Genomic DNA, 121,896 nt, shown 5'->3' with positions numbered 1-121,896 from the left:
AACATTTCCTTACCATCTCTCTATAAATGAGTGTATAGGGAAGTGCCATCCTTACAGTTTAAAAGAAGCATCATTCTGGGACAAGATAGGAGTTATTTCATTGATCTTAAAGCCTACTTTTAGCTTTCTATAAAAATATAAATATTAATTGGCTTTGAATAAAAGACAAATCAAAAGACACGTTATTCTTAAAACACCGCTAAGTTTTAGGTATGTATTCAGCAGCATGAATCTAAAATAATAATTCTTATATAAACTACCCATAATGATTAAAATACATTTCTGAACCTCGCTGCCTTAATCTTCACAGTAGTTTTTAGTGATATGGAGAAATAGCAGAAGTGCTTATGACCCATATCTCATTAAGGACACTCAATTTTTAAGACCTTATGCATTCAAAATTTAGACACTTCTCAGATGCAAGGAGCTGGAGTTTTTATGTCAGCTGGAACTCTGCTATGTACTGACACCAAGTAAAAAAAAAAAAAAATCTTTGGAGAAAATGATATCAAGTTCAAATGAGACCAGTAAGCACTTCACACCTAATCACAAAAATGGTGTTTAGTGGAAAATGTCCCTCTCACAGCAGGACTGATAAAAGTTGTAATCAGCAAAACAGGGCAAGAGTCACATACACAGCTTTAAAAAAAAAAAAAAAAAAAAAAAAAAAACCAAAAAAACAAACAAACAAAAAAAAACAAAAAACAAAAAACATTTTTGACCAAAGTGTTGAGACACTGTGTGGTCAGACCTCTTCTTGGGAGTTTGCATGGGGCTGAGCCTGAAAAGCAGTTATATAGCTCTTGGTCCATGTCTGCATGAGAGGTAGAAATTGAACTGAAGGTGTGAAGACACTGAGGAAAATTCATAGCAGGCCTGGATGCTCTCACTCAGGAGTTTTAAGTGGCTGTAGATCTCTGTAGTTTATGCCTTGGAGAATTAAATTACAGTGAATTAAAGACTCTGCTGCACAAACTCAGGTGATTCATGTTGGGAAGATTTAACCGATTAGCAATCTGTTCCCTCCTCTAGCTGGAGACTTCTAGCAGGGTCATAACTTGGCCCGCCTTCAGCTCTCCGCAGTGCTGCAGTTGTCACTCTGTCTTATTAATTGCTTGCACAATCAATTTCAGTTTGGATTAACTCTCGAGTCGATGAACTGCGGCACCAGGAATTAGACCTTCCCTGTCTCTTGCACTCTTGCTTTGATGATAGGAATAAGTGGGGAGGACAGGCAGGTGGAAAAGACAGTGTCCTCCATCACACCACCTAAATCTTGCAGAACCTATGTGTTAGGACCCTGAAGCCATCTAAACATCTTCTTAAAGATGAATGTGCTCTGAATTATTTGCATCACCTCCTGCCTGCAGCAGGTTTGCCTTGACCTTCCCAAGTATGTCTGTGGGCAAACAGACCCCTACAAAGGGGCTTCTGCCCTACGAAGGTGAACAGGAGAGGGGGGATATGGCTGAGCGTTCCTGCCACCAAGGGTTATACCAGCAATAGTCATGGAGGAATTAAAAGGCACTTTGCTGTTTGCCTTGTCATGTTGCCTTGTTTTCTTGCTGAAGCCATAAGCTTGAGACTGTTTCTGTAGATGGGGATGTTGAGTGACAAAAGATCTGTATTACCCACTTCAAGAAAAAGTATACCAGCATGAGGTAGGTGTAGAAGGAGCTGAACCCCATAGGGATGTAAGTTCACAAGTGGAAGAGCGCTGTGTATTGATGGAAAAGAACTAAAAGGGAACGAGGGCCTGAATAGCCTTGTAGGTGACGATCTTGAGTGGCTCCCCTGTCTGTGATGGCAGGAGAAGGGGATGCTGTGGCTGCATGTCCTGGGTTGAGTGAGTGGTGGAGTTTTTTGGTGGCAGGGGAGGGGGCTATTGGGGTGGCTCCCTGTGAGAAGCTTCTCGAAGCTCACCCAGCTCCAAGTCAGCTCCACTTCTGTTTGGAAACTGAGCCCATCAGCTGCGCCTCTGTGATAACGTATTTAAGAAGGGACGTGGTGAGGAGCAGTGGGACTTGTGAGGAGGAGTTGCTGCAGCTGCGTGAACACCAAGGTCAGTGGAGGAACGGAGGAAGAAAGGAGGGGGGAGGTGTGCCGGAGAAGAGACCCCCCTGTATCCTGTGGTGAGATGGCAGGGCGGCCCCCCCGCCACCCGTGAAGATCTACGGTGGAGCAGACACTGATTTATGGCCTGTGGCTTCTGCTTTGATGATCAAGGTGCTGTGCCCGAAGAAGGCCGGGGTCTCATGGGAAAAGGCAGCCCCGCTGCTGTAATTCAGTGCTGGGAGGGTTGCAGCATGTGGGGGTGTCCCACGCCAGAGCAGCTCGGGAAGGGCTGTAGCTGTGGGAGGGAGAAAGTCAGTGAAGCTTCTCACAGGGGCTGCCCCTATAGCCCCCTCCCCTGCCACCATAAAACTCCACCACTCACTCAACCCAGGACACTGCAGTCCCTTTCTGTGCCTTCTGGGGTTTCCTGTGGAAGGATCCATGCTGGCCATGGCAGGACGGCTGAGTGACAGAAGTCAGGATAACACTCTGCCTCTTCTGCAGGTCAGGCATAGAAAAATATCAGACTGAAAAGCTAAAAGCAACCATCAAGGCCACAAGACTGCCCTGAGTTAGTTCTTATTTGAATTATTAGTGAAACCAAACCAAACCCTCCCCTTTTAATACAACACTTTCCCATGATGGAGAATCCAATTTACCTTCCGTAAATTGGTCCAGTGATTAAGTACAAACATTGTTTAAAAACTTCACTGGGCATCAAGTCTCATTTTTTCTAGCTTCAGGTTCTAGCCATTTGATCTTTGATGCATTTGATTGCTAGGTAACAGACTGAGATCTGCTCAAATTCTTCTTCCCCAGGTAGGAACTTTTAGGACCTATCTAAATAGCCCCTCAGAACTGATGGGATAAATAGCTTGAGCCCCTGGAATTGGTTGCCCTTCAATGTGCTTTCAAATACCCTAGTCATTCTCAGGAAATTTATTGGAATCTTTTCTAAGTTTTCGGAGGCTTTTTGAGTGACAGATGCAGTATTTCCATCACAGATGGGTAAGTCTCATATGCAGAGGAAATCTAAGCTCCCTATGTCTATCAATACTCTTTAATTATGCACCTAATGACTACATTTGTCCAGGGCTACAGTGCTGTACTAAGAACTCACACTGAACTGATTATCTGCAAATCTGTCCTGTTGAAGATAATGTTCGTTTGCTGTAGAGAGCCAAGGGAAGATTTATCCTGCTGCTGCCTTAAAATTCAAATACTTTTTCTAGGTGGCTCTGCTAAAACATGCAAGATGCCGTTCCCCTCAGTCAGAGAGCTAGGCTCTCCAGCCCAGCTTAAAATCAGCAGTGACTTGCTCATGTTTTACCATGTGAAGACAAGGAGGCTGGTGTTTGCAAGTATGATGTGTCCCACACTTGGTCTATGGACACAAGAAAGCATTTAAATAGTCCATAAGTGCCAAGGGAACAAAGGGAGACAAAACACAGCAACTGGCACCACTCTTACTTGATTTCCCACAATGGCTTTGTTATCAGGACTAGATGCACTTGCCAAATTTCCTCCCTCTTGCAGAAAAAAATTTAAAAAGTTGATAACAATACATCTCTGAGTGCTGCACACACAGAGCTGGTGTCTACAGCTCACCCCAAGGCTGTGCAGAACCGTCTGAGGAACACCAGTTTGTGAAAGCAAAATAACCAGCATGCAGTTTGTTTATAACAGCAGCGAGACCCAGAGGAACAGTGCTTGGGGGAGAGTAGAGCTCTCTGTGTGGGTCTGTATATTAGAAAATAAATATCTAGTCTTTCAGGACTCTGTTGATGCTGCAAGTTTGCATCATGATAAGGTGATTCACCCATAACCTGCAGATATTAGAGAAGCAGCAGGTCATATCCTGGTGGTCATAATGCCTAACATCCTAGGGAAATGATGTAATAAATGGGGCTGGGGGCACTTCTTATGTGCTACAGCAGTGAGTTGCACAAATAGTAGTCAGAAACACCAGCATGGTTAATAATTTTGGTATAATAGGTATATGTCACCATGTTATATGCACATACAGAACAGCTTTCTGCAGTGAATGTACACTTCAGAGGAGGAGGGGACCTCTGGGCTTAATCATCATAAGATGTAGACAGGAGACATGAAGATACAGGAAGAAGCACATTTAAGAAGGGTTTTGGTCATGATTCTCCACACCATTACTTTTAAGTGTCTCTTAAGTGAGAGAGGGGGCATTTTATACCTTCCTGTGTTGGCTCTGTAGATGTGTGGGTGACAGCAGACCAGAGAGGATGACAGGGGAATGCATGCAGTGGGAGGGCTGGAAGGTGTGTGAGTTGCTTTGGGTCTAAGACAGACGCCCATCTTCTGGGGAGTTACCTGACTGAAATGACCCCAAAGATTTTAAACGAGCACAGATGTGAGAGTGAATCAAGAGACACTAACACCGCACATTTGCTCTAGTCATACTACTTAAACTCAAGGTTACTGCAATGTAAAGAATGAAAGCATGGAGGCATTTAAAGAAAAACAATTCTTTAACAGCCTTTCTACCAACACAAGAAGCTCAGGCAATAAACAAGAGGAATTACACTTTCCCATTCCTGAAAAGAAATTGGATATCATCAGGAGTAGTGACAGATGGCTGCAAGACCAAGATAACTGGAGTGCCCAGATGCTGGCCATAGCCTCTGCAGGAACAGTAAACTGGGCAGCAGGGATGTATGTGTATTTTGGATGCATGTGGTAGGTTGGGAGTAGCTCTCGGCATCAAAGATACCATTTGTACCCCAGAGTGATTTGTTTCTAAAAGGCTAAGAGCTCTTATAAGCTGATGGTCACAGGGCTACATAAAGAAAGGCTGGAAGGTGGTGGTTGAATGGAGGAGAAAGAGTGAAGGTGAATGACCTTTGTAGGTCGCCAAGAACATCCCCTTATAACATGAGGTTAGCAGAGGGCATAAGCAGAGGAAAGTAAATTTTGGATCACATGTGCATTCTTCCACTCACACCATAACCTTAGAGTTTCTAAAAATGGTAGGTAGTTTTCTAAGAACAAAATAAAAAGCTGTTTTACATATTATTAAGAAAACCTTGTATTAGATATTATTTTTGTTGCATAAGGCAACTTGGTTACTTCAGAAATAAGTAAAAAGCATTGTTGAAATGTGAGTGATCAAATCCAGCATTTGCTGATCCCAGCGAGAAGACAGATATATCCAGCAGTCTTTGTCTCTTGCTTCCTCACTGTTCTAAAAAGGGATAATTCTCAAAAGACAAAATCATAATGAGAAAAATTGAAACACCAGAGTACAAACAATAATAGAAAACTCCTTAAGAAAGGTTTATTAAATTTCAAGCCCCTGCAATTCAGCAGTTGGGGAAAAACAAGATACAACCTGCTGCAGATTAGAAGCAAGAGCAGCGATTATATATGAAAACAAATGCATGTATACACATTCATGCACATTCCCATATAGAAAATTGGAATGTGAGGCTCTTAAACAACAGAAAATTCAGACAATTGAGATGATAAAATAAAAATAAAGAAAATAAAAGAGGCTAAAAGCAGTGTTGAACAACCTAAACCTCTTTGTTTTAAAGGGATTCCTTAAATGTATGAGGACAGATGAAACCTTAGCATTGGTATGTGGAGAGTCATAGACAAGGATGATAAAATTATCAGTCTCAATACTGAATAACTAGAATTCTTCTCATAATGGTGCTTTTGGAGTCATGATAGTTTAAAGATTTAGGTCAAGCAAATTTTGCAGGAAGTGATAAAACCTTTTATTAGACTTGCTATCAGTATGATCAAAACTACCTGTTAGTCTAATAAAGATATTACCTCTCCCTGAAAGCTTTGCCTCAGAATTTTTCAGTAATTATTTGTTCTGTGGTCAGAAAGAAGCAGATGATGTTTTCGTGTCTCAGCGTGGTAGCAAACACTTTCTCTTCTGTTCTTAATTAGTGGGGATGTTAAACAGCAACTGTTGAAGTTAAACATTTTAAAATCTCAGGACTATAGTGCTTGTATCCAGAAGCATTGAAAGGATTGCCTGAGGAGATTTATGAACTGCTTGCACTCATTTCTAGCAAGTCTTGGAGCATGAGGGCTGAGGGATGCAGGAGCTAATATTATGCCACAATTTAAAAGGGTAAATTGAATAACCCAGCAAATTATAGACCAATTAATCTAGCAATTCTCTGGAGGAGACATTGTGTAAAGATAGAAGAGGATCCATAAGCAATGAATTAAAAATAATAGCAGAAGTATTCCTGTAGGTTTATGAAACATCAGTTTGCTCAGTTTAATGATGTCAATGCAGTATATTTTGATTTCTGCAAGACAATTGAAATCTGCCATCTTGATGAAAATGTTGGAAGTCTGCAAATATCATAGTAGACCCTCACCGGGTGGATCATATGCCAATTAATCTGCTAAATTGCAAAATATAAATGTAAATGGAAAACTGGTATCCAAAGGAGGGTATGTCTATCAGCTCTCCACAAGAACTCATTCCAGTACTGGTTTAACACTTTAGCAACTACCAATCTAGTACTATTCAGCAATTATTATTTATTATTTAGCAATTTGATGAATGATTTGGAATAATCATCATCTGTAGAGCTTGCAGTAGTGGAGAAACTGGTGGAGTGGTCAATGACGGTGGAGAGAAGACCAGCAGACATGAAAGGTGATGTATCTAGGGACGAAGCATGATGGGTGTCTTGTTAACAGCATTGTATCTTCCAACGCAATAAAGCCAAGGTCTGCTTGGGGCTTGTCGTGGAATGTGTGCTGAACGTGCGTGCCAGCCGGACTGATGAGTAGTGCTCAGGGGTGCAGGGGAGAGGCTGTCGAGAGGGATGGGGCTGCGGCAGTAGCTCTCCATGGAGCAGCAGCGATGTGGTTAGCATTGCAGTGCACTTCGTCCTGATATCCTGGCTGAGAAGTACTGAAAAATAGGAGAGGGTTCAGAAAAGAGCAATTGGATTATGTGCAAGTCTGAAAACATGCCCTGAAGATAGTAAACCTGCAGTGCGAGTGAGCTTCTAATCAGAAGGGCCCAACTACTCACTGCGCAGACAGCTTCAACTGCCATTAAACTTTTTTTTAAAAGAGGGATTAAAGTTGTTTGTTTGTTTGTTTGTTTTACTAGGATATGTCTAGTTTATCCAAAGTAAAGAGGGGATCTGTTTACAGTATATATCTATAGAAGAGAAGAAGAGGCTGGTATAAGCCAGCTCCATAATGCAGAAGGAAAAAAGAGTAAGAACAGAGATGGGAGATATATTCAGGATGGACAGAAGTATATAAATGCATGCTTTTGTTTCCTTAATTTTTTTTTTTTTTTTTTTCCTAACAGAGAAATGATCACAGAATCAGGCATCTTATGTCATGGTCACTATGCTGCTTAGACTTCTAACCATGCCCAGTTACCTTTCCAGGGGACTCACCACAAGTGCAACGAAGTTGTAAGTTTGCTGTAGGTGATGCTGGGTGAGACTGTGCTGTGCAGACACCACTGTCAGAACTGCCTTCCTGGCCTTAAAAGCTTAGACATGAAGAATGTCTCACTGGCTTAAATGAGCAGGGGCTTCAGCCTGAAGAGGTGAGTAAGCTCAGTTGGCAAAGTAGTGGGAATCTGCTGGAAGGCTTGGGTTTAAGGACAGTTGAGGTTGTCCGTGGAGGGAAGGGTTGGGCTCTTCTGACAAAGCAGTTCAATTGTACTGCTGTATACGCTGACTGTCAATTAATTGTTTTTTTTTCCTCCTCCAGAATCTTAATGAACTTGTGCAGATTTAACTTTGCCATTATGGGAAAGTGATACTTTCTTATGAACACAAGTGCTCAGCTTGGAAATCTCAAACCACCTTTACAATCTCCATTCCCGCAGTAAAAGTCTCTGGATGGCAAAAACTGCAGAACACCCAGCTAGCTTTTATGAAATCAAACCCTTAGGCAAAACTCATAAAAAAAAAGCAGTTGGAAAAGAATGATTTTATTTTGAAGTACTTTGCATTTTGCTGTGTATTAAAATATATTTTACTATAATCTATTCCTGTATTTGCAAGCAGAATCTAAAAGGAGATAATATCATGCAAAGAGCGCAGTGACCCGATACATTTACTATTACCATATACTTGTAGAAGCCAAATGAAACAAGAGTGTTTTCAATTCCTTGTAAATAAATATGTATTTTAATAACAGTTAATGTCAGCTCATAAAGGGAAGCACACTAGGAGAGTTCTTCAAGAGAAGATTACACTCTTGGTGCAAAATCCTTTCCTAGAAAGTGATTGAAAAGAAATATGAACTTACAAAGTATCATCTCCAACACAGGAAAGTCTCGGTTCCATTCTGTTCTTCCTCCCTCGGGAAAGTGGAAATGCATTATTAAGGCATATCTATCAATTTTGGTAGCACCTTTATTGCCTCATATCGCTGTGTACATACTGATAATTTCTCTGCATATTGTTTACATAGTACATCTTACCAGTCCCTCCTTCATCCATGTAAAAGTTACCACAAAGAAGTGCATGTCTTGAATAATGCATGTGCACAAAGTGCTTGGTGATGCTTTGACATTATCCAACACTGGCAAAATCCATGAGAAATGTAAAGAGAAGGTCCCTTTTGCTCAGGTAGCATAACCCTGTAGTATTCGTCATAGTCAGTACTCCTCATTGGCTTTGCCTTCAAATTGTGCAAGCATCTTTCCGGAGAAACATGTTATGCAGTGGTGCACAAAGAATAAACTGTAGGTGTAACTAGAAATTAAAAGACCCTGCACTTTATCACAACTCAGCTCTCAGATGCTCCTTTTGGCCAGAATTCAGTACTGTTTGGATCTTGGGTTTCATCTCCACTCACCACACACATAAAGTCAAGGTCAAAACTATGAGTGGTTGTCCCAGCATCTCCTTCGGCTCTTACATTTATTGCTTGCTTAGCCTGAAATAGTGTGTAGTGAGTCAGTGCTGCCAGATGGGGAGGTGGGACTGCAAGGAACCAGCTGTGTCTTCACAACTGGTCCTTCCCCATCACAGACAACAACGTTTTAGGCACTTTATAATAAAGAACCACTGAACACCTCTTGGATGTGCCATTCATTTCCTCACCAGCTACAAAGCAAACTGAAGAAATGTGGTAAAAGACCAAAACCTCCAAATATAGTGTGCCACAGGACAGCTGGGGACGTTTACAGTGTCCCAGGACTTGCAAAAGTAAGGTTTTAGTTGAAGAAAATGCCAGGACTGTCATGAAATAGTCCGTTCCAAGCAATAGAAAAAGCTGGAAAGCAAAGAAACTAAAAGCAGTCAGCCAGGAAACAGTGATCATCGCAAATTGATTTGGAGAAAAATGGTTTTGAGTCCAAACCAGATGATGAGTTTAACCCTGAAGAAATGAGGGAAACAGCTGGGCACCTGGTGGGGTTTAATATCACTGAGCACAAACTATACTGTCCTCTGTGGACAAGCTCTTGTGCTTTAGAAGAAGGTGGAAAAATCCCAGCCCTTCAGAAGCCATGTTATATATGTATAAAAAGGAAGAAAAAGCAAAAGAACCCACCACGTCCCCTGTCCTAATACTCTCAGATAACTGAGGCATGCATAGAGTGCAGAATAAATAAAGTGTGAACAAGCACTATTAACAAGTAAGTTCTGATCAACTCACTGCTCTGCAGATACTGAGAAATTGGAGGTCTCAGGGCTGATACAGAAATCCTGTTTTAATCCCTTCTTTATACAACCCCTCCTATAAATCATCCTTGTTTTAAAACAATGGGAGGTCCCAGCTCACACTATCTCGCATGTAGACTGCTTCACAGTTTCATTTTTTGGTTAATCAGAAGTAGTTTTCCAATTTCCAGTCTGAATTTGTTATTGATTCACTTGTATCTATTTGGTTTTGTACCAGTGTAATTCTTAACTTAAGCAATTCTTTCCTTGCTATGCAGTTTCAAATTTGTTTATAAATAGTGATGACAATGGTGATGTCACCAAGAAAACTGTACATTTGAAAAATGGAATTAGGACAGCCCACATCTTCTGGCAATGAGTAGTAACTGTTGACTGACTGTGACTGCGACTACTTCTGGAACTTACATTTTTTGGCTAGTACTGCTGAAACACTCAAACCATCTCACAATAGACCTCTTTCAAGTTGGAAGTGAGAAGATGATATAAATGGGGCCAAGATTAGCATTTCAGAAACCTTGGTACAAGCAATGTAGTATCTGCACTAGCATTTTTGAGCAGAACCAGAGTGTGTTTTGAAATGAATTTCCTGACCGTCCCTCCTCACTCTACTTTTGGTTTCCACTGTGGGGTAGTCTGGGACCACATGGTCTTTCCAGAGCAAACTAGAGATATGCACCTAACACACCTTGTCTGTGAATGGGGGTTCAGCTCTATGGGATCAGACTAGAAATAAATAAATACCAAGGACTATCCATATGGGTGTTGTGAACTGCACACAAATATCATGGACCTCTGGTCTTCAGACATTCCTCCCTACAGCTCCACTCCTCCTGGGCTGTGCTACATGATAAGTCTTAGAGGCCCTGCATGACCACAGCAAGTGATTTCAAGGATCTGTGCCTCATGTTTGCCCTGTGTAAGACAGGGCTAACTTGTAGTTTTACTTGAGATTGTTAGAATTATCGGTGACTTGTGCTTTGTGTTTACAAAAGAGATCACAGCAATTTTTATAACCTCTTCCTTTTTCTGGCACCAGAAATTAACTATTGCTGTTAATCAATAACCAACTGAGCAAAGGAAGAAGAAGGAAAAAAAAAAAAAGCTGACAATTAATTTACTGAAAAAACCATGGTTTTGAAGAACTAAAACCAATTAAATGTTTGATTTGAATTTATTAACTATTTTTGAAGTGAAAAGGTTTATTTTTAAAATTTATTTCCACAAGATGTAATTTTCCCATTTAAAATTAATACAAATTTTGTTTTAAAAGATAAGACCAGGCTATATAACAGAAAACTATATCCAAAGCACTTGATTTTTGGGTCAAATATTAAATTTTTTTACTTCACCCAGAATATATATTTTCTAAAGTAATTTTTCAGGTAAATGTGTAAATGCTCTGATTTGACCTGAAACAAATTTCTTATAAGTTTTCAGATCAATCACAAAATTGAGAAGAAAAAAATAAATCCATTACTTCCCAAGCTATCCAACAAAACACTGAAAACAAGCAAAATAAACTGAGAGTGAGATTACTTTTAAAAGAAAAATCCTCACATAACCTCAATATTCAGCACAAACCTCCTGTGGTTACACTACATCACTGGAGTGCAGCTTTGAATCCTAGAACAACAGTCTTTGGTGCACTAATACATCATTAATGTGTCTGCCTTTGCCTCTGAGCTGGCAGAGCATCTCTGTGGAGCATCTCTGCTGGAGACTGAGACGTGCACTCTGGGAGAGAAGGATTTGCAGCTTAATGCTGCCCTGGCTCGGGTGAGTATCTGTCCTCACAGGGTGGTCACCATAAACAACTGGGTCTCATATGCAGATGCGGTGAATATATTCACGCATTTAAAACGTTCGGCTTTACACTGACTTAGACTCAGTTAACAACATTAATGAACCCTTTTAGCACAGTTACACGATAGTTCCAAATTAAGTAGTTTTCTTTCTTTCTTTTTTTTTTTTTTTCCTCTCTCTCTCCCTGTCTTGTGAAGCAAAGACAAATATAGCTGATTTTTTTTTTTTTTTCTTTGTATGATTGTAGCTTGAAATAATTAAATTCAGCAACTCCCTTCTGCCCGGCAGTGAGAAAGACTTTCCATCAAACTCAGAAGTCATGTGAAACTCAACTGGCTTCTGGTTCCTGACCAGCTCCAGCAGGATTTTCTCTGAGGTCTATTAGAGACTGCAAATCTTCAGCAGAAATTGCAAATGGAATAATTTAGCTGCCTCCAGAGCAGCACAAATTTCTGGTGTCAGAATCTCATTGATTTGTTTCAAGATCATTAATAAAAGCCACATGGCAAGTATTCTGGGCATTCATTTGCCTGAGCTCACATGTGGGAGCTGGTAGAAATAGTCTCGATGCCAGTCCCTGTTAAATATTTGTTATGTACCAGATTCTTTATTTCCTTGTGATTTTTAGACTCCCAGTGAACTGAATGTAAAAGGCTTCCCAGATCTGTAAAACACAGTTCCACAACCTGCCTATAGGAATGGACACACTGACAATTAGTTAATACAAGATTAGATGCCATAGAGCGTCTGTTCCAGTAAAGGCAGTCCAGTCACTTCAGATTCTAAAAGAAATGTAATATGTAATGTGTTGCAATATTTTTAAAAAAAAGACTAATTCTTCCTGTGACCCTCCAATCAAGCAGATGATAAAGAATTTTTCCAAAATCGGTTGAGGTTGGTTTACCCAGGCGATAACAGTGCTGGGTGGAGCTGGACGGCTCTCACTGCGATAATGCTTTGTGCCTGCATTAGTTATTTTTGTCCTCATCCTTGAGGCAACAAAACAACTGAGGAGCCTTGAGCTATCCCTGGGAAGAATATAGCCTTCTAACAACCTGGAAAGCACTATGTGTATACCTGATGGAGAACTGGATTGGTTTGGCCCAATTTACGCTGTGATTTAGGCACTGACTTGCACAGTTTTTTTGCTTTGTATGTTAAGATTAACCCCCTGCTCTGATCATGTTGCTAGTGCAATACTCTGTGTGTTTGTATGATAAACCACATACATCATGAAAGCTTCAGTGACAGAGGATGTGAGGTCCTTTACTTTCAAGACTTCATTACTCTTACAAGATCAATGACAGGAAGGAAATACTAAGGAATAAAACCATATATGCTAAGATCACACGAACAAAGCACACTTTATGTTACAGATACTCCTTTTCTCATTATTTAACAAAATTCAAGTACTCCCACTGGAATGAGTCTCCAGTCTACCAAAGAAAAGTCAGCAAACTGCAGTAGTTCCATTTTGCATCCAGATTATTCTATTACACAAAAAATTAATTTAATTCCTCAACAAACAAGTATGTTCAATAACACTGCTTTTAAGAAGAAGTAAATATTTCACAGGGCAGGGCCTGTTCTCACAGTCCTGGCGACAATAGCTACAGCTCTGATGGGAGCAACCAGTCCATGGAGAGCCTCTTCTTCCTCAGAGACTGACTTCTCCCTTCTGTGGTCATATTTTTCTGCTGCTGGCAGCCTGGCTGAACATTTTTCTTGGAGTCTTATGGTTCACTGTTGTGGATCTGGTGTGTTTGGCGGAAAAAAACCCCATTCCCATGGCACCTTTCCCTTCTGGGTGTCAAAACGCACTGAAGGGTTGTGTAATTTGCTTTGCAGTGTATCTCCCTTTTGGAACATATTATTACATTTAATCTAGCAGTGTGGTGGGTGTTTGGGGTTCATGCTGAGCAGAATGCTTGCATACATTCCCTCCCTGAGATTTCACACAAATATGACAACCTTTCCAAGAATAACTCTGGGAACATGATGGTGTTTAAAGTTTCATTTTGTGGGGGTTTTGCTGCTGCTGGTTTAATTTTCAGACTTTTCTCAAATTTTTCAAAGAAAGCATCTCTTAATATCATTATCATTCATAAATAAAGTGTGAACATGCTAGGCCAGTATATGACACACAAATTCTTGGCATTTTACTAGTTAAGAGTGGTACAGTTAGCAATTCAGAAATGCTAGTCTTTTGATTATTACTTTTTCAAAATATAAACTTGTTTTCTTATTAAAGAAGATTTAATACAAATTTCTCAGTGTAATCACCATGTGGTATCTGATATCATTAAATCAGTCAAGGATAAATCTTCAGTGAGCACTACCACTGTAGGCCTTTTAAACTGTCTGTGTGCAAAACTCATAACCTGGGCACCAACTTTTGTCCAAGGGCATATGGAAAATAGTTATTTCCTTGGTCCTCCCAAGGCAACTCTGAGATCTTCTTCCTCCTGAGGAGGAAATTAAGCTGTAGAGCATTTTGTAAGAGACACTGAGAGCCTCAAAGAGCCAGCCCCTATACAGGAGTCATTGCCCCAGTATATCAGACTTGACACTCCAACACATATCATTGGGTTTTTATTGATATAATTAGTCTTTTGCCTCACAAATAGAAAAATATGGAAATGCATTAAAAAAAACCCTTGAAAACATACTGTATATCTTTACCAATGCACACAGAAAGAAGTGAATGTGCATCTATTATAGGGCTGGAAATAAACTAATCTGTTTTTCTGAATTTCCTCCTAGATGAAATGCTTATTTGAGAGGGAGGAGAAAGAGCAACAAAATGACATATTTGCAGCAGTAGGTGACAGAAGATATATCAAGACAAATGTCTACCTTTTTGCTGTGGACAAATCTCTTCTGTCAGACTCCTATAAGGGTTCACTCATGTATGCAGTGCTGTCTCCAACTTTTCACCTGGTATTAAATGCATGCTAACTCCTGTCAGCTTCAACAGCATGGATAGTAGAAATGAAATCCGGAGATCTTTTACATAGCACAGGAGAAACAACCCCAGTCATGGTCAGTGATCTGACTCAGCCCAGCTGCAGCTTTTTTTTTTTTTCCTATGCACCTTTCAGATGATGTTTGGTAGAGAGAAAACAGAAAAATTTGATCACTGTGCTTGTAGATGAGAAAAACTTAGTATCACCTGTTTATGCTGAGGTCAATCCAATGGGTGAGCAGGGCTGGCCATGGGTCAGGGCCAGGCGTGTGAGCATCCCCTGAGGCCTCCTCTCACCCTCCCATGAAAAACTTGAATGTGTACTGTGAGAAGCCTCATAGTCCTTTTCTGTGCTCATATCCCCAGGAGATGCTGGGCACCTCAGTGCTTTTACGCAGTTGGGACATGATGTCTCCATCACGCTGAACTCCTGACAATTCTGAAAATTTCTGTGGTACAAGGTGTGATTGCTGCACTGGCAACAGTGGAGATGGAGGCACCACAAGACTTCCCTCACACACCCCATCCTCTAATGAATTATGTCCGATGGGTGGGGAGCAAAGGACCAACATGAATGAGGGTCACAGGCACCAGGATGGAAGGAGCCAGTCTCTACTGTCCCTACCTGTCAGCAACTTTGCAGATAAGCTTTCTGCTGTTGTCCTTAAGGAAGTATCTCTCAGTATAGACATGATGTAATGCTCCTTTTTTTCACTTCAGAAAGAAAACAGGCGTTGCAGTCTGTACTTCAATAATATCTATATCAATGCAGTTAAATAACTCACTCTGCAGCTGTGTGTGGGAGCATGTTGCGGTGTCAGTCTCGGAGTAACTCATTTTTCAGGCGCCGCAGCGTTGAGGAGGAGACTCCCTGGCACAGACTGACCTTGGTTGGGGGAAGCAGACAAGAGATAGCGCTGTGCTGGAGGCTGCTTTGCCCACTGTTTGCCATCTGGGACTGGTGGCCGATCCAGGTAAAACCTCCCCCCAGAAGTGTACTGTGAACTGAGGCATTGTGGCCCTGGCTCCCTGTGATGGCCCTGTCTCATGTGGCTCATTCGTCTCGCCCCTGGCTCCACATCTCTCTCCTGAGCCAGAAGCTGCAGGAGGAGGGAGCTGCTGTCCCTCGCAGTTTGTGCCCTCTGTGGGGCATTTTGGACATTTCCCAGTGATGAAGGGGGTTGCATCACAGTGGAGGGTGCCCCTTTGTACCATCTTGCAAACCTGAGGTGCACAAGACATGGGCTGGAAACATCAGTGTCTCTCTGGGCAACAGACATCACCGATAAGGCAAAATGTCCCTTGATGTTCAGCAGCTTGAAACACTCTCATTAGCACACAGTGGTATGTTTTCTGTAGACCATAGCATGGGTAAGCTGTCCACGCACCCTGATGTTTCAATGCACATTGGACATGCCCTTCGGGGTGCTGCTCACCCACCCCTTTGGGACTGTACACCTCTGCTGTTTATGCACGGATTGTCTCAAGAGCCTGACGTTACCGTGGAACATGCTTGTCATTTGTATGCCAGCTTCCCTGGCCACAAGATCTGCTGTATTCCCATAGGTAAAACGTCTGATTTCAAGACAGTTCAAAAGTTTTCAGTTGCTCAGAAACTTCTGTCAGCTCCTGCTGCTCAGACCTGGTTTCCAGGTCATTCTCTGAGCGTGAGCCTCCAGCATAGAAGCCTATTGTATTGCCACAAAGCAAGACCAGAATTTATTAGTATTTTTATTATTTCACTAGCACAAAGTAACTGCTGTGAAAGCCCATCATGATAAATTCCTCTGGGATGTGATAGCCCAAATCTGATGAAAGATGTTAGGGAAGCAGAGAGGTGAGTGAGTGTTTCCAGATGGTATATGTGTGCCAGGAGTGCTGGCGTCCCTGAGGACCTATGTGGAGGACAAGAGGCACCCCACAGTGTCCCAACAACAGCCAACACATAGGCACTACTATGGAAAAGGGATTTTTTTGTTGTTGCTGTTGCTGTTGTTTGTTGTGTTTTTTTTTTTTTTTTTTGTGTGTGTGTGTGTGTGTTGTTTTTTGTTGTTTTGTTTTGTTTTGTTTTTTTTTTTAAATGCTGTACCTAAAAGCTTTGTGAGGGATCAGAAGTTCTCTGGCATAATGAACACGTTCCCCTGAAGTGTGAAATCATGGGATTTGCTAATCCATAGTAATTTTTCAAATTGAACTGGCTAGTAAACAAAAAACTCCCTGCAGATCCATGGTACTTTACTTTCCAAGAAGGAAAAATAAATCAGAGGTCAAAAAGGATCTCTGGTCTGAGCAGGTGTATAATGCACTAGGTTTTACTTCACAACAATCTCTAATGTCTCAGGACCTTAAACCTCTGCAGAAAAATTTATACTATTTGCTCAAAATGTCTCAGATGTCAGGAGAAGATTGACTGAAGTTATAGAGTGTGTGTTGCAATGTGAAGACTATTGCTGTCTAAACTGAAAGCAACGTCAGTCCCATTCCTTTTTTTAGTACCATGTACACATTTTCATTATGTTACACTAAAATCTCACAGTCTTCTACTAGATAAACCAGAAAAAGCTGTGGAAGGAATAATTTTGGTCTAAGGGAAGAAGTTTGGAGGAAGAGGATATCAGTTTCTTCCCACTCAGTCATAGCAAGAGAAAGGGTTAACTGAGCTGTTCAGAAAAACTTGGTGAGGCTGCAGGTGTGAGAAAGGAGAAAGCAATACTCACTGCTCCAGGAAGAAAGCCTGAAGTCCATTCCTGTCAGAGGCATGGGTTGAGTCTAGAAAGCAGAGCAATCAGGTTATAAATAATGCTGGATAATATGACAGAAACAGCTATTGAGCACCAGTGGTAGCTAATGCCATCCCATTCATATGCTAAGCACTGGATGCTGTAGAAATCCAGGACAGCTGCTTTCTACTTTAAGAGGAAAGGGAAGCTTCTGAATTATTAACATGGATGGGTTGAGACTGGGTATTCTATGCAACTGTGAGTTAAAGGGAATGCCTAGGAAACTGTGACGAAGCATCACAAGTACAAAAATAGCAGGTGGTCAGAAAATCCCAGTGCTGGGAGCGTGTGGTTGCAGTGCACAATCTTGCCCTGTCCTCTGGCTTCACCAAGCCCAGCTGGGAAGAGCCAGGGAGCATCAGGGACAGTCCACCGCCTGGTCCCCATCTGTGGATACTGCACCCTTCCTCTCTGCCTGCAGGGCTTACCAGGCGGAGAGAAAATGTGCAAAGAGCTAGGGAATGTGAAGAGGGGAAAAAAAAAAAGCATGTTCATAGCAATTGCCCAGCAATTAGCATTTCTGCTTTCTGGAGTGGCTGCTTGGTGCTAGAAGCTTGGCTGGGCTGCCTGCAGAGTGTGGGACATGAGCATCCGACCAGCCTGATTTTGTGGCTGGAGGCTGCTTAGCAGTGCTGCTTTTTAATTTATTTATTTTTTTTTTTTTTTTTTTTTTTCCCCTGGCAAGGCTTTTAAAGCACAGCAGCTTTCTTTACTCTGCTATTGCTCTTATTAGCTGGCAAATGTCAGCCAATGTCCTGTAAATGATGTGACAATCAGTTTTCATAATTGCTAGCATCTCTACCTCTCCATCTCAATCTATCCTAAACCTAGGTCTTCTGAAGGGTTTAGTATGTGGTGGCAAAAGTCCACACCAAATCAGGACACGGATGCTCTCAGGGATCCTCTGGGCTTGGCCAAGGCTTCTCCTTCCATTTCTTCTTCTAAATCTCTCAAAAAATTGTGCCACCCATCAGCCTCTTGAGCTCCTCAGATCTCCCCTCTAAGTTGTTTGTGTGCTTGAGGAGTGCAGGATATTCCCATGAGAACTGAAACAGCTAGGTTAGTTCAAAGAACTGTAACAGGGAGGGAAAGGGCAGAAACAAAGAAGCACTTAATCAAAAAGAGAGAAAGGGAACACGTATGCCTTGAGAGGTGGTGGAGGAGAACATGGGACTGAATTACAGAAGAGAAATGTGGTGCAGTTTGGTGAATAGGGAAGGAAGCATGACAAGGAGCTGTAATGATGGCAGAGCCATAGGCACTGCAAGTGCTGCCCGGTCCTTTTAACTGGCAGGACTGGTTGCTTTCTCCTGCTCTGAACAAGTGGATGCTTTAGTTTTTAATTTTTTACATGTAGGGAATATGTAGTCTGGGGCCAGGGGGAAGCAGAAGGCCTAGCTTTCCCACCTCCCAAAAAACCAGGTCTAGCCCTTGAGTATCTGTCAGGCTCAGCTTGCTCCCGCAGAGCCCACAGATGACGCCGTTGAGTAGTTAATGGTGTTCAAGCACCATCTTATTTTCGTGTCCTGGCTATTAACAAGTAGGAAGAACAATGCAGTAGCAAGGCACAACATGTTTATTTCCCCAGCTCCATTCTTTCTCCCTTGCTCATCATGCACATTTGCATAAAAAGACTTTGCACTAGAACGAAAGACCTCTGTGAAATGGAGGGGAGGGCAGGGACTCCCCAGCCCGCTGTCTGATCTCCTCCATGCAGCCCCCGCTATCTGTTTTTCTTTAATGCCCGCACAGTAGGTGGGACAATATACGCTCAACTATTTCACGTGTTTTTCTCTGCAAGTTACTCCAATGTGGCGCATGATCAAAAGCGATTCTGAAAAAGCACCAAGGGCTTGCTCTCGTTTTGCAGCGCTTTACGTGCTGCCTGGGGAAAGCACGCCTTGCATATACATGTGTAAGTTTGTCAGGCTGTGCAGCCCCGATGACCTCCGAGTCAGTCCGCAGACACTGCCGTGATTGTTGATTTTGACATTATTGCCCTGGGAGCAGCAAGGACTGGGGTCCCAGCATGCCTGTCGTGGCACAGACATGAGGTGGGAAGAGAGTTTAATCTGTTGTTAGGGGAGACATTAGTACTCTGTGCAGGCATAGGAAAACCATGAGAGGGGCAAATAGGATGCTCATTACAGGCACCCTCTGCAGAGGGGAGGGTGTTTGCTTGGAGAGGCTGGGAGCTGAGACACCCAACTCTAACACACCTCTACTTTGCCCAGGCTTTCTTCCCTATGTTTTCTTCCATGCAGCTAGAGCAGACAGGAGCTCAGGTGCTCCTGATGCCTTTTTGCCTCCTTTTCTGGGACTTTCAACACAAAAAAATACTGTCCTGATCCCAATTAATAGGCAGGAGTCACGTATTTTTGGGGGAAGAATTTTGCCATGCTTTTTTTTAAATAACATGTTGCTCTGGTGTTATTTTGTGATGCAGAGCCTTGGAGCCAAAAGGGCATATAAACAAATGTGTGTTAGGAGTGGCAGGGGGCAGTGGGACAGGTGTGGGCAATTTTTCATAGGAGAAAGACAAGCGTTCCCTCCTCAACATGCAATTCGCTGAAGTACAGAAGGCCAGCACAAAACTTACACATCATGTCAGTCCCACTTTAAAGGTCATTTATTGTGAAAATAGTCCTTGTGCTGGTTCTCTGAACAGGGATGAATATTAGTCTCAGTGCAGAGCATTGTTCGCAGGAGGCCCAGCTTAGAAAAATTAAACATCGTTTTTTTATAAGCCTCCTCAGTGCAAATCTTTTCACTCCCCTCATAAGAATTATTTGTATAGTCTTATTTTAAGTAAAAGAAATCTCATTCTCCTTGTCTTCCCCCTCCCTTTTTCCTCTACAGTGTTTCTTCAGAGTTTGCCAACATTAAAAAAGGGAAAAAGCCTTTGAAAGCCTCACTAGCACTCTCTCCTCAGACAGAGATCTCTTTGCTGGCTTAACAGCACAGGACATGGAAGATTTTGCCCCAGTATCATCTGATTTCTGGGTGCAGCTTTAAGAAAATTGCTCTACTTCTGACATATGGCAAAAGCTCTTGTTAAGTGCATCTTGTTTCCCTGGACATTATCTCTCCCTCCCTCCCTCCCTCCCTCCCTCCCTCCCTCCCTCCCTCCCTCCCTCCCTCCCTCCCTCCCTCCCTCCCTCCCCTCCCTCCCTCCCTCCCCTCCCTCCCTCTTTTATGATTCTCCTCACTCCACTAGCAGTGAGTGTGTCTCCAGTCTATCCCTCAAAAGCCTTCTAATTCTTGTGATCTTTTGGGAGGGGGAGAAAAACATGAGGATAAGATAGGTACTTCTGGAGACTAGCCTTTCTGTAAGTAATTATTAATTAAAGTATGGCAGATATCTTATACAAAACCATAACCCCTTCCCCCAAATAGTTTTCTGAGACTAAAGGGTAGCTAAAAACTCAAGTCTTCAAAAGAAGTCTCCCCATGAATGTCCATGAATCTTGGCTACTTACTTCCTTAGGTGCTTCTGAAAATCTCTGCCTATGTTCTTCACTATTGTCTACCTGCAATTGTTAACTGCTTTGCAAACTCTGCAAATGAGGAAAGTGTGGAGATAGCAATAACTCGATGAGCAAAGGAAGCGTGCATTATGCAAACAGCCTCAGCTCGCTTACAGCCTCAGGCATCGCCATCTGCGTCTGCTCGACAAGAGGACGCCAGACAGCGTACTGGTGTTGTCTCTCACCTTTTGAAAAAGTGACACGGGATCTTTAATTATGAAAGAAGTAACCAGAAGCCACTTGGTCTGTGACTCACAAGGGACCCTTCACAGAAATAAAATAAATGTATTTGTTAATGGATTATTCTTAAAGAGGAAACGAACTAAAGGATTCCTGGATAGTTATATTCCAGAAATTAGGTCAGACCTAATTAGTAGCATAATTAGTTGCCTGATTACCTAACTAGTTAACTGTTAGTGACCTTTTTTTACTTGTGGTGACAAATGCATGCAATCATGTTTCAAAGGAGAAGTCCCATGGTGCCTTACAGATTGTGGCTCCGACACCATGAGTTCTGAGAGACAGTTTAGCAATGGTGATGCTGCCCTGTGATGCTATATGATATGTGGAGGTAAACCTCCATAAAACCTAAAGCAAAGAGGAGAGAGGCCAAATTACATATGGTGTGATTTGGCTGCCCTTCAAGTGCACTTTGAGGTCTTTGAGCAATGACAAAGCTGTTCTGAACACAGGTCGCCTGTTTCCTCCTCAGTTTCTCATGACTTCACAGATGGCCCTCCTTATGGACAAAAGCAGATCTCTTCTGGCACTGGTGAACATCAAAACAGGACTAGCACCAACAAGCAGGGCAGTCAAAATGGGAAGGCTCTTTTGAGGATCTGAGGACAGTGACACTTGTCTGGCTAACAGAGGCACATGAGGGACAGTAAAACTGAAACCAAAGGCACTACCAAGATGGTGCCTTCATTAACGGTATGCTGTAGGACAGGCACTGTAGCTGAGCACTAGTTACAATGGTGTTAAGTGCATGGAAAAATATTCTGTAGGCAGAGTGTTACCATGAGGTAAACAACACCTTTATGTGAAAAAATAGACTACCAACGCCTTGAAAGTTTTTTTGGTGACTAATGAGTGTTTCAGTTGTGACTCTGGCAGAACCACGCGCAAAGATGCCATCGTCCATGGGAGAAAGGAAAACTGATACTAAAAGCAGTGGTGTGGGCAGCAGTCGTTGTTGAAGGAAGAGAGAACAAGTAGTCCAGGAGAAAGGTAATGCTGGGTAGCAGGAGAAGCTGAAATTGCTGGGAAAAAAACCCAAACTTCTGTTCATTTAACATGTTTGAAAATGCACTGCCATGGAAATGGCACTTCTAGAGAGATGTCTAGTTCAACTCAATTTTTGTGTAGTCCAGGCAAGTTAGATCTGCTAAGAAGCAATGTATATTAGCACAGGTACAAACCCACTGTTTCTGATGCCCTTGATAACTTTGTATTTTTACATGGCCTCATGCTGTATAGGCATATGTAGAGACCCTAGGTAGAGTGAATCCTGTCTTAGTACAGACCTTGGTGCAGGAATGAAAAAGAGAGAAAGGCTTTGGACTTCTCCTTGACATGGGCTCAGGCAGTCCTTGGAGCATGTGGGGGTCATTTAAAAGCTGCCTTAATTTGGCTGTGCTTTTCTAACTTTTGATGGCCCCACTTTATCCAGACTCTGTTTCCTCTCTCCTCCTTACCCAGCCTTCCTCCAAGGCACTTAGGGGTTCCTTATGCCATCATAACATCTGTGGGACAAGGCAAAAGTGCAGCTGGCAATGTGAGGAAGGAAAAATCTGAATCACCTACATAAAAATAACTTTTTTCCCCCCCAACAAAGTCCTAGGAATGTGCAGAAGCAGGGATCTGTGTGTTTCACCCTGTTTTATCAAAGTCGGCTGGCTCAAGCAGTGACTGTTTCAAAGCAGAATGTTTTAGGCTTAGGAAAAGGCCAGTTACACTCACAGCAGTCATTCAAATAACCAAAAGGGGAGATAGAAACTTGAAGGCAGAGTAAGAAACCATGTGCAGCCCCCATACACAGAGAGCAATGAGCAGATTTACGATCTTCCAGCTGCTGATATCTGAGGAAATATTTCTAATGGATATGGATTCTGTTCATATATGACTGTAGGTAAAAGCAGAGCACTTCTAAGCAGAGGCAGCATGAACCATCTTCATGGAAAGGACCAAGTTGGGTAAAGCTGAGGCGATGAAGAAGCAGGAGTACAGACATCTAAGGGGCATATGCCTGTCCAAGCAGCATAAACAAGAAAAGACAAAGAAAATGGGAGCATTTAAAGTTAATTAGGCATTTGCAGCCCACAAGCAAAACACAGAATTGCAATGCAAAGGTGACAGACGATGGTACAGTGTAGAGCCTGGATGGCCCCTAAAGGAGCTGCTATCCCTTGTTCTGGAGACAGCATATGCACATTATTTATATCAAGATTTTGCTTTTTTTTCTTTAACAATTAAATAAAATCCCATGCCTTAAAGTTCCTTTTAAGTTTATCTCTCCATAGGATTTTCCCATACAGATTCCTATTGATTTCTCCCTGGGAACTATCCTTCAGCCAAAATAGTCCCTTTAATGCAGAATTCTAGCACTGGATATTCAGAGGACCCAACAGAAAAGCCCATATTGCTCAAGCTTACCCTACAATCTTCCACCTGCTTATAAATACAGCACATTCCCATCTGTGCACTGCTCTCATTGTGATCTTGCTAATTTTTTCTGTTCTTTTTCAGTGTGGGTAGAACTTGGTGCAGGTATCCAGGCTGGGGTAACAAAGATCCAGGTAACACATGGCAAAATGTTCATGAGACAGAAAAAAGAAAATATAGTGTTTTAGTTACAACAAGGTTAAGTGAAGCATTCATCTGATGTGTTGGACCTGGAAACAACTTTGTCTCACCCAGCATCATTTCTCTTGGAAAACCAATGCTTTACAAAAGGTTTTCAATGGATTTGGGCAGGTGGTGGTGGGGGAGCAAAGTGTCCTCTGCAGTTTCTTAATGCTTGAAATCCATTCCTGAGTACTTTCATCCCTAATTAAAGGTCACCTACTGGTTCGAGAACAACTGTTAATGAAGAGTTTAATTATCCAGATGACAGCTATAAAATTCTACTCCTGTGCTTGAATATTTTAAAGTAACAAGGCCCAGATTTTCAAATACGTGCTTCTAACCAAGTACTTAGACCAAAAACTCACTCTGAAGAAGAGGGTGTACATGCAATTCACATTTGCATACACAATGGGAGTTTACACATGCCCAGATTAAAGATGCAAATCTGTGGGGAGGTTTGTATGTGTTTACTTGACCGTTTGAACTAGACCCACCTTTCCTTTCTGTTATTTCATTTAGGGAGGGGGGAGGGATCATTAAATTATTCCTCGAGGATAAATCATTTCACATTATTAACTCTTCTTAACAACAAAGCTGCATAAATTAAATGTAAAATTATCTGCTGTGTCCTCAGTGGAATGATTAGGAAGGAATCTACAGGAAAGAAATGTGGTCAAATGATTTGAAGACTTGCTAAATGGGATGCAAAGCCTCATCTTGCATTCTTAACAAGCTCAAATGTAGACCTGCCTTCTAATGAGCAAACCCTGCTTGGCATATCTGTGCAACCCCCAGAGCAATGCTGTAAAGAAAATGGCTCATGGTTCATTTTCTCTACTGAGTCAGTTTTTTGCTTTTATCGATGCTTTTGACCAGCTGCTCGCATTAACTTTACCTGTGGTGGCAATTTTCATGATGTGGCCTTTAGTCCTCCAAGCCGAAGTGACCTCATATCTCACTTTCCATCACACCACCAGATGATACATGGTTGTTGGGAAGGTCAGGTATGGGTTCCCCACAAAGTATGTGCCTGAAGCAATGATGCTTCAAGCAGATGAAAAAGTTGTTTATTGTGTCCTCACTGCCAGCACAATTTCTTTATGTCACTCTGATGACGGCACCATAGCGGCAAAGACAGTCTAACTCTGGCTGGGAATTTTCTGGGGCTTGCTGGAGACTGAACTGCAAGGGCCACGTAACAGTACGGAGGAAAACCAGAAGGTATTACAATATTGCCCACTGTCAGATGGTCTATGGAGTGAGCTAACAATGGGCTGCAAGTTAGAACAACTCCAGGGTTTTTCCTATGAGTCAGAGCTAGGCTTTGACTCAGTTTCCTTGGGACCTTTGGCCTGTCTCTTCTACAGGCATGCACACACATGTGTGCACACAGACACACACTTATTTCTCTGAACAGAAGACTCAATGAAACAGAGCTCCCAGCCCTAGCTATAAAAAAGACAATTAGAGTGCATCACATAAGAAGAGCCATTTATACATATATTAAAAAGGAGAAAAATGCCTGTCAAAGTTCTGTCAATGGTTTATATCTTATTTCATAAGAAATATGAATTAGTAGAAGAGATTGGTTAAAACAAAGACAGGTCAGTGTTACTGTTATTTGTTTCGGAGGTTTCAAACATACCTTTCTGCGCTTTGTTATCTCTCCAGGAGAATACAGGCGGGTTTTCTTTGCAGAGTCTCTCATCAGCCGAGTTTCATCTGTAGGTCACTGTGACCTGACTGTGGAGGCTGTGCCGCATAAATGGAGCTTTCCAGATAAGCAGTAACATTTATTGCATACTTCGTCAGCATATCTCTGGCTATACACTTGTTCTCAAGGCACTTTGTTTTGATATTGGTTTTATTAAAATAGATTTCAGAAAGGAAAATGTAAAATAGTTTAAAGATTACACACATAAACATGTTGTTCAGTGCTGAGAAAATCCACAGCAGACACCAGCAGGCTTTTTTTACATTACAAGCATGAATAAAATGTATCTTGCTTTTTTTTTTTTTTTTTTTTTTTTTTCTCATACTGCCTTTTTCAAAGAAAAACCATTGCTTTAAAAAATTGTTATAAGGAGGCCAATGTCCCACACAGGGAAAGATACAGGTCCTACCATGCCCCTTACAATTTGGAAGATGCTTAAAATTAAAATCCAAAGAATAGTGAAAGCCCAGGAGCAGTGAGGACTATAAAGAAGAGATTTTTGTCTTGGAAACCACACGGTCACCCTCACAGTTTTGGATCTGCTGCGACAGCCTGAGCTGCCACCTGACCTCCTGAGTGAGGAGGATGACCTGACGTGTGAGCAGGATGACACATGCCTCAAGCACCTCTCTGCTGTCCTCCTGCTAGGGGTCCAGCTAGGCAGGCTCTACTTGCTCTTCAGGTGCCATCCCATGTCTCCTCTGGAGGAAGAGCTATGGGCTAGATGGCTTCATCCCTTGGGCCTGGATTGACTCTGGCTACAAGACATAACCTTGCAAGGTCTCTTTTCAGGGCTGTTTATTTGTAAAGCATATTCAACTGGGTTCTGATTCTGAAAATATCTGTGCGCTGGTTTTGCATAAAGTAGATGAGCTGTACATCATGTGCCTGGCATAGCTGTGAAAGGATTTACAAGACTGGCTTCTAGACTATGTCTGTGCTTTCCTGAACTTCCAGGTCTCATCCTATTGCCTTTGCAAATGGTCAGAGCACAGGCAAAAAAAAAAAAAAAAGTGACTTACTACAAGAATTTGCCCTATTTAGCAACAAAAATGGGCTAGTATTTGACAAAGAACACCCCTCATTTTTGGCCCCAAATTCAAGATTCAGAAGCCTTTTTTAAGTGCAACTAGAATGTTTGTCATTTTGGAACATTATCATTCAGATACTTCCATCAGGATGAGTTTTAATGGCTGCACACCAGTACACTGTATATGGCATAAAGCATTTGTGAATAAATGGTTGCTCTGAGTAGTCAGAAGAGCTTCCCAGAGATGAACTGTCTTTCCAGTTTTGCTCTTTCATTCTTCCTTCTCCTGGATCTTGGAGGGAGTGTTACTTGTATTGAGTAATGAAATTTCCCCCCACAAAACACACTGTCTTTGATCTCCCCTGTTTTATGCACTAGGGAGCTGATGCTTCATTCCCTAGCTAGGACTGAATGAATAATTATCTCCTGCAGTTATTCACATCAGGTTCAGATGCTGAAATGTGAAACTGATGACAAGGGAAATTATGGTTAGAAGTATCAAGAATTGCTACTGAAATTTTAGGAGTTGTAGGCAGGAAATATTCAAAGCACACCACATTTAACCATGAAAACTCCAAAGATTTATAATCTCATGGGGCAAAACCGTGAATTGTTTGTGAGGTGGGAATGAAGCCCAGACTCCTGTCCTGCTGTTTTCTTTATGCCCACATACTCCCACACAGACACACAATCAGCATGAGAACATCTTATCCAACCCTAAATCTGCGATGTGATTTGGAATGATTAACCCTCAAAAAGTTCTATATTAAAGTCTTGTAAAAGGTCTGTATGTTCATTGAGATGTTATTCAAAACCCCTGTAAAATCAAGAAATCTTAAGAGGTTTTTTTCTTTTTTGCTATTGCAACATATACAGCGTGTGGTTTCTTTCAGGTCTTTCAATTTGGACCATTGTCTGAAAATGTGCACATGAAGGAAGGGAAGGGGAAAGAGAACTTTTGTGATTTCACAGAAATATTTGTTCATGTTTTCAAAAGCCATATCTGTATCCATCATCCTTTACATAGCCCAGACAGTGTAATGCACTAATACTGCTGTCTGGCAAACCTGCCTCAGATATCACATTAGAGCAGTCCATTGGCCCATTTTGTCATACCCAACGGGCCCAGCCACACAAAAGTGATTTTAACCTAACTTTTTGAGACCAAGTTGAGAAAACGTCCCCCTTATTATGAAGGGTTTCTCCTGCTCTCATTCTTGCTCTTTCTCACCTTGAAAGCAAACCCCAAACCAAACTCCTTGATCCAAACTCAGATGAAATCTGGTTCTCTGAGCCTGCTGATCTAGACTAACATAAAATCCTCCCCAGAGCAACATTTCTGTGCAGAGTAAGTCAGGTCCATGCAGTGTGGAACAGCAAACATCAGCATAGCTAGAGATGCCTCCTGCCCCCCTGTTATTGTCAGCAGAAATGGAAACAACACAAGATATTCTCATTCCTAGTAAGTCTGTGCTGAAGGAGGGCTTTAAATTGGCCTTCTGTCTTCTATAACCCCATGAGATATGATTAATGAAAAGACCTAATTATCTGTCATTGTTATAACATGCTTCAGAGGCAAAAAAATTAATTCTACATATTTTTTTCTTTCAACCATATATAACCGCTATTTAATTCTCAATAAGCAGCTAACATCTTCCTAGAATGAAGAGAATCTCTGCCTGTATAGTGAGAGATACCAGTTTATCATCTAATTTATTTCTTGAGACAATTCTACAAGAACACTTTGGCACATACTGAAGTTTTTTTCTTATTCTTCAAGAACTGATGAAGATCATGTGTCATCTCTGATGGTTGTTCATTGAACAAAAATATCAAAGTGGAAATAATTTTTTTTTCTCATAAATATAAGTTTACATGCTATGCTGAATTAATTATTCAAATTCACAGTTGAACATGATTATCACACTGCCTCAGACACAAATTCATGCAAGCGTTTCAGTTCAAATGATTCAGAGGAACCAATGAATAAAAAGCCCCATCACTATTTTTTGATGCAGGAGAGCAATGGCCATTTCTCGTGTGGAAATTATGAGCAGATGAGGAGGTCTCTGTTCTGTAAATCTGGGCTTGCATTTCACAGCAACCAAACTTGCTCAACAGAATGAAGAAATCCCTGCGGAAGGTCTTTGTGAAAATGGCATAGAGGAAAGGGTTGGCACAGGAATTGATGGGGTAAAACAAAACCAGAAGGATCTTGGATTTGGACACTGTGATGAGGGGAACCTTGAGTGAGGCTGATATTGCAAAAAAGGATATTGGTGCCATGCAGAGGAAGTCTGTGAAAATCAGTATGGCCATCCGCTTGGCAATCTTGGTGTCACTGTTTGAAGAGATGACATTAGGGTTTCTCACAGTAAAGTAGATGCAGATGTAGCAGGCACATATAATCATAAATGCGAGTACATTCAACACTAAAAGAAATATAACATAAGCCTGAGAAAATGGTGTTTCAATATCCATGGGCAAACAGATGCTGACCTTCATGTAGCTGCTGACTCCAAATATGGGAAGAAGTGCCACGGTGAAAGCAAACATCCAGCCAAAAATCATTATAATCACAGCATGATGAAATCGAACCTTGCGGTCCAGTTGCATGGCATAGGTGATGGTGTGCCACCTTTCCAGAGTTATCACAGTCAGTGTGTAGACAGAGAGTTCACTTGCAAACACTGTAAAAAATCCTGCAGCATTGCATCCTGCCCCAGTTTGCCAGTCAATGGCATAGTTGTAGTACTGGCTTTTGGTCTGGATATCTACAGATGCAATAAATAACAGATAGATACCGATGCAGAGGTCTGCAAATGCAAGATTGCACATTAGAAAGCGAGGTACGGTGAGTTTGTATTGACTGCTTATTAAAATAACGAGGACAACAATGTTCCCAGTGATAGCTAAAATGTTGATAAACCATATCAGGACTCTCAGAATGTCGTATCCCATGATATCTTCACATGGATTGAAAGCATCAGGTTTAGGTGAGCAAGCTACATTAACTACTTCATTGCATAAACCATAGTCAAATTCATGCTCTGCTGGGTCAAATCCTATGCCGTAGTTAGAAATATAATCTTCAGCTGCAGATCGTCTATGTATCTTATCACCAGGCTGCTCATCAAGGTCTTGCTTGGCCTGAGATATGCTACATATCGGGTGTAATTCAGTGCTGAAATTGTAAAAAGAGTAGAGTTGGAAACTAAGAGACACATCATGAGACATACAACAAACACGTAATCATCCAGTTTCCATTAACAGCTCAGTTTTTCAGGTTAGCTGATTATACAGACTACCCTGGAGCTTGAAATTAATAGTTTGGTAGGTCCCTATTTATTACAGACTACCCTGGAGCTTGAAATTAATAGTTTGGTTGGTCCCTATTTATTACAGACTACCCTGGAGCTTGAAATTAATAGTTTGGCTGGTCCCTGTTTATAAAATATTACATGAAAGTGTAAATTATTTAGAAACACTATAAAATGTAAGGGAAAGGAAAGGTCAATGTTTGCCTTACTAACACTCATGATGCAGTTACCCACCTGGATAAAGCATTCTGTAAGAAGCCTCCCTTATTTCAACAAAATTTCTCATATAACCTGTCATTGATAAGCTGATTCTTGCATGGGGAAAATACATGATGGTGAATTCCGAGGTAAGACTGAACTTTTAAGAATGAGTCAATTCAGCTGTGCCCATAAGTAGTCTGTATAATCACAATAATGCTACTATTTCTTGGTATTACTCTCAAATTCCCTTTTTTTTCCTAAAGGTTTTGACTGTCAGTGTGCTGTGTTCAATCCTGTAACTCTGTCAGGGCACAGAACAACTCCAGTTTGTGCTACTAATTTTAAGTATCACATGTCATATTGGTAACTGGCCAGGAAACCAAATAAATAGCATAAATAAGTTCACACAGGCTTCCAGATAATCTCTATGGCAGATGCCAACACAGATACAAACACAAGACATGGTAGAACATTTTGATTAAAAACTCTTTTTCAAGGAAAATGGATCAGAAACCAAGTGAAGTGAAGCAAAGTCAAGAAAAGCTGAGCCACACTGAACCAAACCAAACCAAACCACACTAAACCAAACCACACCACACCAAACCAACATTTCTGTGGAAACAGTAGTTGCTTTTGTTTCTGTCAAAAAGTCTTTTTTAAACATTTTGAGAATTTTCAGTAGCAAAGGTAAATAAAGGAAAAGAGTTTCAAGGAAAAATGCCTTTAAAGATAAAATTAATATTTTCGGTAGTTTTGTGTTTGGCTTTATTTCCTAGAGTATTGACTCTATACCTTTCTCCATGCCTAGACCAACAGAACAAACAAATGTTTTGGCCGAGATGACAGAAAGATGATCAGACCCATCAAGCTAAGAAATATCAAGGCATATCAACAGGAAATAAAGGATCAGACTTTAACAACTGCCTCTCCTAGGACACCTTTGAAGTTTCCTGTCCCAGAAACTTGCATCTGCAGCTTTGCATAAATTGGATCCAGACGTAATCTGCGAGGGAATAAACCAGTTGACAATGTGCTGTAAAACCGACACAGTTCAGCTCTACCTATTTTCATCTACAGCCCAGAGAGAAATTTAGGTGTATAATTGCTAGGACAGGACCACAGCTTATCTTCCTCCTTGACTTGCAGTACAATTAAGAGAAGAGCTTTCTAGGCAAGTTAGGTTGAAATTTTTAAACAATTGGTAGCAGTTTAAAAGGGAGAATTCTTTTTTTGTAACCTAATTTTACCCTTTGACTTTGTGCACTCACTATATCTTCCAAAAATTGAGTTTAAAAGGTCTGCAGGAAAGGAAAACTAATGAAGGCCCAGCACCAGAAGGTGAGGGACATTTCCTATGAGGTTCTGAACATCCCCTACTATTATTAATATTTTTTATCTTGCCTGTCAACTGAGGCAGAAAACTGATTTTCTGTGAGGTCAAATATGCACTATGAAGGTCACAATAGCAATAACAAGGCATTACATTTTGCTCCCCTGTGTTCTGCTCACATAAGGATGAGTGAGGGGTCCAGTGTATTGATCAATATATCAACAGTTCTCTAGCTGAAAGGGAATATATACTTCCAAGAAGCAATAACGGGAGAGAAAGTCCCTGAGTTTTGAATGCAATAGGCACTTGAGGGCACCGAAAGATACTGCAGTTGGTGGTTCTTCGTAAATGAATTGAGGGAAATGTTTTTATCCAATAATTTCTCAGCTATGAGTTAAACCTTTTCCCAAATTATGGAGGTACTGCATGGAGCTAAATCTATCCCCTGATAAGACTGCTATTTAATGCTAATTAAATATTTCTGATCATTGCAATTTATGAATTCTTGAATTATTTCACAACCAGCTGTCCTAAATAAAACCAGTGTCCCACGGAGGCAGCTGCTTGCTTTGCTCTGAGGATGGGTGGTGAGGAGTCTCCTGGCTGGTTACCTGCACCATGAGCAGATAAGGTGTGCAGCTTCAAAATCCCAAGGGAAGAAAACCCGTCCTCTTGTACTGACTGCTTACTGTTATTTTTTGCCCTGGCATGTTTGCCTTTTGGGCTGTGCAGTGCATTCAGAGAAACAAATTTTAACATTCTTTTGGCAAGGAATGGGTCCTTACTTCCTTTTGAGATGGTAGGTATTGTAACATACTTCATATATTCAGTCTCTTTGTAACCTTCTTTTATTGTTTAATGTTGTTTTTCTCAAGTAAACCCTCTGAAAAATAAACTGGAGAAAGTACAGCTTAAAGAGTAACATTAAAATTGTCAGAGTGCTCTGAAAAAATAAACAAAAATGACTACCTTTGTACAAGTGGTTATTTTATGCACTTTTTCTGGAACCGGTGACAGCAGGATCTTGTGTGCTGAGAAACTTGCTCAGCAGAATAAATAGTCCCAACCTAGGTTCTGTATTAAGCCCTATCTCAAAGCAATCATCCTCACTGAAAAGTGACATCAAGTGAGTTGTGAGCAACTGATATTATGTTCTCATGAGACGAGGTCCAAACACGACTCCTGATGCTGCCACACTTTTTAAAAAAAAGTAGAATTTCAAGTGACAGCTCCTCCAAAGAATAATGATCAAGTGTAAGGACAGAGTCATATCAATGTCATTCTTTTAGGCAGAAGGTGATCTTTATGTCAAAGAAAGCCAAAAGCTTGCTGAAGTTCATAATGGTCTGTGTCAAGCTGAGGGTTTTAACATCCAGCCTCTGCCCTATCCACACTTCAGGGATATTATTTTCCAATCACAGAAAAACGTGAGGGGAGTTCAACATACTGCACTGGGCTTGTTCTCAGAAAGCAGTTTACCTTCTGTTAGGCCAGCATCACAGTGTTCCAGTGTGATAAATCTACAGATCAATGTTTATCTTATAATCCTAATAGGAATGGAAAAAAAAGTACATCAAAATTGTCTACATTTTAATTTGTGTCTGATGAAGTTGTGCTTGATGCAACACCCTCCAAAGTTTAGAAAGCACTGCCACTGTAATGGGTGTAAGCTTTCTGTTATCACACCAGCAGCTGTTTGCCAGTGCAGATGGATTTGGGAGAGGTGACTGAGCATGATCCACTATGGCAACTTACTTTATCTAAGATTCTCAGTTCTGCAAAAGTCTCAAAGAGGGGAAATCTAACATAAACGAGGCAGCTAGAAAGGGGCCGCACAGCCCTGTCTTAATTCCCTCCCAGCTTCCCCATGTGAACACCAGTTGTTGCTGTGATCCTTAGAGATGCCCTTCTGGGGGTGATGAGACAACTTTTTTATCCTCCCTGGACTACCTGTATGTATCCTGAGACACAAAAATCCATGAGAGAATGACCGTCTCCTGTGAAGGTGCATGACAAGTCTGGTTATGTCACGGTTCTCACCACCACAAGTGATGCTCACTACGCTGAACCAAGCACAGCTCTCACCAAAGAAATAATGCATTGTGTGATCAAGCACTGCAAACTATTAATAACTCTTAAACAACCTGAGCAGTCTTCAATGCACACGCAGCTTGTGCCAACTGTCATGAAAACTGCTTTGAAATGAAAGGGCGTGTAGCTACTGTACATGTGACTAATCTCTGCTGAAGTGTACGGTAACACCTTTGGTATTCAAACTGAACTAAAATGCATCCATTTCCTCTAAGCTGGAGAGAGGATATCAGTCTTCCATCAATTTCAGTATAAGACACATGACTGTACGAAAGAAATTATAATTTTTAATTATGTCTTAAAGCAGGTAACAGGAAGGGTTGATCTAAAGTGTTCGTTCTAATAATTTTGCATTTATGCTTAATATTTTGTAAAAGATACATCTGGTAACTATTAAAGACATATATAAATACATTCAACTTTGTTCTGTTGATTGGGGTGATACAGTTCACATGAACATTCAAGTAATCATATATCATAAAGAGCATTTCCAACTTGCATACTATTTCTTACTGTTGCATCACACCTGATACTATAGAGGACTGTGAAGTTGGGACCAGACTTGCTCCAGAAGCAGCCCCACCGCTTCATGGTGCTCCAGCCCAGCTCACTGGCCATCTGAACTTGGGTGGCGTGAGCTCTGCACAGCTTATTGGCATTTCTTTGCAAAATTACACTTGCCCAGGCTGTGGGAAGGGGTGCTTAAGTCCTCCTTGGATTCTTACCTGTCAGGGCAGAAGCTTTCAAAAATGGGGCTATACTAAGGGGGGAGTGAGTACTGTGGGCTTCAATTCCCTGAGGTGAACATGACATGGAAATTATTTAAAGCCCAAATGAGGGGACTAGATGCTGAGAACTTACCACAAGGTTAGGGCCATTTCCTCCTGTAATCTTCCTTCAAAGGTAAATCTTTGTTTTTGAAAAGTCCGGTTGCCTAATTTAAGGGGTGGATTCTGGGATCTGGGTCCTGGTTTGACCCAAGCAGCCCAGAAGCCAAGTTCCTTCAAAAATATTAATCATAGTAATATCAAAGTCCCTTTACAGATCCAGGACTAAACATGCCTCCATCAGACTCACTGACAAATATCACTTTACCACCAGTGCTGGAACGACTGGACCGTTTCTACCTAGCAAGCTACCAAGCACTATGTCTGCATAAGCATGTGAAAATATCTCCTGTTGATAAACCATCCTAGCAAAAAGTTTAGCATTTTGGATCAATAATGGACAACGGGGAATAGATTCTGTCAGATATTTCCTTTATCAGATACTTCCCTTATCCACCATTAGACTTGTAGTCTTTAAACAGATAGTTTTGCAAACTCATGTAGGTGATATTTATTAGCTATCAGCACAAGCAAGATCAGCTGTTTCATTGTCTGGTGACAATGCAATGCTAAAAGTAAAATAACTAACTAAGTATTAAAATAGAAGCTACCAACAGGTAATGGGTTTACTTTTATTTGAAGTTTTAGGCAACTTCTGAAGAGAATGTCTTGAATTATAGCAATGATCCACAGTTTTTTTTTGTTTTTTTTTTTTTTCTGCCATGGCAAATTTCAAGTCTTTGAGGACATCCAGTAAAGGAAGAACTTCGAACAATAACAAGGGTTTCTGGAGGTACCTGTTCCTCATGTTTTCCAGTGGCACAAATTCAGGACATTCATTAACTATTTAATGTGTACATTTAAAGTCTATCTGAGCAGCTGAAAATACTCAATGATAATCATTGATACCTGAAGTCTCACTACAACTTGCTAATGGAAAATTAAAACAAGCATAGACAATTACTTTGTCCCTGCTAAAGATGCCATACCCTCCCAACACCCTCTGTTGATTTGGGTAAAAGGGATCTTCTCTAGGGTAACCACTTCAGAAATCACTTCTAAAAACGTTGTGTATGTAGACTCAACAGATAATGTATCTGTGGCGTTTGGTTGATCAGTGTTCCAACATTGGTGGTGGCTTTCTGAGATAAGAGTTTAAGATCACTCAGAGGTCCTGTTACTCTCCTGAACTGATGGCCAAATATTGCCCAGGTTCTCTGCAAACACAGTTTTCCCTGCAGCTGCCTTCTGAAAAGTTATCAAACTTTTCCTGTTGAGTGTCTCCAGCATGGTTCCAAGCTGATCCAGGATGGGAGGTCCCAGTGAAAGATGGATTTATGACAGGTAGGTGTTAGAGCTGCAGCTGGGGAAAATGCAGATGCTAACACAGATATAAAAATTTATTACTCCACTGTAATGGAGAGCCAGTACACTGTGTAGCATGCATAAACTTGTATGTATTGTATGTTTATTTATTTCTATACATTTACTTACCTGCACTGAAGAGACCTTTTCTATCCAGATTTTGAGGAAGTTTATTTAATTCACTATCAACTGCTGAGAAACACCAAAAAGAAAAACAAAGGAAATCACTTACTTTTTTCTTTTCCAGTTTGTAAATGCACAGCAATGGCTAGGATAGGTGAAGTTTGCCTCAATCAAAGATCTAAATTTGTTTAAATCAGGAAGCTTTTTTAAATTATATGTGGACCTTGCTCTTAGCTTCTTGATGAGTTCTAATCCATGACTTGGCAGGAAACTGATTCTCGTCCTTGAAATATCCCTTTAAGAAAACATATGAAAATCTCAGTAAAAAGCAAATTTACTTCTGCTTGACCATGGGTATGTGTTTTAGATTGTCCTACTCATCTTCAGAGTAGTGACTGGAAAGAGATCAGCTGGAAATCTACACTGAAAAGAGGATCCAGGCATAAATCGGGTGTTCCTTCAGGAAACCTGAACTAATATCCATCATAAACAACAATCAAGTGGTGATAGTCTGGTCTGAGAAAAGAGAAAAAAATCCCATAATCCTCTGCGTAAGAATTAGCAGGGACATAAACCATTAATGCCACATGATACTGGGCTTAGTAAATACCCAGTAAATGCAACAATCATCCCAGAATTCTCTTACAGGATAAAAAAGGCTGATGAAATCACAACAAAAGTTTGCTACATGAATATCACATCATGGGAAGACTGCTGTGGAAAATGAAATAAACAAAAAGAGAGAAGCTCACATGGGGGTACATATGTGAGGAGAGGTTGGGGATATCATTGGGAAGAAAAGGAGATTAAAGCAAGACAGAGGTGGCATGGTTCAAACTGTGAGGAATAAAAATAACAAAACATTTCCAGAGGTTTAAAAAACAAAGAGAGCACAGACTGAAGCAAAGAAAGGGGCAAGATTACAGGAGGTTAGGAGAGATGTATTTATGTGGAAGGCAATTACTGTGTGGGACAGGCTATCAAAGGCATCAGTGAAAGGAGCAGCTACAAATGGATTAAAGAGAGCATTAGTGGAGCTTTTAAAAGGAAACACACTGTGCAAACACTAAATCTTGACTTGTGCCATGCAGATGGGGAAAGGGAAGAAGGACCAAGAGTGCCCCATCTCCAGGCTAGGAGATACTTGGGAACCCATCCCCATGGCTCCAGAATGTAACAGCTGTGACAAACTGGGGCACAAACTGTGTCCCTCAGCTTGTGACAGCAGGAGAGCACACTCCTTTCTCTTCAGAGCAACAGTAAAAATGAACTGCACAAAAATCACCCTGTCCTCCCTTAGTCCCTGTGCTCTTGTAGCCTGAGACTGATTGAGGATGCAGTGTTTGCTGAGGCTGATCTGCTCTTTATTCTCTGACAAAAGAAAGGAATTTTCCCTAATCAAGGAATTGGACTGACAGTATTTGTAATTTTCTCCATGCCCCCTCCAAGGTACAGTTTCCAATTCATCCATAACAGTGCAATGTCAGGAAAACATGTTATTTGATATCTATTACCCAACATTCACAAATTGTTTTTATTATCATATTAATGCAGTAGAGTGATGCCATGTGAGAGGGAAACTAGATTTTAGCAGCATGTAATAAAGTTTAGACAGTTGCTATGTACCTTATGTGTATTTGCACCTCTGTTCTAAGAAATGAAATTGATACCAGGAAATGGCTCTGCTTGAAGTCACAGTCTTCAGCTTACGGTGGCCAAGCCTAACAAATTCATAGGCAGCTACTGAAGCAGTCAGTAAAATTGGTGGTGGGTAAAGATGCTCTTTGTGTCCATGCTGTGCCCACAGCTGAGGCTTTGCATCCAGTCTCTGAAGGAATGTACCACCTTCAGCAACTGGACCATGAACTGTGGCAGCAGAGGAGTGAACACAGACCCCACTATGCTACCCTGACCCGGGGCCATGACTTCAACTGGGAGGGCAAGGCAGACTGGTGGAGTCAGAAATGTTTTGAATTTGTGCCGGTCGGGCTGAGAGAAGCCACGCTATGGTCCTGAGGTTGTTCTAGGCTTGACCTGTTTCTTGCAGAAGCTAAAAGCAGCAGCTGATGAGAAATTTTAGGTGATCGATTTCTGACTTAGACACCTGAAGAGGTAATTTGGTTTCAACGAGCAACCTTGATTGTTTCATGGACTGACTATTGCCCTTAGTATGCTGCCTAATGAAAACTGTCACCTAGAGTATATGCTCGTGACTCAACAACTAAACAGCAGTTTTTTGCCTAAATCCACAAACAGCATCACTCATGGCATCATTAAGAACCTGTGAAACTTCACAAGGGCTCATAATTCTGAACAAGAGCATGGAAAATGTTTTTTTTTTTTATCTTGTTAGCTAAAAATCTTTACCGAGTCCAAACTGTTATTACACTGGTGGAAATAACAAGTAAATATGAATAGGAATATCAGATAGACTTAAAAGTATCTCCTGAGGGTTTTGTTGGTATGTCTGTTAGGGATAGCTATCGATATACCACTGCCAAGGCTCCAAACAGCAAACACAGACACTGTTCAGGTGGTTTAGTAACTTACTCCACTGAGTCACCATGCACAGACCTCAGTGCGGAGGTTCTTTGGGACACTGCACTCTAGTTAGAGGCTTGATAAATTAAATAAGCACGATGAACAAGACGATAAAGTGGCAGTAGAAAATCAAACCAGAAAGCATCGGTGATTGGAATACATGTTCTTGTATTATTATTGCTTGGCTGCTATTCATCAGCTTTGACAGCAGCCAGTGCAGGAACAGCAAAATGAATCTGACTTCTCTTCCAATCACTTCCCTTTCCCACTGGGAGTCTCTGTTGGATTAGCAAAAATACTGACCAACTGATGAGGTTTGAAAGGCATGTACAGAAATAGCAAGAAATGACTGATGGAGCAGAAATCAAAGAGAGGTAGACTGATCAGTGAGAACAATTTTCTCTGTGCTTATATCTAAACTGATCTCTGGCTGTGACACAGGGAATCAGCTGTCAAGCTGGGGAGATACTGGAACTCTTCTGTGGCCCCTATGTGTGGGTTTACCATTGAAGTCAAATTGCAAGGATAGGAAGGACCATAGGCATACCTTGCCTTACATTCAACCAGAGAACTCCTAAAGACTTCAATAAAAGCTGGTGTAAGCCACTACAGCTCTGGGAGCACCAGAAGATGATTAAATGAAACAATATGGCTGAAAATTGAAGCTATGAAACTCCATGTTGGAACTACAGTGTATTTCTGTATAGAAGGAATATGTATAGCTGTGGGAGTAATTAGACATTTCATTTACTTGCCTACTGTCAGCACTGAAATCCTTTAACTTAAAACTTGATGTCTTTCCAAAAGAGATATTCTAATTCAACCAACAGCAATAAGCCTAAGAGAGGAATTGATTTGTGAAACTGTGTAGCCTGTACAAGGGCTAAGATTGGTGCTTTCTGACATTACTGTTTGTGTTTCACATTATTTTAATATGTTGAATTATAAAATAGAAGTTGTCATTAATTGATTGTAGAACATTGGTTCAGAAAGTTAAAGAGTTAAAACATCATGACGTTCATTCTAGTAAAACATTGCAGTCTGCTACACAGACTTGATTGCAACAACACTATCCCAGCAAAGATATGATTATGGGTCAATCATTTTCACAAGCAAAAGAACATTCCTGGTGTACTCTACAGTGACAGAGGAGTAAGAAGGCTCTTTCATGATCTCAGCTGGGATAAAAAGGTAATTTCCCATCCATAGAAGAGCGGATGTATTGGCAGTGGAACAGAAAACTTCTTACGCAAATAGCTCAGTGTTAGAAATTGAACTATCAAATGAATCTGAACTACAGCCAAATCAATTTGTTAAACCTCCAGAATATGATTGTATCAACTACAGCTTGCAAAGAAAATTAATTTACTTTTCACTACAGGAAACAATGCTTTTCCAAAGAAACATCTATGATATTACTGCTGAAAAGATGCTCCACTGGCAGTCTTTTCCAGAGAAAGAAAACAGTTTGAGTGATGGAAGTGGAGCAGAATGTAGTAACCCATACCACAGCTCTGACCATCACAACGTGGAAAAAAGGTCTTCAGAAGAACTCTTATCTGAACTCAAGGTTAACCAGACATATTTCTCCCCCTTTTTTACATTTCTAACCACTCTAACATCCGTGTAAAATCTTTTAGCAGCTTCAGTGACCCCTTTTCACCCTTTCTGGGTGACTCCTAGCCCTCTCTTGACATCCAGGGTAGATGGGAAGAGAGAAAGGCTCTGATGAATTGGTGAGAATAAAAAGACTCCCATGTCTCTGTTGCAGCTCTTACACATTGTGGCTTGTGCTCAGAAACACAAGCACTTGTGCACACTCACAGGCATTTTCCGACCGTATGGCAAACCATGGCTTCGGGTAACGATGACCAATCCATGAGCACCCTACTGCTAAATTCTCTACTACTGAGATCTCGCTTTCCATCTTACCACCCACCAAAGACATCCTGCTGTAAACTGTGTGAGATATATCTCATACCTATCTCTATAGGGGATGGGGCACCCCAATCTCTATCCCTGTAGGGTAGGCATTTTATCTTCAGAATTAAGCTTCAGAGATGCAGGGGCAGGTCTTCAGTGGGAAGCAATACAGATTTAATCACCAAGGACCCACTCACCTGTTCTTGATTTTGCTCAAACAAAAAACTAACAGCATTTTTATCTGGAAAAAAAGCAGAACTCTCTTACAGACCTTAATCGACTGTGGATAAGAATCTGGATCTAAATCCCTGGATCCAAATACTCCCCAAAACTTGAAGACAAAGTGAAAACATGGGTCTAGATTGAAATTTCAGTTACGGCTTCCAGGTTTTTTTTTTTTTTTTTTTTTTCTAATATTCAGAACTATAGAATATTCTGCCAGTTTTGAACTCAAAGATTTGGTGAGATGTTGAAGTCCAGACTGGCATTTGTATGTTCTTCTCTAGGGAGTTAATAATGAGAAAATATAATGTCTGAATATTACTTACAAAACAACGGGCCCATTGGCTCCTTGGAAGACCTCATCTGGTAATTTTTCTAGGTTATGATTATCACTTAGATTTCTGAAAAACACAACATTTACGCTAAAACAATCTGAGATTAAAGAAATAGATTGCAGCTACTTCCTAATGTTTGTTTTTCAGAATAGTAAACAACAGAAATAATTACAGCTCATCCAGGTAGGTTCCATTAAATGCATGATTCTCAATTTCCCGAATTCCGTTTTTGTTCAGCCATCTGCAATAGAGAAAAAGAAAAAAACAAAACAAAAGACTTGTGTACTTATTCATGATTCATAACTAAAATGTATATATTTCAAATCAGTGAAAGGGATCTCAAACAAAATTATTAAATGGATATTCAAATGGTGAAAATTCTATGCATATTCACTGCTAAGACCCCAATAGTTGGAGGAAGGCTTTCGAGACATGAATAGGGCAGATGAGTGCTACCATCAGAGATGATAGCCAGAGCAAGTTTCTGCATCAAGGGCAGAGCTGATGCAGACACTGGGGCTGCTCATGGCTCCCCTGGGGAGGCTGCAGTGGAGGCAGGGAGGCTGTTCCAGGTTAATCCCAGGACGTGTGAGACCAGGATCATTCCTGCTGGTGCTGTTGGTGCCATTTAGTTTTACTTTTTTCATGATGTTTTTGAAACACCGGGCCATGGCTTAACGTTTTCCAGTTCTTAGGAAAAAAGTTCAGTCTACGATGGTCTCACATCTTCCTCTGGGCAGGCTGAGGAGAGATGCTGACCATCACTGAGCTGGGCAGGAGGGCAGGAGGGGGTGGTGGTGGTTCCAAACTGCCTGGGAGGCAGCTGATTCCTCCTACATCTGCTGCCTCGACTGCTCCCTGTCTGCTCTGCTGTCCCAGTCCCACCTCCCTGGGGTTCCTTCCCACAAGGGGAGACACAGGTAGTGAACCTGGGAATCAAAGCTCCTAGGGCTTTCTGCCAAGTTTTTACTGTAGTGCATTAACTAATTAACATTTAACGTCCTTCCCTCTCTTCCCTTCACGGTCTTAAAAATTTACATTTGGGTCAGTTATATTTATCATCTTTATGGTGCAATCTTTCATCTCGCTTTAAACGTTACTTTGCAACTCACACCCTCTCCAACAGGCAATGACAGGTCTGATTGATGGCAAAAATGGCCTGATTTAATTAAACTGTCAGCAAACCTGGATGTTTTGTTTCTAATTCATAATGAAAGCTGAGGATGCTAGTGACCCACTTATTTAAGGTCTGAGGTAGTGAGTTAAGGTCAGCATGAAAATCAGTTATGGGTCTGGCTGAAAGGATTACCCTTTTGACCATGACAGGCAGATGTACATAGCTCCGTGTCTATAACGTCTGTCAGGTCAGATCAGGAGAACTGTCACCGTCCCCTTCACTTGCAAGCTCTATTAGACATGAGTGAGCAGGCACAGAGTAGAGACATGTCCCTGCTTATAGTGTTTAAAACATTTATTATATTACATCGATCTTATCCATTCGTAGCTGCCAGGCTGATATATGTGATTTTAATCACAGTATTAGTACTTCATTCTCTCACTGAACATGATGCTAACGCAATGAGATACTAAGGTCGTAATATCAGAGTCACTGTTGCCATACAGTGTGGACTATACACTCCTGTCACCTGGCTAACTGCATTCAAGTAGTAAAAAGAGGAAAAAAAATTTACCTGAATCCCAAGACCTCATTATACTACATATAGACAAGTTTCTCTTGAGAAAAATTCTCCCCTCACTTGAACCAGCATCATTACTGACTCCACTAACTCTTAGGTTAGCAACAAGTGACAATGGAGGCAGAGATCCAGAACTTGAACATGTGGGCTTTTACTCACCATTTCATGGCTATAGTGGTATTTTTAAAACATGCTTTAAAATTCACCTGGTGCAGTAGGTCACTGTCCCTGTGGTACTATTTACACCCTATTTCAGGGCAGGAAAGCTCTATCTTAGGCTCTAAGTGGTATGTAGACATGGAAGCAAGGTGAATTTCTTCTATAAATTTCTAGCACTTTTTTACAAAATGTATCCACAGTTCCACTCTGTGCTGATCCCATGCATAGCATAAGATCAGATGCAATCTAAATTACCAGTTTAACTAAAATTGTGTCTCCCTAGAATGTGGGAGTTCAGTGGGTCCTGAGTATTTTTAATGCCATCTTGACATATCTGATTTCACAAAATGATGTCTCTGTAAGAGTAACTTTATACTGCACTGTATAGTGACTTCAGTTTTGTATAGAAAACCAATAAAATTTGGTCTAAAATGAGGTAAGTTCATCTCAGCACAAGGAAAGCCTAATCAGGGTCTCTCAAAGAGCGCATGCAGGGCCTCTGTCCCAAGGGAGAAGAGTCTGGACATCGACTGACCAGGCAGGTGGTGGTCAGGTCTGCTTGCACAGCTCTTGCTGCTTCTGCACCCACTGGTGGGTGTGGGAGCCCGGGGCAATGGGGCTGTTGCAGGAATCTGGGCAAAGCAGCTGGGAGAGGACATTGAACCCTGCTGACCCAGGACAGTTTTGCTGGTAAACCAGCAGCCTGAAGTTCTCAGAGAGGACTATTCTTCAATATGCAGGCAGTAATCATATAAGCAATGAGATACCCCGTGGAGAGAGGGGAAGCCAATTTCATAAAGTTCAAGTGGCACAGAGAGGTCAAATCACAGTAAAAAACTGGGATATTTATCTCACCCCTTAGTGGTATTATGGAAACAAATACAGTACTTGTTGTGCAGTGCTCTGAAAATACAAAGTTCCACCTGAGTAGCAAATGTTAGCATCACAGGAGAAAAGCCAGTGCACTTGGGGTATCATTACTTGAATATATATCTGAGAAAACTGTGTGTGTCTTTAAAACTTCAGGGAACTTGACGTAGACAGAGGTTGTGCATAAGCAAAGGGGAAGAAGAGATAACAGCTAAGTGACTTGTTACTGGCCTCTCTTCAAATATTAATGGTCTGACCTTGCTCCCACCAAAATCATTGTGAGTCCAGTCAGTCAGTCAGATCTTGCTTGTCTGCTCCAGTATGTGAGGTAAACTGCACACACCCAGTGGGAAATTTTTCCAATCTGGCCACTCGCTAGGTGAAATGAAGGCAGCTTGTTAGCAAGCAAACAGTGTGTTTTGATATACCAACAGAAAGGATCAAAGAAGCCAGGTAGTGCATTAAAATACACAACTATTCAAGTCAAGTGTCGAATCATCTAACCATGCAGCTTGAAACTGCATTGTGAACCAGCCTGTATCAATGCATTAGCATCGTGCACAAATATACTGCATTTCCGCAACATCTACATATATTTTGCCCAAGTAATAAATGTCTTTGAATAACGTGTCTGACTGTAAATATTTATGAGTCATGCCATCTTTTTGAACACAATTTGTATCACATGGAACTGTTGTTGTAGGAGGAATAAGTTTAACTGTGGCATCAGTAATTACTAAATTTGCTCTATGTTGTACTTCTAAAATAAAGAGCAGGACTAGAATACAGCAAAAAAACCCCACAAAAGCATTAATTTTTCGTGGTAGGGAAACAGAATATAGAGATTTCAGGGGTAGGGGAAAAGTCTAAAACCTCAAACTGAATTTGGAAGCATATGAAATTGTGCCCATTCCCTGGTTTCCTTGACCCTATTCTGGAAAAGAAATGTTCTAACAAGGAAAATAATGAATTTGCTATGTCTTACTCACAGAATCACACTTTCAGAACTCAGGCCCGTGAATGAATTTCTTTCAATTGTACGTATATTGATATTGTCTTGAATATCTCTGAAAAATAAAATACAATAGAAACTACACTTTTTTGTACCTCTCTGAGCCTTTCAATATGATATGCTATTTCAAACACAGTATTTTTCCTTATATTCAATCTGAGCAACTATTATAGGCAGAAGGTAACAACTTAATTTTTTAAGACATTTTTTCTGTATTTCCTTGTAAAAAAAGCTGGAGCAAAACATTTCCAACACCCCTATACTTTCCTCCCAAATAGGCTGAAGTCATTAAAATGCATAAAAGCTTGTGTCTCATAACCCTGAGGTGGATGAAATAGTTCCTCCAGCAAATATACGACTCAGAAAATGCAAGCTGAAGGGCTGTGAGGCCACCCCTTCTCACAGCCTCCCAACCAGAAGAAGGAAAACCATTAGCCTTCTTGGCCTGATTCAGCAGGGTACCTACAAGCCCACGAATCATTCCCCCGCAGATGTCAACAGGGTTGCTTATAAGCTTTGTATGTGCTTAAGAACTTAAGATGCAGGACCCCTGTCAATGCAGTTTGTTGAAATGACAAGTAGGCATTTCAGTCTTTCAGCAGTTTTGACTGATATGAAAAAAGGAGCGGCAGATATACTTTCTGTTACTTGCTCAAAATAGACCTCAAAGAAATTAAATAGCGTTACTTATAATTTAGACTGGGGATATGGTTGTTTTCATGCTGTTTCTGTTGGAAAGCACGGAACGGAATTAATTATCTGCAAAGCTTGAAATTAAGTACAGTTCCAAAATTATCTCATGCTGATGGTTGAATATGGCCACAACTCCATATTAAGTGACGTGCAGAGGCCTCATTCTGCACATGGAGGTCAGCAGAGGTAGGAACAAAGGATTGTGACACCATACAAGTGAAGTGTATCCCTCTGCTAAGGATCTGCATGAGCCCTTTATAAACATCAGTAGCCCATCGAGACCTATCTCTGGGACTTAAATGTTGGCACAACTGAAGCCAATGAGAATTTTCTTATTGACCTCGGTGGGGCCAGGCTGTGAACCAAGGTCCAGTTTGGGACTCAAGCATGATCAATGCCTACTTATTCCTACAGGAAAGCAAGGAGTTTCATTTGAAAAAAAAAAACGAAAAAACCCTCTTGCTCAGCTGGCCACAATAATTCAAGCCTAGTTAAGACTGATGATAAACATATAGGTATACAAGAGGAAGGCTCTGTAGCTCTGTATCTGTTGCATTTGCTTGATGGTTTTGGGGAGAGCTGAAATGTAATTCTCAGAATTATGTATGTCAAGTGCATTACAGAAATTTACTTCTTACCTTATATATTTGTATATTATATTCAGGCATCCCCCTCTATGCTTTCTATCCATTTTTATTTACATTAATGGCTGTTACTAAGACAATTGCAAGATTAATGTCTCTGCAGCTTGAAATCTTCTAATCAAAGATTTGCACATTCAGAACTTTGCCTGTACATTAACAATATATCTTGTCCAAATAAAGAGAATAAATAGCTGCTTATTTCCTCGGTTTTCTGCTTTCAATTACATGAAGAACTGATAGAAAAAATCATGTCAAGGTCTTTTTCAGTGAAAAAAAATCAAGATTTTTCTGATATGCATTTTTTTTTACAGAAAAAAAAAAAAGGTGCTTTTACAGAAAAAACTCTTGCTTTCACACAAAATTTTAGACAAATATTTTCTTTTTTCCTATTGGCACTGGAATTATCTGTTAAAAAAAATATGTAATTCTCTGGACAGTTTTGATGGCAGTGAAAAATTGAGCATGGTAGAGATATTTCCTTGTGTTTTTTTTTCTTCTTTTTTTTCTGTTTTTTTTTTTTTTTTTTTTTTTTTCTCTGTGATTTGCCCACCTCGTCACAAAAAACAGCAATAAGATCAGTAACTCTTCCCATGCAGGCCAGAGAACTGTCACCAGGTGGCAACAAATTTCCACTGCCACCATCCTGGTTTGGATTTCAGTGGAGTAAAAGGCTATCCACTCACACACTCATAGCATTGTTAAAGGAGGAGCAGTCTGTAAAGTGCAAGTTATAATGCTTTGTAGAATGGAGACCTAGACAGAACTGAGACCTTTCGGGCCACGTTATCATCAATGTCTACAAAATTACAACCCAAAATGCAACCATGAAGCTAATAAGTGAACACAAGAAGAATCATGTCTTGAAAGGTTTTGTTGGAGCAGGAGAACATTCAAAGGGAGCTTTTAAAAAGTGAAAAGCAGACATTAAAACTTACAGTAAAACTTTCTGGAAAGAGTGCACCTTATGGACAGCAGGTAAAAACCGAAGGCCAGTGTTTGATATCAACCTAAGGGGGAGAGAACAGGTGAAGATTATTCACTCTGCGCCAGGAACAAAGCAATCATTAACAAAGAAGAAAGAGCACTGGACTTAAAATAGCAGACACGAAAGGCACAGTTTAACCACAGATGAGGGGTTTACTCATAGGAAACTTGACATTGCAATGTAAAAAGTTTTTTCTCCAAAGTGCAAACTGAATTCTGCCCCACTGAAGACAAGGGAGAAACACATTCCCTCCTGACGATCTCAGGAAACGGTTGATATTAATTTCCCAACCATATTCTAAGAAATCAGCTGCACTGACACAGGGTAATTATTTTCATAGTACCTTTTTAAGACAAAAGTATCACCTCACCACAATTTTAACCTTCTGCTCAATAGAGGATACATTGATTTCACTGGAAATGATGCTATTTCATGAAAATAAGAGAGAATTGAGACACTTTATTTCCCAGCACATCCAATAGCAAGGAACTGAACACATGGGACTGTTTCAGCTGGTTTGTGTGACTGGAAATGGGCCTGAGTCTCTGTATTAAACTACTGCCACCCTCCTACCACGTTGAGCTTTTGTGTTGCAATTCCTGTCCATGAAACACCATCCCAGAAATGCTGACACTGAATGAAAATCCTGTGCCCACAAACAGCAAGGAAACATGGTCACAGGTATCCACAGAGCTATACCATGTTTAATTTAAGCAAATTTCGTTATCCAGAGCAGTGTCAAAGGCAGGACAAACATGATATTGCCATGCAGCATGGTGGCTGCCGATGACTGGAAGGAGGGATGAGCAGAGAAGGAAGGAGGAGCTGCACTGGGTTGGGCTCTGACCAGCTGGGAGTTTTACCCAGCCACCAAAATGCCTCATTTTGACTCTACTAAACAAAGAGAAAACTTGGGTTCTAGAAAGTTTAGTTATATCTTTGTAGTTTTAATATGTGAGATGGCAGAGAAGATAACCTTTAACTGAGAATATTGATTCCTTAAGGAACTTATCAGTAGTATATGGAAGATATTTTTTATCCTGGCACTTAGACAGAACAATATTCTTTCATTACTGGATGCTTTTTTTTTTTTTTTTTTTTTTTTTTTTTTTCAGATTCACTCCTAAATAATTGAATGGTGATGAAAAGCACTAGCTGAGCCTGGAAAAAAGTAACAGCATTCATTTTATGTCTATTATGAATCAAGATTATTCCAGGAGAGTTGCAAACTTTCAGGTTTCATCATATGAACTGAAACTGAACACTTCCATATGACAACCAAATCCTATATTTGGGCACTCAGGGCGACACATAGGTCCATAAAATACTCATTCACTTGCATAAGTACTGCTCTGAGCTCCCTGAGGTGGTCTCTGGATATCCTCAGATGTTGAAAAGCCAACTTGCTATCTGTTTCACCTTATAACAAAAAGCAATGCATTATATGCAGAAAAAAAAAAAAAAGTAGTATAGTGAATATTCAAGGACACAATTTGGGAAAGTTGCTGAAATGTCATGACTGCTTCATCTCAGGAGTCAGAGTGGTCTGACATTGCATCAGCTTAAAAATAACAGCCGTCATGTGACCAAGAAAGCTCTACAAAAATGCCTTTGAAAAACCATTACATTTAAATAGAAAGCATGATTAATGAAGCAGGTGTATTTCACAAGGCCCTTACTTAAAGTACTTCTGCACTTACACTTCATAAAAGGAGTTATCAAAAAAAATTAGAAGTAATAGAAGAACCTGTAACTCCACCCTTACAGTATTTTAAAGTACACTCTCTAAATTACTGGAGACGTACAGGGTTTTAGTTGAAAGATGCCTTTAATTTTAAATGACTCATATGCCAAAAATTCCTGCAATTCTTCTTAGGAGCCACTTGTTAAATACAAATTAAGACATGCATTTCCTTTAGTAGGCAAATGAAGAAGCAAACTGCTGCAAAGTAGTGTGTGGCTATTGCAGGACAGAAGAGGAGGCATGGGAAGCTTTCCTTTCTACAGTACTTTCCTGGGAAAATCTCCATCCTCACATTGCAGTAATGAAAGATGATAGTATTCTAACATATGCTACTCAAACACAGCTCCCAATGGCAACTTACTCCCAAAATATCAAAATGCCACACTGGTTAACAGGGCGTTCACCATACATGTGTGAAAAACACATTCAAAGCCTTGGGTGATGCGATAGTCCTGATCCTTCCAGTAATCCCAAAGTGGTCAGGGCTCAATTTGTACTGGTGTCAACTGAACAGCATGAGATGAAGAGGAAAGCATCTTTGACGAATCATTATATATTGAAGTAAATATACAGGTGGCACAAAGCACTGATTGTACAGAGGCACAGAACAGTGATTAGGAGTAGAAGAGGATGTTCTTTTAATTAATTGCAGAAAAAGAACTGAAAAAAAAATATTTAGCTAGACTGCAGCCTAGATCTTCCCTCTCTTTTTATTCAACCAGCAAATCTCCAGAGGCCTTTAAGTGGATAATCTTGTTAGAATGTAGATAATCCAATTTACTGAATATCTTTCCTGCAGGACAGTTTTGTCAATATATTTACCATATAACATATACATCCTCAGTAGCCTCACTTTAAACAAGTGTCCTTTTTAATCTGTGTTATAACTGAGGCCCCCCTTGCCATGCATAAACAGTTTCGTAAAGACCTGTTTTTCAGACGGCTGATGGCTGCTTTCCAAAGCATTAATTGTCTTTCTGAAAAGACTTACTGGAGTCAGCACTTAAGGAAATCATAGCACCATGATCAGCAGAAAAAAAAAAAAAAAAAAATCAGTTGCTAATCCCTGGAAGATTCTGGTTGCTTGTCTCCAGATATAGCACCATGCTTGCTCTTTTTTACACCAAATTGGTAGGAGTGACTCTGACAAAACTGGGAACACTGTTTACCTCATCAACGTATTGTGGATATTTGCTAATTTGCAAACCCAAGGTAGGCAGCAATAAATACAACATCACTCAGGAAGCATTATTTTTGTGTCCCTTAATCATGCTGGTAACTTTTTACTGCACATGAGCCTAACTCCAGCAAGAGATTCCTCTGACTCATGTGCCCCAGCCTTGAAGGCCAAGACAAGCCTATAATCCACAACACCCACTTCTGGGGCAAAGTCTTTAACTGTGAGGCTGCCATGGAAAAGGAAGGATTGGAGAATCACTTCTTTTTACTGCAGAGCCAACTCCATGCAAACAGTGAGTGATTCTATGGACTTTACTGCATCTGCAGCAGATACAGGTTTGGGTTTAGGAAGCATGCCAGGTACATGTGTGTCAGGTCCTCCACGGAATAAGACCAGGCAGGAACAAGCAACTGCAAAACTTTGCAGCTGGGATCTATTTTCCACAATACAAACTATTTTGCAGATAAAGCACATGCTTTTATCACCTAAATTTCCCTTTATCCTCCAACAATCCAGCTGTAACCCTCAAAATTGATCTAAAAGGAGTGTTACATTTAAACCTTTCTATTTTAAGCTGAGATTGTTTAATACAGGACATTGACACATCCACTGCAAAAAAAAAGAACCAAAGGACACAGATTACACATGAGAACTAATTTTGGAAAGAAAATAGGTTTGAAAAGCCATTACTACATTATTAAACAGACAATGCCACAGCTCTCCCTAATGAGAGCCAGATAAATAATCTTGTACCCATGAAAAGGTCAATAAGTTACCATTTTGAAGCAGTCTGTCTCTTTGGCATATATCCAAGAAGACCAATTAACAATTCTCTTCACTGCTTCTAAAAGACTATTGAGAAAGTTAAGGTTGTGTTTTTCCATAAGCTTTAGAGTATTTCAGCATTACATTTTTCTCTCCTTAGTGTTTTTGTGATATAAGTAATGATGATGCAGCAGACACAGGTAGTTGGGTGAGCAAGAAAAGTATTTGTACCCAAGTTGACAGAGGTAAAGCATATATTAGTGGATGTAAAGAGCCCATGAAGCTGATGAGAGGGCTGACAAGGCTAGCCAGAGTTTCTTGCCAGCCCATAAATAAGACCTTTTAACAATACAACTATTTTTAAAGCAGCACAGAGAAAGCTTTGCAAGCAACGTGTTGCAAAGGTCATTAAATTGATGGGCTCTGGTGCCTAGGCTCAGTTTCAGGCATTAACACTACTTAATTTTTCTCCCTTTTTTAATGAAAACTGCTGGTGAATGTATATTTTTCTGTGAGATTTTCTGAATTGTGTTTTAACAGTTCTCTCACAGCTGCAACACTGTTGTGGGAATCAGACCACACATCTTGTACCCTGCCAGACTGCCACCAAGACTGGAAACTTCAGAGCTACAACAAGCCCACCACTGGGCAGGTACCCGAGTACCCCTGCTTTGGCATACTGGCTGCAGCTGGATCTTGCTGTACCTCTTTATGCCGAGATGCTGGGGTGCCTGTGCCAGCTGTTCTGACTGGTGGGTCAGACCAGGAAGGGCTACAGAGGTCTACGGCAGGGTTTATAGCAGAAGGTTGTCCAAGGACCTCTCCGAGTACAGGCCTCTGTCTCCACATCTACTGCCTCAACATGGACTATTTGGGAAGCTGGCATGGACCCCAGCTGGGGAGAAGATACACTACACGGGCAACAGGAGTATGTCCCAGTGGGACCATCATCAGATTTGCTGTTCCACTCACACACAACCCCCTGTATGATCGGAGAGAATCACCTAATCTGTTTTGTGACAAGATACTTATGAAATCACTTGCTATTTCTTCCTAACTACCAGCAGTTACTGGGAGACTTAGGATGTTATGTACCAAGGTCTGTTGAGTTTCCCTTCATGGCCTGAAAATTTTTATAATTTCTCAAATAGCTGTTGATAGTGTCTCTATCCACACAGACGCTTAACCTCCTTTTCAGTTACTTTAAAGTCTAGTCCCATATGAGCATCTTGCCTTATATTTTCATTAACTGACTCTTCCTCATATGTCATTAGAAGGTGAATACCAGGACTAGCTTACCTTTACCAACTGCCATTTTGCAGCCTCCCATCAAGGTTCCTACTTTCTCGTTAAATTAACAGTCCTATTCTTTCAAACAGTAAAACTCTCTGCCTTTTCAAGGGGAGGTTTCTAAAAGGGCAAGCACCAGTGAGTGAAACAAGGGGATGGAGAAAATGGCACTTACCTACAGAAATGTGTCAAGAGAGAGCAAGAAGGTATGACTGTATGTAGAGAGAGTGACCTGAGCATGATGTAACTCATCGTCACACCCAGCTCACTACTATGTGAAAGGCTCCTACAGGGACTTTGGTCCTGATCCCAATCCCTATGGTGTTAATTGGTGCCACTACACTGAAGCCAAAGGTGTTGCACTGATTTATACCCCTAGCACAGCTACCCCAAATCTTGTCATTAGCACAAAAGACACATTGATCTGTTCAGACTCAGAGCCATGAGGTCTGCAACTTTTGTACAGTTATAGTCATATAAGGTGTGGGGGGATTGCCTCCTAAATGAAGGCACAGAGGAGATGCAGCATAAATCCATTATTGGAGTAAACACCAAAGATGGATTTTATCAATTTAAATTAGAGAAAATATTTGGCACAAGAATAAAATTAGAGAAAAATTTCTAGTCACCAAATCACTGAATTTCTGGAAAAGCCTCTCTTGGAGAAAAGAGAGAAAGCAGGGAACACTGGAGAGCATCAAAAATGTCAATAAAGCACTTAATGGGATAGATGGAGTAGAGCCAGTAAGAGATGGGATAAAGTAGTCTGGGGAGTCTCTTCCAGTCTCGTGTGCCCACAAGAGGGATTACCTTAAAATGTACCCCACATATATTTTCCTCTGATTTCAGCCAGTGAATAGAACTAGCTAAGGAGTAGTGGATAATGGCTACTTACACAAGCAGTCATCTATATTTTTAATCTGTTTCTTCTGTAGGTCATAGCAGAGATGCTGCAGCTGAAACTTTATACAGGTAGAATGTTGGAATGTTTGAGCCAGCATGTAAGGGACCATAGAATGCCAAATGTTCAAAAGAGGGAGCACCTACTAAAGTAAAGAAAAAACCCTTCTACTAGTTCAGATATTTAAAGTGGGGGTTTACCATTTCCTCACAACCTATAGTTTGTGTCCCACAATAAAAAAAAAAACAAAAATAAAAAAATCACTGAAATTAGTGTGTTCATTATTGTGTTTACATTTCTTCTTCTTGTTCTTCATTTTTGTACGAGATAAATGTACTCCCATTGTTTCTAACCATCTGTACACCTGACAGCTGTCCTACCCATAGGAACTTTTTCTGGGGTTTATATGGGATAAACAAATGCTGTCTTTTCGTTCATAGCTAGCCAGAATTACTCAAAGATGCAGTCACCACTGAATGACTCAGACTGCAACCAAAGAAAAAAGGCATATGATTTCTCCTCATGACAATTCAAATTTAAAGCTTTATTTCTCTGTTGCCAAGAGAAAAAAAAAATAAAAAAATCTGTGTTTTAGTTGCAGACACAAAAAATTAAAGTTTAGCAAGGTGCCTGGAGAATTTGATAAAGCAGATATTGATAAAAATACTTGAGAGAATGACAAACCTACTGCAACCACCTATTCCAGTTCAGTAAGTGCTTAAACTATAATGGTTTGGGGTAGCACTAAATACACCTTATCTCTTAAAGTCCAAACCTTAAATCTCAAATTTTAAAGTTCAAATTCAAACCAATCCCTCTTGGCATTTCTGAGCTCAGAACCTCTCAGATGCTAGTGATTTTAAGAGACCTTAAATGCTCATTATCTTACTGGGAGCTATGCTTATTAGACCACTGATCTGATTTCATCTCATCATCAAGAAATATCTAATCAGACAATGAAGCACTTATTCTTATGTCCTCAAATGTAGAAATCACGATCAGGCTTCTTGTGCTAGTAAAGAAAACAAGGTCCTCAAGTGGATAGACATACAAAAGTTAAGCTAATATCCTGCTGGACGTATATGCCATTGTTCAGCAAAGAACACTGTGTGACCTTATATAAGCTATGGCTATTAAAAACAATAATTGTTCATTGGACTTTACTGGGGTTTTATGCAGAGGAGAGATTATTAGTCATGTTAAGATCATGTGCTAAAATATGTGAAAACATTTTTGGGTAGCAGTTTATTTTAAGGATGGATTCAATTATCACTGAATTGTGATGACAATCCATGGGAGCAGATGTGGCAACCACAGTTGTGCAAGCGGCATTCTTGATGAGGCTGGTGAATGAAATAAAGTTATACTATACACAAATATATTTGTATCCTAAGGTTTTAATCACCTCACATCATGCATTAATGAAAACCATTGCTATAGTATTGCAGTTGCTAAAGAAAAGAGAATTTGAACCCCTAATACCATATGCATGAAGTATAACATAAGGCAAAGCTATAGCAAAAACAGATGAGATTTTGTCCCAAAGTTCTTGGGAGGAATTTCAACCTAAAGTTGGTTTTATAGACAGAAAAAAGGCCCAGCTCCTTTTCACATCATGCAGTTTCAATCTGATGCTTAGAAAGGCTCAGGGGTCTTACGTGTGTGAATATTATATTGAGGGTACTGTCTTCAGCTTTTCTGAGGACTGTGTGCAGGCCTGGGGATGAAAATGTGGATTGACAATGTGCAACTAGCAGGGGGAGAGAGGACAGTGCCCTGTCTTACTACCAAAAGTGCTCAGCACAGTTTGGACAGAAATGTATCTGTATCCTTCAAAATTACTATAATACTTTCAAAAAGCAAAGGATCTTACAAATATCTGAGGCTCGGAAGGTGCTGGAAGGCATCTTGATCAATGTACACGAGGTTGTTGGCCTTCTCAATCCTTCTGCAAAGAGAAAATGAAACATCCGAAGAAATATATCCATATATTGATCTTAAAATATCTGTGATTTCCCCATGATGTAGTGGTACTATACGCTGAGATTTTCTTTCTGCCAACAGAAGATCTATGTGATTTCAAAGAGCATTCTGCCACAGACCAGCAGATCCCATCACCTTTTGATATCAGCAGTGGTTTGAGGATAAGTTTCAGGCTGACCAGGGAAAGAAAGGGACAGTTAGATAAGATGGAAAAGACAAAGGGAGGTTTCAAATGTTCCTTTATTGCTCTGAATTCTTCAGATCTTACCTAAACCAAACTGTAAAACCTTTGATGCTTGCCTATAATGAATCTTTATAACTGCATCTTTTGAATTTAGATTGCTCGTTACTTACATTTCATGTAGTTTGGGAAGGTTGGAAAACACATTTGCTTCTATGACTTCCAAGGCATCATTCTGTGAGATCTCTCTGAAAAATAATTTAAATGTCAAGATATTTTGAGCCATGGTGAAACAGAGAATGGAAAAGTGAAAAATTCACAAGGAACTTTTTCCAAGATTACTGGTGAGTTTTAAAAATAAGGTGGACAAGAAAACAGTTCCCAAAACCATCAATGAGCTGCCACCAAGCCAAACAACAACAGTCAAGAACAGACATCTTCTGAGGCTGATGTTTGTATCTGTAACGGCAGACCTGCAGCACCTGCTGCCACCATTTCCTGGGTACTAGAAAGCAGGGCCCATCCATCATTGGCTGTTGCATCTCTGACCTCACTAATTATTGATAGAGATTTAATGAAAGCTTTAACTTGGTGAAGAAAAGGGGGTGAAAGCCAACTGAAATAGAGAAGACAGCTAAAAAGTTCCCAAGAAATATGACAACTTCAGCAATAGGACATAATGTTGTCTTAACTTGATGTAAATTACAGAGATTAAGACAGCAGATTTATTAATTAACATTAATTAAAATTAATCAGCAGATACATCTTTATTAGCAGGAGCTGGAGACCACAGATGTGAAGAAGTCTTCCATACCTTGGAGAAAACCTTGTATAATCTCTTCTGTATACAATTAATGTCCATTTCCAGCCACAGAACTGCAGAATAAAAATGGTCAATTTTCTGTAATCATTACACCAGAATGCATCTCCTGGTGGTCCAGAATACTTTTTTTTTTTTTTTTTCTCCTCCCTTAATCTGTGGGATAGCAAAGAGGTGGCTCAGGCTCTGGTGTAATTTAGAGCTCAGGATCTCTCCTGGTGAATCAAGGGGTAATTACTGCAGTGCAACCTGTCCTGATTACATCCCTTATGCTGGCAGTGACCAAGAAAGTTGAGACAAAGACAGCTATGCCAAAAGATTCCCCACTGCCACTTTTGGAAATGGTGCAAAAATGCTATTTCCTAGGCTGAGGTCAGCTATAGGAAGTAAAATTTGTAATACAGATATAACTCAGTGACAATGTGATGGTCTATTGGATTTTAATAGCAAGGTAACCGTGCATGTCTTTGGAATGAAACCTTGGATAAATAGTCAGATTGCAAACTGGCTGGCACTTGTTCCTGGATATCTAGTTCTTTTTAAATTATTTTGGTTGCAAATAGATTCAAACAAGCCTGAGGTAAAACAATAGGTCGTACTGATTGGTACAGTCACAAAAATAATCACAAAAATTATTACAAGTAATATAAGAAGCATTCCACTTCCTTCTAACAATTGAATCATACCTGACAAATTACATGCTCACTTAAGACAAACAAAAGCCTTTGAAAATAAGTTGCTCATCTGACCTTTTCTGCTTTAAAAAATTCTTCAGTGTTTTAATATTTTTCATTTAAATAAGAAATTCTCCCTGCTGTTTCTTCAAGGTTTTTACAGAAGAAACCCAGCTCTTGTCTGCTCTGGTAGCTCTATACTGACTGGAGAATAAGAAAATAAAAGTGCAGGAAGACTGACAATAGGTACTCGGTAGGGTGTGATGAGAACAGGGTTTGTTTAGAATTGCTGAACCACCAGCTCACATGTGAACATGCTCCTCTTTATTATTTAGGTTTCAGCAACAACAAAATTCTTCCACTGAAACTAGGATTCCTTCCCATTATGCAAGATACAGAGCCATTCCAAGGGATGTTTCAAAGACTTTTTATTATATTTCCATTTTCTTTAAAAATAACACATTATAAGAGATACAGTAGAAACAACCACCCCCTATACTGTATTTATATGACAATACAACTAACTTGCTTAACTACAACATAGAAGATTTAACAACATGGGGGGTGTCTCAGACTTTTAAGATTTGGTTTGATTTTGCTCATGTTCTTTCTGGGCAGTCAGCTGTATATTTGCCATTCCCCACAATCTAAAAATCTGTTGTCTAGAAAAAAAAAAATCACAGAAAAAGCACAATTTTTAATCCCAAGAAATCCATTTACCCAGAAAAGATTTCATGCCACTAAACAGCTCAGGGAAAATGTTGCAGACTTGTTGGCCTTATACAAGCAAAAAAAAGTTTATTAAGAAACCACAATACAGTAGTGACCTCACCTGACAGGGCTGCTGAGGGTAATAATTTTTTATGATCCAATCTGCTATCTAAGTTTGGAACAACTTGGATGAAATTTTTTTTTTTTTTTTTTTTTTAATGGAACGCTTAAAACCAAATGTTTCTGCATCAGAAGAATGTTTTGGCTTCTTAAGAGTGGGATGGTTTATGGGCTTTGTTTTGGTTCAAGAAAGGGAAGATACAGATCTGACTAAAGTAAGGCACAAGCAGGCCATGTCACTTTCGAAGGCTTGGACAATGCGTGGTTAAAGAAGGAAGGAAAGAGAAGGAGGAAGATAGGAATTTCTAATGTTTTTTACAAGACTAAGGTTTTAAAATAATTAAATAACACTCATATGAGGTGGGTGTTTCAGAGATTTGGGGAATTACTTTCATTCTAATATTCCCATTCACAGGTACAAAGGCGTCAGTCACTATTTTTTTTTTTTTTTTTTTAATGGGTAATGAAAATTTGTTCACTTAAGATGACTTTTGCTGTCTTCAGCTCAAGGAAAACAACTATTGCAGCTGTTGTAGTTATGAGCCTCTCAAGACAAGTAAAGGGAACAAAAGCGAAACTTGTCAATGGCAGAAGTCTGTAACCTTGCTGGTGACCCTTGGTCCTCTGTGTTCAGGGGACTGTGGGGTGTGAGGTAAAAGGACAATATTTGCTGACCCCCACAATGAGTTGTGTATCCTCTGCTATACTCTCTCCAGGAAATCCTGTTGGCGATGATACTCATCATCATTCTTCACAGATGAATCTCAGTTTACAGCACTAAAGTGCTATTCTTGTCCTCTGGGGTGTCCATGTACCTGTTACAGGCTGTCATTCAGGTAAGGAGTGTAAATTAAAAAAAAACCCACATTCAGTTTAGAAGAACAGTCATGCACTGTGAACAATGGATAACACAAGTCTGGGTTTTGGTTGCCTAATTTGCATGAACAATTTATTCATACCTGGCAAAATAATCAACACCCTGCTCATGGGAAACTGAAAGAATGTTATCTTGGATACAGGTATCTCTGGCATTAAAAGTACAAAACACTACTGCTCACATCAAACAACCAACTCAGCAGACTCTGATCCTCTATAGAGGAGAGCAAATAATACCTGCAGCAGCAACTACAGACAGGAGAGGAGGATTGCTGGCTAGTATTTGTGCAAGTGGTTTGTCTTACAGTATAAATACACACAAAAAGATGATTGCTCGTAATGCATATCTTATTATATGTCTTCACGAGAGAAGATGGGACTGTTATTACATTGTTTGCTTGTAATGAATGATACTATTCACTCTACTGCTACCTATCACAGCAAATCCAGATGGCAATTCGAGCATCATTTCTGAAGCAGGCAAGCCTTTGAATGGATAGTATACAAAACAATAGGGGCAATTTCTTAAAAAAACTCAAACCTCCAAAACCCCAAACCACTCAGTGGTTGCAAAGTGCTTAGGTGTCTGCTAAGCTTTGTTTCCACTGCATGCACAGCTCTGTTGAAATCAACAGTGATCTTCAAAAGCATTAAATTGCTTACTCAAACACAGACTAAAAGAGGCAAAACTATTTAGTAATAATGTTTTACCAAGACATCAGGGATAACTGTTTCTATTTTTCTACAAAGAGAATGTAAGATTTTAAGGTGTGACAACATCACACAACTAAAGAATTTCCTCTAATTTGCCACTGACGTAGCAAACTGTAATTGCTATTACCTATTCACAGGCAAGTGACTGCAGTGTAGCATTTCCATGTGCCATAGCCAGAGCCAGTGACAGTAGGGAGAGTGACAAAAAATGAAGAGGAGGAGGAAGGTGCTGCCTGATGCAGTATAGTCTTAGCTCAGTTTAACCTGCCTGCAAAACTGCCCTTTGGCATCTTCATGACGTCAGTGCCGGAGCCCAGTAGGAAGCATAGGAAGTATTCCTCTTCAAACCAGCTGCACTCACAGTGTGACCCATAAAAATCAAGATACATTGAAACCACCTTTTAAACAATTTTATTAGCAAGCAATTTATAGTTTATGGCAGTTTATTTGTACTCCCGTAAAGAAAAAGTCCCTTCGACTAATCAAAGTCTTACAGCAAAAGCAAGACTGTATTAAACTCACAAACTAATGGTCTTGCAGCCAAGTGGTCTCACATTTCAAAATAATGAAAGAATAAAAGACTGGACATTTATGTGTCTTTTATGATAAGAATTCCTTTCAGGATCAGAATGGGGCACACAGACAGGAACAGGGACATTTTTCCCCTGCTATGAAACGTGCTTATTTAAAACAAATATGTGTGTATGGATTTGTCTATACATACGGATGTAGATGTTAACATAGATGAGTAAGTGGAAACTTATGTCGAAAGAGCAAAGCATATGCATGGCAGAAGACCAGCTTAGAGGCAGATCACAGCGTCAGTCCCTCACATGGTGCCCAGGGACATATACTCTCGAGCATGAAGACCTTGTAATACCAGCTGCAGGAATGACAGTGAGTAACTAGTGTCCAAATGGTGAGCTCAGCTGTATGATGACCACAGTAAATGTACATTTTATGGATTTCTGTGTTTCATCTCCAGGTGGCAGACTAGCAGGGGGGTCTGTCCTGTGTGTTGAGGTTTCTTGGGCACTTGTTTGGTGCATGCACCTTGCCCAGAGACATGGCACATGGTGTGAAGGGGGATTTCCCCCCTCTCCAGCCACCCTGCCCTCCTCTGTAGTGCCAGGTATGACCCACTCCCGGAAAATTCCTGCAACTTTCTTTAAATTCCCTTCCAGAGCAGGTACACACATGGGCTATACACTCAATCTGGTCACCTTGTATTTCCTGCGATACATCATAACTGGGCCTTTTGGCCTTTTATCCTCAGCCTTTGAGGCAGTTTTTGGTGGCATAAATATCCTGTTGATTTCTGTGAACAATTTTTTTCACTCTGTAGGCACCAGCAATTACCAACGATCCTGAAGGTTTCAGGTACTGATTCCCAGAGTAGGTGGCTTCACTGGGCTGTCTCCACTGCAACAAATCAATAGCCTTGCATTGATTTAAGGAAGAAAGGAAGAAAAAAATAGGCCAGTAATTTTTATCTTTTCCCCTCTTTCTTTAAATATAAATACCCTTTAGAGCAAGTTGCTAGCTTAGTTTTACTCAGTGGTTTAAGTGATGTCACAATTTATGTCAAGTTTAAGAAGGAGCTATCAGTAGTGTGTTGTCACTCAGGCAATCCTGCCAAGCATTCATGGGTGAGCACCTGTGGGAACAGCCTGCCATGTGTCTAACCTGAAAAATTAAACACCTGGGTACCTCTGTCTCCATGTTGTAGATGGAAGAGCTCTTATTTATTTCAGTGTGATCAGAAACAAGCCAGTCTGAAATCTCCTTTTGAAAACTTCCCTCTAAAGTGACAGCAAAATGCTACTACATTGATTTAAACAGGTTACAAAAGAAAAGCTATTTTTCTTAAAAGTATTAGAGACTTTTGACCTTTTAAAAATAGATAGTTGACACTTTCTCCTGCCACTTTCCTTGTAACATGAAAAACTTGTCTCCCTAACATGATTTATTGAACATCAGGGAGTTACAGGCTAATATATTTTAGCAGTTATTGACATTTCAAAAATGAATTCAAGCACTGACTCTTATCATCTCTTTACTTTGCTGAAGATATACACATATGTTGTACTGAACTGACTAAATAAGTGGAATACCCATTTAACCAACTGAGTATTAATAGCGATTTCACATTTAGAGCAAAATAATATTCATGTAATTCTTTGAAAAGGGATTATCAGGAGGCACCAATACTGTGTCTTCCTGCCTTCTCCAAAGGGCATGACACCATATTCTCAAATAAATCAGTGCAGGCATAGAAAAAATAAAATGCAAATTTCCACACAGCCAACAGAAGCAAAAGGGATTTTATTTCTTGCTTTAGCACCATGCCAGCAATCGAGATGAAAGTCTGTTGAGAGTTTGGTTGCATCAAATTAATTGTCCATGTAACAGTTTTACACTGGTCTCTCTAATCTGAAAAAGAGCACGATTAGTCTGCAGAATTCGAACTGATAATGACCGGATCCAACAGCAGAAGCCACATCATTATAAGAATTGATTTTATAATCAGTACAGTTTGGGGGGATTGATATCTCCTCATACTCTAGCACTAAGGGGATGTATTATACTAGTTTTAGTTTATTGCCAGCAAAGCTGAAACTGTGTGAAGCTTTGTAAAGTCAGAAAAACAAGCATTGGGTCTTTGGAGGAAACGTCAGCTTTCCACAGAAACGCTGGGTCCATGCAGGCAGCCCAGAGAGATGGGATTTATAACTCGGTGCCCTCCAGCCACTGAGGCAGATGAACCTGCTGCTCCCTGCATTTGGGCATCACCAAGTTTTACTTTTGACAGTGAAAGCTTGTAGGGAAAGTACAAAAATGTCTCTAAAATAAAAACACCCACACTGGCAATGGCAATTTTTTCTCAGACACGATGGGGTCTAGAGGATCTTGAGGCCACGCTGGCAAAGATGGTTGTTCAGCTGAGGAAGGGACGTCCTCGTTCAGAGATGCTGACACAAGCTTCATGCCCACATTGTAACTCCTTCCACAGAAATGGGCTAGCAGTATTTATTGCCACTTATCTTCTATTACTTCTGTTTTGGATTTGATAGTCAGCTAATGATGAATAGTTTTATTAAGATGACCTGGGCAGATGAGGAGATTACATTTGAGATAATCACTCAGGAATGAGGCTGAACGAGGAAATGGGGAAAATAATTTCTGGGTAAAACCAATAGGCAGACTGTCTTGGATTGGGAGAACATGTGGTTTCCAGGATCCTAAGTCTAGTGGCAGCCTTTCCAAACAAGATGTTCCCAGACGCTTCAACAGACAGTTCTGAAATGCTTTAAGGAAGCACACATACACAAGAAGCCTCTGGAGGACAGTTCATTACTAACTCCAATGCATTACAGAAACGGGACAATCCAGAATAGTAAGTGTCTCAGATATGTACAGTGAAACTTTTTAGCTAAGAGGGAAAACAGTAAAAAAAATCTTTCTTACTCCTCAGTTCTGGCATTAAAAATCTTCCCAGGCTTATGAGAGGACTCTCAGTATTTACCAGAGCAAATGATGCAGTATGTTACACCCACTTCAGTGAAAATAAATCTCCATGACCTGATCCATCATGAGAAAAATATTAGCATTGCCTAATGTTAAACACAATTGTGAATATAGATACTATCTTACAGCTGCTAACACCATCTACTACATCTTTCAAATGTCCTCCTGAAGGGATTTATGTTTCTCTTATTCAGTGTTACAGTCTCCTTGTGAAATATCTTTTTCCAGCACAGAGATTTCCTTCTGTCTTCTTTTCTATTTGCATTTATTCTTCCCTTCCATAAAAACTACTTCATATTTTTGTGGTTTGTGTCTAACTGAGATCCTGATCCTACAAACTCTTATCCCTGAGCTTTGGCTCCAGGCTCAGCCAAGACCCTTGTGCAAAATATTTGCATGATTTTGGCCCTCAGATATAACCTACCTGGGAAAAGGATATTTTATGCTTCTGAAGTTCAATCCAAACCTCTGCCTTGTAACAAACTGCCAGAGAAAACACAAGCACCAGCAAGAAGCTACTAAGTAAAAAGCTTTACAAAACAAATGTGCAACAAGAGTTATTTATCTGATTGTGATACTGTGCTGTCATAAGCAGAAAAAATTACCATTAATCCCGAATCTGCAGGTTCTATATTGGAGGATGCAAAGATGACATACTATACAAACATGGGAATTACATATAATCCCTAACCCTTTTTCCAAGCAGCTGATGACAGTCAAGAGGAGCCTGATTCAATACATCTAGAGTCCTATTTGACAAATAACTGAACAGCTCTCCACTATGAAACCTTGGAAAATCACATGCTTCCACCCGAGTTTCCACAACACAAATAACCCTCTTCATCAGCAAACATTGCAAGACTGCACACAGATAAGAAAGTCTTATTAGGGGGAAGGGAACATGTCATAAAACTTGGGCCAAAATTCAATATATTATTATGTTTCTATGATTGTGTGTGTATACACACAATATTCCAACAAAAGCAATAAAAATAACAGTACCATGGCCACATAATGGTGCTTACTCACTAAAACCAGCCAGCAGCACCCTTTCAGCACAATTAACCTCATTTACAAAGAATTTGCTCGTATACACCACAAAGAGTCTCTGCCAAAAACTATGCTGTGGAACTCAGGCTTGTGGAAATGCCAGATGAACAAAAGCTTTCTGCTACTGTCTGCTGTTGTAGTGCTTTAACAAGAAAGTCTTCAGGCTGGGCTCAGCCCTTTGATGGGGAGCACTCAGTACTGATTCCCCCAGAGGAGTCTCCGTAGGAATGAGTCAAACCCCTTGAGAGCCCAGAGGCAATTCCTGGTCTCTTGGGAATGATGTGTTTCGTCTATACAAGAGCACTTTGATCTCCCTGGGAGCCCTTCTCATCCACACTATTCTGGGTCATATCTCACTGGGGACATAGAAAGAAGCTGGAGCTAGAGATGATGCAAAAATCCTTATCTGAAGTAGTTCTTCCTTCTTCATCAAGCGAAGAGTAAGAAGAATCTTCCTCCCCAGCCACAGTGCTTAAAGAAGGAGGTTGAACAAGAAACGTGGTTTGAATAAAAAAAATGTTTTCCTTAGAAATTGCTGTGTCTATTCCTTTGCTGTACTGCATTGCACATACTTGTGATATTATTCTGTCTGGCTTCCTGTGTTGATGTAAATAAACTGGAACTTACAGTGTTTTCACTGCTCACAAGCCTGGCAAAACTTTTTTGTTTCCAGTAAAACACTTTGAAAATATACTACTGATGGGGGGAGGGGGGAGAGGAAATCCTGACCAAACCACAAAAAATACCATTTATAAAAGTCAGATTGATGAAATACACTTTAAAAATAATAATAAAAAAAAGAAAATGAAATACATCATTTCCGATTAGTTTCATTGCTTTAGTTGAAACTGAAGGAGATTTCAGACTCTGCAGAAGAAGGCATGGAAATCCATTTGTTTTAATATATTGGATTTGTATTTACATTAACATTTTACATTTTAGAGGAATGCATATTTTCCTGTAATTTTAAATAAGTATTGTCTCCAGAAAGCACACAGCTCAATACACATAAAGACACAGAAGTACACAAACTTGAAGGCAATCCTGTGAGAGCAATTTAATTTTCACATTTAAAGGAATGGTTTGTGTATGTTAAATACAGAATTAAAAATTCAAAGGCAACTGCTATATTGTTTCTTCCATCAGACTGAAAACAAAACACCTATTTTTGGATTATTTTAACAGGAAAATGAAGAAACAAATATAACACATATTATGAAACATAATCAGAGCTCCCTCTGAATGATGTTTTATCTTGAATTTACCCAAATCCCTAAGGATTTGGACTGGATCCTTGGATAGGAGTACATTTTTCTTACATGCAGAAAGGTGCAGCAAACAGGAAGCAACCAGCAGTACCAGCACACACCTCATTCTTCTACACAAAGGTAACTCGTTTTATTATTTCTATTAGTTTGAAGATGGTTCAGCAGGATGGCTCTGGTTAAGAGGCTACCCAGGTGAATCCCTAATGTCCCATGCCTATCTGAGAGTCTTCAGTGAGGACAGATTAGACAGCAGAGTACAAGGGCTTTTAATTTGTTTTTTCCTTGAGAGCTAAATTACTGATAACATGAAGTGGGTACTTCAAAACGGCAGGATCAGGACTTGCCTCTACAGTGGCACCAAATTAACTTGAAGACCACAAAAAGCCCCAAACCAGATGTTTCAGTTTCATTGTTAGAGTAATTTTATTCTGATTTCGTTGATTCTCATCAATTTAAACATACTTCTATCTTTTGGTTTTGTGTTTTTTTTTTTTTTTTTTTTTTTTAAGTGGCACACACTTCTTAGTAATCAACTTTATATCTTATTTTCAGTTAAATGAATGCAACTCTGTGAGCATACAAGTCCCAAGAAGCTTTAGAGAGAATACTCCATTTATTTATGAGACCTGCTAAAAGAGATTCATGCTACAGAGTGGCTGTGTTTCTGCTCACTTTTTTCTTTATGTACTGCTAAAGTCAATTTAAGGACATTCATCCACTGAAGTCTGGGAGGAGCAGAAGAACTCATGTTCACTTGGATATAACCTGAACTCAGTACACTCCTGTCTCCCATCCAGTCCTGTGACTCTCCTAGGTACATTTTGCCTCATAATTCAAAATGTACAGAAGGGTAGCAACAGGATGCATGCTCTTATATCCTCCTCCTCCTTAAAGACGTGCAGATGGGGACTCGTTAGGAGAGCTAAGATTTGTGCATGACATGACTAGTTACTAAGGTGCCAAAGAAGGAGAAGAAAGACCCCCATTAAACAGGGAAGAATGCCCTTGATTTTCCTTTGGGTCACATTTACTTAAAAATAAGGTGAAAAAATTCTATAAGAAGTGACTGGCAAAATCTTCCATTTAGCCACAGACGAGGCAGAGCACAGCCGAAGCAATCCAACCCTCTGACAGTGCCCACAGTGGAGCGGGGTCACCCGCTGAGACACCAGCTCTGCTGCGGAGCCTTTTCCAAGTCTGGCCCAAAGAGGCTGCTGCTGAAAGCCAGCTGTGGCAGCCTCAGCTTGCACTGAATCACCATCTCCTGAGGGCACAGGCTGAGATCACCATCTCCTGGGATGCAAGCCATCAACCTACCCAGGCGAGAATAAACCATTCATCACACACATGCAGACTGGGTATGAACAAGTGACCTAGAAATCTGGAGGGTTCCAAGTCCTCTTACCCTTTGCCTGAGTCATTCTCCTGTCACACGAAGCTTGTTGTGATGAATTTTGTGTGGGCTGTGGGTGGGGGGAAAGAACAACCCAAAGTCTACTTTCTCGTTTAGTCCTAAAATTATGCATAACTCATTCAACAACAAATAAAAGAACAAAATGCCTATGGAAGAGAAGAGGAAACTGTGGTAGCAAGGGAAAAACTTCTTTGTTGCATACTGTATCTTCATTTGAATTCCAGAATAAATCTGAATGAATTATATTTTTTAATTTGCTTAACCATGCTAATAGTCACCACGCACTAGTGGTTTTAGCAGTATTTTCTCTTTATATGTATGACTCAAGAATTACCATAGCAACTTGCTTCCTAATTAGCCTTCAGTTACTAACAATCAATACGATTAGACAAGGTCAGGGCTGGAGTAAGCTCTATAGATTTTTAAAAAGGCTACTGAGAGTCAATAATGGCAAGAAGAGGAGGAGCAGGCTCCTGAACGATCCTCCCAAAGGATGGTTGCTGTTCTGCTATTACTCGCTGTCCTGTGAACAAATGGAGTTGTGGCAAATGAGCTTTGCCGTTTACTCAGATTTCAGCAAGCTTTTAACCTGCTGCCAAATTCACAACATATGGAGAATAGGAGCATCCTTAGATCTGCAGATAAAAAGACGCCTTGCTGTCACACCAATGGGACCAATGCTGACTGCACACCACCAAAATCAAGAATAAATATGTGATACATTTTTATCAGTGTAGCTATATCTGAAATCAATCTCCCTGTGTGGGAAGGATCCCTGGAATAAGGTGAGACTGGCCAGTTCGCAGGAAGATGCTCCCTGGGATTTAAGCCTGTGCACTGTTTAGCTGTGACCCCATTAGGAAGCACCCCCTCTACTGACCTGAGCGATTGCCCATTGCTGACACAATTTCCTCCTCAGTTTTACAGCCTGTTTCAGTCGTTAACATGTTATCTCTTACCCTGAAAGCACAGTGCCTGGCAGCACAGTAGGATGAAAACATAATGTGCTATTCAGTGGTACTCTGGGTCCCGGGAATACAAAACAGGCTCCTTGGCACTGACAGATGAAGGCTTGTGAAAAGCCACTTTACTTGTTAGCATGTTTAAGTCTGCTACCAAGAAACACAGGCAAAACCGAGCTTATTTTTAAATAAACAGCATGTGTTGTCAATTATGCTTAGGCACGCAGCTGTCGCAGATGAACTGTGATCCATCTACTTGCCTCTGTAAAAATGTGCTGCCACTTGGCTCAGTCCTCTGTTCCCCTCTGGAGGTTACCTCTCCACTGTGGCTGTGCCTTCAGCCTCAACTCATCCCAGCCTACAGCCCTGGGTCTCCAAACACAGGGTTGGGCTGGGGGAACAGAGGAGCCAAGGTGCGGCACATGGCAAAAATGTAATGACAAGACAGTCTGGATGGTGCCATATGATGGCACCTCAAGCCATGAGCTTTGAGGCAATATGACTCGACCTTCTTTTGCACAAAATACCCCAAAGAAGAATGAATGGTTTTAAGCTCAAAAAAAGGCAGTTTTTATTAAAATATAAACTGGGATAATTAAAGCAGAAAAACCTTAAAGGATATTGGAAAAGAACTGAGAAGAGTTTATATATCTCTCTTCCCAGACATCCAGTGCAATTGGAGAAGGTTTATTCCGAGTGGCAGTAAGCTCTGCCCAGACCTCCTGCAAAACTCCATTCATCACCCCCCGGGCTTCTCCATGCTCCCCAGTACAGTCTCTGGGTGGCACATATCCCTCTCTGTCCTGTAAACCTCCTGCCACTTGTAGTACCTCAAAGCTTCTCCCCTCCGAACATGCCCATCAGCCCGCAAACGGAATGCTCAAGCCCCCTTCCTCCAGTGAGCTCTGCTACTGCCAGTTTTCCTAAAGAGCATTATCTGATTTGGAACAGAAGTAATAAATAAGCGAAACCTTTTCACTGTACTGTGATCACCCCTTCTCACAGCACAGGTGGGAAAAGCCAAAATCTTAAAAATCCATCACGAGAAGTTTTAAAAATGTGGAAAATAAAGCTGAAAAATATATAATAATAAAATCTCATTCAAAATAAAGGGTAAGATTGACAAAAAGATTAAACATGTCTAATGAGCACTTTTACTACATGATTACACTAGAAAGGATAAACGTTTTCAGATACAGATGTAAATTTTTGTGCTTTTGATCAGACAAATAAGACAGAAGTAAAAGATGCTTCCAAAAAACAAAGACTAGTTTAATTCAGTCCCCATATGAAATTCTGCATTATTAATTTTTTTAGTGGAGAAACTTCACAGCTCAAAGACAACATAGAGAGACCATTCCAGGAGTTTGTACTGAGTAGTCCATGTTTTATTAGGTGCATCTCTTGTCCTCAGAGGAGAAAGCACCCTATGAGATGGAAAAAATATCTTCTTCATCTGAACAAGCTATTCCATAGTTGTTCCAGAAACATTCTATTGAATGTCCTCCTTCAGCAATTAGCATCACTCTTAGGGACAGGGCTCTGAACTGGGAAAGCCACCAGCCTGTCCCTGTCCCCAGCTCCTAATCCTCTGCAGACTGCATTGGAAAATGCACAGGCAGCAATAGTTTTTCAGCATTCTGCATTTCTCTCATAATCATTTGTAATTTCCATCTGTGGTGTTGGCTCCCCAAGCATTCAAAATATTTCCTGGCTTAGTATCTGTCTACCATTCTAAATCCTAGCAATCTAAATCTTTTCCAGACTACTCCATGTATATATAGACATATATATGTATGCAAGTATATATGTACATATATGTTCTACCATGCAGTAAGTAGTTTACTCATAAAAGGTACACCACTCTTACTTACTTTTAAAGAACCAAGAGCATATATGGAAGTCTTAATCAAGAAGAGGTTCCTGCTTGAGAAATCAAAACAAATATTCACAGTATTTTGTGAGCAAATTGTTCTTGGCTTGGTCACAAAACAAACAATGGACACAATGAATCTCTGGTTTTACACCTGGGATGAATTAGGTCCAGCAGTGTCTTTGATAGAAAAATCAAAATGCAGCTCACTAATAATGACAAAATGCTCAGTTGCCTCTCCACTAAGGAAAGCAGCCATCAAACTAATGATTAAATCCACATCAATCATTTGGCATAATAGAAATAAAAGCCATCCTATATCATGTTGTCAGAGAATCAGCATCTCCTGCTTAGAAAATAAACGTCTTGACTTCATCTCAACATTTGTTTTCCATAAACACTGAGGTTTGTATCAGCATTTGTATAGCAACGGGAAACAATCCTTCATTGCAACATGCCAATTCCACTAACATTATTTCTAAACTAAAGAGAAAAGCTAGATAAAATTAATATGGGGAAGTGTTTCTGGAATCCTCCTGAAATTGAATTACCTTTTCCAATCTGGTGCCAGCCTTCCTTTTTCTAACAAAAAATACTTAGTAGCAATAACAATAAATATTGAAGAAAATCCCATTTAAAACAAATCGGGCACAATTCCAAGTAGGTCACACCTTTTGCAGTCAGTCACTGGTACAGTTACACACACACACACACAAGATTAACAGAAAAAAATCATGTAAACCCCTATTTTCTCAGGAAAAAAATAAATTTCCTGTCTGATTCATGCATGTTTTTTACACTGTCCATCACGAGCCACGGACCCTTGTCAGCCTGTCTGGCAGGTGAAAGAGATGGAGGTGCTATGTTTTTAAGCTGAAAACCAAGTGAGGTGCAACCGCTGTAATTCTGAATGCATCTGTTTTCTCTCAGAATTGTTTTGTTATTCCATTTTACATAAGAATGTAGATTTTTTTTTTGTAGATAGAAGTCCTTTTATAATAATCCTATTACAACTCTTTAAAAAGGTTTTTTGCCTTTAATGCTGCTTACATGTATTAATTTTGTTTTAATCTTAATATTGTATTTACAGTTATCTTTGTTTTCAAGTCAATTCACTTTATTCTGAATTCTATCCAGAAATTTTGGAGTTAATATATAATTAATATACAACAGAGAATTATTTTTTTTTACAAACTACGTAGATATTAGAACTGAATATGCTTATTTTATCAAGAAAAAGGTAATTATTTAAATCAGAACAATATTCTGAAACATCATGAGAATTACCTTTTGCCATGTATGACCTATGAATTTTATTTGAAAATATAAAATGTAATTAGAGGCAGAAATTCTGAGTTCTCATTTCATTTTCTGATATACATTTGTAAGTTTAATAAATGTATCATTCAGCCAGTTTAATAATTATTTTATGTTTCCTAGCAGATATGTATTTTTATATTTACAAAATCACTTAGACAGTCACTGATTCTACTTTCAAAGTAGAAGGTCCTGGAAGGAAGAGATGGAAACTTGAAGAAGTGACAGATTTTTGGGAAAAAAATTTTGACTCTACCAACAGCCAGCTTACATTTTACAACACAGTTTCTGGCTCCTCTTGAAACAAAAAAACTCACCCAAAGGCACCTGAGATGAGTATCAGAAAGTTGGCCAGTAAATGGACATACCAGCCTCCTCAGTATGCATAAAGCGTATCCCGCAGGAGAAAAGAAGAAAGATTGTAGTATTAATTCTGCACAACAGGATGACTATCAATTCTGAGGCTCCTTGCTAGGTTTATCAGTTGCAATAATCAGCTTCATGCCTTTGATGCAAGGACCTAGAGTGAGCCTGCCTTGCAAAACTGAATGATTCGGAGAAAGCAAATACCTCCCTCTGTCTGAACAACCACAGCATGCCAAACCTGCCGTCCGGCTGGACCAGCATCTTGCTCTAGCAGTGCTAGGGCCGGCTCAGAAAACAGTGTAAGAGCAGGGCAACCCTACTGAGAACTAATCCTCATAATTGAGAAAAACTCTTAATAATTACTAACATTTTCATTTGGAGAGGTTTCTCTGACAACTGGGCTGAGAACTTTTTTAAAATAGTGTGCATTTCACCCTCAAATCTCATTTTGAATGAATGAGGTTACTTCAGAGCCCACATTCAGTTATGTAAAAGAGCTACCTTAGTTTAGCCTGCACTTAATTTTATCTGATTCATTTGTATAGAGGAAGGCAGAAGAACATTGGATTGAATTTTCCTCCTGAACAAGAGTGGGAACTCACACAAGCATTTACCCACGTTTCGTCTTTGATGAATTCAGATAATCTGAACAGTATGTCACTAGAGAGAGGCATTAAAACATTCAGCACACATTCAAGCAAGTGGATTTCCCTTTCTTTGCTCTACCCATCTTGGTGAGGGTATCTCCACCCCCCTCTGCTCTCATGAGACCCCCCTGCAGTGCTGTGTCCAGCTCCGGGGCCCTCAGCATAAGAAGGACACGGACCTGTTCAACTGCATCCAAAGGAGGTCACGAAGATGATCAGGGTGCTGGAGCACCTCCCCTGTGAAGACAGGCTGAGAGAGTTGGTGGTGTTCAGCCTGGAGAAGAGAAGGCTCCGGGGAGACCTTATAGAGGCCTTCCAGTACTTAAAGGGGGCTACAAGAAAGATGAGGAGGGACTCTTTATCAGGGGCTGTAGTGATAGGATGGGGCAAAATGGTTTTAAACTAAAAGGGGGCAGATTTAGATTAGATATAAGGAAGAAATTCTTTACTATGAGGGTGGTGAGACACTGGCCCAGGTTGCCCAGAGCAGCTGTGGCTGCCCCCTCCCTGGGAGGGTTCAAGGCCAGGTTGGACGGGGCTGGGAGCAACCTGGTCTGGTGGAAGGTGTCCCTGCCCGTGGCAGGGGGGTTGGGACTAGATGGTCTTTCGGGTTCCTTCCTACCCAAAACCTTCTATTATTCTATGATTCTTGGAAAAAAAAAAAAAAAAGAAAAAAAGTATTATTTTTTGCAGCCAAGAATTACCAGTTAGGAATAAAATCAGCTGTGCATCAACAGTTTTGTTGGCTCTTGATTCTCCCCAGTCTTGAGGGATTCCTTTTAGCCTAGTCCTTACAGAAAATCATTGAGCTCTCTGCACTGTGAAGTGGGTTGCAAAGTGCATTGTAAACTGCTTCTGTTATCTTTAATTACTCAGAAACCATATGTCAGATATGTATGAAGCTAGTGATCTCATTGAATATGATGTCTCTAAGTGGTAATTTATTGTTAACCAAAAAAATTATATATGGAAATGAGCTCCATTTGAAAATATATATATGTACTAGTAGTAAGTGGAGGAGAAATGGGGACAGACAGTTCATAGCAAAACATCCTTGAAAAAAAATTGTGATAAATATGTAAATGAGACCAATCAACATCAACAAAGATGTGGTATTTGCAGATGATATGGCAAACAGATAAAATGTGAAATAGCTCACAAATCCTAAACCTAACCCATAAAACATTCATCAGAAATATTCATGATAATGTAGGGACAAAAAAAGTGTGCAATCAAATGATAGATTTGCATATAAAAACACAGCTTTTATATGAAAGCCTTTTTACTCTTGCAAGATCATGTACAGAAAGCCAGATTAAAGCAAACACTAGCCTATTTAAGGAAAACAGCTATTAATAATGTGATACCTCCATATGGTAAAATGTGGATAGCCTGATGTATACAAATGAGCTATTTCAATGCAGTATACTTATGTGTTCACCTAGAACTAAATAGACCAAAATTTAAGATAGTGACAATATTTCCTGAGTGGTTTACTGAAGAAAATCACTATCTCATACAGGCCAACATATATGTACACATGATTTTTATCATTACTAGATCATTTCTAACTGTGTTTCTGAGAAGGGGGTAGGTATTAAAGCCCAGAAGTTGCAGGGAATTGTGGCCTTTGGAATCATCAATTGAGGATGTGCTATTTGAATACAAGTTAAATCAGAGATGAGTCCTCCATGAGAATTTTAACTGTTGTATTTATGTTCAAAGTGAACGAGGGCTTTTGATTACAATGACCAAAAATTTCTGGTTTTCAAAGAAAAATCATTCAGTAACATTTTCCAGTGTTCCTGCTTTCTATATGCATTTTAGTTTTTTCCTAGACACCCAAACAGCTGAGAGCTTTGAACAGATTCATTTTGCCACAAAATGTCAAATAACTCCAGATACTGGGAGTCAGGGTCCAGTCACAGTACCCACAAAAGATCTTGTTTGTTTTCCATTTGGACTGTCCAAGGACTTTCCAGAATGGACACTAATGACCATGACTCATGATGGAAAAAAGCACTGTGACCTGTAAATTTTGGCATGGAGCACCTGATCTGCCCTCCCTTGTGAAGCTCCAGTTTTAATTACCAAGTCAAAATCTTTTATCTTTTGTCTTTCATCTGATTTTATTTTTTATTTGGCAAATATAAAATAAAATTTTATTTGATAAAATTGCCACAAGAATACTTTTGCCATTTTTAAATTTTTTGAAAGGATGAGAGCTGATTTGAACTATCTCTACCTTGTCATTTTCTTCTCACCCATCCAAATTCCTTCATTTACTGAAAAACTGTGAAATGTCCATTCTGCAGCTGTCATATAGAGAAATATCTTTTCCCAAATATGTTCTAAGAGAAAGATATTCTTTTCTTCTTAGATAAAAAGTTTATACTTATGAAATAAACTGACAGGCTCTAATTATCTAATATTTCTCTTACTAAAGGTGCAATTTCTAGAAAACTAATTCAGAAACCCACAGATCTGAGGAACAGCCTAACCAGCTTATTGCCAGCAGGTCTCCAATTTCTGCACAACTCCGGCTTAGTGTTAATTTAGCAAACAGGTGTTCAGGGAAGCAGATTAGTTATTCTTGGTACATGTTTAGTCTACTCCTAAATTTTATCCAACTAGAACGTGGCAGCTTGTCTGGACTCATGCTTAACCAACCTGTTTACACTCCTGTAATTAATTAACACTTCAGTTACTAAATTAAAAAGCAGCCCCCTGCAGGCACATATCTGGCAAAATCAATTCAACATGCTCTGCAGCTACTATGTCATCTTCAACCTGCACTGAAAGTGCTTAATTTGGAGGAGATACAGTCTGAAGTAATAGAGAAGTATCCCTTTTTCTCTTGCCAAGTTTCTTCCTGTTACTACAAGGCAGCAAAGTAGATTTGTGCACGTTGGTCTAAACAAATACTGATTCAGGCATTGTATTTATAGGAAGTTTTGTCTGATTGCCTTACTCTGTGCAAGTCAAATAGGCTTCACATTTGTGTCCTGAGGCACAATCCCATTGAAAATTCATCATCAGGTATTTATTCTTTTGAAGGGTTTAAGCTTTGTTTCATCATTTGCTCTCAAATCTTACCTGTGTGTTCCCCAAGGAAATTCAGCCATGTGGATGAAGTACTTCTTGAACTAGATGTCACAGAGTAAAAACACCTTTATTGGACCTGCTCTGTAGTTGGGAGTAATGGGAGAAGGGGATTTCTTTAACAGATTTTGGCAAAGGGACATTTTAAGAATGTGAACTATGCTATCATTGACAGGGCTTGAAAAGCTAAATCCTTGATGAGCTCTGAAAACCCTGGAAAGTGTTAAAACTTTTAGAGTTGATGGAATCTTCCAGAGTTGACATTCCTGGAAATTTATGTCTTCTGTCTATGGAAGACAGCAGGAATGTATGCACCAGCTATCTACAGCTTCCTTATGAATTTGTCAGGAAAATAGCTCTGGATCTTATATTTATTTAATCACTCAGTGCATTCAAGATTTTATGGTTTCTTTTTTTGCTAGGCCTGTTGATCCAGTGATGTTTTATATGAATAAATGCTTCTGGTCTGTGACCTAGATACATGGGCACCAGATTATTTCACACACATCAACTAAACTGATGTACGATGCTAAAATCTCATGTTTGCCCCTGTAGGTTAAAAGGAAGATCACAGTTTCCTTTGACTTAATTACATCCAACTGACATATCTATAATGTTTTATTTAAACTGAGGTGAGATACTTGAGAACAGTGGAGACCACCCAGTACAGTATTTTGACACACATGATAAAGTATGTTGCTGCATCAAGGTGTATCTCTCTTCCTGTGAGTGGGGAAGGAGCAAAGTTCCTGGCTTGATTGTAAAAACCTCACCAGGAGAATTCAGCATAGTGGGAAGTCTGCTTTATTTAGAAAGTTTTAACAACTTGGTAAATTGGTGGACTTACTATCCAGACCTTCTTCAGCAGTAACTATCAAAACTGCTGGGGCTAGCAAATGGCTAAGGGATGTCCACCATCCCATGTTCTCCTGAAATCAGTTTCATTCAGCCCCAGCATGTGATTCTGTAACACTCGGCAGCATATAGCCCAAAAAGATGAGAAAGAAGGAGTCAAAGCAGAAATCGGATAATCACCTAAGGATAAGAAGTCTGTGTCTTCTGCTACCAAGAAAGCTGGTCAGTATCCTGCAGCTTCTCCAATTTTTCTTGCACAGCGTATCTTGTAACTCATTTGATATGAGAAAGGCTGTGATTAAATAAGATCATTAAAGCTATTTTGAAAAAATAGTTAGGATTCAGTGTAACCAAGACATTTAGAAATTGGTTCTAGGCAGGAGTTCCTTTCTGTCTTTTCTTGCATCATTTGGATAAATCTGCTATTTCTGTTTTTGCAAGAAGCAAAATATGGATTTGCAGGGTCTGCTGTGATATATAAGTTAAATAGTGCATGTTTACAAAAATATTTATTTACATCCCTATGGTGAATAGGAGACATGGTGCATTTTATGTACCAAAACGTACTGAATCAGGTAACAATCATACTTTGGTGACAAGTGCTCCAGGGTATATTCTCGAGATGCAATTCCTTGGATATTAAATTCTGATTTACATTATAGGAAGTTATGTGTAACATTCTGCATCTTAAGGGCAGCACATGAAAGTAGGTATACTACTTAATGCATTTAAATGCATCTAAATATGCATTTTCTCTCAGGGAACAGAGGACTAGAGTTCAAAAACATTAAGGTGAGCAACCAGCATAAGCAAAGAAATTCAAAGTTCAGGCAGACATCCCAAAGAATAAATGTTTTAATGGGGCCACTGTTAGGATAGAGGGCTTTCCCCTCCATCTGCCTGCTCTAATCCTGCATGAGTCAGCAGTCACTAAAGGCTGCCCAGCCACCCCAGGCTGGTGGTTGAGCAGTGAGCAATCACAGGAGGTTTCCTGGTTCCTGCAGGTGGATTTGCAAGTATCAGCTGCCCCCATCCCAGCTGACTGTCTGCCTTTGAGAGTGATCAGTAGTTTTAAACCAGCTCTTCTCTATACTAGAGGGTTTACTGGAAGTTCAGGCTTCTGGTTCAGCCCTAAAATCATGTAAGAAAGCTTACCCTCTGCTAAACGCACTGTACAGATTCCTTAGCCCAAGAGCATCCAGGGTGTCAGTCTTCATTTGCCCATTGCTACACTCTGCCCTTTGAAATGGGTTCCTACAAATGGGATTTGAAAGGTGAAGAGCTATGCAAGCTTCTCCCAGGGGTCCTGTAACACACTGTTGGTGGAGAAGCCAGGCAAAGCAATGCCTTGTGTTGCTGTCTCTTAGTATGGCCATGAGCAGCTTGGGTGAACTTTCTTCTCAAAGGAGTGCCATTACTTCAGATGACCCTTCTTCAGCTTTTGCAAATATCATCCCTTGGATAGCAAACCAAAGTGTTTGGTATGAATACATAGGAAGCCTGGTGTGTTCTTAATTCCATTTATTTCCTGAAAGTAGAAGCTATGTCTTGTGTTATAAATATAATAATTGATTAATGAAGACTACATGGTTTTATTATAATCTATAAACATTTTGCTGCATCATCACCTGGCATTCTGGTTTCCCCTGACAAAGCTTATCTGTGGAAGTGATCTTACACTTGCAGTTATTGTTGTCATCCCTTGCACAATTACAAAAAAGTGAAGTAGAAATTTATTATCCACATCAGCAACTCACTGCTGATGCCAAAGAGCAGAGATATTGATTACAGCTTTCTTATATCTCAGTAAATGCATAACCTGATCTCAATCCTTTGCTAATGCTTGGGTGGAAGAAAATTACAAATAAAGACCCTTAAAAGAAGAACCCATGAAATGTAAAATCAATTCATAGTGTTCATAATAACATTTGGTATTTTTTTTGTTTAAAAAGTCCCAGAATCATTGAATCATAGAATAATTTGGGTTGGAAGGAATCTGAAAGATCATCTAGTTCCAGCTGCCCTGCCACGGTCAGGGACCCCTTCCCCCAGCCCAGGCTGCTCAAAGCCCCATCCAACCTGGCCTTGAACCCTCCCAGGGAGGGGGCAGCCACAGCTGCTCTGGGCAACCTGGGCCAGTGTCTCACCACCCTCATAGTAAAGAATTTCTTCCTTATATCTAATCTAAATCTGCCCCCTTTTAGTTTAAAACCATTTTGCCCCATCCTATCACTACAGTCCCTGATAAAGGGTCCCTCCTCATCTTTCTTGTAGCCCCCTTTAAGTACTGGAAGGCCGCTATAAGGTCTCCCCAGAGCCTTCTCTTCTCCAGGCTGAACAACCCCAACTGTCTCAGCCTGTCCTCATGAGGGAGTTGCTCCAGCCCCCTGATCATCTTCATGGCCTCTTTTGGACCCACATGAACAGGTCCGTGTCCTTCTTATGCTGAGGGCCCCAGAGCTGCACATAGCACTGCAGGGGGGTCTCATGAGAGCAGAGGGGGAGAATCCCCTCCCTTGACCTGCTGGCCACACTTCTCTTGATGGAGCCTAGGACATGATCAGCTTTCTGGGCTGCGAGCACACATAGCTGGCTCACCATCAGTTTTCCATTTACTAATACACCCAAGTCCTTCTTGGCAGGGCTGCTCTCAATCTACTCATCGCCCAGCCTGGATTTGTTCTCAGGATTGGACCAACCCCAGTGCAGGACCTTGCACTTGGCCTTGTTGAACTTCGTGAGTTTTGTCTGGGCCCACCTCTCCAGCCTGTCCAGATCCTTCTGGATGACATCCCTTCCCTCCAGCGTGTTGACCTCACCACAGTCAGGTGTCGTCAGCGAACTTGCTGAGGGTGCACTAGGTCCCACTGTCTGTGTCGCCAACAAAGATGGCACTGGTCCCAATACCAACCCCTGAGGAACACCAGTTATCAGTCATCTCCACCTAGACATCAAGCCATTGACCGCAACTTTTTGAATGTGACCACTGAGTGGTCCATCCATCAGATTCATGTCTCTCCAATGTAGACACAAAGATGTCATGTGGGACAGTGTCAAACGCTTTGCACAAGGCCAGCTACATGACATCGGTCCTCTTCCCTTATCCACCAGTGCTGTAACCCCATCATAGAAGGTCACCAGTTTAATTAGGCACAATTTCCCCTTAGAGAAACCATGTTGGCTGTCACCAATCACCTACTTATTTGCCATGTGCCCTAGCATAGTTTCCAGGAGGATCCACTCCATGATCTTGACAGGCACAGAGGTAAGACTAACTGGCCTGTAGTTCCCAGGTCTTCCTTTTTTCCCTTTTTAAAAGTGGGGGTTATGTTTCCCACTTTTACAGTCAGTGAGAACTTCACTGGCCTGCTACGACTTCTCAAATGTGATGGCTAGTGGCTTAGTCACTTCATCCTCCAGCTCCCTCAGGACTCATGGATGCATCTCATCAGGTCCCATGGATTTGTGAACCTTGAGTTTCCCTAGATGGTCTTGAACCTGATCTCTTACACTGGGTGGTTCTTCCTTCCCCCAGTCCCCACCTTTGCCTTCTGCATCTTGGATGGTGTGGCTGGAGCCCCTGCCAATGAAGACTGAAGCAAAAAAGTCATGGAGTACCTCAGCCTTCTCCATATCCCAGGTAACAGTGTCCGTTTTCCTTCTGATGACATAGAGTATGACACCCCCTCCTTGTCTGCCCTGCTTGTCCTTCCTAAAGAGCCTGTATCCTTCCATTCCAATGCTCCAGTCACAGGAGCCATCCCACCATGTCTGTGACACCAATATGACCACAGCCCTGCAGGCATGATCACATCTCTAGCTCCTCTTGTTTATTCCCCATACTATGTGCCTTTGTGTAGGGGCATTTAAGTTGTGTCCCCAATGAAGCTGACTTACTGGCTGGAACTCCTTTGTGCTGCTCTTCAGGTGCTCTCCTGCTGACCTGTGACCCCTCTGCAGGCTCTGGGCATCTATTGCTGACACTGGCATCAAACTGGTAGGAGTGGCATGGGTTGAGGTTCCCCTCTCCCGGCAACTCTAATTTAAAGCCCTCTTCACCAGCTTAGCAAAACTATAACTGAAGATGCTCTTGCCCTTGTCTGACAGATGGACCCCATCAGCCCCCATCAGCCCAGGTCTTTCAAAGTAAGTCTCATGGTCTAAGTAGCCGAACCCCTGACTGTGGCACCAATCCTGCAACCAACTGTTGATTTGCTAGGTTCAACTGGCCTTTTCAAACCCCTTCTATTTGACTGGAAGGTTTGATGAAAAAACTTCCTGCACCCCAGAGGCTCTTATTGCTGCTCCCTGGACCATTTACAGCTGCGCTTGATGCGTTTATGAGGGTCTGGATCCATGAGTGGGATGCAGCAACTGAAGGCTTTTTATTGGGTACCATATGCCAACTCCTAAACCCACAGTGATGCCTTCAAATGGATCTCACACTTCAGAAATGCCTGGTGCCATGTGAGCTTTACCACTTGCTACTGACCAGTAGTTCTTCAATCCTTCTTGCATGCTCACTGCTTGTTCTCCATCTATCCATCCATCCATCCATCCATCCATCCATCCATCCATCCATCCATCCATCCATCCACCCATCCTTCTCTAGATTCAAAATCCTTCCTCTTGCCACATTTTCTGGTGTGTTCACCTTCTTGCTAAATCCCTTATTTATTCAAGAGTATGAGGGAAAAGAGTAGAAATGATGCAGAAAAATGTCAGCAACCTATTTCTTTTTAGTTTTGCCATTGCACACACAGGACTGAAAAAGGCACTGACTTTAAAGTGCATTTCCTCACTCCCACTCAGACTCCTCTTGGGTGAACAGCCTGTTTGTGACCCTCTCCTGTCAAGGTGCAAGCACTGGGTGTATTTCTAAACAAAATGTTGTGATTTTTTCATATAGGAAATAATTCAGAAAAATTGTACATGCTCCGGAATAGTTCAGGTTGAACTGTGACAGTTATCATTCCTGCTGCTAGCACCAGTTAACCCACAGATTTTCTGTCATTAAAGAATAGTAGGAAATGTATTACTAAGGATTTTTCCTTCTAGTGGTGGAGGTCTACAATACATCCACAATAGTAGATAAAGGAATGTACGATACATCTGTTCATCAGAGGTGCTCATAACTGTATCTCCAGGCTTATCACTAAAATTCACAGAATTTGGTGCTTATACCCTTCATGTGCTAAGATTTTTGGTTCTGTTGCCTGTAAAAGACTTCTCTCCCACATCCTGACTCTGAACATACACAAAATAATCCTATTTGTTCAATAGTGAAAAGAGAATTGGCTGACCTGTTACAAACAGGAGTGATTTCCTCCCTAATCTTTCTGCTGTTTCATTCCAAAATTCTCAAAATATTCAATTTCCCATGATCTCCTTCTATGGCAGTTTATTTATTAAACATAATGATACTTCATGCTGAACCAACCCTTTGACCAAGGACTGCCTGCTTGCTGATATAAAAATGTATTTATGACAACAATGTTTTGGAACATGTTGTTAAAAAAAAAAGTTTCTATTTTTTTTAAACAGAAAGATGAAACTAGCTGAAGCTCAGAGGTAGGTGCTTGTTCACAGGGTGTGAAAGAGCTGCAACTGGAAACTGCTGTTTGGAGTAAAATAGTTGTTTCCTAGTGAATATTGACATAATACATACATTTTCTCTAGGTCACCAAGTCCTGCAAAAGCTCCTTTTGGAATGACTCTCATCTTGGTGAGGACAAATCTCCTGAAAACAGAAAAAATGGGGTGATTATTCACTATTTACAACACAGGACTGTGTGGTAGCCTTGTCAGCACTGAAGAGGCCTTTATCACAGATACAAAGATAGTCTCCAGGCTGACAGCTTTGACATCTAAATACAGCTGTAATGTTCAAAGGCTTCATGGGACTCTAACTGCCTGCCCGGATGAAAATTACAGCACAGCGTTGGGCTACCTCTGGAGCTCCTCAGGGGAAAAAGCATCCGTCAGTAGTTGCAATTTCCCTGTTTGCTTCAGTAGGAAATCCAGACCTGGCCACCGCAGCTTTGCTGTGCACTGGGAGGGGACAGTGTCTTTCTCATCTCGACCTTTCTTTTGAGAGATGCTCAAACACAGGATGAAGCAGCCCTGTGGAGTCAGATGGGGGTGAGCTGCTCACAAGGCTGTAAGGTGGTACAGGCATGCTCGTGCAAGATAAGCCTTAACCTGCTGCACAGATAATTTAAGGAGTCAGCTACTATCTCCCCTCAGTGCAACTTCAATACCCTTTATTGCTTCTCACAGTCTCTCTTCTAATTAGTTCATAATGTGCCACAAAATTGGGACTTTGGAATACACAACTCAATCACACATGCATGAAGACAACATTTTAATAGTATTTTAAAGGTCACGGAATATGCTTCATGGAGGAAAAAAACATTTAAAATATCTCATAAACCTTTTTGTCAATCTGAATCCATCTCCTTTTATCACAATAAACAAAGAGAGCTACAAAACTTCTGATGGCACTCAGCAAATGAAAGGTAGGGTTTCTACTACTCCTTGGAGAAATAAGGTGTTATCTGGGTAATTGTTTTCTCTCACACATTTAATCATTCATAGACAATGAGCACAAACAATTGCATATATTAACACAACCCGCTCATCAAAATACATGCTTCACATGATATGCTTATGACTAGATGCCAGGTCAGGAAAGCTTAGCTGAGACATAAGAAACACCACAGAGATTTTGTACAGAGAAATACTGTATTTTTGTATTTTCTGCTGAGAATTAATGTCATATTCAAACTCTCAGGTATTAAACACCAAGCAGATAAACAAGTAAGACATCAGATAATATTGGTTGCATTAAGTGATAGCTGTTAAAAAACGGTATTTTAAAAAAAACACACATCATCTGTGTTACATACATGAATATCACCCTATGATTCAGTATCTTAGTCTATTTTCCCATGGAAACAGAAATTATTTGTGTTCTGAATTACTGTGGAAGTATTTTTTTTAGCGAGCACGCCTGCCAGACCATCCCTCATTTTTATCACCTTAACACTGGATTTGCATGGCTGCTTGGGATCACCTTTCAGCTTGTGTCTGCTGCCTTATTGTGACGTCTGCAGAAGGACAAAAATGGGAACTCAGCCTGGTATTACCTGCTGTGTAGTCCTGCAAATTTTAACACAATACCTCAAAGCTAGAGACTTTCTTACTTTTCACATAAAGTATTCATGTAATCCTCATCTATTTTTTATTGCAGCTGATTAGTTTAGAATTTTCATGGGAGATTATAATGTTTTAATCAAAGTCCTAGGGGAAAAAAAAAAGTATTATTCTGGTAGAATACCACTGTGAAAGGTTCCTATTTTTTAACTGTAGGTCTTTAGTAGAATCTACCCCCTCATTTAGATTCCCAAATATGAGCTAATATTAACTTAAGCAGGACAAAGTCAATGCATGCCTCACCTAGCTCTACAAATGTCACTGTGATTACACCAGTAGTGAATTTGGCCCCACACTTTTTTAAACATTGAATTTATGGCATTCTCAGTCCTGAAAGACGATGAAGCCAATTCTGTATTCCATTATTCTTGTATATCATTAACGTAAGTCATAAAGAGCTTCAACTCACTGTCACACAAGAATTACAGCATTGAGACCATTATGCAAATGTTCGAAGGATTAAAGAGCTTCCAGAAAAGGCCTAACCTGGATTAGGTAATTTGTAAAGCCCTACAGAAAACATGGCCAGTGTAATGCATGCAAAACTGCGGCTGTGCTTTCAGAGTGCAGCTAGGTACAACGGATCCTTGCAGAACGCCCAGCAGGCTTAGTGCTACAAAGCTGGACCATCAGGAAATTCTTTAACTTTGATCTGCTTTGAAACCTTTCCTAAACTCTCCTTTGTAGAAATGCATGCCTAATTTTGGAGTCCTAGAAAGCAGGCTCTGTCTGAAAAGCCACCTACTACTTTTTTATGGCAAAGTTCTAAAATTAATCCTGTCTCTGTAGGAGCAGATCATCGGGACGTTTGCAATTTTTTAATTAAACACTGGCCTACACCATGCTCCACCACAACAAGAATTTACAGCCTGATCCTGAAACTAATGAAAAGAAGGGAACATTATTCATAGATGAAGTTACTTATATGAGGAAAGCCACAAGTGCATAGAAATAAAAATCAAACCTTGACCTTCTTTGTTGAATACCCTGCTATCCTGTGGTAATAAGGTGCCAGAATTCAGGAGCCACGTGTCTAGTGCCCTGGAGCAGTTAAAGTAGAATTGAAGTTTAATAGCTGAAGTCTCTCATTCCACTTTAAAAAATTAAGGTTAATGTTTTTAAACATCCCTGAGTAGGCTAATAACGTCAACCTTAATGGTATAATGAACACTGAAAATTAGAATCATCTACTTGTTGAATTATCAACTGTATAATGAATAGGAGTCTATTATAACTAGTCAAATGCTGTATTGTCAATAAATCTCACCAATTAGGCTCCAGAATCAATCTGTACTTAACTTGACATACTGGCTGTTCAGTACCAATTCTTTCTGAGGTACATGGAAGAAAGCATTTCCTTCGTTTTGTTGCTGGCATGGTTTTAGGGTCAAAGAAATTAATACAGCCCCTCTTTGTTCAAGCATGTTTCATGTCAAGACAAACAAGTAAACAAAAGCATCCTTTAAAAAACATGTGCTAAATGAAGAGAGACAGTATTTGTTCCTAAAAATTTATGTCAGCATTTAGACACCAGCAAGGAAAGCACTGAAAAACCTAAACACTTAGTATGCAGCATGGAATTGAAAACCCAGAGCCAGGTGCCTGACACAAGGCATGGGAAAGGTTAGACTGAAGGTTAGGTCATCCAAAAATCTGTACGCAGAGCTACCCCCCAGGAAACACTAAATCCCACCTCCCAGAACTCTCTGCTCCTCCTGAGAGCTGCAGGTGTGGCACCAGCCTCAACATACATAGGGAGCCCTGACTTGTAGCAGGCTTTGCTGGGAGGGAGGAAGGCATTGTGGTCTCTCAACAGAGTTCTGGCAACCAAAGCACAGACACAGGCCATGGGAGAGCTGGATTCAAGTCCCTCCTCACCCTGGGTGGAGCAAACTCCCATATTTCATGCCCCAGAAGGATGTTCAGCGGCCAAGGGACCTCTCCCTCTCTAGGGCCAAGCCTTTGTCCTATTTGGTGGCACAAGGAGTCTAGAGTCTAGACAGGTATAGTTAGACTCCTTGTGCCACAAAATAGAACAAAAGGGAACTTAACCCTACCATCCTCTCTAGAGCCACTAAGTTACAGTTGATTTTTCTGGGACATTTTTTTTAAAAAAAAAAAAAAAGATTGTACTTTATAAATCCAAAGTTCAGTGATGTTAATGTTATTTGGGTTACAGTAGGTCCCAGAAATCCTAGCAAGAACTCCAGTGTTGAAGCCATCAAAAACTTAACAAATAAGAGAATAAAAACAAGCACAGGAAAGGAAACAAGCCCCAAATGGTGACAGGTTACCCTGCATCATGAGAAGACAATATACATGGCTGCAAAAAGAATGGTTATATTAACTACTGTTATACTCTACATACAGAAGTATAAGCTAGATCTGAGTCTGGCCTATTGCTCCCATACATGCCCTTATATCTGGGAAAAGTTTCTAAATCCTGATTTGTATACATCTATTGAAAGTGATTCTTCAGGAGTTTGATAGAAACTGAAGCTGTATAATCATACTTACACTTTATATATTTTTATATATATGTGTTATGAATTATAACATATTTACTTAAATACATAATATTGCTTATTATTTAACTGATTTTTACCTACTTCTGTTTTTCTCACCAGTAACAGTTTTCTGTTGACCAGTAATATCCTTTTACATCTCAAAGGACAGATAAGCTTAGAATCAGACTACGTTTCTTTGGACTGAACATGCACAATTCCCACAGGTTTTTCCATTTTTCATTTTTCAGTGTCTTATATGCCTGCTTATTATATTACTTTAGTTTATCTCAAGAATGAGTGTGAGTAAATTCTTCTAATATGAAACTACTGAAAAACTGTTGCTAATCAAGTCTAGACCTGTCAGGACTAGGGCAGAACTATCTCCTACTGATTTGTTTATTTATATAGAGACATTTAAGCCTGGTCATTTAAAATAGTGAGATCTCAGTTAATATGAAGCCATTGACACAGGTGACTTACTCCACTTTATATCACCATGAAGTAAAACCAACACAAATACATCTTTTTTCTGTATGGTTGTGTCTGGTATAAAAGAAATATCACAGTGCCAACTTAATCTCAAAGTCTATAGAGGACATGATGCAAACAATAGAAATTAGCAGGTACTGGTAAAATGTTCCTGAATAACCCTCTAACATTTCCAGTTATTAAGAGATTTATTGAACTTTTCCTAAAATGGAATCTTCTGCAGCTGAAGTAGTTCAGACAGACAGAACATAAGACATGAAGGGAAAAAATAACCGCCAGAAAAATTAACATTTTTCCATCCAACCCCACATGAATCCAGTGACAGAAATCAGGCCAACTTCATCACAAAGGGATGGAGGACTGGATATCGCTATTCAAGTATGCCCAAGGTATGGGTGATTAAAAAGACTTGGTAAATTACAAGATTAAAAAAGTGGACCCATACAGGTAATTTCTGCTAAATGTGTCTAAAAAAAACTACATAGGAAACATGTGAAGTGTGCTCATTAATCAAATCAAAGTAAAAACACCGTGTTTGTGAGGTTAGCCATTTATGTGCAAAATAATGTATTTTGCATGTTCATCAAATGAGTTCTCAGACCCTGGTCCCAGAAGCTTTTTCCTGAACAATTATGAAGATGCTATTTGGTATAAATTCTCCACCAGAACTTACTCCTGCACTGCACTGCTGCCCCCTCATCCTATTCCCCTTCCTTGGCAAACACCCCGAAACACTGGTAATAATCTTGTACAATAAAGGACTGCACTGATTATCAGAAATTAGTCTAGTTAAAAAAAATAAATAATTTCTGCTTCATAAAGCATGGCTGAATTTAGGTCTTTCAAAACACTCTTTAAAACTCATTTCTCAGATCTACTTAAGTCACACACAGTTAATCAGAAAGTGTGTGCATTGTAGAATTATCTTCCCTGGCTCATGTAAATTGCAAATTCATGACATTAAAATGAACTATATCAAGCAGATACTATAAACTTTATAACTTAAGGACCAAAGGAAAATAAAATAAAAAGCCAAAAAGTTTCAGTGAACATAATGCTAAAACACCAAATTCAGTTCCAAAGAAATAAATGTGATAGGATTTTGAAGAACATTTTACTTTAATCTCTGAGCTAATAGACTGATGTTATCACCTTCTAATCCTGTGCAGCAATGTGTGGTTTTTCAAACAAAGATTTACAGTAAAATTTATTTTACTCTTTATAATTTTTTTGGTTGTTTCTTTGTTTTTGCTTCTTGCTTTGAAGATGTACTGGAGGCTCCAGTACAAGCAACAGATGAGTCTTTGCTTTACATAAGGAGAAGACAAAACGATGTCATGACCTATATAGTGTGCTTTCGATTCAATGCAAAAATCAACAAAATCCTGCCCTGCTTTGTATTTTTTTTTCCCCTGTTTTCGCTTGATTAGTCAATACAACAGTGAAGGACTATTTTGTTTTTCATGCTGTAAAAAGAAACAAATAGATACTGCAGACTGTGTCCCAGATGGTGTAAATCAATTGAGCTGTGTCATTTTGGTCCTAAACTTTTGTTGCAATTCTCACTGGAATGAATCATGAGATTTCTTTGAGCTAAATGTGATTTAATTTAAATTTATGAAGAACATTTGTAAACCCTCTAGCTCACTTAAATGGGTTCACATTGCCATATGACTTCACTACGACAAGGGTCTCTTTCTAGTAAACATCTCACTAGGAAGGGGCATATGCAGATATACATGAACATGAAAGTATTTTTCCTAATCAGCTGCCTAGGTGGAAGATCTCTAGAATCTATTAAGCAGTTTGTAGCTGCTTTCGGATATAGCTATGGTTTCCCCCTCCTAACAGCAGGTGGAGAGGAGTCCAAAACTCGTAAATTGGATGTTAAAACATCAGGCTTCAAAAACCATCAAGCTAAATGCAAAAATATTGGGTTTATTTGCTTTCTGGTTTTAAAGTCTTTGAGTGCATCCATCTTGTGTTGGAAAGCTATTTTCAACACTCATAAGGCTTTAATTTAAAAACAGAGAAAGATTTATATTAGTTGCCTCTGTTCCAGGAGGTGCTGTGGTTGGGACTTCACAAGGCTGTCAGGATCATGAGGAACGGCACCAGCAGTGACAAAGCACTGCTTTCACCATCCTACTGGCTCATCTTTTCAGAGAGCTATGCCATCATTTTAAGGGAAAACGAAAGTCAAGCAGAATATTTTTCCAATTATGACTATTCATGTAACTACAGATGCATTTCAAAAAGGGGACCCTGATGGCACAGGCATCCTTGAATAATGTAGGAAGAGCTTTGCAATTAATTTTTTCAACCAAGACATGACCCACACATTTGAGAGTCTGAGAGCCCCTACTTTACACATATGTAAATTGATTTAGGAGAGAGACTAATCCCTTGCTAATATGCACAATCTGGCTTGAAGCATCTAATCACTGCATTCACCTAATGTGCTTGAATTGGCTGCTTATCTCCTACAAATTCTTGTGAAAGGACAAGTTATCTAGACCATGTAGCTCATTTGCTCCTCTTGTGGGATAAAAGAAGCAGGTAAAGGTAAGTATTCCAAGTAAAAATCAGGCAATATATGTTTTATGGAGAAGATAGTTTCAGGCTGTACTGGGCCTGGCTAGGTGAGAGTTAATTTTCTTCATGGCAGCTTGTACAGTGCTGTGGTTTAGTTTTTTTTTTACCAAAACTGTATTGTTAAGACACTAATCTTTCTCTGAACAGTGTTTGCACAGCATCAAGGCCATCTCTGTTTCTCACATTGCTCCCTGCAGCAAATAGCCGGGGGGGGTGGGCTATAGGCTGGGGGAGGGACACACAACCAGACAGGTGACCTGAACAAACCAGGGTGATACCCCATACCATAGGACGTCATGCTCAGCAATACAAAGGAAATCCATTCTTATATCTGACTGAAAAATGCAGGATAAATCTGGGAGAGTGCATGTCCTCCTTTCAGGTATGCTACCTGGGGATTTCTTCAGGTCTGGGAATGATGTAAGGGGCATCTCTGAGAAAGAAAATATTTTGGTTTGTGTGCTATTAAACAAAGCAATGTAGAGACGGAGTAAATACAATTAGAACTGTGATGATAAAGTTACTGGTGATGCCAGTCTGCTTTGCAGGTCTGAATCTAAAAGGCAGTATGTGCAGTAGCTCGTGAAAAATCACTCCTTAATCTTTACCAGTGGCCTCCCTTGAAAATCAATTTCCTTTTCTGTTTTGAATTAGATTAAAAGGATAATGAATAATACTGATGTCATTCCTATTCTAAATTTAGTGAATACTTGCTCAGAGTAATAATGCCACCCAGCACTAAAAGATAAAGGGAAGCATTTTAAGATCATACAGCTGATGTCCTGTTGGCATTTTGCTTGTAGAGTGCCCACAATACCACAACATGGATAACAAAACGCCTGTTTCCCCAGAAGAGCTGTGATGCTACTCAGAAAGGTGCACAGCAAAGTTGCTGTGGGATTTGTTTCTCCCCCAGGACCTTGCTTAGGTCAGCTAAATAAGTTGCACACCGTGCCCCTCAGCAGCTAACAGCTGATAAGGAGCTATAAGGAAGGAAAGTTGTGAGGAAAAAAAAAAAAAAAAAAAGCATCTAAAAGACTGCAAAAGTGGCCAGGCAACACTGTTGTAAAGCTTACTCTGCCTCCCCCCTGTCTTAGTTTTCCAAAACCATGGTATGTTTAGTCTCACCACTGATACCCTTTTTGTTTCTGGACAAAGCACACACTGTCCTCAGTAACGCTGTACATCCCCCTGTGACGCTGCAGATAGCTTTTTTTTCTGAGGTCACACGTGCAGGCAGTTAAAAATAAAGATCCAAGATACTTTCAAATACCTCTGCTTGAATAGGGTGGGTTGAATCTGGAGATGGGGATCAAAACAAAAAACCAAACCAAACCAAAACAAAACAAACAACAAAACAAGATGGAGAAAAAGAAAAAAGAGAAGATTGCAAAATTCTCAGCCAGAAAGAGATGCAACACCAGGACTTTTACGTGATCTGAGATGCTTAATGGTCTACACTTAGTGCAACTATTTCACTGTATTTAGGCTGGGTTGCTTTACACTGAGATAAAGCTGGAGAGGAACAAAGTTGTGACTATTCAGACCAGCTGCCGGTGTATGTTAATTCATTTTGCAAAGTGTCTGACAAACAATTTTGCTGAAGAATCAGCTACAAGTAGCAATGATACACAAATTGTGTAACAGACTCAGCTGAAATCTACCCTGAGCAGATTTACTGCAGAGAACCCTCTGACACAAGAACGTTGGTCCTTTCAGTGAATCTGGGTGGCTGCAAGTCAAAGGGCAAAGTTTGCGTCCTGCACCCTTGCAGCAGATAAAGCAGACAGCAAAGCAATGCTGGCTTGGCAGGAGGGATCTCCTCCTTTCTTTAAGCTTGCCCAGAGCTTGAACAGAGCAGAGCAAAGCTGGAGCTCTTGATTTCTCTACAGCACGTACACACACAGGAAAAAGGTTTGCCACCGGGCACAAATTGCAACAAGAAACAAGTCCTCTTTAAGCCTATGAGCAGAATCACAGTTATCATGTTCACATCCAGGAAGAATTTAACTGCTAGGAATGAGTTACCCCCAAAAAGGCCAGCAATAAAGTTGAAAGCACAGTTAAAATTGCTTCTATTAATGTCAAAGGCATGCTGTGAAAAGTGTTTTGTGTAAGATAACACAAGTGAATGAAGTAACCCTGTACAGAGACAGAAAATAATGATTGCTTTATTTTTACAAATAGCTATACTTTTATTAGTATTGATTATTCTGTAAGACACCACACTACTTTTAGAAGAGCAGATCCTCGTTGCTCACAGTTTACTCATGTGGGCCTTTGAGAAATGCACAGTATGTGATAAATGTGCAACTTCCTTAAAATCTGACCTTGATATCTGCAACCATCTTTATGGTGAGGAACCATTAAAAATTCTTTCACCCTGAGCACACTCTTGGTTTTGCATCTATTTCTATTAATATCTCTGCATACTTTCCTAACAAAAGAGGCATTGTACAAGCACTGGGTATTTTGTTCTTGCACAAAGAGTGTTTTACTTTGTGTTCTTTCCCATGGGCAATGTGTCAAGACAAATAGGGTTATGGAAAATGTCCACAGTCCAACCAGATGGGGGCTTATTAGGTATTGTCTTCAAAACTTTCTTCCCCTCTTCCGATTCAGAGCGAGAAGAACCATCCTGCTCACACACAGCCAGTCACTTCAACTCTTTTCCTGTCCCAAGAATGTGTCAAAAAAGATCTTATTTCACAGCAGGGAGAAAAAAAGTGGTTGGTTCTTCAGCTGAGGACATAGCAAAAAGGTGACAAGTTCTTTGTGTGTAGTGATCCTACCCCTAAAGACCTCAGGAATGTCTATGTTGGCAGGCCCTCCATGCGTGATGCTGCTTTTATTGAGTGACACAAACTGTCCAGCAATAAAATTCCTTAGGTTGGATGTCTTAGTGAAGGTAAAAGAGAAAGCTTTTCTGCAAAATGTGTTGCTGAACCATTGCTCTTTAGCAAAACAGCAAATAACTTACCTCTGTCACTTTATCTTGCTTGGCAAATTCATTAGAAAGAGATAGTGTGCTTTTTACCTACTTGCTCATCCATATCCTCATAAGCACTGTACCTACATTGTTTAATGGGACACAGGTGAAATATCACAGAATATTAATAAAATAAAAAGAAAGAAAAATACTCACTGTTACATTCCCTAATTAGCACACACAGCCTAAGAAGTAACAGGGTCCCCACCAAATATTTGGATTAATTTGGATACATCCGAAGGCTTGTTTGACGTTGTAATGAGATATCTGATACTCCTTGATGCCAAAGCAGTCAGAAACCATTTAATCAATAGCACTTGGAGACTTTATCGCACTCTTTTTTCCTCTAGATCTACTTATGAGCTTTGTAAAAGTAAATATTCTCTCTGCTATCTAATACGTGCTATGTTTTCCAAAGAGCAGCGTGAGCGCCAAACACAGCTAACTCAGCTGGCAGTCTTGGGAAAACAGCATCTCCTGAAGGAGGGGTCCTGGATGCAAACGATACATATTCTGTTGTTCTCAGGGCACCAGCTAGACATAACTATACTGAAATACAGAAATATGCTGGGCCTATACCATATGCTCCCACTTCTCTCCTACTGTGGTGAGTGCAGCATTTCTTTCTTTTTACACACTGAAGTGTACATCTAGATTTTAAATACTTATGTTTTGAAATAACACTAAAAGTGATAAAGGTGAAAATTCCCCATCGTTTGTTACTCTGGTACCATGCAAAGAAGCAAAGCTTCCTGTTCATCCCCTGTGGTCAGGCCTTCCTCTAAGCTGAACATCTCCGCTGACTATTTCCAGGGGGACTGCAGCTGGCTCCTGGAATTGATGCTGCTTGTGCAAGAGGATGAACCACACAGTGCATTGAGAATGGGAGCACCCGCGAGATTCACATGAGCAACAGGCTCCTGCGTGCGCAAGAGAGCTCATAGTCCTTGCACTGTAATGCACTTTGCACATTTTATTCAAGTCCTGTAAACATTACCATTTACTGCAGTTGCCTACGACTCATTCCCATGTCACTGGTGCTCTTCCTAGCTGCACAGTTTTCATTTCAAGAACTTTTCTCAGCTCATCTATTAGTGATTGCTGAGGGAAGCGTTCACAGGGATATGAATTGCAGGTGGATAGACTCTTTCAATTTCATCCTGCACTCCCCTGAGAGCATCTCTTTTCCCTCACAGTCTTTCTCTGTTATTGAGATCTCTTCCCCAGAGACATCACCAATTTGTTAGAAAGGGAACAGTAAAGCAAGAAATCCTTATTACTTCTCCTTGTACTAAAAAAAAAAGAAATAATTATGTTTTCTTATTATTTTAGCAAGAATTATCTTCCCACTGCAAATGCTGAGTCAGTCTGTCTGTCTGTCTGTCTGTCTATCTATCTATCTATCTTCCACTAGCCATGGATTTACTTTCACACGTTAAAATTATGTTCCTGAATAAATATAGCATGTCAGCTAGTGTACCAGTATCCTTAAAAATACTAACTGTACTATTTCCTTTAAGATTGACAGGTCTCTTCTCAGTAACACACAGGGCAAAGCTTGCACTGGTGTCAAGCATGGATCTTTAATGCATTTGAAAGTGAGTATTATTGTTTCAGAAAGATGCCAGCTTGACCACACTGGCAACTGAAATACTAGCTTATGTTCAGAATAAAAATGTGCTTAGTGCTTTCACCTTCAGAGTTCTTCTCAAACATGAACCCTCTATGGAGCACTTAAAAATAATAAACATACATGGTGCTCTTAAAAAGGGTGACAGAGCAGTGAAATAGAGGTGGGAGAAACTTGACCTGCTCATGGCACAGCTGCAGGTTATGAAAGACCTCTAAGAAAAAGCTTAGCAGTTATGCCTGGGAAAATATATCCTTTGCAACATCTAACCTCAGTGGATGAAACCTAGTCTTCAGCCTTCTGTCTCCTACACACCCTTCCATCAGCTTCCTTGAATTTATTGTGTCATCAGCTCTCTAAAGGAGTGTGATAGGCATCTTCTTGTGTAAAATTGGATAAAACCTGACTGGAAGAAACAAGCATAGATGTAACAGTCATCTGAGTGAAGGAAGGTTATGAATGGCATCCCAGGGAGACCTGCTCAGGGCCTGCATACTAGAGTCATAAGCCATCTGGAAGAGGAGTGAGGAGAAATGTGACAAACATGCATGATGTCCAGGGTAGTGAGACAAGAGCTGAGTGAGAGGATTTGCAAAGCAGGAGTTCAGTCTTCACACAGCATGTAGTTCAACAATGCAACTCCTTGCTACAGGACACTGTGGATGGTAGACATTCAGGAAGAAATGGATAAATACATAAAAGCAAATTATGCGTAGAAGGCTGACTATCTCTACTCAAGATGTCCCCAAGCCAGGCAGAGCTGGAGAGGTACACATCTCTCTGTTGAGATACACATCAGAGCAGCAAAGAACCTGAACTGCAGACAGCCTGGAACAGCTCTATCAAAATGAGGAGACATACCTAGATGAGCACAAGCAAACACCACCTGTTCTGGCACTCTTTGAAACAGGCAATCTCTGTCTAGGTTGGAGCATTGAAGTATTCTTCAATGTTTACAGCTAGTGCAAGTTTTTGTACATTGCAGAACAGTTTGGTCCGTAGGTTAAAGCAAATCAAGGTTTAGTCACCTCCCTTTGTCAGAAGATCAAAGGGTAAAACTGAATCAGAGGTAAAATTTTCAGCACCACATTCAGACTCCTAATTAATTGCACAGAATTCACACTACAAGACATTTCAAAAAATAAATGCAAGAAGAACACTTCAGCATTCTTTTATAATAAAAATATTAAAAGAATATTTCAGCTCTCCACAAATTATTTTGCTAGGTCATTTTGATAATCTTTGTAAAATCAGGGGAAATGCACTGCCACTGCAAAATCTCAACTTGACCCTTACTGTCCTCCCCACCCCAACTTTGGGAGGTGGACTATAAAGCAGACTCATGCTCATAATATTCTAAATGCTTAAGGGTTTTTTGTCACTTGTTTGCTACACTTTTTCTAATATCTTCCTCTCCCTTCTCTATGGTAAAAAAATAGTGGTTCACATAGATTTTGAATAGAGGGTGGAGTTCTGATCCCTTTCATCTCAAAAAAGGTATCTAAGTATTGGGAAAGGTAAAGAGGAGGGCAATAAGGCTGATTAAAGACATGATATGTCTTCCATAAGAGGAATAACCAATTTGGCTAGGACTTCTCAGTGTAACAAGCTTAAAGGGATGCTGATATCTACAGAATGTCTTGGAGAGGGTGGGCAAGGACTGATGCTTTATCAGCTCTTCCATTATAAAAGCTTAAGAGGTGAGGACAGAGGCAGCTAGATTCAAAGCAAAGAAGAGGACCTGTTTCTTCACGCAGTGCACATGGACTGCCAGAACTCCTTCATGCAACTTGCCTGGGTGCAAGAATCTGATGTGGGCTCACAGGTAGAATGGACAAGTAATTCAAGGAGAGATAAATTAGGGTTCCTAAACAAACAACAAGAATTTCAGGCAATCCCGTGGGCTGGAATTAGTTGGAGGCTGGGGGAGTACTGTGGTAATACATCTTAAATGCTTGCCCTACTCTACCCTTAGCAGGTCTTATGAATCCCTACTGTATGCAGGATACTTGGTCCACTTTACCACAGCCATGGCTTATTTTGTAGGGAGAGAGCAGGCAAAAGAGGGGCTCCCTTTCTACAGAGGAAAAACTGATCATCATCTGTCTCTGCAGGGACTGGAGGCCTGGGGGCAAGACAGGGGATTGTGTAAAGAGGATCTAGCATGCCCTTTGTTGGTGCTGATTGGCCAAATTTGAGCTGCTGACCACTCACAGAAGATTCTTGCTGGGCTATACAACATCTCTGTGAAGCTTTGGGGCAAGACTGCATCATAAACAAGCTGAAGGGCTTTGCTTTCTTACCACAGCTGAACAGCTGTGGTTTTGCTTAAATGTTAGTTGTAGCAAGTATCCAATCACTACTCTACCTGTGACTCTCAAGTCAAAACAAACATATCTTCCTACTGCACTATATAAGGCATTTCTAACCTACAAAGAAATATTCAGCAATACTGACTCCATATTTCCGTGTCCATATTGATTCTGAAGTAAAGCACAATGTTTTTAAAAGTAGAGAAAGGCTTCAGAGGTTATTACCCTATACTTGTTTTCTTCATGATGATATATAGGTTTATGTTTTGTCTGATTGATTCCAGATGATAGTTATGACATATTGCAGAAGAAATCACAGGCTTTAGACTGTGAAGATGACCAAGGAGACCTCAGGATAAATTAAGAACAGACTATGAGTTTTTTTATTGTGGAAAGAATATGTTACGGCAGCAAAAACGGAGAGATGCAGTAGACACAATATGCAGTCCCTGCGCAAGCAGGACACGCAGAGGGCTTTTAACTGGCTGAAGAATTTGAGGGTTGAAGATGTAAACAATTGTGTGAAATTAAGGGAAAGGCTGCAATAGCATCACCAGAAAAAACCACATCAATAGTAAATAAATACCACTAAGTCACTAAATGCTGATCCTGGACAGAGACTTAAATCCAGATTGGTGCTAAAAGGTGCCTATCTCCTTAAGGTTTTATTTTTTATCTGTTTTTAATATTAAGGGCTTTATTTGATTTCTCTAAGTCTGAATAAAGTTATTTATTTTTAAAGAACCATCCCTCAGTCCTTAGACAAACCTGTGCTTCTAAGGAAGATGTAGGGAAAGGATTTCCTCTGTTGGCCCTTAATTCAGGAGCACAGTGAGTCCCGTTAACTCCAGTATGACAAGATGAGTGCATTTAAGCAAATACTCAGATTTTTGTTCTAGCATAAAGGTAGTTCTTTGATTTAAGACAATAAAGAACAATACACAGTGGGCTGGCATCTGAACAAAACCTTCATGAGCATAAGCCAGGTAAACTTTCCTGAGCTCACTTCATATATCAGAAAAAGGAATCTAGACCCCCCTGCTCTCACTGGAGGTGTGAAATTAAATGTCTTTTTTTCTCAGAGAGAAACAGAGGACAAAAATAATGAAACACAGAACAGAACTCTGCTTGAAAGCAGAGTGAAAATAAATCAGCAGTGAATGGATTAACTTCAGATCAGACTGCCCGGAGCAGCCTGATCTGGAACAGCAAAGCACTCAGGGCTTCTGTTTTTTAAATTAGTTTTAATAAATAGAATCAATAGCTCAAATTATGAAGAAGGACAAAAACACAGATCAAATCGATCAAGGCTGTAGCTTATCGTTATAAGCCAAGGGGTGTCTTCTCTTGTCTGAATGAGATAAGGTGGCGAAAGAATCCACTTGCAACTTTTCAGTATCTCTACCAGAACAGCTGTACACAGAGTTGGATACAGAGCCTGAAAATGCTTTTGGTCATCCAAACACAAACACAGCTTCCCTTTCTTTTTCCTTTTCCCAGAAGGAGAAAAAAAAACCAAAACAGAACAAATAAAAAACAATGAGGAGATGAATCCTTTGTCCTGAAGATAAATGCAGGAATTTACAGGGAGAACAGAACTAAATACACAAACAGTCACAAAGTATCCTGTGTTATATATGGGATGTAATGATCAAGTGAAGAGATCCTTGGTCAAATCACTGGAAAAGTGTCTTTCCACATATTAGGTTAGGAAGGGGTGTTGGAAATGAGGGGAACATCATTGACTGCAATCAGATTTTTAGCAATGGGAGGGGGCAATTACACATAGGCACCTTGTTTTTCTCTTTGTGCTGTTTTGTTTTTTTGTTTTTGTTTTTTTTTTTTTTTTTTTTTTTTTTTCCTTCCCCTCGAAGGGACTTTGCTCTAGAGAAGCTGCAGTGTCTCCCTCAAGGGCTGGCTCTGCTAACACAGATCCGGGTGACTGAGGAGCTGATCAGGATCATGGCAGCAGTGGGGTCCCCGCTCTGCGTGGTGCACCTTCGCCTGGGCACACAGCTGCATGGGTGCTCGCGGCAAGAGATGGTCTCCAGATCTATCGTGACAATGTTAGGGTACAGCACACCAACACTCCTGCTACATGACACACCCCCTACAAGCGTCGGGAAAAATGGACAATCCTGGCTGCCTCCTCACTCAGGGTAATAGGGGAATGACTCTACTTCAGATGAGCTTGTTTTCATTAATAGTGGCCTCGTCCCTCAAGTAGCGAAACCCAGGGAAAGCCTATTGCAGTTCCAAACAGCTTTCCAAGTCTCAGTTGGACTCCAGATCACCAGCCCTCGGTCTGCATGTGGAGGGCTTGTACTGTTCATCACTGAGACATCACCATGAGCTCCCCTTTCTTCATAAGGGTTTTATGCCAAACACTTTGAGCATCAGCTCTGGAACACAGGTGGTGCACATGAAACTAAAGCTCTTAAAAAAAACTCTTTTTTCCCCCTTTCAATATAGCTTTCATATTAAAATTAAGCCAAGTACAAACAACCAGCCCTAAATTTATTTAATTAAATACACTATAGCTGAAGAGGTTTTTGGCACACCACATGACATCCTAGACATGTGAGAACAATGGATGGTGCTGATAACCTCTGCTAACTCCCATTCATTCTCAGGTTGAAAAGCTGGCATCAGTTATGTGGGCTTTGTGCCCATGTACAGCATATAAGGGTCTTTTTCATTGTGGTTGAATTATAGATAAACAGCAAAAGAGGAATAATAATCTTATAATAATAGAATATATGACAGATGTACTACTGAAAGTCATTCACATGCTCCAGTGATGAGCATGGTTCAAAGCCTATCTGGAATAGCCTTCCATCTTGCTAATAAATATTCAGAGTCTTTTTAATCTTCAAGGACAAAATATCGAACATCTGACAGAAAATTCAGTGTAGATCCATAAGCAGTTTTTATTACATTTCAGTTGGAAGTAGATTTTGTAATGTTTTATAGCAAGCAGTGCCTTTGCCATAAGACACAGAACTTTCTTGGCCAAAGTAGTCAGTGGTTAACTACAAGTCCAACAAAATAAACAATATACCAATTATGATTCAAGTGTAGTGTAAGTTATTTTCTATTCAGTGAGGAAGAACTGATTTTCCCAGCAGTGTCACTTACACTGTAATGATTACTGCACGTAAGACAACTTAAGAAAATGATGGAAAAACAAATTAGACGGGCTGCAGATCATTGGCTTATCTTGACTGCTCACCTCGAAGAGAGAGTTAGGGAAACATAATATACAGTACTGGATGTCAGAGTGCTTGAAACCTCATCTCTTCTTTCACCTCTCTGATATTTCATATTAAAATTTCAAACCAGAAATAAACATTTCCAGCAGGGATAAAGCATGAAGAAGCACATCTTGCCAGTCTAAGGACATTTGCTTAATTAAAAACAATAATAACTTGCTGTGACAGAAGATAATTAAAGGGGTATAAATTGTATAAGAACTTGTCTTTGTCTAGTGCTCCCATTTTATATACACCTCTATTTATAAGTCATATGAGAAAAATGTTGGCATGGCTCCTTGGCTTTTGTTAGCTGACACCTAGTACTGATGACCAAGTGCTAAAGCAATGCAGTGAAAGACCATGTCTGATATTATGGCACAATCTATAGAAAATCAATAGGAATTCTTCCACAGATTTTTCAACATGTATTGGATAGATCTTTTATTGCATGCATAATAATGAATAATGGGAACAGAGGTTAACCAATCAGTGACACAATGATAATCTCTTTGTGCAGAGATGGAATCATCCCAATCAGAGTTTGTAACAAAAAAATAAGTTGGCCTCACATTCTTCTTCAGCGACATCCACAGTCAGCCAATGTACCGTACATTAAGTGCTGCACATCTTATCTAGCTGATAGAATTCGCTGTAAGAGGCTTGGTTAACCTTGTTTGGTTTTGCTTTAGGGCCAGAAAAAATGACAGTCAGCATCACCACTGAACCTGAAATGTCATTGCAAAGTTTCATTCACACATAACCTTCCAGAATTGTTAAGTTTTCCCTCAGATTTATTTCAAAGGTCTGCACCACTGCTTTACATTACCTAAATTGCAGCTTCCTTGCAGGATCTCCTACTTTTTTAATCTGTTTTACATGGTAAAAGGTCTCTTAAGTTTTAAAGATGAGTTTGCTTTGCAAAAAATGATAGAATGCATGAATTTTGTACTTGATTACTTTGTTGAGAAAATGTGCTGCTAATTTATACATCTTAACCCTATTGGGTTAGATGTAGTACTTGTTATTTCAGTCCTTTTGATTATTTCATCTCACTAGCCAACCCAACCACTTCCCCCCCCCCCATTTTTTTTTTTTTAATGTAATATCTAGATTTATTCTTGCAAATAGATTGTTCAAAGAGTAGGAATGATAGTGGTCATTCTCTCTCACTTTCTCATATTAAGGAATGCTTTTGGCAATGAGAAAATGAACGTTTGCTTTGAGTTTGACAGTTGCAAAGGATGTTTATTTCCTAGGGCTTTGTTTATAAGATTTCAGTGTTTAAAGGAATATTTTATGCTGAGTTTGGCAAAAGTTGAAGTTTTTATAAGTGCTACTGTTATTATTGCTCACCAAAACAGTATTTAGGACCCTTCTATTGAGTTACAAAAGAGAAAATAACATACAATGGAAGTATAGAAAGCCACAACCAACATATTGTCTGCCTTCGCGTATGCTTTTTGATTTTCCCACCTCCCTTACTCAAGGGTTATCCTCTGAAACATACAGATGTTTCAGCTGATTATCCCTTTATCTGCCAGAAGTAGTCCCTGATCTAGTAGTATTACTGTTACAGAGATAGCAGGGAACGGTTAGTGACCGATTTGGAAACATTTTTTTTCCAGAAAGTATTTTCTATCATCACCTCTTCAATAAGACCAACAAGAGGGATGAATATTCAGATGATCATGCAAACCAAGCATAACTTGGAAGTGTGCTGTTAAGCAGGAAGCACGGTTATTGGGTTCTGTTACAGCAGCTGCTGAAATACAGATACTGATGTCAGAAAAGGACTTTCCAACTAGGGGAACTCAACACCATGGAAACTCCTACACTGATGCTATACTTGTTGGTGAAGGTGAAATTTAGGCCTCCTTATAGCATAGGAGCACCTTTTTCCTTCTTTGGAGCATTTTAAGAAAAACAGTTGACATATTGAAGATTAAGGTTTCTGAAACTTGTGGGCTTCTAGGATTGAGGTCCAACCTGAATCAGCTGAGTTCAGACTAACAAAACCTTGAGTGTTTCTATGCAACACAGGCTGAAGCCCAAAGCTGTTGTTCATAAAAATAGGATACTAGCATAAGGTGTTTTACAGAAATGTATAAAATCCTTTATATAATGAACATTGTAAAGATATACTCTAGCTGTCAAGTTAGGCACTGCTAATAAGAACAGCAGCCTGCCGTCCCTTCAAAGCAGAGGTCAACAAGCTTTCTTTGGAATGCAGGAACTCTTTAAGGAGATGCAAGCAGGAATTTCTGAAGCACCTCCTGCCTCATTCCCTATTTTAGCTGATAACCACCACTATATGCGTTCAGCCTGGAGGACACTAAACAGATGAATCTACACCTAGAACCAAAGCCACCTCTTGGCAGCCTGATGTGGAGGGAAAAAAAAAAAAAAAAAAAAGTCTTTCAAAGCCTTGAACAAAGAGCCAGTCTCCCAGTTTTCTAGTGCCGCTGGAGAGTTTCTTCCAGACAACGTTCACACCTCTGGCAGACAAACAAAATGGCAAATCCATAGCTGCTGCTGGTCCACAGCCCTGAAGCTACAAGGTTGTCCCCACCAGACCAGGGCATCAGTAACTCCAAGGCAAGCACTCCTTGACAGGCACCACATTGAGACTCACACCTCTGTGTCCAGCCCATGCAGTGCTCCTGTAAAGCCCTGGATGGACGTGCTCCAACATCCAGGGTAAAGTGCTCAAAACCCAACCTGATTGCTGGGGTGTGGGCCCATGCGGAGTTCTCAGCCACACTGATATAGCATGGCAATAACACGGACAGAAATGAAGGAAGTCAAAGTAATATTGTTTGTTACATGGATACTGTATATTAAAAAAAAAAATTCCTGTGGATGCATCATTCATGTATTTATGAAGGGCTCTAGCTAAGGAGTCATATCTAGATAGTAGTTAAATTCATAAAGGGGTGAAAGTCTTCTAATTAGTGCTCCATAGGCAGCCTTACTGACCATAACAGAGCCAACAGTTAGCCATAATTGAAATACCAAAAAAACCTCCACCTCAGCTACCTTTAAATTACTGACTGTAACATTACTGTGAAATGCCACTCTTCTAATATAGTGACAGAAACTGATACAAGAAAAGTACAGAAATGAAGAAAGTGGAAAAGGTGATGATGCAGAGTTACCATGTCAGTAAAAATATATTTGAGAGAAAAAACCCTGAAACTATATACGCATCGCTTGAACATTAAAAAACAGTAGAGCTGTGACTTTGTACTGCCTTATATAGAGGACTCAAAGCAGCAGGACTGCATTTCATGCCACTGAGCATAAAGCCTTCCCGTGATGAGAAATAGTTATTAGAAAGGAATATCAATGTGCAAAGGTATTTTTTTTTTTTTGAACAAGGAAATATATTGCCATAAGAGTACAGTCTGGTGAGTAAGGTCTTGAAGGGGCTATAGTCCCTTCTAAACCACTGATTTGTTACCCTGTACTCTTGGGAAATTGCTTGTCCTTTACAACCTATAGCTTTGCTGTTTCTGTAATGAATAAAATTATGTTTACCTATTTACCAAGAATGTTGTGAAATCTGTTAATATTTATACAAAAGTTTGTGAGCCCTAAGAAAATCTTATAATTTCCATATGGCCCATTAAAACAATTAAAATCTCCCCTAATAATTTTAGATAAATCTAAACAGTTGGTTACCTATTTCATTTGTGCTTTCAACACCCATTTTATTTTTCCCTAGAGTGGTTTCCTGTCTACCGCAATAACACAAATTCCTGAATCTGCAAATATGTACAGATGGGTAGTTTCACACCTATGATTCGTCCCACTGGAAGGCAGAGGAGCTGCTTGGGTGAGCAATTAGGATGTGTACGAATGCCTGTAGAATCAAACCCTAGGTTTTCTTGTAGGGTATTCCCTCACAGGATCCACTAATGCCGATTTCAGAGGACTAAAGAATGAGGTCTGGGCTTCATCTGCCATGGCAACAATATACTGCAGATAGGAAATTACAGCTCCTGGGATTCAGATACAGTGAGTACTTCCCCAAACCAGTAATTTCACCTAGAGAGAGTTGTTGTTCTGCCAGGGCATTTCTAGTTTTGCTGTCATTTTCTGATACAGTCTGTACTTCTTTTATGACTCTTCACTTCTCAAAAAAAAAAAAAAAAGAAAAGCAAAAATTTCCATAGCAGCTCTGTTGGCCAAAGAAAACTTCAGGGACAAGGCAGGTTTTTTAGTATCAACCCACTGTCTTCCCATAGCAGGGGGGTTTATAGCCCCTCTTCTTATACCTTGCTTGTTTGGAAATTTCTGTATGTCTATAAATATTTCTGCTGGAAGACTGGACTCTGAGAAAAGAGTCTTCAGAATCTATCATTCCCCAGTAGTTAACAAGAAGGAAAAAAATGGATTTGGCTGCTCTGTGCTCCTTTTTTTTGCAGCTGTGGAGAGACTGGAGACACCAGAGAAAGCAGCACAGGCAGTGCTTCCACTGCTGGAGACAGATTTGCTTTCTTACCTCAGTGACTGTTTGTTGCTCTCACAGACACGAGTGCTTCCCATTGAATAGGATGCCCTTTGACAAAGGCTCTTTCCTCAAAAACGTTTATTGGGCTACTAAAGGCAATAGCTTAATTTCTTTTTATCATGTGGTGGCACAAATGCAAAAAGAAATCAAAGCTTACCCTGAAGTTAGCACTGAAATCCAAACCTCTCAAATCCAAGGGTAGGCAAGAGTATTTCAGCAGGAATCATTTCTAAGCACAAGGCATACCACAGAATATAAAACCATTAAAAGGCTTTCAGAAGATGTGTAAAGAAAACCATTATAATCCTGCACCTGTGTCAATCCTTTTCAGAGGAAAAAAAAAAAAAACAAAAACAAACAAATAACTACATATCACTTCTTCCCATCCCACGCTCCTGGTTTTGGGAAAAGGGACAGACAGACAGTCCCTCCTTCCATTGCTACTCTCTCCCACTTGAGCCTTAGCCATTTTATCAGTTACAGCTACATATACATGCTACTGTTTTTCATTCTCATCTTCTTTGCCCGGAGTCAGACTGGTGGAGGAAGAGATTAAACATGCAAGCACGCGGTGCACATGTGCAGGTATGTGCATGCACCTTATTCCCTTTGCTACTTTGGGTAGGATCTGGTTTTGGGGCAAGGGGGAGGGAAGGTTGCTTTATGATTATCCCACTGCATTCCACAATTTTATGTTCAGAACATAAATGCCGGACACCAGAGACTCTCCTGAGAGAACCAGCACCACTTTCTTTTCTAGTCTTTACACAGTCACTCTAGTTCTCTGCACACTATTTTCAAAATAAAAAAACCAAATCTTCTGACCATCATTTGAAAGTACATTCCCTCCTTGCTCCACTCTCAAACAAAATATGAATTACACATTGAAAACTTGGAAGTTTTCCCCACTGCATGTTTATGCATGTAGTGCTTTTGGAAAACTACTGAAGATTCACAGACTTATTGCAAATAAATATTTGCAAATTAATTCTGATTAACTGACTATATTTGGACAAGGATTCATATCAGAAAGTACATCCTCATGTGTGATATGGGGATACTTTATATCTGTAGGACTATTAATAGAGAAATGCTCCTTTGGCATTCATGAAACAGGATTTCTAGGCAAATATGCTAAAATGCTGACTAGTAACCGCATTCTGGAGTAGATAAGAGAGTGGACAGAGGTGAAAGCTTCAGCCTGTGGCTCACCCAGAGGACATATGTTTAAAATTGAGGTTGCCTGTCTATAGCAAGTTCTGAATATGTTAAAGTCAAGGATGTAGCATTATATAGCTACTCCAGGCAAAGACAGAGGCTCAGAAATCTCAATATACTTAGGAAAAACAAGAACTGCTTCATCTGAGCTAGGTCGAAGGCTGTTTTCATTTCACTCAGAAACATATCTCCCTCTGCATATAATATCAGTCTGTAAATTCTCCTCTTGCTAACCAGGAGCAAATGCATCTGAGTGGCTTGATAAGGTAATGGGAGATAAGAAGCATCCATACCTTCCAGGCTGAGCTCCTAAAACACTGAAGGATATTTGGAGGAAAACATTGAGCAAAAACAAAAAAAGCACAAGCTTTTCTGACCCTAGACCTCTAAAATCAAGGAAGCTGCACCTGAGTAAAGGCAGAAATTGGGCTCCTTATTGCAGTGTATGCAGGACAATTAGGAGAAATAATTTTCTATGCTTTTATATGAAAACCAGGCTTGACTCTGACCTATAATTTGAAGTAAGTTTCATTTTAATGACTTAAATTTAACAGCTAATAAGAGCAGCCCAATCAAACTACTGGCAAAGAGTGTGAAATAATTTACAGGTTTTGTCTGAAAAGGTCAAGATCTTAAACAAAGAAAAGTGACTTTTCCTACCAAAGTGCTTGCCCCTCGCTGTGTAAAACTGCTAGACTGCTATGAAAAATAATACCTGTCTTCTGTACCCAAAGTATCTTGTTTACCAAACATACACACATTAATTACCAATCAGCTGCTGCCAAAATGAACAACACATGGCTGACAGAGGTCCCCATCGCTACACAGTGAAAATGAACTTAGTTCTTTTCACTGAAGTTAATGAAGCTATGACAATTTAAATTAGCTGTGAACCTACCCCAATTATCTTTTAGCTTGCCCGCACAAGGACACTCGGGAAAGTTAAGCAGAACTAACTAAAATGCCATCAAGTTAGAAGAGAGTGAGGTATGTTGAACTTTGCATGGATTTCTTTTGCTCCTCATTTAGGTGTCTAACACGTTTGTTTATTTTTCTTTGGTAGATAATTTGGTTTGGCATTGCAGGGCCCCCTCCTGCTTACAAACTGCTAGCAGTTAGATCAGCTGTCTCCTTCAGGATGTATATTCGCTTGGCACCTCTCTTCCATGCAACTGTTCTCTCTGCTCTTGTGGCATTCTTCACTCACTCTCTTCTTTCACTCTTGTCAAGCTCTCCACATACCCAGTATTTTCAGTGACGTGCCAGCCCGGTGAGACCCCCTTGGTGTCTGCAAAGGAAACCCTTGAGCTACACAGCAGACTTTCTGCAGCTGGCTTGGCAAGTAGCACATTTTGTGTGATACTCTTCCAGAAGAATTCAATTGGGAGCTTTTAAAGACACCTTCCATTGAAGACCTCATCTCCATTACACCTCAGAAGTGCTGCTGGGAAGATCAAGTATTTGAGAAGCTTTTATTAGTCTTCTTTAATTATTATTATTTTTTTTTTATTTTATTTAAGAGGCATGGCCTGGGTTTTGAGGGAGACGGTAAACTTTATTATTCAGGACTGTAAGGCTGATATGACTTTGCTGAGGGCCAGATCCAGAAAACAATTAACTCAAATTCCCAAGCTGTCATTTATAAACCTGAGTGAGGAGCTGAAAGCCTGTTGCATGGGCAGATGCAAATACAGGGATAACGGATGAGTTGTCCTGGCTTGGTGGCTCTTACAGTACAGCAGCTATTATGCTGCTGGGTCAGATCACGAGGGGCAGACACACCCCTTTCTGCATGCCCCTCTGCATAAGTACCCTGAGCTCCCTATGTAGGCGACGGGAGGGCAACTCAGCAAAGCTGAGGCAGAAACACATAAGCTCTTTAATGTCTTTGAAACTCATAAAAGTACCCTTCAAAACTTTTCCCTAGAGCTCAGACTATGCTCTGGTCTCCCAGCTAGTGATAATCACCTTTGAGTATCAACAGGATTCCCTGTGCCAAAATGTCTTGGCTTCCCTGGTTGGGATGAGAGATGAAGTTAATATATTTTAATATTAGAAAAGAGAAGGCAACCACGTCTAAAATACAGCATTTTAATTCTGTGCAGTGAAAACTGATGAGTTGTGAGAAGCTGTAGTAAGGGGAGTAAATGAAGCTAGGAAATCATCCATACTGTTGAAGAGCTCAGTGTGGCATACCATTCAGAGCAAAGGATATTAGCTGCTGCATGACACCAGCAAATTCATGATTCCTCAAATCTATTTTGTGATTCATATTCTTGTTGGAGAAGATCCTACTTTGTAATGTCCCCTAGGCTTACCAAATTCTCCATTTTAACCACATTTTAGTTTAAAACTACTTATTTCTGATCTTACTAGGGTTTTTCTCTCTTGCCGTGCCTTTATGCTAAACCTTGGTATTTACCAGCTTGCATCTCATGAATAACATTACTGTCAAACTCTCCTAGGTTATAATTATATGAAACAAGATTTGAATGGGGAGACACCCAAGATGAAGACACAATATTTGAGAGAAGAAAATGTAACACCTACAAATGACTAGTTTAATCTTCCAAACACTTTAGAAAAACATTGATGATAACCTCATTCAATAGGCCTGTTTTGATTCTTTGTAGAAACTGAAGCAGAATACACCTAAAATGTCTAACAGAGAGGCTTTATTTTGGGACATGGATCTGACTAGCCCCAGGAACCCATTCTGCCTGGTATCAGACTGTGGGCATTTGACACATGCCCTCTGTTTTTTTGTGTGTGTGTGCAAGATAGAGGCTGCTGGAAAAGCCGGAACTTGTACATCAGGAGAATCTCTCTGTAGCTGACCCCAGCAGAGGACATCAGCTGGCACAGACCTTGGTACCCTCTCAATGCTGCATGCAAACAAAAGCAAGTCTTGTCTTTCACTGTGTTTCCCTGCAAAAACCTTAGTGATTTAACAAGTCATATACTTGCCATTAAATTTTAAGTGAATGCACTTTCATTTCAAAGAGACATTAGATATATTTGCACACATCTATACATCTTCAGACTCGATCATACATCTCTCATAGATCCATCAAGCTGCAGTCATTGCAAGTCAGGTGAAATTCATGTGTATGCATTTATTGCCATAGTATCACGAGTAAGTCAGCAGAGCATACTGCACTGCAAAGCAACTCCTATTGTGTGCAGCACACCTCCTCATGCTGAAAAGCTCCTGAAGCTTTTGAAACGGGATGTTTCTATAGAGATATATATTTTGTAATTCATACTAGCTGAGGATCTGCCTTGCAGACTTTACTATCCTTTAGTGTCACTTTCTCCCTTTTCTTTTTTCTCTCTTATGCTCTGCCTATTTCCTTCTATCTTCCCAATGAAAATGTCAAATACAGAATCCAGCACAAGCGTTGGACCACTCCACCGACATACAGTCAGTGATCGTACAGCAACCTCTGTCGCTTTCTGCTTCAAAGTATGAGCTGATCATAAATTCAGGAAGAAAAAGTAGCACTAACTGCAGACTTTTTTTCTACCCTAATAGAAGCAAAGCTGCTTAAAAAAAAAAAAAAAAGAAAGAAAAGAAAATAAAAAAAAGAAAAAAGAGCTTTAGATAGGGTGTAATATGTTCTCAATATGGTCTGATGTGCAAATATTCTCATGCCCTTCAGATAATATGTGGGTTAATTTATTAACTATGTGATTAACCGCCATAACACAACACAGGGACTTGAAATCTTCATGGGTCTTCATTTTGTTAGCTTACGTTATTCTCTCCACATGCTGTCTTTCTTTGATTAAGGTCAGTCCACCGGTATAAACACCTGTGCAAGAACTGTAGTTGTTTGCAGGTTTCAATGTAATTTCAACTTTAAGTGTGAAAGCATAAAAAAAAAATCCTAATTGCATCTGTCAATAAAAGTGCTGAAGGTACTGTTCACATCATTTGCAGCTTCTGTCGCAGGGAAGCACATCTGACTCAGTATATAACACAGAACTTGCTATTTCAAGGCAGTCACCGTTTTAGTGGCCAGACATCTACTCAACCTTGACTTGATAGTCTAAAATAAATATCCTTGAGCAATTGTATGAAAACACCTATGCAGAGAGCAAGTAAAAACCCCACTGTTTATAGTTTGCAGATGCTTGGGAGAAAACACTCTATATAACATACCTCTAAACTGCTCTGACAGTGGCTAAACTGGCTACTGAAGCCAGAGGATGGGTTTTAAAACACAAAACATCACATAATCAAGCCCAGGCATTATTTATTTTACCTGAAGTTTCCTCTTAGATAGCACTTTGACAGATGGGTGCCAAATGATGGACTGTCTCTGTCATCAATTATTTCAGTTGCCACAGTTGCTCCTTTCTAAAACTGGCACCACTCTCCTGCTGAAGCCTCTGGCATGCTAATACAATAAACAAATCCTTTTAATTAGCTGAGTCACATATCCAAGTTTGCAAGCTTTCCTTGAGGAGCTTTCATTCTCAAGAGATGTTTCTTATAACGTCTCCACGGTGTAGAAACTGTCAGGCAGAAGGAACCAACTGGTCAACATCTACATGCTGCTGTCAGCTGCTGCACTTGTATGCCAGCTAAGGAGGGCTAAATCAAGGGAGTAAAGTTTAGGAGCGGGAGAAAATCAGGAAAGTAACTGAGTTGGAGGCAGTTTCTCTTTATAACAAATGCAACGTGACCAAATTTTATTTCCTGATACATTTTTATCGCAGCATTAGTTACAAGACACAGGTAAAACGCTGATATTAACATTTCTCTCACATAACTCTGCAGGACTGCAAGCAGAATCGGACCAAGCAGCCTTCTCCACCTCCTTTCTTAAGCTGCCTTGTACCGTTGCTTTACTATGTCAAATCAGAGATATAGTCTATTGCCCAAACGGTTGCACTTGGCTGCTGGCATAGAGCTCTCTATATTCCTTGGGATATCATATGAGAGATTTCAAGCATTGCTGAGATGAGGAACCCAAAAGCAAGGAAGGGTAATATAAGAAAATGAGTAAGCTTTTCATGGCATTTCAAGTTGTATTCCCAGTTGATATTCATACATATCTGCTCAATGTAATTTTCTAAATCTTAAGAAGGATCCCTTCTATTCTGAGAACAAGTTATTCTTGTTTGCATTACTGTCTTAAAGCAAGATCTCTAATGACTAAATGAAATCTTAGTGAATATTAAGGATGGATACAAAGCTCAATATTGGATTTTAAAACTGTTTTAAATCTTCAAGGAGTAAACTGCTTCCGGTGATTCCTGACATGCTCCCCCTCTCTCACTCTATTAAGAGTTAATACTTTGACACAGATGAAGTTATGTTTCTCATCTGAACTTTCAGCCTCTGGTTTCTCATGGATTAGCTCCAGAGTCGTAAATCAGAGCCATCTACATTTCTTATAGGCATTTCAGTATCTATTAAAAAATGCCAAAAATTCTTCTATCCAACTATTCTTCCAGGCAAAGATTATAAAGGAAAAGAGCTAATAACCACAGTCTCCCCTGCAAACACTTGAGCATGCCAACTACAGCGTGCTTGAAAATCTGCAAAAAGCAATGTACAAACCAAGCTGTAACTATCCTCTCATGAGATTTTGGCCTGCAAGTGAAAAAACAGATGTGGCAGCAAGAAGAGTAATGAAAACCTGTGGTTTCTGATCCCTGCTCTGTTTCCACATGGTAAGCACAAACCAAAATCCCTCACCATAAGAGGCTGCCAGCCCTACCCTTTGCAACACCCTTGCTAAAGCAGATGCTAATCCAACCAAGAGCAAAACCCTGGCTCTTATACCATGCCACAGAGCCCATGTTTGCTGTGGAGGGTAAGCTCTCACTGTCAGGAAACCAACCACAAAGAAACCCATCACAGTAGCATGTGTCAGTGGCCAACCCTCAAAAACTAAAAACAAAAAAACGAAAAATCAGCCATGACAAAGAACAGAGGTAATGGTTGTTGAGGGCAATAATTTTACTTTTATCCCGAGGTTTTTTTTTTACCAAGTAACAGAGCTGGCTGCCACATGCCAGTGTCCCAACTTAAGAAACAGCTGTAGTGGAACAGAAACACACAGCAACAGAAGTGCTTGAGACTTATCAGGTTCCCATTCTCTCTCCAAAGCTTTCACTGATATGTTTTTCAACATCGAAAAGGAGTTAGGAAGGGACTCTAGGATAGCTTAGGAAAGCTATCAAGACCACATAGGAGAAGGTGAAGAGCTCTAAGTGTACTGAAGAAATCCCCATGCTCTACATCAAATGAAAATAGACTGCATCCAGCACTCCCAGAATGAGCTCTTAAGTGAAAAAAGTACCTTGCAGGAGCTGTACTTAGAAAGAAGTCTCTGCTTGTGTCATTAGACACTGTGGCCATCTACACTGATTTTAAAGTCCTTCAACTCATTGAGACTTTTTGAAGAAACATAAAGCAAGGTTTTTCTGTTACCATGAGTGCATTTGCAACAGCACCTGAAGCAGTAAAATCTATTTTATTCACCTGAATCACCCCAGTGGGCACTCAGCAGAGAAATGCATAGGAAGGCACCTTTCTAGAGTCCCCCTTTGACCCTGAAGGAAAATCTAAGGTTTATCTGTCTCTTAATAGCTCTTTAGCTAATATATCTGGCTTTAGTAACACTAACATTTAGTATATTCAAAACAACTCTACACAGTTTCAATAGAAATTTTTTTTAATAGAAAAATTGATTGAATGGGATATGAATTACCTCATAACAAACAAAAAGTTGGCGTGAGAACAGAATCAAGTTAAGAGATTATAATTCCAAAATTTGCACAGCGCTGCCAGAAGAAAGGTTTCATTCATTGTTTTCAGTCACACTAACGTAGTCTGCATGTTTCAGAGAATACACGCTCGTGTTGAGGAACTGGCAAATTAGCATCCTCAACAAACCTTTGAGAAGTTAACAAGGATCTGCTGTGAATAAATCTAATTTTACCAACAGGTGCTTTTTGGCAACATAAAACTCTACTCCTTTGGAGAAATAATTTAAAAATGCTTTTGCTTAATACCTAGAAGGCAGACCTTAACTGTTTAATCTAAAGAAACAATCAAAGCAAAATGAAATGAAATTAGCAGTACATGCCTGGAGCATGGTTCAGTCAGGATTTAGATGACCTAAAACACAGATGGATTATTTTTCCTTCTAGTTGTGAGAATGATTTAAACTTTTACTGATCTTCTGTGGTTAATTTGGACATTTTTCTCAAGTTTTCACCACAGTCTACTTACTCCTCAAGCATAACAACTCCTCCTGATGAATGAAACAAAACTTCTGCCCTAGGAAAACTGTGTGGTAGTAACCGTGGATATATTGTGGTGTGTTAAATCGGGGTAGGGGTATATTTTTCCAACTAGTGACATATTATTCTTTGTTATATCCTCCCTCCAAACTTGCCACTCCACTTATGAACCAAAGAGTTTATCCAGGAGTACTCCTTTTGGTTTTGCTTTAGGTCATAACGATATCAGACAGCTGTGGGTGTAGGCAAGGGGTGATATAATTTGCTTTAAAAAAATAAAAATGAAAACAAGTGCTTGAACAGTTACATACTTGCCATTGCATAAGCTCTTTTGCTTGCCTGTGCTATTGTGTCATACAGTGTTGTTCGTGTTACTTTATGGAAGAGAAACTTTAAGATAGATAAAACCCTTCCTCGAGTAATGTGGTACGGTATCTTTACATTGTTCACTCTCTTCAGTTGCAGTCATGCTGCTCCTCTGATAGAGGAGGATCACTCTCTGAATGTTTATCAGAGTCCTTTCTGTAATGCCTTTGTGATTTCAAAAAGAAAACATTAAGTTGCTTCTTGGCAAACAAACACAAAGCTTTGGAAAGCTCCCACAGTACAAACACAAATGCTCATCATCAAGTTGTTTGGGGCAGACAAGTTGCGCTACACGTTTTAACAACGCTAAAGAAAGTTGTAAAGAAAGCTTAGACTTTATGCTTCAAATTACTGTCACAGCACCAAAGAAGCTTGTTTAAAATTTAGTCTGCACTTTGCATTACAACATACCATATCTTTTCTTAACAGAGATCTTAAAATGAACATGACCAGAGTAACAGAGAGGAGCTTCAAGATGTAATTAAGCAAGCATCAGAGGAAGGGCTGTGCTTTCCAAACAGCTGGTGTAAGTCTCCCAAGTGACACCCTACAAACCCGACCCTTGGCTTGCCAAGCTGCAGTCTGTTTTGAGAGTCAGCAGCAAGGCTGCTGCTTGCAACTGTTCCCTCTCCCTACTTACAGTTCGGTGATGTTGGCGGGGATGTCCCGGGGAACCTGGACCACCTTGCTCTCCTGACAAATGAAGACCCTGCCCACACAGCAGCAGGCGTGGTGCTGGGATCCTGAGCAGCCTGCCAGGAAAACCAGCAAACAGGCAAGGACTGGAGACATCTCTGCCTTCACATCTGTGCCTGTCTCTGTCATCTCAAAGGGAGGAATGCAGAGACCTCCCAGCCCAACTCCCGGAATGGAAGATCCGCCCCAAAAGCTGGGATGAACCACGTGGCTCTTGGGGGATGACTTCTCAGCAAATTTCAGTTCATGGCCCCAGATCCTTTATAGCCTTAGAACAGGGATGGAAATCAGCAATGCTGATTTTTCATGACAAAATTATTTTATATTTAAAGTGGTGTTGAAATCATGGACTCCATCTGAATGAACCAAGGAGCTTTTGATGCACTGGATATCTGCGCTGGGAAAAGATCCTTCCTTCTCAGCTATGCTATTTTGCATGTCTTGTTTGGTAACACCAAGGGACAGGAAAGCATTTTTACTTTCTACAGCCCAGCCACTTTTTCCCCTGAAGGGGAGAGGCACTACTTTTGCTCCTCATCATAGATCGAAGGGCCTCTGATTTTGTGTTGCTCCTAAGCAAAAGAAATGTGTTATTTTTTTACAGGGTATATAACGTATTCGATAGATTGAAAACTATACAGTCCTAAGGCCAGAGCTAAATAACACGCCCTTACTTTTCAACTGTGATTATTCTTCATGCACTTGCTGATTCATCTACTCTTTTCCTTGGCACCTTTCTAGGAACCCAAACAGGAGAAAATGCCACAACTCCAGCAGTCCCTGTGGACTAGTGAACTAATTTCATCATCTGGAAAAAACCCTCCGAAATATACAGAATGACTATTTGTGACACAACAGGAGGAAAACAGCTTCAAGAATATCATCATAAGGCCTGGATGCTGAATCCCATCTTTGAGTCCTTATTTATTTTGTTTACTTTTTGACTGAGGTAAAGTATTTTTCTTGTTACAAGTATTAATACTTGAGGAAGGGACCTTGCAAACTCTTTACTGTCACTGAGTTGTGCTGCACCAGGTTATCATCTGGAACCAGGGTTTATCTACAAAGGTGGGGATTTTGCTGTTTTCTGGGGGGAGACAGTTTTTTTTTTTTTTTGGTGGATTCTGGTTTTGTTTGTTTTTCTTTTAGACTGCAAATAGCTGTTTCAGACACATGGAACTTTTAAATCATGTGCATGTTAAGTGAGTGCTGGAGCTGAATTACCATGGGTAATTCTGCTGAATTTGACTCATGTTCAATCCTTCACGTTGCTTGGAAGGATTTTAATCTTCTTAAAAGCACTTGTTAGATTGTTTTTCTATATTTTTTTTTCTTCTCCCATAATCAAAAAACATAAGGAAATGTAATGACACAGAAGACGACATCTTTTCCCTGAAGTGTGCTGGCTGAAATATTCCACCATATTCACCGTTAAAATAAGCCTCAAAATGTAGATGTTTCTGAAATGGGCTAATTATGAATTTTAAAACTAATTCAACTAATTCTTTAAGTTACCCTAATTTTTCCAAATATCACCTTACACTTGTTATTTTTCCCCCTACTCATTTAAGCTTACTCAAGAGGAGAACAGTGATATTTACACAAAAAAGGTGAAAAAAAAAAAATCACAACCATCTCTTCCTAACAATGTTAGGCTTGTAATGAATTGTAAGAGTATTCATTTAGCTGTATGTGTAAAACAGAGCCCATTTTGCTAAAGTGTCTGAATCAGTTTCAAGATAATGACAGTGACTGGCAGAAAAAAATTATTCTAAGACATTAGTGACTTTTTCCTCATGTATGTGTCTCTGTGTCTGTATCTCTGTCTCCTTTCCTTTGAAAGATCGTAGACCTACAATATCTTTTGAAATGAGTACTGTCTTCAGTTTCCTTCATACTCAATGGGATGAAAACTGCAGAAGTCCATCCTACGGTCAAACAAATTCCCATTTAGTAAAAAATTGCTGTAGCCCACTGCAAGTTGGACTAACTAGACATGTCAGGATTTAAACAAATGCCAGGAAAACAAGTCATTTGAGACTTGTTTTGTATTTTCAATAACAAGTCTCTAGTTTCTACAGCTGTAGACTGAAAGTAGGCTGAAAAAAAAAAAAAAACCAAAAACAAAAACAAAAGATGAAGCTTGAGGAGTATATAGGGCACAAGAACATTTGGTCACAAATCAATATAAGCCATATCTCTTCATCTTGAAATACATCAATATAAATGGTCATGTTATACTGATGAAATGGATAGTAATATTTATGACATAGCTTAAAATGTGATAACAGTCTCTGAATGTCAAAATAATTTGTACTGATATGAAGACATTGCAATTTGATTAACTTTGGGTTTCTATATATCAAACTACAAAATTTGTTTCAGATGATAGCAATAATTCTTCTACATGCAAAAGTCAGGAGATTAAAAAATATCACTAGGACTTACAAAAGATCTTTCTAATTATTAGTGACTTTCAAAACTATACCAATTAATACAACATATACATTTTAAAGCATCAGGTCAGACCCAGCAGCAAATCATGAGCAAAATGAAGAAAAATTTAGGAGAGTTTGGCTTCTTCCCATTTTTGTTTGATGAGGCCATTTTATCAGTACAGTACGCATTTTAATTTTTATTTACAACAGTTAAGAGTGAGATTATAATTTTTAAATAATAATTAAAAAAATAACCCCCCACGTTTATCTTGAAATACCATGCAGTTAAGACTTTGAGGGAAATATCCAGTTATCATTAAAGTCAATAAAATCAGACTAGTATGCAAAATGGAATTGATCTTTCATTCATAGTAGAGCAAGCACTAATTCAGGAACAAAGTAAAACTATCCGAAGATAAATGAAGATTCAGAGGATTTCCGAGCTGTTTTATACATACAGTCCAAGGTCTCGAAGAATAGACTCTGGTGTCTATTAATTTTTTGAACTGCCAATCTCCTGATTTTTGTTCATGATTGTCAAATGATACACAGCCACATCATTGCAGTGTCCTGGATGGATTAATTAGCTGATCATCCTCCCTCTACCAGTTCAGGAGCACAGTTGTCTCCTCTCAAGAAGAAAATGCATGTAAAGGAGGGGAAAAAAATGCCGAGATACCTCCTGGTCTCTTGGAGGTTGCACTCACAAGTCCTTCTTGAGCACCAGGTTGGAAGTACAACCATGCCTGAAAGCCCAGAGAAACTGTTGCAGGGTGATAGTGAGAGCTAGTTAAAACTAGTTGTAAATATGCCCCACATCTTTGTGTCATCCCAGGATTTCATACTTTTTCCTCAGTAGCTTGTTCAAAGCAACGCAGTGGGCAAACTCATGCCTCCACAGACCTGCCCCAGCTATGCACTCTGCTACCTTCAGAGCATCATGTGCTAGGAGCAAGGACCTATCTCCTGGAGGTACCCGAATGTGATGCACTGTCATTGAGATACATACTGTTGAAAGTATAAATGCAGAGATGATGGTGCTTTCAGATATTTATGAGAGCCTTATCTTTGCATCCATTTGCAGAAGAACTATGCTCCAGCTAGCAAATAGGCCTTAAGAGTGTAAACTGTTTTCCTGAGTAAGGAAACAGAAATTTCCCCAAATTGAAGCACTGTAGCAACAGACATGCAATTAAGTGAATTATGACAGCAGCTCAATGATGATATTACAGATTATGAAATTAGATGGCTTCTGGGCTAAACAGTTAATTCCAGGTTATATGGTCACCAGGGAATCTTTTTTTAAGACAGTAGTAAAGGTGTTTGATTGGTAGAACTGGCCTCTAACACCAGAACTTGCCTCTAAAATTAACATTGGTCTAATTCTGCAAGCACTGAGCCAGAGGAATGGAGGGATTTTGTAGATCCCATCCTCTGATGAAGCAGCAGTGCCTGTCCTGGGCCCTGTCCTTGCCTGGATTGATGACGATACAGCAGGAAGTAAAATGAACCGTACCAGCTCTCTCCCTGTCACCCTCATTAAACTTGTCCCAAATATACTGAAATGACTCTAAGTCCTTCCACCACGGTGCAGAAATGGTTGAGACAGCATCTAAATCCAGCTGCCGGAGCTGTGGGAACAGCTCCTTTCTGTAAGGCAGGAAGTTTGCCAGGTGTTGGAGTGTATCAACCTACAGGCAAGCAAGTTCACAGCAGTTTCTGCTTGCATTTCTCTCTTTTGAAACACAAGATGACAGCTAATTAAGTAAATACTCTTTCTGGTGATGTTTCCCAGGCTCAGAATAGTGTTTAATTACCGAATGCCACTGTAACACTGGCTTTACTTAACCATGAGTGTTCCATAAAAATGTGTAGGCAAATAAATCGCCTGTATGAACAGATGATACACAAACCACATCCCAAAGAAGTTTATCCTTCAAAGAATGAAGATTTCTCACTCTTTTGATGTTTTCCAACACATAGATTCTCCCTATGGGTTTACAGGCAGCCATAGCATCTTTTTTCCTGACTACCATGCTATGATCAGGAAAAGCTGTTTTCTATCCATAAAAGCTTACAGTGCGAGATGTAACAGACACCTAAGAGGAAATTAATAAGAAGGAGTTTGACACATCATTGATTTACCTCTTGTGAATGACCAACTTGGGTTTTAAAACAGCAGATCACTGAGTCCAAGAGACCATTTACCTGATAAAAATACAACATTTTAGGCTTCTTTCCAGAAATAGTATTTCTGAACAGATTTTTTTTTTTTTTTTTTTAGCTTCATCTATTACCGTGAATGGGGATTATTTTAAAATACATTTGAAAGGCCAGACTTTATCTGTGCCCTCAGCATTGAGAACATAAAGCGTGAAACTAGCCTAATAAGAGCAGTAGCTTACGGCTCTCTCAGTTCGTTTATTCAGCTGCTTGGGTGCAACCTTAACTAAAAAAAAAAAAAAAAAAAAAAAAAAAAAAAAAAAGAGTGAAATGAATATATAGTAAATTAGCCACCAGAGGGAGTGCATTCACTCGAGAAGAGAAAACAGACTAGTGTAAGAAAATTATTAGAAATTGTATGGAATTATGCTCACACAGATTTCCTGTGACTGTCTGGCTTTTGACTTCAAAAGTTGACTGTGATTAGTCCCCTTATTAAATAGCACCTCTGCAGACGGCAAAGCAGCACGCTGCATGACATTATGCTTAATGCAGCCATAACCGACGGCACTGTATCTCTTGCTTCTGTCCTGTTACCCACCACCACAGTCCTTAAATCTAGTTAGCATCTGACGTAAATGGCCCTGCCTACCTGTTTGACGAGGGAAGGACACTGCCCAGCGCAGAGGGCCTCGGACACTTTTGTTGGCACTTCTCAGCAGTGAGCACGTGCTTGTGTTAGGATCTGGGGGAGCAGATTTCACTCTGCCCCAATAATTTTGTGTCCTTGATGGCTGACAAGCTCCCACCCAGCCCTTCACCTATAAGATTTTTCAGAGGCAATCTGAAGATATAAGCACCTCATGTATTTCCAGACCACAGGAGACATATGCAAGAGACAACACTGAAGTCAGAGAATAATCTCTGCCACCCCATCTAGTACTGCTCCCCAGGTTCGGGTCTGTTCATCCCCAGTCGATAATAAAAGATGCAGACCATCTGCTAGGTTTCTATCACATGACTGTAGAGGCACAGTTATAGAAGTACTTTTTCTTTGCACTGTCCGTGAGTGGGTTTGACTAGACCAAAATAATGCACAAGAGACACTGAAGCCTGCCTAGAATCACACTTTGCATCACATATTCTTCCCTGACGCCTTTCCCAGCTAGCAAAGAGTACCCGAAGGCCAGACATGTGAGGCAAGAGAAACCTTGCCTAGCTGTAGTGTCGAGTAGATCTGCCTACTTTCTTTCACCTTTCACTGTGAGGACAGACAAGCAGCGGCACAGGTTGCTAGAGAGGTTGTGCTGTCTCCTTCCATGGGGGTTTAAAAGACCAGACTGAATAAGCCCCTGAGCAACTCAGTCTGACCTCACTTTGAGCAGGAGGTGGGACCAGAGACATCCCAAGGTCCCTTTTCCACCTGAACTCTTTTGTGACTGTACTTATGGCTCAGAAAAAAGTCTCCCTAGGGTGTTTAAAATAGAGACTGACTATTCATACTTTTCTTCAAACCTCTGCTGTCAGTTGCTTTTGAGCATGGTCACAATTTATCTCTCAGCTATTAGCCTTTAATCCATAAATAAAGGAGACATCTTTGTCAGCATGAAAAAATAGGCTGGCAATGCTTCCCGTCCACCATTTCCAAGTTCATGAGCCTACCATCCAGGAAGCTATGCAGTTTAGCAGCAAATCTAAACTTCTTACCCACTGAAATTCAAGAGGCCATTAATACTTTCAAGTACATTTTATTATGAAATAAAAAGAATTAAAGAAACTTTACCCTAATGATGCCTCCACAATATATCATGTAATTAGCATCTCCTATTAAAGAAAGAGAGCAAGCCTGGCAGAGCATACATGAGGAATTTCAAGGATTGAAGTACAGAGATATCTCTAAAGAGAAAGCTTGCTCAACTTCTCTAGTACCTACAACCTGACCATAGACAGTGCTAACAACCTGTTGTTTGGCCAGACCAACTAAGTTTGCTGAAATTTATTCAGATTGGATTAGCACTTCCGGCATTGAAATACATTAAGGAGGTCTGAAATGGAAATATCTTTACAGCATACCATAGGTCACTTAACTTTCTACTTCTTATTTCTTTATTTTGAAGGTATTCTACAATGCGTAAAACTATGTCTTCTGTTTTCTTGACCTCATACATCTTAGGAGAAACCACCTCTGCATGAGAAAAGGAAGAGCTCAGCCCTGATTGATACATGAAAGACACTAAATATCCTTCCGGGAAAATAACTTCATTCTGACACTTAATACAAAAAAAAAAAAAAAGGTAAGAATGACAAATTAACATTTGTTAAGGCCTCTAAAGAAGATGCAAATGACTAACTAATCCCTGTAGCAGATTGAAGAAAAAAAAAAAAATGAAAGCATTGTACAATTAGTATAGGTTATTAATATTGATAGAGAAAGGCTAAAAAAGTGGCTCAATTACTTTGCAAGAGTTACACTGTGTTGTATACTTCTTACCTTCATGACAGGTAGGCTAAATAAGCTGCCTGAGGTGATAATTAGGAGCCAAAGAGTCATGGAGTCTTTTTTTAACACTATACAGTGGGAATGAATATTGCACCTTTGTTTGAAAACATCCCTAGAAGGGCATCCAAGGTTTTTCCTACTTTTGCTGAAGCTTTTACAGCAAACTAAAAAAAAAAAACCAAAAAAAAAAAAACCACCAAAAAAAAACCCCCAAAACATTTTACTGCATTCAGTGACTGATGGGGAGCTACATTAAAACCTAAATGTTGATCTGATCTCTGGAAGCCATTTTTCTCTTCCACCCTTCCCTGGTTTTCCCACTGGGACTCCTCAGCTGCTGCTGAACAGTATTATTTTCCACAAACAGATCCACTGAAATTAATAAGATTATTTATGGAATAAGGTTCTGCCAAACATGACATGAAAAATTGAGAATCTATCCTTTAGCATATAAAATAATGAAAAATGACACATGCACTTAAATGTAAGCAAATGAGCACTGAAAGGAAAGCTGGGCATATCTAAGCTTATACAACTGGAATTGCAGCAAAATAAAAAAGGAGCAGCTTCAAGTCGCTTCAGCAAGCTTGAATTGGTGCTATGAGACTGTTCAGTAATATATTCCTCCTTGGAATAGTTTTCTTTTGACACTTTTTCTGCCAGGAAGCAGGTTATTGCATGGAAGGTGACAAAGAGGAGCTGCCAATTCCTGATTTGACTGCAAGTGCTCTCAGCGCACAGGGAGCAGGTCATGGCTCTCTGCAAAGGAGGAGAAGAATAAGGTCCTGCCACTGCTCTTAAGGCAAAGAAAGAAATGGCAGATAGACTAATGAGATTCTGCAGGTGATGAAAAGAAGCTTCTCCATCTCTCTCAGGTACTTTATAGTCCTCATTACCACGTTATCAAAGCGCCTTGCAATTCTAATGCCCATTTTTGTCCCAAGCTCTGTAGCACAGAAAGACATCTAGCATAATTTTGCAGATGATACTGGTTAAGGGTCAGGGAAACGAATGCCACATCCACAGCTGGGTGGTGGGTGGCTCCAATGGCACACAGAGCAGAGGATCCTGGAGGCAGAGCCCAGGGAGGTAGAGATCTGTGCAGAAGAAATACATCCCCTCAGCGATGTGCCCAAGCCAGGAAACTGTGCTTCAGGGCCCCACGCTGCAAACACACCCACAGGACTCCTGCCCTCCCCCTGGCCCACCTGCAACCACTTTTGGCATCTGCACTGGGCTGCTCTGCACATCCAGCTCTGACCTGGCAACAGAGAAGCAGTGCTGCTGCCTGCATCCTGGGGAACACTCACTGGCACCCATCGGGGAAGCCTCGGGAAGGACAGAGCTGCACTGGGGTTCCCCCACACATCCCAGTCCACACCTCAACTTCTCCTTGTCTCTAAAAGTCCATCACACCTGCCATTTTTATACAATTTACTTGCTATTCAAACAAACTTCAAAACCCACAGCTGAAGTCCCCACAAACGTATAGCTACCCAAATTGAAACTTGGCCAGAGTACCAGAAGATCCTGACCTGTGTAGGAAAAAAAAGTGCCAACAGATTTGCGTTAGCCTACCCACCTGCACACCCCAACAGATTACATGCTTTCCACTCAGAAAGGCTCTTCTGGATGCTGCTATTCTTTTAATGGTGCTGGGATATGGTTCAGCGATGGGTTAGAGGAGAAAAGTGTTTATATATCCAAGAAAGATTTAAATCTATTGAACACTGTAAACTCAAAGCGGAAAGAAAACCCATACTCCACCAAAATATTTCATTTTTTCTTACCTCTACTACAAGTACCTTTTGGACTAAGATGATGATAATTTAGGCACAACAACCCAGACTGCCTGGAGAAGGCTGGAAGACTATCTTAGCTTTCTTGATCACCCTTATTGGCTGTTTTTAAGATGGGCTACAGAGGCAAACCACAGTCTCTTAAATACTGCCAAACCAAGTAACGAAGACCACACCTTGGCTAATTGATGCTGGCCCAGGTGAAGTTCAAAATGCCTGGAGACCAAATAGCTCACAGGTGAGGTTTTTTACTGTGTCTCTTAAAAAGCATCTACACTGTATTTTACAAGCCTCTTCTGCCTTGTGCTCCAAGCTGAGCAGAAATCTCATTAGGACTCATTAGTTCACACTCAGTACTAACCAATCTTACTCATAGAACTCCTGACTGGCCTGGCATGTGGGTAAAGTGACCTTGCCTCTGCTTGCAAAATAACTCGTGGTGTGCCCTTAGAGAGAGAGCGCTGTGTTGCCAGCCTCAGGGACATTACTGTTGCTTGTCTAAATACAAAACAAAAGAAAACTGCTTTGCACCCTCCCAAACCACAGCAGCTTTGGGAAGTGGAAAGAAGGCACCTGGTAACATATCTCACAGAATGCAGGAAGGCTGGAGATTTCCTTACAGATTCCCCACCCTAGCATAATCTGTTAAACCTGGGCTTGCAGAGCTGTCCTCAGGAGCCAGTTATGCTTGTTTGCTGCTCTGCATGAGCAAAGCAGTTTCTACTGAGGATATGGGGCAACTCTTGGGAACAATTTAAGCTGACCATCCCTTTCCTGCATGGCCGTGTAACCATAAGGGTCAGTAAAGATTTATTCCCAGACTGTATTGACATTCACCAAACTCTTAAGATTTTCTATTTTTGTGCTATCTCCCAT

The 121,896-nt window shown here is 40.2% G+C and overlaps 1 protein-coding gene across 5 annotated transcripts; it reads right to left on the bottom strand.

Annotated features, from left to right (window-relative positions):
• Positions 1-5,340: 5,340 nt before the first annotated feature.
• Positions 5,341-112,249, bottom strand: FSHR (follicle stimulating hormone receptor). 5 transcript variants are annotated; one of them, XM_032989453.2, is made up of 13 exons: positions 112,065-112,249; positions 80,742-80,813; positions 54,950-55,024; positions 54,486-54,560; positions 46,683-46,754; positions 44,388-44,489; positions 40,845-40,913; positions 40,664-40,738; positions 35,761-35,946; positions 25,296-29,578; positions 17,214-17,265; positions 8,347-8,398; positions 5,341-6,979 (listed from the first exon to the last, which is right to left on the bottom strand). In XM_032989453.2, the coding sequence occupies exons 1-10, from the start codon at positions 112,247-112,249 to the stop codon at positions 28,351-28,353; spliced, it is 2,139 nt and encodes a 712-aa protein (XP_032845344.2). In that variant the 3' UTR covers positions 5,341-6,979; positions 8,347-8,398; positions 17,214-17,265; positions 25,296-28,350. The 5 variants fall into 5 exon arrangements, with proteins under 5 accessions (XP_032845344.2, XP_032845345.2, XP_032845346.2 ...); XM_032989454.2 differs by having other exon boundaries at positions 8,347-8,394; XM_032989455.2 differs by having other exon boundaries at positions 44,388-44,465.
• Positions 112,250-121,896: the final 9,647 nt, after the last annotated feature.

The sequence above is a fragment of the Tyto alba genome, unplaced genomic scaffold, assembly GCF_018691265.1.
Source record: "Tyto alba isolate M040663 unplaced genomic scaffold, T.alba_DEE_v4.0 Super-Scaffold_16, whole genome shotgun sequence".
NCBI classification, from domain to species: domain Eukaryota; kingdom Metazoa; phylum Chordata; class Aves; order Strigiformes; family Tytonidae; genus Tyto; species Tyto alba.
Note: the sequence above shows the minus strand (reverse complement) of the source record. Positions and strands in the feature narration are given on the sequence as shown.

Coding starts and splice junctions, on each gene's coding strand:
- FSHR (XM_032989453.2), bottom strand. CDS start 112,249: ATGACAGAGACAGGCACAGATGTGAAGGCAGAGATGTCTCCAGTCCTT. Junction 35,947..40,663: donor GCCAATGGGCCCGTTGTTTT/GTAAGTAATATT, acceptor GTTTTCTTAAAG/GGATATTTCAAGGACGAGAA. Junction 29,579..35,760: donor ACAAACTGGAAAAGAAAAAA/GTAAGTGATTTC, acceptor TTACAATTTCAG/CACTGAATTACACCCGATAT.